At 36.5% G+C, this 144,179-nt stretch overlaps 3 protein-coding genes and 1 long non-coding RNA gene across 8 annotated transcripts; all 4 read left to right on the forward strand.

Annotated features, from left to right (window-relative positions):
• The first annotated feature begins 19,810 nt into the window (after positions 1-19,810).
• LOC129896053 (uncharacterized) lies at positions 19,811-23,242 on the forward strand. The gene is made up of 3 exons (XM_055971871.1): positions 19,811-20,623; positions 21,407-21,679; positions 22,647-23,242. Exons 1-3 carry the CDS (start codon positions 20,036-20,038, stop codon positions 22,914-22,916), a joined length of 1,131 nt encoding a protein of 376 aa, XP_055827846.1. The 5' UTR covers positions 19,811-20,035; the 3' UTR covers positions 22,917-23,242.
• An 8,383-nt stretch (positions 23,243-31,625) lies between these two features.
• Positions 31,626-33,454, forward strand: LOC129896635 (uncharacterized). The gene is made up of 4 exons (XR_008768009.1): positions 31,626-31,725; positions 31,820-31,901; positions 32,461-32,512; positions 33,285-33,454. It is a non-coding gene; the product is annotated as an uncharacterized LOC129896635 (long non-coding RNA).
• Positions 33,455-36,520: 3,066 nt separating this feature from the next.
• LOC129895339 (probable inactive receptor kinase At5g58300) lies at positions 36,521-40,728 on the forward strand. 5 transcript variants are annotated; one of them, XM_055971048.1, is made up of 3 exons: positions 36,521-36,611; positions 38,391-39,822; positions 39,906-40,728. In XM_055971048.1, the coding sequence occupies exons 2-3, from the start codon at positions 38,538-38,540 to the stop codon at positions 40,535-40,537; spliced, it is 1,917 nt and encodes a 638-aa protein (XP_055827023.1). In that variant the 5' UTR covers positions 36,521-36,611; positions 38,391-38,537; the 3' UTR covers positions 40,538-40,728. The 5 variants fall into 5 exon arrangements, with proteins under 5 accessions (XP_055827023.1, XP_055827025.1, XP_055827021.1 ...); XM_055971050.1 differs by having other exon boundaries at positions 36,531-36,611; positions 38,425-39,822; XM_055971046.1 differs by lacking the exon at positions 36,521-36,611 and adding an exon at positions 37,883-38,171.
• Positions 40,729-53,019: 12,291 nt separating this feature from the next.
• On the forward strand, positions 53,020-54,357 carry LOC129894668 (thioredoxin H4-1-like). The gene is made up of 4 exons (XM_055970334.1): positions 53,020-53,121; positions 53,300-53,425; positions 53,716-53,838; positions 54,065-54,357. The coding sequence occupies exons 1-4, from the start codon at positions 53,020-53,022 to the stop codon at positions 54,212-54,214; spliced, it is 501 nt and encodes a 166-aa protein (XP_055826309.1). The 3' UTR covers positions 54,215-54,357.
• The last annotated feature ends 89,822 nt before the right edge of the window (positions 54,358-144,179 follow it).

The raw sequence follows: 144,179 nt of genomic DNA on the forward strand, positions 1-144,179 counted from the left end.
AAGATAGACCTCAGATCAGGCTATCACCAGTTGAAAGTGAGAGAATGTGACATACCGAAGACGGCTTTTCGAACCCGCTATGGTCATTTTGAGTTTCTTGTTATGTCCTTTGGATTGACAAATGCTCCAGCAGCTTTTATGGACCTCATGAACCGAGTATTCAAGCCATACCTAGATACGTTTGTAATTGTCTTCATCGATGATATTTTGGTCTACTCTAGAAGTAAGAGTGAGCATGCTAATCACCTTAGGATTGTCCTTCAAACTCTTAAGGAGAAGGAGTTGTATGCTAAGTTTTCAAAGTGTGAGTTTTGGCTTGAGTCTGTAGCATTCCTAGGTCATATTATATCTGGGGATGGAATCCAAGTTGATACTCAAAAGATTGAGGCAGTTAAGAACTGGCCCCGACCCACCTCTCCAACAGACATAAGGAGTTTCTTAGGTTTGGCTGGTTACTACAGGAGGTTTGTTGAGGGATTTTCATCCATATCCTCACCATTGACTAAGCTGACTCAGAAGAAGGCTAAGTTTCAATGGTCTGATGCTTGTGAGAAAAGTTTTCAAGAGTTGAAAGCTAGATTGACTACTGCTCCAGTACTATCCCTACCCGAAGGAACAGATGGTTTTGTAATCTATTGTGATGCTTCAAGAGTTGGGTTGGGATGTGTATTGATGCATAAAGGTAAGGTCATTGCCTATGCCTCCAGGCAGCTTAAGACTCATGAGAGGAACTACCCCACTCATGACCTTGAGTTGGCAGCTGTGGTATTTGCTCTTAAGATTTGGCGTCACTATCTTTATGGTGTACATGTGGATGTGTTTACAGACCATAAGAGCTTACAGTATGTATTCAGCCAAAAGGAGCTGAATTTGAGGCAAAGGAGATGGCTAGAGTTGCTCAAGGATTATGACATGAGCATTCTCTACCACCCAGGTAAAGCAAATGTAGTTGCTGATGCTCTTAGCAGGTTATCTATGGGGAGTACAACTCATGTGGAAGAGGAAAAGAAGGAGTTGGCAAAGGAAGTGCATAGACTTGCGCGTTTGGGAGTTCAACTTATTGACTCTAGTGAGGGTGGTACAATAGTATGAAATGGAGCCGAATCATCTCTAGTTGCAGAGGTGAAAGAAAAGCAAGATCAGGACCCCATTCTTCTTCAACTGAAGGATGAGGTTCACAAGCAGAAGGTAATGGCTTTTACCAAAGGGGGAGATGGAGTGTTGAGATATCAAGAAAGATTATGTGTTCCAAGGGTTGATGGTATTAGGGAGAGAATCATGAAAGAAGCCCATAATTCTAAGTATTCCATCCATCCAGGTTCAACAAAGATGTATCATGACTTAAGAAAGTATACTGGTGGAGTGGAATGAAGAGAGATATAGCAGAGTTTGTGTCCAAGTGCCCAAATTGCCAAAAAGTTAAAGTTGAGCACCAAAGGCCTTGTGGAGTGGCTCAGAATATAGAGATACCGGAATGGAAGTGGGAAATGATCAATATGGACTTCATTACCGGTTTACCACGAACCCGCAAACAACATGACTCTATTTGGGTGATTGTGGATAGGATGACCAAATCGGCCCATTTCTTGCCGGTTAAGACTACGAACACTGCAGAGGATTATGCCAAACTATATCTTAGAGAGATTGTTAGACTGGATGGAGTTCCTTTGTCTATCATCTCTGATAGGGGAGCTCAATTTACTGCTCAGTTTTGGAAGTCATTTCAGAAGGGCTTGGGTTCAAGAGTGAACCTTAGTACTGCTTTTCATCTGCAAACAGATGGCCAGGCAGAGCGTACGATACAGACTTTGGAGGATATGTTAAGAGCCTGTGTCATTGACTTCAAAGGTAATTGGGATGATCATTTACCTCTTATTGAGTTTGCATACAATAATAGTTTCCATTCGAGTATTCAAATGGCTCCTTATGAAGCTCTGTATGGGAGGAGATGTAGATCACCAATTGGTTGGTTTGAAGTTGGTGAAGCTGAGTTGATTGGACCAGACTTGGTTCACCAAGCTATGGAGAAGGTGAAAACCATACAAGAGAGGTTGAGGACTGCTCAAAGTCGCCAAAAATCCTACACTGATGTTAGAAGAAGAGATTTGGAGTTCGAAGTGTACGATTGGGTATACTTGAAAGTTTCACCCATGAAGAGTGTGATGAGATTTGGAAAGAAAGGGAAGCTTAGTCCCCGCTACATTGGTCCTTATCAGATTATGAGGAGGGTAGGTAACGTAGCCTATGAATTGGAGTTGCCTCCAGAATTAGCTGCTATTCATCCCGTGTTTCACATCTCTATGCTTAAGAAGTGTTTGGGAGATCCTTCACTTGTTGTTCCAGTTCAAATTCTTGATCGTCAGGTTCGCAAATTAAGAACTAAGGAAGTGGCATCTGTCAAAGTCCTATGGCGAAATCAATTTGTTGAAGAGGCTACATGGGAAGCTGAAGAAGATATGAAGGCTAACTATCCTCATCTATTTATGTCTTCTGATGACGATATTCAAGGTAATATTCCTTACTTCTACCTTTGAGTCGATGTTTATTTTTGAGTTTGAGTCATTGACCATTTGAGTATCGGAGTTGATGTATTGATGATATTCATTCTTTATGTCTCCTATTTTCATCTTCATTCGAGGACGAATGATCCCAAGGGGGAGATATTGTAACAACCCCTAAAATGTTGTATGTCGGTATTTCAATTCTCGACGAAAATAATACAGCCTCTGTATTTTGGGCATAACTTTTCATAGGTTGGTCCAAATTAGGTGATTCAAATTTATGGGTAATCAAAACCTCCTTACCTACAACTTTCATGAAGAACATAACTACAAATTCGGAGTATAAGTAGGTCAAATAAATTAATCTTTGCAAGATATAGTGCTGTGACAGAATTGAGTGTTGACAGAAGAAAATTCATATCTCACTGTAGGTTACTCCAAATTGGTTGATTCTTGAACGATATGAAACTAGACTTCCATATCTACAATTCTTATGAAGACACCAAATCCTAATAAGGAATTTATCTTATTCAAACGCAGCTTCGAAAACGAGTATTCTGTTAAAAAGAACTCATCTTACCTACCATGGAAACATCTAGATGCATTTGACATCATGCATGACATAAATTGTCCTCCATTTAACATCATCCATGACATCAATATATTCCATTAAATTTTCAGATTTTTCATTATAATTATTTTATTTATTGTTAGGTCCCTCTTTCCCACCTATAAATACCCACCTTATTTCCTCATTTTATTCATCAAGCTTTCTTAAGCATTTCTTCTCTCTATATACTTCTTCTCAAATATAGCTTTAGTTTTAGTAGTATAAAAATACTACTCCGGTGATTCTTATACTCCGGGTAGTACACAAAACGCTCCGGCGAGAAGAAAAGGCTAGGGGTCCAAGAGTGTTCCAATTCGGAGTAAACCTTCGGATTTAAGGTATGTAAGGCTTTCATAGCATCGGATTGAGTTCGTCCATGCGCCCAATATTTAAATTCATTATAATTGAGTTATAGTTGAGTTTTATCCAAATCTTGAATTCTAAATGAATTAATTCTTCTTCTATTGAGTTAGATATATTTATGCATTAATATTATTATTATTGTTATCTCTCATATTATTGGAATTATTGTTCGTGGCTACTTTCCCATGAATCCTAATTGATTTGATGTTCATGAATATTTTTACACATGTTTTGAGTAAAGATATTGGCTTTTTATTATTTTTATTGATAAAAAGAGAGTTATATGAATTAATACTATATATGTATTTTATTGAGTTTTGAAAGAGCAAAAGAGTTGAATTTGAATAAATTTGAGAAAATGATATTTTGAGCAAGATGTTTTGATGAGATGTAAATGATGTTTTTGGAAGTATAATGATTGATGAACATGAAATGAGATGAGTTTGATGATTTAAATTAAAGTCCAATGAGACTAGATGATGAGTTTAATATGAGCACATATTTTGGGAGTAGTATTGAGCACCGAGTTGGGTAAGAGTTTAATTGACTCAAACCCCATAACTACGTAGCCAGCGTAGGATGGAGGCTATGCCTCTTAAGTCCCAAAAAGAGGACTTTGATGAATGGATCCAAGATGGTGATGTCCTTTACCCTGGCAAGGTATTGGATGGATGTGGCAACAACATCGCTTCGTTGTATCATCGCTAGCTCATAAGTGATGGTTGTCGGTTAGAGAAACTCCCACTGAGTAAGCATTGCTTATTACTATTATTTTTATTATTATATTTTAAACTTGCATTACATATTCATGTTGAGATGATGTTGAGTTCTGAGCTGAGTTTTATTGAGAGGAGTATCTTGATATCTATCCTTACCTTCCTGCCATTTTACATACTCGTACATTCCACGTACTGACGTCATTCGACCTGCATCGTTTTATGATGCAGATACAGGTGTTAGAGATCCTCAACAGGCGCATCGTTGAAGATCATTTCTTTTCAGCTATTTGGTGAGTCCTTCTTGTATTCGAAGGAACTCCTTATCCTTTTATTATTATTGAGTGTGATGTTTCTTTTGAGGTAGCCATGGACATGTCATTGGCACCATCTAAGAGTATTAGAGGCTTCATAGACAGAGTCTGATGATGTAATCGGAGTAGTTCTCCTTAAAACTACTTCTTCTAATAATTATCTATTTTTCCTTTGATTATGACAAGCCCACATTAGTATTCTTAAGTCTTCCGCTCATGAATAAATAAGAAATGAGACCAAGTGGTTCTCTCAGAAGTCAGAAATGGTTTCTGAGTGCCGGCCACGCCTAGGGTACCCTCTCGGGGCGTGACAGATCCATACACCGAAGTAGAAACACGTGTGGGCATAGACAGCAAATCATACTTCAACTCATATCCAAAACAAAATAGATAGTTACATAAGAATGTACGAAATCAAGATCGAATAACACAAGATACTTTTCTCATAGTGCTTATATCAAACATTTTCATTCATCTGACTCCATCACTTTGATTTATTTATTTTTTGTTACCCACAATCAACCAGTCTGTTCTCTATACCAAAACTTAGAGAAGTTCTTGGTCACCTGAATAATCCTATATAATATGAGCACATAGCCTCTATTTACCCTCTAGTGCCTATGTAACGCATCACAATAGTTCGTATAACCCATCAACAAAGTAGTATCAACCCAATTCGATATCCTTAATAACCATGAAGAACTATATCCCATCTTGCAGTGCATCTATAAGTCACCTACTATAATTTGAGAGTCTAACCTTACATAAAACACATAATCTTCGACACCTCACTATTTGTCATTCAAACCAAAAAAAAACCTTCAAAAAGGTCGTTGTTACATCCCTCATAAGTATGTGTCGAACCCATTAACATTGTATAGTCATATCTGAACACAAGGGCAAAAATTCGTACAATCTTCAACTTTGAACTAAGGATCTACACATAGTGTCTTATTTCTTATCATTTCTTAGATGCTTCCCATGAAGCAAATTTCAAATACCTTGAATTGTTTAATATATCAGACTCTTATTCCTTTTGCTAACTCATTTACCAACCTTATTCTTTTGAATCAAAATTTTAAGTGAAGCCCTTTCTTAGGCCTTTTAATGATCAAAAGTAACAACCTGTAAGACCCAAACTCTACACAAGTATTTTCAATTGCTCAAGATCTGATGTGATCGATCATTTCTCAGCTTACTAATCTATACCTTGACGAAATCTACTGCCATAATGTAGACTTAAAATGAACAGCTTGAATTTTGAATTCCATCCATGTAATCCAATCCCATTATCTATCAACATTAGCTCATATATTGAAGACCTTTATGAATTCACGTATCTTAGCTATCATTGATCGCCTCTCCATTGATCTTATTGTATCCTTCGTTAAAATTTAATTATACCAGTTACCAAACTCGAAACCACAAAAGAACTTATTACCATACTCGAGTCAAATGCCTATAGAGTTATTTCTCAAATCTTATCCAATAATTGGTAACCCATATGAATAACACATAACACTGCCACCATAAACAGAACAAAATAAATAGAACCACGTGTCACTAAATTTAATTCTCCACTCTCTCTGAAGATACATTCGGCCCTTACAACCAGAGAAAATATCATTGTTCTCGCCTTGTTTCGAAGGCTATACTACATTCCACTAATTATTTTTATTTATGGATTTAGATTCTTTCAAATCTATTAGAGTGGTGTCTCAACACATTCTACGACTCTCCATACAACCATGCCACTCATCAAATAGTAGAAAACCAGAAATTTAGATACCTACAAGTCATTATTATCATATCGAATCTATTTAACCAAAAATCTTTAAAGTATGGTTGTGTCCTGATCATAATACATCACAAATTCTTATTACCGTTATGCTCAATAACCATTGCCATCATCTCGAAGTAAACCTTCTCAATCGACAAGACACCTTAAACCCAGTTATACCAACGAAATCTAATGGAATAAGCCAATTTTATGCGCACCCTCACTAAAATTCTTAATTTCCTTCACACAAGTATACTCACTGCTACTTTCTTTAACCATAAGCTTATCATTCTGATATCGATCCACTCCCTTGGAGTTTACGGTTAAATTACAAGTCCTCACTTAGAATTCTTGGGATAATTTCACAACCTAAATGCATTAATCATACCAAAATCCACCACTAAGATCTTCCTTATAACCAATGCTTACTCCAAGCATCCGTAGTAACAAACTAGTTAATTTTTCAAATGTGAATGCAACATCAAATCTCATCATATGAGAAGATGATACAACTGATAACTCCTTAAATAGTTTGTAATCACACTTAATAATCGATGTATTTATTTTTGTATACCAATAGTAACACACTGTGAAAGTTGGATAGATCCACCACTAGAATAAATCATACCCACCATAAAGATCATACCTAGATAGTTTACATCTTCCTAAACATTACGTAATTGTCATACATTACCAACGCATTTCAGTTTCCAGTCAAAATCGATATCACTCTTCAATAGGTAAGGTCAATAGAAGAAGCAACACAACCCATAACCCTAACCAAATAATCACAAGTACCGCGGTAGTAGACTTATAATAACCCTTCCTGATATACATCCACCTTATCAAACCGTTGTAGAAATTCTGACATCGATTAGCGTAAAATCATCCTTATCACACACTATGTAACTCATTCACTCAAAATGAACTTCACGGTCTGTAGTCTCCAAGGGCACAGTGCTCACAACATAGTCATTCCCCCAATTATACCATTCTCAATTGTAGAACCACTTCAAACATCGGATAGGCCAAACAAGCGTCATTCTCGATGCTTAACCACTATCCAGAAATATAAGACGTTCATATAATCCTCCAAACCATTGTTCCTCTTTCTATACCATATCCTCAAAGTACATTATTGAACCATAACCTTACTTACTCCTTTAAAATCGTTGTGCATTACAAGTCTCACCATACATCCTTTCCATAAGTTTATTACTTCCACCTCCAAATTAAATCTAGACCACGTGATGACATTTCAACTACACGCACATAGAATTATGCAAGAGTCACGACTATATATGAGAGAACGAAGTGAGGCAATAGATAGATCGGATCAAGGACGCACGATAGAGAATCAAAAGGTGAAGATATTTCCTAAAAGTCTTCATAGCCTCTCGAAGATAAGTACAGACGTCTCTGTACCGATCCTCAAGACTCTACTTAGACTCGGCTTGTATACACGTGAGACCTATGAACCTGGGGCTCTGATACCATTTTGTCACGACCCGAATCCAGGTGTGATGGCACTCATCTCAACCCACCGAGATAAGTTAGCCTAAAACTCAACGGAAAGTAAATGCGGAAGTAATTGAGATAAAGAAAGGTTTAACTTAGTCAAAAATAAATAAATAATCTCAAAATCTTCCAAGACTGGTTGTCACGTGTACAAGCCACTAATACCTTACCGAAGTACGAAAGAAAATACAGTCACAATGTCTTTGTCTCTAGAATAGGACTAAAACATAATAAAAGAGTAAGAGGTGTCCGCTAGATGGATGTAACAGCTACCTCAACACTCGAGATGATAGCCTCAGACGTGGTAGAGAACACTAAGAGATCAAGAAGGTCCGGGCTCATAACCTACACAAGTGTAGAAGCAAGGGATGAGTACCAAATAACACGGTACTCAGCAAGTGAATAACTAAAACTAAGCCAAACTTGATAGACACAAGTACTCCTGTCCTCCCAACCGAACCTCCTTAACTACAACCTACAAAAAACCAGTCCAACTCTATACTTGTACAATAACAACAGCAACATAGTCCACGAATACTCATCAATAACCTCATCAATGAATCATCTCCAGTCAAGTTCAGCATATACAGAGCAATAAAGGGGTAAACACGAATTCACAAATATCAACAAAATGCGATGCAATGCAATGAGATGATGCATGTCTGTCCTATCGGTACACATCCGCTGAATTACAGTCCGGAACCCATGGGGGACATTTCTGTCCATGTAACCTGCCACAGAGCATGTGGCCCGTCCCCTCAATATATATATCCTGCCACGGAGCGTGTGGCCCGACCCCTTTGTTTCATAATACCTGCCACGGAGCGTGTGGCCCGACCCCTTTATTTCATAATACCTGCCACGGAGCGTGTGGCCCGACCCTTTTTGTTTCGTATTATTTTCAATCTCAACACAATATGTCAGAACCAATGCAATCAATTCATGTTCATATAATTCACGATAATAATATGACAACAACCATAATTTTTCCTATCTCACATCAACATAGTCACTTCACATGCCCAAAATAAATCCATAATCACAACATATCAATTCCACCAATACATGTTATTAGATCACAATTTTCTACCCCTCATCTCCATTTTTAAGGTCAATCATATAGTCAATAATCCAGTCTAATTCTCATTACTCCCTAGTACACATAACACGGAAATACAAGCATCTACAAGCTTAAACTGAAGTTTAGAAATTCACTTGCCTTAATTAATCAAGCAATTACACCGGTACTTGAGCCTTCCCTTTTCGTTGGGTCTCCAAATCAATGTAATCTAGTCAAATAAATAACCACAATAAAATTTCGAATCTAACAACACCCATATTATTATATGTCTAGCCTAGATCCAAACCTACCCAAATCTATAATCAAGTTCTTAATGTTGACGTCAAATAACATGTCAACTCTCATATTTCTAAATTTTAAGCCTAGGGTTAGGTTCTAATTTCCCTAATATCATAAATTTAATATAATTCATAAAATATAATATACCTAATATTTAATTATCTATTTTAATATATCAAAATTCAGGAACTAACTTATTCTATGTCATTGAAGTCAAATCTGAAATTTTCTTTTCGATTATGTTCACTCATGATAAAATAAACTCACATGTCAAATTTCAGCTAAAACGGATCGTTATTCGACCCCCAAATCAAGATTTTAGATGAAGAACCCTAGGGTCATATTTTCTTATTTCAACATTATTTCTCCACCAATATACCCTAAAAATATATTCATAATCACCTGAAAATTTAATGGAAAGGATGAAAATAATTACCTTGACGCTTTGGAATGAAAATCCCTATTTTTCTCTTCTCCTTTATTTTTCTTTTCCCCTTTCTTTTCTTTCTTCCTCCGTATTTTTTTTTCTTGTTTCTGCGGGTTTTTTTTTCTTGTTTGCAGCCGCACATCTGATGGCTTAATGCCATCAGATTATATATATATATATATATATATAATTTATTATTATTATTATTATTATTTATTCCCTTCTTTTTCTTTTCTAAATTAATTATGTACTAAAATGACAAACCCTACTAACCTAATTTATTAAATATAAGAAAAGTGGTATAAGTATTAAATAAATTAACACTTTAGCCCACTAATTAAATGAATTCTCTAAAATTATCCCTCAACTAATTAACTAAAGTTACCGAATAGTCCAAATAACCCATTAAAATTTTACGGAAAGAGTCTCGTATGAAAGGAGGAGGACTCATTCTCAAAATAACCTAACGGGTAGTATTAAAAATATCGTCAACAATTATATCATTTGTATCGATTCGCAGTGCAATATAACTTATTAAGATCTCATCAATTCATTATTTTCAGATAACTTTTCTTCTCATGAGATTTCATGAAGTGTTATGTCATACGCTCTTCAAGAGCACATTACCTCCTTATTATGATCATTTTAATCATTTGATCTTTCCCTTTTTCAAGGATTATTTTATTTAAAATTGATTTGTCTATCATGTTACATGCATGCTATAGACTCTGTCGACATTCAATAGGAGCATTTCTATCTCTTGATCGCTTATTAACGCCCTCTTATGTTAGAAAAATTAACATATATCCAACCTACTTTGGAAAACCTATTCTAGTGCATCGTGGTATATTCATTAATCATATACCGCACATCAAAATTAGAAGAAAGAAATTATATGATCTCTGATCATAAATCAATTGGGAGAGAAATTCATCATAATTTATTAGTTTGATGTATACTTTTATATGCAATTTATCATATTTTAGACCATGAATCTTTGTTTCTATAAGTAATGATTTACTATTTATCTGAGATATTTAATGTCACATCAACTTGGATAATTAACAATATTATCAAGATGCATTGTCTTGATTACATATTCTGAAAGTTGTACTCTTAACTCAATTATTTTGCACAAATAATTTTGCAAATGTCAAAATACAAGTTGTCAATGAACACATATGTAATTATCTTATAGATGAATCTATTTATCATATCACATGACAAGTGAATGGGTCCATAATCACCTTTTATGCTTTATAGAATTTTAGGGATTGATGCAATCAACTTACCATGAAAACAAATAACAATTATTGAAGAATTTTTTAGTATATGTTGAACACTTAATATGCACATCTTTTAGATGGACAAATCATTCATACAAACTGATAAAATTAGTTTTTCTAGTAAACTCCAAGTTTATCATGACATGTGCCTTTTACTTTAGTAAATTTCTGATTTACTATTACATGAGCAAATTTTATATTACTACTCCGAAAGTAAATTTCAGAATTATTTCTTCTCAATTACTTTACCTTTTCTAGGGGTAAGTCGTGATCCAATCACGATAAAGTGCACATTCGTATTGATAAGTTTTATTGAATATTATCGGATGTAATTCAGGGAATGAATCTATATTTGTAACATTTATCAAGAGTTCTCATTCTTCATAAATGAAATACAATTATCTGAGCATATCAAATTATGATAACTTAGTAACTTATTCTATGTTTATGTGCATCATTCAACCACTTGTGTTCTTTCAGACATATTATGCATTGTTATCACATTCACACAAGAGAATGGAGTGGGATAGGTTTCATAATATCATCAATATGGTGCATTGAAATTCAAACCCAACGTCTTATCCATGTAAAGGTGTGTGTTATACCATAAATCGATGAGATTTGAACCCAAAATCTTATCATCATGGTGCATCAGAATTCTAATCTGATTTCTTTCCCTTTTGGTGCGATAAGAATTGAATCTATTGTCTTATCCTTAATCAATGACATAACAGACCAAAAGAGACTGAAACTCTTCATCGAGCCTCTTAAGTATGCTCTTAACAACGGTAGTTGAATTTTACTTATATATATAGAATTTTCTGGAACCTCAAAAATATAATTAGTGCAAGCAGATTTGGCAGTATAAATCACAATAATATCACCTAAAATACTTTTCTCATTATTTGATAATAAAAAGAGAATTTGAATCGGTACATGCATCAGAAATCTATTAGTTTAGTAATGACAGAATCAGATGAGTCAAAATCATGAATTGTCTTTACTTTGTTTTTCAAGTTTTTAGTGTAAAAAGGTATTCCTTTCTTGAATCAAAAGAAGATAAATATTAGAACAAGCTATCAATTATTATTTCAACAAATAACATGTTAACCATTTTGATGTTAGAGAGAATTAGATTAAATCTTATGGTTACAACTTTTTTTGTACATTACCTGAGGTAGTATGAAATATTTCATCTTTACCCTTTGTGTTTCTACTTTACTTCACGATTACAATTCTTCAATGATAGAACAATTGTGCTGATAACGTGTTATAAAACTATAAAGTAAGAAGAAGAATAAAGTAGGAAGAAGAGAGAAAACTTATTATTTCTCTTGAATGATAGTTAGGGTTTGAGTAATTCATAGATCAATTACACTAAAGGAAAACCTTTTTTATTTATAGGAAAAAACTGATTTGATCTCTAAGTAGTATTTCTAACTTTTCTCCAAAGAAATCCACATAATATATATTCATTATATGAGAAACATGTTTATAATAAAATTGAAATTGTTTTTAAATTTTTGTGAGTGATTTGAATTGAAAAAAATAAAAATAATTTTAAAATATTTTTCAAATTCCATTTCAATTTAAAGTTGAATATTTTTATGTTGAAACATGTCTTTCAAAAAGAAGTAGTAAAAAATATATCTATCAGAGGTGTGTATCGGTTGGTTCAGTTCGGTTTTAAGTATTATTTATTCGATTTTTTGCTTTTCTATTTTAAATATGCTAAACCGATAACCAAACAAATAAGATATTTATTATCGATTTTTGGTTTATCGGTTTTTTGGTCTTTAATAGTTCAATTTTTGGTTTAACCAATAAGAAATGCTTTCAAAATAAATATACGACTTCTCCAATAATTTTTGAAAATCTTGTACATTACTGAATAAGGAAAAAAAGTTTCTTCCGAAAAATATTCAAATGTTTATCAGATTTAATCCCAATTATAATGAAATAATCTCCTAATTGTTTACCAGCGAAGCCGAATTTGCCATCGAAGCCAAATTTTTTGAGAAAGTGCGTATAGAGAAAAGGAAAAATCAGAAAAGGGAGACGAAGAGAAGTAAAAAAAAGAGAGAAATCAAGACTTACAATTCACAACGCTAGTTGTTGCCTAACCCTTGACATCTCCGTTGCAACTTGCAAACCATAGTCGGTTTTGACGTTGTGAACCTAAAGTGGAAAAGTCTAAAGGGTAAATATACTGTGAACTATGAATTGTATAAGGCACTGATAGTATGATATAACAACAACAATAACCCAGTGAAATTCCACAATGTGGGGTCTGGGGAGGGTAAAGTGTACGCAGACCTTACTCCTATCAAGGTAGGACGGCTGTTTCCGAAAGACCCTTGGCTCAATAAAAGCATAAAAGAGGTCAGATAAAGCTAAGAAATTCGAAGCAATTTGGAAAGCAAATAACGAAAGCTTTACGGATAAAATAAAGTAATCAGAGTATAGAAGTACCGAAAGTAATAGATAATAACAGAAATCAGAGCACAAGAAATCATAATGTGCTAAAGCGCCTACTAATAAGAAAGAATAACAATACTATGTACTAGCCTACTGCCCTAATGTGGGTCCTCTACACTCTCTTATCTAAGATCATGTCCTTTGTAAGCTATAACTGCGTCATGTCTTGTCTAATCAGCTCTCCTCAATATATCTTTGGCCTACCCATACCTCTTCTGAAACCATTCATGGCCAACCTCTTATACCTCCGCACTGGGGCATCTGTGTCTCTCCTTTTCACATGCCCAAACCATCTCAGTCGCATTTCCCACATCTTGTCTTCCATCGAGGCCACTCCCACCTTGTCCCGAATAGCCTTATTTCTAATCCTATCGCTCCTAGTATGCCCACACATCTATCTCAACATTCTCATCTCAACAACTTTCATCTTTTGTATGTGAGGTATCTTAACTGGCCAACATCCCACCCCGTACAACATAGTCAGTCTAACCACTACTTTGTAGAATTTACCCTTAAGTTGTGGTGGCACATTTTTATCACATAGCACTCTAAAAGCGAGCCTTCATTTCATCCACCCTGCCCCAATACGATGTGTGACATCATCATCAATCTCCTCCCTGCCTTGCATGATAGACCTAAGGTACTTGAAACTACTTTTCTTTTGGACGGCTTGGGCACCAAGCCTAACTTCCACGCCAACCTCCTGAGGTGTCTCACTAAGCTTGCACTCTATGTACTCTGTCTTGGTCCTACTCAACTCAAACCCTTTAGACTCCAAGGTATGTATCCAATCCTCCAGCTTAGCGTTAACTCTGCTACGAGTCTCATCGATCAAGACTATCTTGTCCGCGAAAAGCATACACCATGGCACCTCACCTTGAATTTATTCCGTCAATCCATCCATCACCAAAGCAAATAAAAATGGACTAAGAGCTGATCCTTGATGCAACCCTATCACAACTGGAAAGTGCTCTGATTCCCCTCTGACTGTCCTTACCCTGGTTTTGACGCCCTCATACATGTCCTTGATCACCTTAGTGTACGCCACAGGTACACCTTTAGCCTCCAAACATCTTCATAGTATCTCTTTTGGAACTTTATCGTAAGCCTTTTCTAGGTCGATGAATACCATATGCCAGTCCTTCTTCCTCTCCCTATACTACTTCACCATCTCCTCATAAGATGGATGGCTTCTGTAGTTGAGTGTCCCGACATAATTCCGAACTGGTTCTCTGAGATAGACACGCCTCTTCTCACCCTCATCTCCACTACTCTTTCCCATAATTTCATAGTATGGCTTAGTAGCTTGATACCTCTATAGTTGTTGCAACTCTGGATATCCCCCTTGTTTTTATATAGAGGGATCATTATGCTCGACCTCCATTCTTTCGGCATCTTTGTTATCGTAAAGATGACATTAAATAACCTAGTCAGCTACTCCAAACCTACCAAGCTCACGCTCTTCCAAAATTTCCCAGGAATCTCGTCCAGTCCGATCGCTCTTCCCCCGTGCATCCTACGAACAACACCCTTAACCTCCTCGACCTTAATACTCCTACAAGACTCAAAATCGGGACGCCTTCCTGTATGTTCCAAATCTCCCAACACAATGTCTCTGTCCCCTTCTTCATTCAAGAGTTTATGGAAGTATGACTGCCGTCTCTGTTTAATGAGAGTCTCATCTACCAATACTTTTCCATGCTCGTCCTTAATGCACTTTACTTGATCCACATCGCGTGCCCTTCTCTCCTGTGCCCTTGCTAGCCTAAACAATTTCCTATCTCTGCCTTTCTCTTCTAGTTCAGCATAAAAGCATTCAAAAGCCGTTGTTTTTGTCGTCGAAACTACTGATTTCGCCTTTTTCCTCGCTATTTTATAAATTTCCCTATTCGTCCACTTTTCCACCTCATCCTTGCTTTCTATCAACTTCGCATATGCCATCTTCTTTGCTTCCACCTTCCCTTGCACTTCTTCATTCCACCACCAGTCCACTCGATGTCGACTATCAGTACCTATTGAGACTCCCAATACTTCTCTTGCTACAATCCTAATATAACTAGCCGTCCTATCCCACATACTGGTCGCATCTCCACTACTCTCCCAAGCCTCTATATCCTTCGATTTCTCTCCCATCTCAAGAGAACTAGCAATGGTTAAACTCCCCCATCTAATCCTAGGTCAATCATCCCCGACCCTCTTCTTCCTCGTTATCTTGATTCCTAAATCCATCACCAAGAGCTTATATCGAGTTGTAAGGTTGTCGATCGAGATGACCTTACAGTCTTTGCACATACCTTTATCATCCTTCCTAAGGAGTAAAAAATCTATTTGAGTCTTAGCCACTAAACTACGGAAGGTTACCAAGTGGTCCTCCTTCTTTGGGAAACCCGAATTGGCTATCATCAACCCAAAAGCTCTTGCGAAATCCAAAAGTGAAACTCCTCCTCCATTTCTGTCCCTAAAGTCAAAGCCTCCATGCACATCGTCATACCCTCCAAAAATTGATCTAATGTGCCCATTGAAATCTCCTCCCACGAAAAGCTTCTCAGTAAGCAGTATGCCTCCTACTAATTCGTCCAAATCCTCCCAAAAGCTCCTCTTCTCCTCCTTGATTAAGCCCGCTTGCGGTACATACGCACTAATTGTCATGACCCAAGCCTAGGGCCTAGACGTGACATGGCGAATGAGGAACCCGAAAGTACCTCAAACAAGCCTCTTAGCATTCTTTTAGCCTTTCATAGGTAATGATGATAAATAAACAAGCGGAAATCATAATAAATCTTCAACTTACATATGTCCAACAATACCTCTAACTATTAGATTTAACGGGGCTAGGACAAGTCCCTAGCTCACCCTCAATCATAATAGAAGAAATTCCATAGTAAAATATCTTAACATATCATAAACTAAAAAGATAAAGGAGTATTGTTCCCGGAACATGGGAACTCACCAAAAGTAGTCTTCAATGGAATATCAACTAGCCACGTGGAGGAGAATGAGGAGGAGCACTGATCCCTACATGGTGATATCATGTAGGCAAAAGAGTATGCGTTAGTACTTTGAATGTACTAAGTATGTAAGGATGCATGAACATTGAGAAAACATTAAAACATTTATGTAATATGGAACATAATTTAATGTATGCATAATAAATCATATATATATCCTTTAAAACATTCATTTTGTGGGAAATTAACCATAACCGACATTTAAGACCATGCGAGCTATTACATGGAATCCAACATAACCCCCTACGTTGGCCGGGGAGACTACTTGCCAGGTAGAACTCCGTCAACTTCATTCATTTCTTTAACTTTAACTTTAAGGGCTATTTATGGATCCATTAGCCTAAGCCTACAAGGGCTCCTATGTTGGCACATAGTTAATGAGACAAGGGGTTGCTACTAGGATTCCCTTACCGAATCTCACCTCAATGCCTCATTCGGTGCTAAGTCAATCCCACGAAATAGTTTAATACTTCAAAATATTCATAGCATATAACTTGAGAATTCAAACATCATATTCGGTAGAATAGCTCATTAAAACATTTGATAATTCAAATATGCAAGAATTGTCCTTATTGCATAAAGAATCCATCATTCATATCATTTCATCATTCTTTCATTTCATAAGACTCCCTTTTTGATCATAGATATTGCTTTCATAAACATTTATTTGGAGTCAAAGCTTTCAAGTCAAACTTTATTAAAAACATAGTAAAACTAGGTGGGTTCAAATCCCTTCAACTTTCAAATATGTATGTAAATAAATATTCATAAATACTTTGAAATCCATTAATTAAAAATCATGCTTTAGACAACCCACCATGAATTTCAAGAATCTTTAAAAATATAAATAAATAAATTACTTGCAATCCATCAATTCATACATATAAAATTATGTTGTATCAAAATAGATCAATAATCATTAGTTTAACCATAATTCATACTATTAAGTAAAAATAAAAATTACCATAACAAAAATATTACTTGAAATCAAGAGACTTAATTGAAAGAGTTTTTTGGACTATATGGATGGAAGAATTCATGGATAAATACCACATAACTTAGAGTAAAGCTTAAAGAAAATAAATATAATTTATCATATAATCAAAATAATTTAGACATGAGAGTGGAAGGAATACTCTCATTGAAGCCTTACATACCTGGAAACCGAAGCTTTAGTTGGTACCGGAAGACTTAATGACCACTCTTGAGTCCTAGCTTCTCTCCTTGCCGGAACGTTTTGTGTACTACCCGGAATATATGAATTACCGGAATAGTATTTCTTCACTACTAAGAACTAAAACTATATTTGAGAATGTGTAAAGAAGTGTATAGAGAGAAGATTTGCTTGAGAAAGCTTGATGAATAAAATGAGGAAATAAGGTGGGTATTTATAGGTGGGAAAGAGGACCTAACAATAAATAAAATAATTATAAATAAAAATCTGAAAATTTAGTGGAATATATTGATGTCATGGATGATGTTAAATGGAGGATAATTTATGTCATGAGTGATGTCAAATGTATCTAGATCTTTCTATGGTAGGTGAAATGAGTTATCTTTGACAGAATACTCTTTTTGGGAGCTACGTTTGAATAAGATAAATTCCTTATTAGGATTTGGTGTCTTCATAAGAATTGTAGATATGGAAGTCTAGTTTCATATCGTTCAAGAATCAACCAATTTGGATAAACCTACAGTGAGATATGATGTTTCTTCTATAAACACTCATTTCCGTCATAGTATCCTACCTTACAAAGATTAATTTATTTGGCCTACTTAACCTCTGAATCTTAAAATATGGTCTTCATAAAGGTTGTAGGTAATGATCTTTTGGTTACTCAGAAATTTGAATCACTCAATTTGGATATTCCTATGAAAAGTTATGACCAAAATACAGAGGCTGTATCATGTTTAGGCAAAAATTAAAACATCGTATACAACGTTTTTAGGGGATGTTACACTAATAATGTTCAAAGTGGTTCCTTCAACGACCACCTTAATCGACATCATCCTATCAGTAAATCTCCTAACCTCAACTACCTGATCCCTTAAGTCACTGTCTAATAAAATGCCTACTTTATTCCTATACTTCGATCTACCAGAGAACCAAAACTTATACCCGTCTATCTCTTTAGCTTTATGGCCTATCCATTTGGTCTCTTGGACACAAGCTATATTAATCTTCCTCTTTTTAAGAATCTTAACTAGCTCTATGGACTTTCCTGTTAACGTCCCAATGTTCCAAGAATCTACTCTCAGTCTAGACGCTTCTTTAACCCACTTACCCTTCCCTACCCTCGTCCCCATCCCCGTTCCTAAACGAGAACATGACCCTAGTCTACCATCACTATTCAAAGCCACAAAAATGCGTATGAACTAATAAATTATTCAAAGGTCTTAATACAAAATGTACTAAATGTAAAATGTACTAAATACAAAATTTACTACAAGTGTATGAACAAAGAATAGATATGGAAATCGGAGGTACCAACTCTAGTTGAAATAAACCTAGTTGCCGCTGGAAAATGTTGTTCACGTCGGAAAACACTTAGCAGCGAAGAAATCTGAGATTTTGAATCTGATTGAATCTCTGGACGTTGCCGGAATCTACTTGGAGCTGTCGGAATTTGGACAACCTGTTTCGCTAGAAGACGCCAAGAGACGAGGAAGAGTTGGTTGAGATGGCAAGCCGTTGAAGATGAGAGGGAGCTTGGTGCTGCTTGGGCGCTTTTGTTACGATATGGTGGTCGCCGACGAGACAGACAGTGTTGCCTTCGTCTCTCTCCTGCTTGCTGCCTAGGATTGCGTCGAGCAAGGAAGAGGGAATGGAGAGAATAAGAGAAAGGAGAGAGAGAGAGGGGACAAGGGAGATACCTGGGTTGGACCTTGGTGGCCTCCAACGTAAGTGTCGTTGTCGGCGTAAGAGAATATGGAAAGCGATGAATATAGCCGTTGTCAGCGTAAGAGAATATAGTCGTTGTCGGCGTAAAGATTGGATGGAGTAAACAAGCGCTAAATGTTAAAAGTCGATAGTATGATATAGTGATTACATATTTATATTAATATTTTTTGTTTGATATTTGTGTATGAGTAAATATTAAAATAGTAAATTATTATAGTGTTAATGAGTTATCGGTTTACCCAATAACTCAATATTAAAAAACCAATACCGAACCGATAACACAATAATTTTTTTATAAAACTATTAAATAACCGTCAACCAATAACCCAATAGCAATAAATCAATAACACTTTTTTCGATTCAATTTATCGATCGGTTCGGTTTTTACACACTCCTACTTATAATTTAATTTCTTAAAGGACTGAAGTGAAATTTATCGAATCACATGGGGAGAAACGTCAAACTTTCGTTTTCAAAGGTGCGATTGAATCAACAAAAAGTTCCCTGGTGAAGACAACCTTGCTGACCGGGAGATTTTGCAGAAAGCCCTGTATATATATATATAGAGAGAGAGAGAGCTAAACAATGTTCATTGACCCCTAGAGGCGCTTCAAGAACAAGCAACTTTCATTTTACCTATCTATATTCAGCTACTGAAGAATTATCTTCTTGTTGTTGTGATCACATCAACACCTTTCTCTTTCTGTGTGTGTGTGGTTGAGTTTGTGCTTGAAGTGAATCTAAATCTATCCCAGTTGTATCAGCACTGGAAATGTCGAAATCATCATCTTCAAAGTTTGTTTTGAGTAATCTTTATCACTACATTTTATCAAAACCCCAACAATTGTCAAACCCAAATATCACTTCAAGTGGTATATCTCATTTCCTTTCTAATCATTCCAAGATTATCGAAAAGGCTGCTGTTAATCCATGGATTTCGAATTCCCAGAGAACCCATTTTTCGTCTTCCCCATTTACGCGGGTTTTGAAAAACCCTAGTAAGAAGTTAGACTCAGATGGTAGTTTCTTGTGGAATAGGAAATTACTAGGGTTTAGGTACTTCTCGTTGAAGAGCTCTGCATTTGGTTCGAAAATCAGTGGGAGTTTTGGGAAAAATGTGTTGAAGAATCCTGTTGATGTTGCCAAGAATACGGCTTTGCGATACAAGGGTGCTGTGGGTTTGCAAATGGAGGCATTTTGGAAGAGGAATTCGATGGTGTTATTTGGTGCTGCAGGTATTATGGTGTGCATTTTGCTTTGGAGGGTTCTATTTGGAATTGCTACTACTTTTATTGGATTGTCTGAAGGCATGGCCAAGTATGGGTTCCTTGCTCTTTCCTCCGCCATTGTCGCTTTTGCTGTGAGTTCTTTTCAAGTTTCTGTTTGTAGTTGATTGAGTTGGACTCGGTACTTTTATGCTAATGCAGAAGATATATGTGATGTATAAATGAGCATGTGTTTCTGGAAATTACGAATATGCTAATTGCATCTTTACTGTGACTTAGCTGGTATTAATGTCAAAGTGTGCCTTGATAAAAACTGTTAATCTGAGAATTGGAATCATTCTTTGTGAAACGGAAACTTTAGGACTAGTTGCTGATCATCCCAAAAAATTAAACCACAAATATTTCTACACCAAGAGCCAACTTAATGAACAACTACTGGAGCTAATCCTACTTGTATTTTGTTTGCATCCTCTGGATGCTTATCAGTAAAATGCTTCCTTTTTATAAAATATAAAGAAAACCACAAATATGTCTACTACGGACCTTTTGTTAGGTAATAGTAATAGAATATAGCTGCTGATAGGAATTTGTCAACCTCGCAAATCAAAGGTTAACAATTAATTGGTTTTGTGAAAATCTGATATTTGGACTAAAACTTCAAAGTTCAATTGTCAATTCAAGTTAACATTCAAACTTGTGCACATTATATGGAGCTCAAACTCCTTCATGCTTGGGGGTTGGGACTATTTAATTTGGAACTCTTTAAGGATTTTTTTAGTGTTTTGAACAATGGGTGGTCTATGATTAAAGTCTCCCAGTTTTCTGTCCTCTTTCTATGTTTTGAACTCTTGCTGATCGAGCATGCTCTGTACTTCTTACAATTATAGCTGAGAAACCTTTTGCTTTTGTTATATTAGGGCTTGTATCTTCGCTCAAGATTTACCATCAACCCTGATAAGGTGTACAGAATGGCAATGAGAAGACTTAATACAGAGGCTGGAATTCTTGAGGTTATGGGAGCTCCACTCTCGGGAACAGACTTGAGAGCATATGTGATGTCAGGAGGTGGTATTACCCTTAAGAACTTCAAGCCACGGTTTAGGGGAAAACGATGTTTTCTGATTTTCCCAATACGAGGTTCTGAGCGGAAAGGTTTAGTAAGTGTTGAAGTCAAGAATAAGCAAGGCCAGGTTTGATTTGAAAATAGCTGCTTCTTTAGTTCTATATGATGAAGCTTAACTGTGTGCCATTGCAATTTTCTCATCCTACCTGAACATTGTGTCACATATCATGAGTTTCAAAACTGTTAGTAACTTCCTTTTTTCCGACTAATATTGCCTAAGTGGGAAATATAAAGCTTTAAAAGGGATAGTTTTTATAGCATCGCGAACTAGAAGGCTGGAAATAAACAATAAATACATGACAAGATCAAAATTGATAAATATTAACGTGATAGTGAGAGGGAGCAAATTTGGTTGAAGTGCACTTGGTGGCAAGATCAAAATTTCTTATAATATGTAATCTGCTAAATCAGCTCAACCTTATTTAAAAAAGCTTAACTTGGCATCTGAGTTGAGTTAGTTTCTAACTTAAGTAATAACGTAAAAGTTTAAACTGGCATGACAAGTTTGTAGTGGCTTGAACTCAGACTATGAGATGTTGAGCCTGCAAGCATTGGCATTTTAGTAAAAGCTTTATCAATAGAATATAGGACGTCAAATTTGAGATCTAGTGTTATCAAGCACTATATTTCCATCTTTCCAGCAAATAAAAAAAAGGACCCAAAAAAGAAGAAATTGCAATGTCCTATTGCTGGAAAGATGGAAACATAATGAAGCTTAATATTCATGCTGTGAGCATAAGTTCGGGCTAATTGATTTTATAATCACTTTGAGCTGGATTGTTTAGAGCCCTACCTTTCTCACTCTGGACTAAAAGAGGCCATAATATTGTTCGTCAAATGATCATCTAAAGTTTAGTGTATCTAACTCTAAATGACTGACATTTAATTTTTCACTAGAGAGTTTCCAGAAGTTGAAGCTTCCAGATTTGGTTGCTACACAACCAGATAAATAAACAATGCAGAAGAATCTAACTGGCTTCTTGTTTATTCTAGCAATGCTTATGCTAACATTTATCCTGCTTTTTGGTCTGCAGTATGATATGAAATTATTGGCAGTAGATATACCGATGGCCTCAGGACCTGACCAACGTCTATTCCTGATTGGTGATGAAGAAGAGTACAGGATTGGTGGTGGTCTTATTGCTGAACTAAGAGATCCTGTTGTTAAAGCAATGGCAGCAGCTAAGGAGTTTGAAGATCGCGATGATTTGGAGGATGAAGAGGATGCTGAAAGAGAACTTCAAGAAGCAGAGAGAAGGCACCAGGAAGAAATTGAAAAGCTGGAAAAAGGTGATTCAAGATGATTAAGCTGAAGTCTCTTTGTAACCATGACCTCTTTGGTTTTACATTCGAGTTGTTTACAAAGGCATTGCACTGGATAGAACATCCAAAGACTAACAGTGCTCTAACTGTTGATATTGCGTGTTCCCTTTACCTCTCAGTGAATTAACAGAGCTATATGACATGCACAGGCAGGAAAAATAGATCATACACTCAGAATTTTCTGTAATGGTTCGTTGTTGGCCAATAAGTGTGTTTTTGGAAGTCTAATCCTTAATGTAATCGGTACATGTTTTATTTCATTATTCAGCCTTATGGGGTAGAAATAAATTGCTGCAACTTTGTTTGACATCAAGCGCTGGCCAGTTCACCTACATCTTTGGTCTTTTTAAGAATCAGTGCTATTCTTGCATACTTTCAAGTTGTTGTTTAGTACATTGAGGGATTTTTTTCCGGCCTAGTTCACTTGACAGTTTCTGGCATCTGTCTTCACCTGAAAATGAATTGTGCTGTGCATTGGTATTGCTGTCCAAGAAGCAGATATTACGGTATTGATGCTTCTGAGTTCTTTGAAATAGAAATGAAAAGGCCCAAAGACTCCAAGCATTACTAAAGAAATGGAGGGACCGCCTTGTTAATCTAAGCTTTCGTTGTATTTCCTTCTTTAGGATAAGTGCAGCTTCTTCAAATCATGAGTTTTGGTCTCCCAATATAGATGTAGGATTCACAGAGACTGATTTTCTATCTAATAATATAATAGGAGTACCAAATTTGTTTATTGCATGAACATGTACAGTGATGACCAATTGATCCTCAGCAAAACAAAAAAGGGTTTACCATCTTTGTTTTTATCTTTAGGCATTAACAAGCAATCAACAAAGTGGCTAAATTCAGAGTTACAACATGGGATGGGGTTGATGCTTGCACAGGATGTCTACACATGCTATGTGCCAGAAATTGCCTTGTAGCCTTCTTTTTCCACACAACTCAGCTAATGAAATATCCCCGTCTTTACAACTCTCTTATCTTCATGTTTAGTTGGTCAAACTTTTCTGGAAAATAAGTTTGTTAAAAATGAGAAAAATGACTTCCCTAAGGAAAGTATGAGAAACAAGTTACACAAGCGACATTGTATATTGATGGTGTCCTCCCCCCTTCCAAACACACCTCATACTAAAATGACTTCCCTAATGGAAGTATGAAAAACAACTTGTTTTCTTTTTTCAAGCAATTATAGCTATGTGTAATACTCCCGACAATATGGGAACCACAATACACTGAAAGAGTTTTGTATTAAAATCACAAGGGGTATATACTCGGGATCTCTATACACTCACACATATATATTTATTATTATTTATATAATTCCGTCCCGTCGATCCCGCTATGGCGGGCCTCATCCCACCATGGCGCCTCAACCCAAGCAATGTTAGGTAAAATGGTCATAACTTTTTACTCCAAACTCCAAATGAAGCAAATTTGGTGGCATACTGGCATTGGAAAGAAGACTTATAGATATTTAATATGATAGGTCATGGACTACCTAATTCATTATAGGTTGAGAGTTATGATCGTTTGAAGTTGGTGTTAGTTTAAACTTAAGTCCGAAACTAAATAGGAAAGATACTTTCAACTTAACTTTGTGATAGGGGCATCACAATTAATGCACTCGCATACCAAGAAATTGATCCTAATCTTATGACGAATGAGATTAGTATACCTTACCGCAGATATTTTTAGTAACGACGGAATAGGTCGTTACATTTCCTTTGTCATCAATATAAAATAAAATAAACGAAAGTCTAGAGATAAATTTTTCACTCTGCATATTATTTTACTTATCAAAAGAAAAAGTACTTGTTACCTAAAGATATATCACTTCGTTATGAATTTATCTTAAATAGAGAATGTGGCTCACTTTTATCCCAATTTTGATAAGTGAGGACTTGATCAAATGTATACATTTTAAAGTTGTTAGTAATTTAGATAAGAACATGTGTAACAAGTCAAGTAGGTCAAGATGAAAATTGACTTTTAAAAAAACTAATTTTTTTCTGTCTATATCTTCTATTTGCGCAAATAGTGAAGTTGATAGACTATTTCTGGTGTGTTCACTTTTCAATAATTTGTAGGAACAACAAATAGTAATGTCTGGGCACGGAAAGGTAGATGTATATAAAGAGTTGAAGAGTTGATGTTCTCCATGGTATATTGGATAGTCTATAAGTTGTGACACCATTAGAATATGAATGATAGGCTGTAAATGCATAATGTTTACAATAACTTTGAGCATTCTCCCTTTCTTACTTTTTGATTATTTTGTTTGGGTGCAAGTTGTGTCAACATTTTATATCGATGATTTGGTGGAGTTGTGTATAGTTTGCAAATGCTTGAGTGAATAGACTTTATGTTTGTTCCTACTTGATCATTCATTTTACTAATACATCCACACAACTTGAATAAATTATTTCCGTGCTATTTATAATTTATATAGCTGAATAATCTTTAGCATACTTTATTATTTATGGAGAACAAATCTGCTACCTTTCTAGTATACTCTGCCTAAGCAAATAGTTTAATTTGCAATTTGCATAGTACAATGATTTTTTTATATTTAGAATAGCCAACATATGTTTACATTGAATTTCGTAAAGCTAAATCTATTTTAGCGTTATATTTTTAGCTTTTTACACCACCCACTGTACAATTCTCTTAAGAGTTCCATTCTCTACTTTTCAAATTTATAACATGACATATAACATTGTATATATACTTTCATACATTATTATACATTCTTATATATTATTTTAAAGTGGATATATACTATATATGTAATACATTCTTATATATTATTCTGCATTGGATATCACTATATATATAATGTACAAATAATATATAAACAATGTATCTAAACTATTACACAATACATATACACTTTTTGACAAATTTACATTATAAAATGAATAAAATAGGCAATTCTTAAAACACCCTTCTCATATCATACAATATGTCTATATGTGTATATCATATTCATATCAGTAGAAAACTTTATGTATATGAGCGTGAAGAACACTTTTATGTATATGGCATGAGAAGAGTATATTTAATTTTAGTTAGTCAAGTAGAGAGTGTTTTTAAGACTGACAATAGTTCGGAAACAGAACTAATAATTCGCACCAAAGTTCAGAGGTATTATCAATACTTCTCTCAATAATATTTAATGTTGAAGATTCCATTATTTTGTAATTTGCCGCATAGAAAATGTTCGCGACAAATCTGAAAAGTAAAGCATGCTTTGATATCTCAACAACAACAATAACATATCCAGTGTACGCAAACCTTACAACTATCTCGTGGATATGCTATTTTCGAAAGACCGTTGGCCACTCTCATATTAAAGAAACGAAAAATTGGGCTAAATCATGTAACAAATAAAAGTTAATTCAAACTAGATGGAAACCAGACACCCAACACTGTAATTATCCCAAATCATAATATGGACCCTGCCATGTGAACTTTTGACGCACCATGAATAAGTAGTAATTTGAATTTTGATGCATAAAGTCCATCATTGTGCCATGTTTGGTTTGCAGTTAAATTCAGAGAAAGCATCATGGTTGCACCTCCATACACCAAAACCAAAATGATTACATCAAATAGGGAGAAAAGTTTGGACAATGAATGACTTCCTCACCTAAAACTACACTAGCAAGCTCCTACTAGTACAAAACTAAAAAGATGGGAGTCCATTGAATTGAAATTAAAATTTTGAACTTAAAGATCTCTATGGACTACTAGTTGTTTTACGAAGGGGGTTATTTAATTAGTCAACTCTAATTTTTACCTTATTCATATAAGGAAGATTCGTTTTTTGAGTTTCATATCTAAATTATTGGGAGTGTAAGTTTTATACATAAACTATCATTCATTAATTTAAAAAATACACTTCAGTGGTGTGTGTAATACACTCTCTCTTTTATTTAAAAATATCTTGCCACATAACATTTCATATGGATAAAACATTCTACTTTGACAAAAATTAAATAAATTATTAGTATTAGTTAAAAATTAAAGATTAAGGTATCACTATCCCCCAAAAAATTAATTTTTTAAAAATAAAATTTAAAATATTTTTCTTACTGCACCATCTCCTCCCCCTCCCCCTCACCCCGCCCTCAATTTTTTTTTAAAAAAAAATCTTACTTCAACCCCCTCCCAAACCACCCACTCCTTCCCAAAAAAATTTAGATATTATTTTTATTTTTTTAAAAAAAAATTCTAACCCTTCGCTCCCAATTTTTTTATTTTACGTTAGATATATACATATATTTTTATGAACGTATTTTTTTCTACTTGCATATCGAATAAAACAGAAAATAAAAATTTTATTTCAAAAAAAATATTGTGTCAAGTAAAATATACTTTCTCAAAACATATGTGTATATTTAACACAAAACAAAAAAAATAAAAAGAAAAATGAGAGTGGAGGGGTAGGTGAGGTGGTTAGGCTTTTATTTTTTTAAAATATAAGAATAATATATAATTATTATTATTATTGTAAGGGAGGTGAAGTAAGGAAAAAAATTATAAAGGGGGGGGGGGGGGGGGAATTCGGGGGTACAGTGGGAGGAGGTGGTGGAGTGGGTTAAGAAAAATATTTTAAATTTTATTTTTAAAAAATAACTTTTAACTAATATTGATAATTTATATAATATTTATCAAGATATAATATTTTATCCATATAGAGTGTAATTTATTATAAATAAAAGAGAGAGAAGTGTGTTTTTCAAACTAATGAGTATAGTTTATATATAAAACTTACATTTTCAATAGTTTAAATATAAAAAATAAAAATAAAAATAAAATTATTTAAATATATTTTTGACACTTAACTAAAAAAAGAAATACTATAGTTTAAGTTGTATCTCAAACAAACCAAGTATAAATGAGGTCCCCTTTGTTATATTATCTTTTCCTTCTCTCCTTTTGACAGCTTTAGAAAAAAAAAAAATTGTACCAACTTTGGAGAGGATGGAGTTGACATTTTACCAATCATTATAAATGAGATGTATTCAAATAGAAATTGGGACCTTTAGGCTTTTAAAATTTTATTAGAGACTTGACAAAATTAAGCAACATTTAACCGCTCTTAATTAATACTTTCTTCTGTCTCATATTATTTATTGGCATTTCTAAAAATATTTATCTCAAATTATTTTTCAATTTTACTAAAATAAAATAGAATTAATTAATTTTTTTCCATTCTACCCTTATAGGTAATTCTTTTTGAAAGTGTAAATTATATTAATCACATGCGTCAAGTTACAAAAAAGTTCCTCCATTGATAATTTTGGTATATTGATAGTGATGGATATAAGACACATAAAAAGTGTTTTACAAAGAATTAAAGAGTAACATAGTAAAAGTACTCTTCTTATTTATGATTTCTTAAAAAACGTATATAAATAAAAGTGAACAAGTAATATAAAATGGAGGGACGAGATCCGAAAAAAGGGCACATTATATGGCTTTGGCGCTAGTATTAATCAATTGCAACGCTACTAACTTTGCTTGTTGATGCTTAAAAACTTGGAAATTGATCATTGCATGGAAAAACATAATACAAATAATTATTACCACAATGAAGAAATCCCTAGAATATGTTCATTTTTCATCATCACAATATGAAGAAAAGGCTATACAAAGAGAACTCTTCAATTAATAATATCCTATCAAATTTACGCAAATTAAATTGATTTGGATAGAAATAAAATAGACCTATATTTATAGGGATTCGAGAGCATAAGACATAGTAATTGAAAAAAGAACTTATCCTGGCTACTTGTTTAAATTAACAAAATTTTCTCTATTTTTCAGAAGAAAATTTGGAGATGGACTAATAAATTTTAGATATTTAAGTGATTTCCTAATAAATAAGCATAATAACACATATTTTTAGTCATCTACAGTAGAAGTTTTAATGTATATAAATACTTTATAGGAGTATTGAATAAATTTAATTAATAATTAATTTATAGATTAGTCCTATAGGGAGTAGGTATTTAAATGGAATTAGTATGAGAAAGATTATTCCTCCAGTAATCCTCATTCCTCAATGCTATGGTAGGACGTTGTCACGTGACAATCCAAATATTAAAGGCCAAGAGTTTTTTCTATTTTAAAAGGAAATACAATTTCTTTTGCCACGTCTATTGTCGTGAACTTCCAAGAAAACATAATTGGTTCTATAAATATTTTTGTTATTTAACTATTTTACAAAATAATTTTTGATGATATTAATATGAAAAGAATTATAAACTTATAGAATATTTCGAATAGTTTTGTCGAATTCACAGAAGTTCAGAATTGTTCTTTTAAAATATTATAGAAAGAATTATGAAATATTAAAATAGGATCATGGCCATTGATTTATTTATGTATCGCATGGCAACATCCTACAATAGTTTTGAGGGATATTATCGTAGAAATAATCATTAGAGGTGATTCTTTCCCGATTAGTATAAATGCGACCCTTGTTTTATTTTCAAAGATAACAAATGACTTGGAAAGAGTCTCTTTCTTCTTTTCTTAATTTGGAAATACATCTTTCATCTCTATCTTATTTGTTACTAATTTTCTACCCTCATGTCAAAATTTGATTTCTCCTTTCTTTTTGATCATGTACAATTAAATATCTTCATGTCAAAATACCTTCTTGTTATACACTCAAATATTTTATGTCAAAAATCTCTTTCCCTTTTCTTTATGATTTTGTACATACAAAAATACTATTTTCATGTCAAAATTCCTCTTATTTTTGTGATCTTGCACACTTAATTCATGTCATTTTCACTATAAAATGTCATTTAACTCATTCCTAAAATTTATAAGCAAACTTCTTTCCTTCTAGTGTTTCCAATCGTGATGCAACAGAAAGCGAATGAGATCGACTAGATGATGAACAAATATATAGGAAACAAGAAGACAAAGATAAAAAAAATTATGAGGGCGAGAACAAAAATAATGCTTAGTTTTATCTAATTCTTAATAATAAGCATTTTATTGTAATGAAATATGCAACCAAATTTTTTATACTATACTTATAGGTCAAATCAATAATATATATTATTTGTTCGAGTAATTAATGCTTGTATAATTAGACTTACATAATATTAAAAAATGTTAGTTTTCTTAATTTTTATATTATAACATTGTTTCAATAAATTTTAAATAAATGGAAAATAAATCAACCATAAATTAAAGCTGGAGAAACAAGAATATTATTGATAAAACAATATGGATACAATTATGTTCCTTCATTCATCTCTCTCTTAGGATTTCACCGTAATTCGAGGGTCATAGTCTCGAACTAGAATGATATGGACCTTATTTGTAATAAATTTTAAATTAAAAAAAAATCACCTGTCACGACCCAACCCACCGAACCATATGAGAACCTACTCTAACACCTAAGTAGGAGAACCCTCAACAGAAATATCATGCGGAAGTTTAACAAATACCAAAATAACAGCCTAAAGAGTCAAGAATACACTATAATTAAATTTTAAACTCTAAGGTTTATTACAAGTAACATTCTAACACCGCCAATGATACTAGTCTAAATAGGTACAAGAGCTTCTAAAGATACAGTGTATAAATAGAGTAATGACACAACTCCCACAATAAGGAAATGTCAAGAGTAGAAGCTGTTGGAGAATCATATTTGTCTTCACCTAAGAAACATCACTGGCTCTGTAACCAGACTATGCCAAGTGACATAGCAAGAGTAGTATCAGTACAAACAACACGCATTGGTAGGCATCATCGGACAACCCGATACCCATCGCATAATATAAAAAAATCAACAAGAAGAAAACATGATCTTAAGGAAATACACCGCCCAATTTTAATGCACAAATTCTTACCATTCCCAATAACCTTCCAATGTTCTTCAAGCCTAACACTTATCCCTTCTAGTTGGTCCACTGCCAACTCTAATACAAATTAAGGTCTAGCCCTTCTATCACATAAAGGAGTTTTCGAACTATGGGTCACCACTAACTATGTCTAACCAGTCTACTACCTTAAGCTTTCATAACAATACCTGGCCCTAGACTAATTAACATCTCATTTACAAGAAAAAAATATTAAGGTCGACTAAGGCTCATCTTCTAACCGTACTGGATCACCATAGCGGGACCTAACCTGTTATATCCGGTATTTTATACGGTTGGATATTTTAAGGTAGCTGTGGTAAAGTTAAGGGAATGACCATCTTCCAAAATTTATTTTAATATACAAGTTGGTTATGAATATTATTTATGAACATTAATAGTGTGGAAATTTGGGAAAGGGAAAGGGCAAAAAAGAAAATTCGCAAAGTGGCCTATGGTAATATTGTGGAAGGCTAGGGTTAAAATGGGAATTTCACAAAGTATTCAAGACTGTTCTTGAAAGACCAAAGTGTTCAAGAAAATTCATGTAGGGGCCCACTCTTTTATGGTCATGTGATGAATATATATGAAACAAAGTGTACATGGCAAGACAATGAAGTCATCTTTATTTTTTTAAAGAAAGTTCTAGAAAAATGGAGAAGGGGGGGGGGGGGTCATGTGTCTATATTCTTATTTGAGGGACTTAATTTTAAATATGGATAAGTGGTGGAATATATATATATATATATATATATATATATGAGAGGTCATCTTTTTAATTCAAGAAATTTGGAGAAAGAAAGAAAACAAAAAAGAAGAGAGGAGAAGTCTAGAATAAGAGAGAAGAGAAACTTAAGCTAGAAAGAGCAAAGAGCTACGGTTTTGGGAGGAGGAAAAGGTAAGTTCTCCCATTCCATTCCGATAATTAATTATATGGGGTATACCACAAAGGTATGAAGGTGTTAGTAATGAAAATTTATGGTTTGGATCAGCCCAAAATGTTACTAAACAGCCACGAAGTTTCAGTCGCGCTAGAAGAGCTTCCGAAGCGAGTTTTGGCGAGTTTTGGACAAGGTAAGGCTTTTTCTTTCAAATTTAAGTTTAGAATATTTTTATGGGGTATATTAAATGTATTAAATGATGTTGGAAGTGGAAAAAGTGTACAAGGATGCTTGACGTCAAAAATAAGCTAAATTAAAGTTGTAGTAGCTAAATCGAAGTCACGTAGTGTGTTGTCGTTGTGGTGCTGCGGGTGCAGCTGGTGGGGTTGCGTGTTACAGGGATTTAAAGTGTTTTAAAAGGGGTGTGGGTGCTGCTGGTTTTATCCACACGACCCTCCATTTCGTATGGTAAAAGATTTTATGAAATAAAGGTTAAAAACTCTATTTTCGTATCGTAGTTTGGGACTAGTTGTTTGGAGTTTGTATTGTGTAAGGTTGAAGTGATTTACTTATAAATATGTGCTGCTGGTTGTTGTTGTTGGTTGGTTGTTGATATTGCAGCCGAGTGAAATCTCGGGGATGGTGTATTTACAGGGGAAGTGCTGCCGAAATTTTGATAGACAAAATGTTAGTTTAGGATGAGAATCTTGGATATCTACGACTAATTTTTGCATTCGTTAACATTGTTATAGATTTTTTTGGAAGGCCAAGAGTTAAGTGGTATTGACTAAGGAAGCGGACAAGGTATGTAAGGCTTACCCTTCCTTCTTTGGCATGATCTTTGTAGAACGAGCAAATGATGTACATGTATATGTATGATTTTAATGAAATTTCTTTTTCGTAGAACCCAAAACTTATTTCTGAGCCTTCATGTGTCGATCTATGTACGTAACCACAGGTGTTAACAATTTTCTCTATGTGCATATGTAAGTGGTTTGGCACCTTATGAGATTGTGACTTTATTTTACGTTCTCTTAAGATTATCCTTCGTTGATAGTCTCATCTTATAATAATTGTTCTTTCAAGATGAGACAAAGCGAACATGGTTAGTCCATAATATAATCAGAGGTTACCGACCTTCTGTCACTCCGATAGATACACGGATTTCGTTGGGCTCTCATGCATGCTGTTTATATGATATATGTATATGAGGGATATTGGGAAGGGCCATATGTTGCGCTATAAATGCATTACCACCTGGTCAGTTGGCTTAATTTTTATCCCGGACGCGGAATGCCCGGACGTGGGACATATGTGGGCGATATGACATGTTCTATTTTCTATGTATATGAAAAAGAAATATTTTTAAAGAAAAAGACAAGCATGCATGGCATCTGGCCTAAAAGGAACTCATATGTACAGGTTACTCTCTTATCTCACTTTATGTTCTATGATTCTATGATATGGTTGTTCATACCTTATGTTCTTTAGTATGCTGATTTTCATGCCTTAAATACTCGGTACATTATTCGTGCTGACCCTCTTTTCTCCGAGGGCTGCGTTTCATGCCGCGCAGGTACACCCAGACGAGTAGAAGCTATTATAGAAAATGTTCCAGCAGGGTTAGCAACTCCACTTGTTCCTAGAGTGCTACTGAGTCAGAGTATATGCGCTATGATGTTTCGTTCGAAGTTAGAGACTTTGCAGACAGAGTCGTGGATATAGAGTGTCAGCTTTGTAAGCGGCGTCACCAGCCGATACGTTATTATATCATATGTCACGAGTTTTATGGGATGATGAATTTTGGAAAGCAAGATTCACAAAGCTTAACTATGTTTTTCATTTCTTTTTGATGTACAAGTCTAAAGAGATTAAGTATGTAATATGAGGTAGCGGGTTCGCTTGGCTCCGAGCATGGGGTCGGGTGTCCATCACACCCTATTAAGATCGGGGTGTGACATAACCACACTATAGTGGGATTTCTCCCGCCAGGGCGGCCTCCCCGGAGGCAGAACCTCCTAATTCTCTCCTAATCCCCCCCTTTTCACATGCATCAATAGGACACCATCAATATCTAACTCTAAGTCACTAATCTCACTTAATAACACATTAAATGCTCTACATTTATTTACCCATGGTATCATACCTACGATACATACACATCTAGCAATCATAACATAATCTGAATAGGCATATATAGGAACACCTTATCAATTTACTCTTTCAGGAGCAATATATAGTTTCACAGTGTCAATCTCAAATATAATATTCAACATGGTAAACACTTGGACCTTCGATCCTTTTGTAACAATTATTACACATAATGGGTATGCTTAATCACAGCTAGAACAATCACTCAATCCTTATATGTATATGTGTCGGCACGTGATATCTGATCCCTATATATATATATATATATATGTATATATGTATCAATCATAACCAAAATTACAATCATAATCCATATATATATATATATATGTGATAACCTCGAGCGGACCATAGTAGGCCTTTCCGCAGTCAAATTACTAATTTAAAAAAATTAGACCGACTCGAATTGCTTTTTTCTTTTATTGTGATCCCACCAAAACAAAATTCACTTGATTGATACATGTACATACACCTCAATCATAACCACAATCACAATCATAATCCATTACAAATATTTCACATACTTGCACAGCCAAGTGACAAGTTCAATGCATGTAATTGATCTTAAAATTCATTCCATTAAGCTTATTACATCTTTTCTAGTCCCAGACATGCAGTCAATACTATAAATTACAATAACAAACACATGTAGCATAGACAGAAATGTAAAACCATCACCTACAGCCATAGGTAGTCAACTAGGTTCATCGTATGAGAATTATTAACATGAAGTCATTCACATTCAACCTTTATTTCATGATACGTATTACTCCAGTAATTCACAAGGAATAATAAGCATGAACACACATAATTATTGTATAAGCCTATCCCTATATGTACCACAATAGCCATAACCTTTGTGTCTCGAGATCTCATAATAATCTTATAATTGTCTACATTAAATCTCGCAAGAGTCATTGGCCTTCTAAACAATTTTCACCAAGGTTAACATTCAAAGATTGAACCTTTATCACTAGTCGCATAATAATCATGACCCATATCATATATTCCCACTCTAAACAACAATTGACAATCATTTAACCATTCAGACTCTGTGCTCGAAGGCCTAGACATGAAATCTCTTGTCAATCTACATTAATTAAGTGATGAGAATGAATTTATAACTACTCAATTGAGAAACTTAACTTACCTGGGTGCCAAGCAGCTGTAGGAGGATTTATCGAATGATTTCTGACTTCTGGATGAAAGAACAACGGAGATGGGTATGGAATTCGTGGTTTGCAGCTTCTCTTACGCTAGAAATCTCTCCCTCCCTTCTTCCTAGGCCTAGGAAAACTTTTCTAAGGGTTTTTGAGTGACCCTCACCTATTTTGGCACTTAAGAAAAAAGGGAGGAACAAGAATTCACGTCTTTTATCCCATGCCGTCATGGCGACACCGCTGTGGCGGGAATACCCCCGCTAAGGCAAGATGACACAGGTCTGGATAATTTAGTTTCACGAAATATTTATCCCACCTAACTTGCGAAGGTTCGAGTCGTTACATCAACCATAAATAAAAATTGAAGAAAGAAGAATATTATTGATAAAACAATATGGGTACAATGCTGTTCCTCCCTTGATTCCTCTCTCTTTTAAGATTTTCCTGTTCGAGTGACATATTTCTCTAACTAGAATGATACGGACCTTATTGAGATTTATTTGATCTCCACATATTGATTTTTGTGAATATTCTATGAATTTACGAAATATTCGATATGCCTCTTTAAGGGAATATATTACCCTTTATGTAGCCATAAGCAAGAATTTATGGTAGAATAGCCTCCAAGAATCTTAACTTAAATCGAACTCGTTTGGTAGGATGCTACAAAATTTCAATGTCTACGAACATAACTATTTTCCCCTAGATTTTAGTCCTCTTTGTATTATGAATTATAAAAATAAAAGAGTTGAGTAAATAAAAAGCTCAAGGCGGTTCATTAACTCCTTTAGCAACAAACTTATTCTCAAGAGAGTTTATGTTTAAATACTGAATTTTAGCTATTTTCTTAAGCTAATTGGCACGTGGCTATTGAAAATGTTATGTTTATTATATTGATGACTGAAATAATTATTACGTTGATTAGTTATTTAAACTTTGATTGTGTAATATCATTCTCATAGACTCCCTAAAAGAAACAATTAAGGGGAGAAAATTCAATTAGATGTAAATGAAAGAATACGTATTATTATTAATTGTGGAAGGTAGAAAAACACAAAATTAAAAGAGGTAGCGGGTGACGCAAGTGTAGATGAAAAGGACAAAACGGAAATACGTCGTTATTATCTTGATCATGTCCATGAAGTAACGTTTGGTTGGGTAGGAAGATGCCCGTTACATAGTACAGTATACTTACCTTTTGTTACCTAATTTTAGATAATCTCAACAAATAATTCATACTACATTATAGATTTTGTTCTGTGATCAATATTAAATGTGTATGCCGACATAGTCGCTAAATTCAGTTTTAACGGCATGATAAATACAAATTACTAGTCCTATGGGTGGGGGGTAGTATACAACATTAAATTAGACAACTTTAATTTCCTTCCCTTTTTTGGTTTAGAAGAAGAATACCGTTGGGGCTCATACTTATTTTCAAATTCCCAAAATTATTCTCCTTCAATCCAACAGCTAAATTCTCTATCTCTTTATTTTTAGCTATTTTCTCACTTACCATCCACTCCCAATTCTTTTCTGTTTTTTCAGATAGTAAAATATTCTCCTGGATTTTCCAACTTCTACAATTCAGCGTGAGTTCTTTTTTCTTAAAGCCTACATTACTCTTTTTTGTGTGTTCCTCTCATGTAGATAGTCAAGAATGCTGTTTTGCTTATCATTTGAACCATGTGAAACTAATAGTTCTCTGCTTTTATATACGGTTTTCATGTTTTGACATCCTGCTGTTGTTAATGCTTATGTCTTTATAAATGTTGTGTGTTTGCTTTTCTTGATCCGCTCTCGTACACTCTATCCTTCCTGAAACCCACTTGAGACTATGTTAGGTACAAAATTTGGTCTTTTTTATGCCATTATTGGTGTTGCTTAACAAAGCCCCATTGTTAATGGCACAAAAAGAGGGTGAATTGAAATGTTGGTAGAACACTTTTTAGCATAGAATTCCATCTCTTTCTTTGAATAAAGGACCAACCATTCAACTTTTGCTTTTACTTTATTTTGATTTTTTTTTTTTTTTTGCTTTCTGGGGATCACTTTAAATTGTGGGGATCACTTCTTTTTTCCCCTTTTGACACTCTTTAGCGTTACACTTCCTTAGCGTAGTATACTTTCTTAATTTGTTTAAAATTGATAATTAAATTTCGATAAAGAAGCTGTCCAACAAAACATAATTTCCACTGAATAATGCACAAAATTTGTTGCTGTACTTGCTCTGCTAGTTGGATAACTGTACCTAGCAGTATTCTTTACTTTTCCAATATTGAAAAGGTCATGAATGATATCTCCATCTTTCAGATTTGCTTAAATAATGAAGCTTCAACTTTTTGAGTGATGCTACATTTGTTTTACTTATACATTATCAAATCTTCATTATCTTGTACTAATATATAGTCTTAACATGCCTAAAGCTTGTGATGCTAGTAGCTTTTTATTAGTGGACATCTGTTTTAGGACTATCCGGAGTCCATTTTTTGATGCCAATGCATCTTCCCTTCAATTATACACATAAAATACTTGGTCAAGAAGTCCAAAATTTCCTTAAGAATGCGAATCAATTAAAATTCATATTTTCATGAGTTTGTTGTAATTACTGTTTAGAAAGATTTTGCGTATACTCTATCCTATCCAGACCCCAGTTATTATTTTCATAAGTTTTCAGTAATTGAAAAAGATCCCACCACCCATTCTCTCTTTTGTTTTGTCACTAAGGTGGGGGAGATGGGAATTTATGCTTCACTCTCTCTCTCAACTGCTTTATTCAATTGAAGAAGTTCGTATAAATCTGTGTTTCATGAAGAAAATTTTGCTTAGTAGTATATAGTTTTCAAGTTTTATGCTCTTTCTTTTTAACGAACATCTTATAAATTTTTTCAAAAGTAATTGGCACCTTGCTTTTTAGTGGGGGTACAATAAAAAAGAATGCCTTTATTGCCAAAAGGACTTTAGGCATAGTATGCAATAAATCCTCTCCCCACTCACTTTGAAAATCTGTCTTCAGTAGTTCAATCAGTATCTGTCATGTTTCTTGCCTCCTGGATTGATCCATTTTCAATATGAAGAGGTAGTAAACTAAATGAAGTTTCCCTTTCATTGAACAACACAACTCTCAGATCCCTTTTATGCATATCATATAGGTAAGTTAACTTGTGTGCCATATATTTAGAACTAAAAGTCAGTAAGTTTGTTCTTTCTTTCACAGTAACCAAATGAGTTTCCTATTATGGCATTCTTTGATAGAGCTCTTTCATTTTCATTACTTCTTTAGCTGATACTACTTCTAGATTGCATAGTTTTCTTGCACTGTGCTAAAGCTTTTTCATTGTATATGTTGATGGTTCTTCCGGTTCTTGTAGCAATCTGATTTTATCTCCCTTTCACGGTGGCTAGTGAGTTGCTTCCTCCAAGTGGAACCGGCTGATTTTGTCTAATGCTCTTCAAAAGTGGTCAATCAGAGAGGCAAGAAGTGAAGGACTGCTGCAACTAGGATCAGTGATAACATAATGAAGCTCCAGCCTTTACTGTCAGCTATTTCTTTACTTATTCCGCTGCTATCAGTATTTCTTCAAGTTGTAGCTGATCTTGATTCCGATAGACAGGCTCTACTCGACTTTGCAGATTCTGTCCCTCATATCCGAAAACTCAACTGGAATTTGGCTCTCCCTATTTGCAAATCTTGGGCTGGTATAACTTGTAACAAAGATGGAACGAGAGTCATTGCAATCCATCTCCCTGCTGTTGGACTTTTTGGTCCTATCCCAGCCAATACTATAGGCAAGTTAGATGCTCTTAAAGTCCTTAGTCTAAGAGCCAATTATCTTAATGGAAGTGTTCCTTCTGATCTCCTTTCAATCCCTTCTCTCCAATCTGTCTACCTTCAGCATAATAGCTTCTCTGGTGAAATTCCTGTTTCTTTGTCTCCCCGTCTTGGTGTACTAGATCTCTCGTTCAACTCTTTTACTGGAGAAATTCCCCCAACAATCAAGAACTTGACGCGACTGTCCGTATTGAACCTACAGTTCAATTCGTTGACAGGTGAAATCCCAAGCCTTGACACCCTCAGGTTAAATAACCTGAATATGAGTTACAATATGCTAAATGGCTCCGTTCCGTACCCCCTCCAGAAGTTTCCACTTTCATCATTCGCAGGAAACTCTCATTTATGTGGGACACCTCTAACTAGCTGTTCCTTGAGTCCATCACCTTCTCCAGCAGCTGATGGCTTATCTCCACCTGCAATCCCTGAAAAACAGAAGGCTGTCCACTCTAAGAAACTAAGTACCGGAATCATCGTTGCCATTGCTGTAGTGGCTTCTTTAGTAATGTTTCTGCTGGTTCTAGTAATCTCCTTCTGCTGCTTGAAAAAGAAAGTAAGTCATAACACTAGCATAATTAAAGAGAAGGTGGCTATTGGGGGAAGGAGTGAAAAACCGGAGGACTTCGGAAGTGGTGTGCCAGATGCTGAGAAAAACAAGTTGGTATTTTTCGAAGGTTGCTCTTACAGCTTCAATCTGGAGGATCTTCTTAGAGCTTCTGCTGAGGTTCTTGGTAAAGGGAGTTATGGAACAGCTTACAAAGCTGTCTTGGATGAGGCAACAATTGTGGTGGTGAAAAGGCTGAGAGAAGTAGGGGTTGCTAAAAAAGAGTTTGAACAACATATGGAGATAGTTGGAAGGGCTGGGAGGCACCCTAATATTGTACCACTCCGCGCATATTATTATTCCAAGGATGAGAAACTTCTTGTTAACGAATACATGCCTGCTGGTAGCTTGTCAGCAGCCTTGCACGGTATAATTGCTAATCTCTGATCATTGGTAATATTATTCATATTTTAGGCTTTATTTTTACGCAATCTTGATGACTAATGACAGGTAATAGAGGCATTGGAAGAACTCCCCTAGATTGGGATACAAGATTGAAGATATCTCTTGGAGCAGCAAAAGGAATTTCCCACATCCACACTGAAGGCGGTGTGAAATTTACTCATGGAAACATCAAGTCCTCCAATGTACTCCTTACAAGAGACCTAGATGGATGCATTTCTGATTTTGGCTTAACACCTTTGATGAATTACATATCATACAAATATAGATGTGCTGGTTACCGCGCTCCAGAAGTTATTGAAACACGGAAAGGGACACAAAAATCCGATGTTTATAGCTTCGGAGTGCTGCTCCTTGAGATGCTGACAGGCAAATCTCCTCTCCCATTATCAGGGCAGGATGAGGTAGTTGATTTGCCTAGGTGGGTACGGTCGGTTGTTAGAGAGGAATGGACTGCTGAAGTGTTCGACGTAGAGCTGTTGAAGTACCAGAATATTGAAGAAGAGATGGTGCAGATGCTTCAGATTGGACTTGCTTGTGTAGCAAAGGTGCCTGATATGAGACCTGCTATGGGAGAAGTGGTTAGAATGATTGAAGAAATTCGACAAACAGAAGGGGAAACGAGACCTTCCTCGGAGGACAGCAGGTCCAAGGACTCTAACGCACAAACCCCTGAATGAAACAATGCAGTTTTTAGTAATTCAGCTTTCAATTCTAGATCAATTTAAGAACGCAATTTATCTCCATTGCCAACTTTTGCATGTTCTTGGACATACAAGTTTTATTTTTTATCTTGATGCTATATCCTATTCTGGCCTTTGTAGAAAACTTATCAGTTCAACATAAATGAGAACCTTTGTTTTCTCTATTATTTAAGGTTCCTATCTCTCTTTTCGAATCTTTGTTTACATTTAAACCTTTGTAGTACTATCGGGACAAATTAATCTGTCATTTAGGGTGTGTTTGGTATGAAGAAAAATGTTTTCCAATTTTCTCTTGTTTGGTTGGCCTCAAAGTTTTTGAAAAATGTTTTCCAAATCAACTTATTTTCCTCAAATTCAAGGAAAATGACTTCCCTTTAAAAAGTAAGGAAAACATTTTCCAAGACCATTTTGAACCTCATACCTTAACTTTCCATCCTAACTTAAGTCTCGGATATCGATTTACAATACTAATCCTAGATCCGACTCCTGATTCTCAATTCAAAACTTGTCTGTCGATCTCACTTCGATACCCAACTCTGGAGTTTCGAATCTAGTCGGGATCAAATCTCGAGTTAGAATTAGAGGTCGAATTTTGGATCGAGTGTTGGGGTCGAATTTTTAGAGTCTCGGGTTAGGAGTCAGGAGTCGAAATTTGAGTGTTGATGTCGGGTCTCGGATCAAGGTCGGGTCAGAGTTAGGGTCGGGGTTAGGTCTTGAATCTCGAGTCGGATCTCGAATCAAGTTGCGGTCTTCAGTCGGATCTCGAATCGAGTCTCAATTCAGGAGTCGAGGTCTGGGTCGGGTCTCGAATCTTAGGTTAGAGTCGGAGTCTCGGGTCGAGTCATGGGTCGAGAATTGGTGTCGGGTGTCGGAGTCGGGGTCGGAGTCAAGTCTCGGGTTGGGGTCAGGGTAGGGTCTCAAGGTCGGGGTTGAGGTCAGAATAAGTCTAGAATTGGGGTCGGGGTCTCGGGTCGGGGTCAGGTTAAGGTCGAAGTCGAAGTCATGTCTCGGTGGGGGTAGGGTGTCAAGTCTCGTCTTAGGAGTAAGGGTCGGGATTGGGTCTTGATTCTTGGATCTTGGGTCGGGGTCGAGAGTTGGGATTGGGTCTATGATCTCGGGTCCGAGTCTCGAGTCAAGAGTCGAGGTCGGGGTTGAGTGTCGAATTTTGTGTTGGGGTTGGGTCTTGGGTAGGGGTCGCAAGTCAAGGTTGGGGTCAAGGTCGGGTGTCGGACGTTAGGTTAAGGTCGGGTTTTGGAGTTGGGGTTTCGGGTCAAGGTCGTGGTCGGGGTCTCAAGTAGGGGTTGGGGTCGGGGTACGGATCTCGGGTCGGGGTCAGGTGTTTGGATCGAGGTCGAGTCTCAAATTGGAGTCGAGGTTGGGTCTCGTTTCGGGTGTTAGGATTAGGGTTGAGGACGGGATCAAGTCTCGAGTCAGGATCGGGGTCTCGGGTCAAGGTCGGGGTCTTGGGTCAAGGTCGGGGTCTTGTGTCGAATTGGGGTTAGAGTCGAAATCGGGTACCGAGTCTCAGTCTCGGATCGAGGTCGTTTGTCGAATCGGGAGTTGGGGTCGGGTGTCGGGATCTCGGGTCGGGCCTCGGGTCAAGGTCTGGGTTGGGTTGGGTGTCGGGGTCTCGGTCTCAGGTCGGGTTCTAGTGTCGGGGTCTCGAGTCGAGGTTGGAGTCAGGTTCTGTTCTCAAATCGGATGTTGGGATCAGATTATATAAAATATATTTTCTAAAAAATATTTTTCATTCACGATTATACACTAAAATATATTTTCTAAAAAATATTTTTCATTCACGATTATACACTAAAATATATTATTCAAAAAATATTTTCCAATCACCAACTAAACATGAGAAAATAAGTTAGAAATCAACATATTTTCTAAGATAACGTTTTCAATGGAAAACATTTTCCTTCATACCAAACACATCCTTAGTGTAGTTTTCAAATACATCCCTCAATCTAACGAATTCCCCTGATCCTCCTTTTAATTACTCAATTTCACTTTATAAGTCATTGGCCCGTTGCCCACATCTATATCTATTTATACTACCTTACAAGTATGAACTCCAAAATTTAAAAGTTAAATTACTTAAATGCCTTTTCTTATTAAATTAAATATCCTAATTAACAAATCAAAAAAATTAGAAAAGGCATAAATTCCCCCCTGAACTTGTACCGAAAAGTCAGTTACACGCTTAAACTATCGTGGAGACCTATTACACACCTGATCTTTTTCAAAGTGATATTAGTACCCCCTTCAAATGTAAGAAATCCGTCACACGATATAGCATGGTATGCACGCACCTGCCACATTTGTGCAAGCCTACACGTGTTATTTTTTTCCAACCATTTTTGCCTCTATCTTCTCTCTTCTTCCTCACATGAAGAACTCCATTTTTGCCTTTATTTTCTCTCATCTTCCTCACCTTAATAACTTCATTTTTGTTTTCAAGAAAACCACCCACAATATCATTATCTTCTTCCTCCATTATTGATACATAAATTAGCAAAGCCAATTAATAATTTTATCCAAATTTGTTTTCCACTTTTTGTCCCAATGATTTTTGCCTCTATCTTCTCTCTTCTTCCTCACATGAAGAACTCCATTTTTGCCTTTATTTTCCCTCATCTTCCTCACCTTAATAATTTCATTTTTTGTTTTCAAGAAAACCACCCACAATATCATTCTCTTCTTCCTCCATTATTGATACATAAATTAGCAAAGCCAATCAATAATTTTATCCAATTTAATCTTCTTTGTTAACCCAATTGAAGCCATTGAAGCAACATGTAAATTCGTTAAAATCAGTGGGGATTTTCTCAGGTTGTAATGAAATTGAACGAGAGACTGTAGAATTGTGATAAGAAATAAATGAAGGAGAAGAAGTGTGAAGGAGAATAAGAGGATAGCATGAAGAAGAAGAAGAAGAAGAAGAAATAGAGGGGGGGAGGGGGTGGGGAAATTTAAAATATATTTTGACTTTATTTTTTAATCAAACACACCTATTTTTTTATATTTAATTTTATTTCCACGTTAGTTCTAGGATGATATTAATATCTCTTTGAGAAAGATTGGTGTGTAATAGGTCGCTAATATAGTTTAGCGTGTAATTGATTTTTCGATACAAATTTAAGGAGGAATTTATGCATTTTTCCATCAAAAAATCTAAAGCCTTCAATATTTCTAAAAGCCACAACTGTTGTTTTATACCTATTATATTTAATAATCACAAAAAAAAAGAAAAGAATAAATAGACACCTACACATTCTCATTTGAAACGGTGGCTTCTTTTTTGTACAACCTATGTTTATCAGAAACCTTTATTGGTTCCATGCATTCTAAAGCGAAGAAAAAAAAATGGTACCATATTTCTTCCATATTAACTAATTTGCTTAGTTACACAAAAGAACCAATAAGCAGAGCATTTGCTTGCCTTTTGTCTTCCTAGAAAACATTTTTTTTGTAAGAGTGCGTTAAAATCATTAGCACACAATGAGATCCACTTCATTTGGATGAATTAAATTATAAAGACATGGAAGCTTTGGCTTCGAGAACTTAGTCGTGATTTGTGCTAGAGAGGCATTATTTTCCTTTTGTTTTGATACTCAAGTACTCAATAAATAGCAGAACCAAAAAAAATAAATATGGAATCTATCAATTTTGTCATGTTTGTAGCAGGTTGATTCAGCAATGGCGGAGTCAAATTTTTTTACTAAGAGGTTCAAAATAGAAAAAAGTATACACATGGCAAAATTAAAGATATTCAACATCTTCTATATAGACATAAAAATAATTTTACTCCCATATATATTGTATAATTTTCTGTCAAAAAGGATTCAGACGAACTCCTTGAGCCCATCTGGCTCCGCTCTTGAGACCCGACTTCTATTTTCCTCTCTATAAAATAAATTGACTCCATATCAATGTGAACATGTTTCGATAATGTTAGACAGAAGATGATGAGTTTGAAGTATTGAGTGGAAAGAAAAAAATAAATTATCGGGTTGTATTATTTTCAAAGAGATAAATTATAGGGTTGTATATTCTTAACTTCACTTATATCATTTTATTTAATTACTACATTTTGTGAATTTTTTCAAATGTGTGACTAACATGATAAGCAGTTTATAAAATTACACTCCTAATTTAAAAAATATATGTCATAAATATGTTTAAATGTTATAATTGTTATACATTTGCCAAAATGCAAATTAAATGGCATCTATATGTTAGATGCATGCATATAACCATTAGGCTAAATCCATCAGTAACCCCCTAAAGTTGGCACCAACTTTCACTTAGACATCTCAACTAGGCTTTGTTCATTCTAGACATCTTATCTCGAATTTTACTGTGTCATTTTGACACTTTTTTTACAATCAGCAAAAATATATGATGTGTGTGTTACACTCGTGAATAACGTGTAAAGTGACGAATTAAACGACGACATTTGTCATTTATGTCAAATATAATTCTTAAATAATGAATTTTGAATAAAAATAAATAAGACCAATGAATCAATGACACATGGTATTTTTGTAAAAATAAAATAATTTAAACCATTAAAAAGTTGCACAACCCCCCACCCACCCCCACCCTTTTATTGTCTTCTCCACATACCCCTATCCTTTTGCAAAAACATCTGCTCACACCCCTGCACCTCACCCCCCCCCCCCCCCCGCCCCGCCCTTTTGATTTACTTCTCCAAAAATCTTGTTTTGCATAAATAACCCTACCCTTTTGTCTTTTTCATCAAATACCAAGTTCTTAGTAGCTCTAGAATTCACCAAAAATATTTCATTCTCCTGTAAATAATTCTTTTAAGAAAGAATTTCAGCAATATTTAATATTTTAATCTTGAAATGGGTCTATTCTTAAATTTTAAAAATATTTGCATTAATTTTCATCATTCTGCCCTAACTATCTTCATTCACCATTGATGAAATTTAAGTTAGCAAAAATGGTGGATGAAAATAGGGAAGAAGGAAAAAAAATTTAAAAATAAACTAAATCAAGTCTTTCACATGAGGTCAACGAGTGTATCACACTCACTATGACATGTAAGTAAAAAGTATCAAAATGACACAGTGAAATTCAATATGAGGTGTCTAGAGTGAACAAAGTCTAGTTAAGGTGTTTAAGTGAAAGTTGATGTCGACTTTTAAAAAGTCACCGATGAATTTGCCCTAATAATTAGGACTTTACTTTGGAGTAGCAGATCGAATAAAAAAATTCATACTTTAATGTAATTGTGTCATTTTGAGATCATAAAAATATAAAATAAAATGTTAATATATATTTAGAATATTATTGACTTTCACTAAAAAGTGTAATACACAAGTACCCCCCTTCAATTATAACCGAAATCACTAGGACACACCTTAACTATACATGAGTCCTATTACCTCCCTGAATTATTTTAAAATGTAATAAACACACCCTTCAGTGTTGGGGTGGTACAGAGAGTGTGTTCACTCTCTTGGAGGCATGTGAGACGAAAAAAAGTATTAAAATTTGATAATTAATTTGGACACATGTCCATTTTCAATTGAACATTTTCATTATTAATTAATACACATAAGTAGTTAACATTAAAACTTAAGTTGATATCTTTTTTTTTTTTTTTATTGAAATAGAGTCCAATTTTATCATTTTTAGAAATATAAATATATTTTTCACAACATATTTAAATTGCTGGTGATTTTTTTCCAGATATTTCATCAATTTGTGTAATATCGAAACAAATTTATTTTTCGTTTTATTTTTTACTCAAACACTTGACATGAAATTTGATTATTTTTTTTGCATATTAGAGATTTAGTTAAGACAATATATGGTGAGCACAATTTAAATTAAATTCCTTTATTTTTTTTAATTATCCTCCCATTCATTAATTATCTACGTCATATCCCAACCTACCCCCACTACCATCCCTAGCCCCACCCTCACCCCAGCCCTCATCCCCGCTTCAATTCTTCGTTGATATATCACCCCCACCCTCACCTCCAACCCTCTCCAGTTTCGGTTTGATTCTCCAATATAGTGACACCCCTTCTCCTCTTCTTTTTCCACTTCAATTGGCCAGTTACTTCATCTTGCCCAAATAATTTTTGAATGAGAACAATTGTATTTCATAACCCAAAATTCGATCAACAAAAGGACCCCAATATTTAATTTTTCTCGAATTGGAATTTCAATTTTGGGTAACTTCTTCGATGGAGATTTTAGATCAAATTTTATGAGATTTGTTTTTTACCTTTTTTGTTAGGTTACAAATTTTAGTTAGATACAAGAGATCCAACATTTTAAATTAAAATTAAATACCTTGAGTTTTTGACCATTGGAGTGATATTTTATGGTAGATTTGGAGGTAGGTGATAAAATATATGATTTCGGTGGTGGTGAAGGAATGAATTTGGAAGTGGGTTACAATTTTCATGATGGTTGCTATAAGTTTTAATGGTGGAAATAGTGGATTTAGTGGTTATGGTGGGTGTAGTGATAGCAATGAAGGAGGAGGAATTAAATGAAATGAATTTTTTATTTTTTTCTTCGATCTGACGATTTAGTAACGTAGCACTGACGTAGATGATGTGGAGGCGAGTGTAAAGCACCTCCCTTCATGTGAGTGATTATAGGTGTGTTTATTACATTTTAAAATAATTCAGGGCGAGTAATAGAACCCATGTATAATTAAGATGTGTCCTAACAATTTCGGTTATAATTGAGAGGGGTACTCGTGTATTATCCCAAATTAAAAAGAGCTGAAACTATCTATAAACTATATGAGATTAATATACCATCTGTTAAAAGTTGGTACACGGTAGCTTCAATGTTCATGGCATGACCAAAAGGGTGATAATGTTATCATACAAAATTATTTATTGCATAATTCATTCAGCATACACGTGTGTTGCACGTACCGAGAAACTAATAATATAAAATAGAATAACTTTTTACATTTTAAGGTCGATTGTGACACATAAATTGCACTTTGGTTAGGAACATATCATAATTCCATTTCGAAGCTGACTCACAATTCACAAACAACGTATTATACGATAAATGAAGCCAATTCAGCAAAGCAAATGTTCAATTTGACTTGGTAAAAGATTTAATTTGTTTTAATCATTCATATATTGCACATAATTTATATAGACCGGCTGTCTCATTTTTTTCCCCTCAAAAAAACAACTCAGAAGTGTCTTTTCAAATCATTTGCTTAATTTTTAGGTTTTTGTACATTTGGACTATGGTTAAGTTTTTTTTTTCCATCAGCAAGGTTCATGATGTTGGCTATTATTGTTCTCTGGAACTGGAACTCATATAGATAGATCACGAGTTACAAATATAAGAAAATGCAAATTTAGAATTACTGAAGTTTATTTGTTCGCACTGTATTTTACCAAATTGCAATTTATGTGTCAAAATTGACAAAAATGTTTTCAGATATTACGACACACGGGTCATTTTATTTTATATTATGTGGATAAGGGATTACGAATCACTGAGTTATGAAGTAAAATTGGATAATAAAAAGAGAAATAGTGGAATCCGTCAAATTGAGGGGTACATTTGAAAATTTTGCTAACGGCAGGGATATGTAAATTAATACTGATAGTATAATGAAGATTAAAGTGCAATTTAGTGCTTCTATAGTCTAATGCATGTGGGAATCATCCATGGAGTCCCAAGGTTTTCTCTAAATTCTTTTTATGAATTCTTCTCCTAAGTCCTAATTTTCATGAATTTGCATTGGGTCATCTCAATTACGGTCTATTTCATTATTATTGATCTAATTATGCATAATTCAAGTTACATTACTTGATTTCAAGTTGATTTTCATGGACCCATGCCATGTGCTATTTTCAAGTACGATTTTAAGGATTTATGATCATGATTTATAAAGGATTTCTATAAATGATTTATGAACTCATGAAAGTATGAATGATGATGAATTGTGATTTCAATGATGTATCAAGTTAAGTAGAAAGGTTGTGATGGGTTTTCCTCACACACTCATGTTAAAGATGGTGAACGATTCTCTCACCGACTCATGTATTCATATGAATCAATCACGTTAATGAGCTACTCTTATGATTATTTAATGATGAGGATTGATATCTATTATTTTTTGTCTTAATGATGTTACTGATTATGATTTATGACTTTTCGTTGGGATAACGACTAAGTATCGAGAGGACTTTAACGTGAGGTTTGGTCCGGTCCTGAAGCTCAAGTAGCGACCCAAGGGAATCCTAGTAGCAACCTTTAGTCCCTAACAATGTTGCCCGCGTAGGTTCTTTTGCCAATATGGCCTAACTAGTGGATCCACAAATAACTCAATGTTAAAGAAGGTTCTCACAGAGTCTACCTTGACAAAGTAGTCTCTTTCTTCTCGATGTGAGAGTTATGTCGAATTTCATGTTTAGCTCGCATAGTCTTATACGTAGATTAAATGTCCTATCCCACACAAAAGCTTATGATATGATATAGATTCCTCATGATATGATGCATTGACCACAGGATTATGATATGATTTTCAAATGCTTTTCAGTTTTACTCATGTTTTCACAATATTGGTCATGCATCCAATGCTCATATTGATTATGTCCTATTTTCATTGTTCATGCATACTTCTCACATACTTAGTGCATTCCGTGTACTAACACATACTTTGTGCCTATATTGTATCATAATGTAGGATCCGATGAGCATCACGGACCTCCCACTCGTGGCTAGAGTTGAGCATTAATTTCTCATTGTTGGTGAGTCCTCATGTTCCGAAGACGAGACATTTATCTTTCATCATTTTATGACTTTATCTTTTAGTTTTGGGTGAGCTAGGAGCTTGTCTTATGCCCTCATCTAGATTAGTAGAGGCATGTTAGATGTTCATGAAGTGTATATTGTCCTTCCTTTTGAGTTGAGACTTTATTCCGCATTTATGATATCTCTTGCTATGTTCTTGTGTATTTACCTTATCTATGCTAGTGAATGATATTCTTAGAGGCTTGGTTGGAGTCCATTGAGATTCTAATCATCGTGTCACATCTACGATCTAGCTTAAGTAATGGCAACTAGTCACTAATATCTGACTTCTAGCTTGTTCACAGTCCTCATTTAGTCCCATAAGGAACTGCATCACCTTTAATTTCAGTATATGCAGCACAAAATCCTTGGATTTAGCACAATCACAATGAGGTGGTTCATGCTATCAAATTCTGCCCAAAAATGCCTTAATTTCGAGAAATATGTTGAAATGCTATCAGTTTCTTGAACTAATGTTGTCATATCTTTGTGTAGTTGGTAGATTCGAGAAGTGTTAACTTTGTCGAACCTTTTCTTTAGATCTTCCCAGATCATCTTTGCATTTTCTGCGTAAACAATTCCTGTATGCAATTCCTTCGCTACTGATACCAATATCCATCCTATAACAATAGCATCACATCTGTTTCATTAATGAGCTAGATCTACATAAAAACCCTCTTTCTTTCAAGTTCCATCTATGATCCCCGCTTGTTTTTCTCAAGTAATTGGATTCGCATAGATCTGCTCCAGATTATAGTTCTCAGATCCTGTTAATTGGATTGGAATAATTGGATCTCTCCGATGGATGGATGAAGAGTGCATGCGTGTGGTCGATTTTCGTGATTTTCATTACTGTTCTGATTTAGCAATCACACTGATCTTCCTTCGACAATTTGCCTCTACTTAGATCGATCAATTTAAACTCACAATAGTGATTATAAGCTTTGATACCATTATAAAATTTGTAGATGATTACAACTCAATTCTCATTGATAGCCATTAGAAATAGGTCAAACTAAGAAAAGAAAGGAGAGAATCTTATTGATGGAGTAAACACAGATTGATAACTGAATTGTTACATCAAAGAGTATATATGCTACTTTCCTATACATCTGTCATCAACTAGCATTTCTAACAAACTTCTGTATTTTCCTAACTAACCATATTAACAACTTTTCTAACTAACTCTGACAATGACTATTTTATCCTCCACTTCATCACATCATGTTACACTTATTTCATCAATAATTAGCGTCTTAATTTAGTCAATTAATTCTCAACCATTAATTTTAATTTATGTCATTATCTCAGTCTATTCAAGAACTTGAGGAAATGGATAGAAGGAAAAGATCCATCTGTTAAAAGTGTATTCTTTAAAATAAGGTACAAGTTTAGGGAATTAATTGTTTATTATCTATGTGAAAACTATATAATGTTTTGGATCATATTTTTCTTTTAAAAAAAAAGAGAGAGAGAAGAAGAAGATGTTGACCTTTTGGAGTGTGACAATTGTTTTGGGAGGAAACACTACAACTAAAGTTTGATATGATAATAAATAATAAAAATAAATTAGACACGAGAATTTTACATGGAAACCCCTTAAACAGGGGAAAAAAATCACGGGATAAAAACATCTTACTATGATAATAATTGCTCTCAAAGAAAAAACAACAATTAACACTTTTCTCAAAGAATAACTCACTAAACATAATATTCAAGATTACAATATTTATCTCTCTTTGTGTTCTTACTCTTTTGAATTGTATTTTTTGTGGGATAATCTAAATGAGGGCAAGAGGCCCTCTATTTGTAGGAAACTAGAAACTATGCGTAAAATCCGCGTCCTTTTTGACTACGCGTTCAGAACGGTAGTATTTCACTGCAGCAATTTGGGGAAGAGTTAGTTATGTAAAAGCACCAACTCAGGAAAGCCGTTATTCATAGCATAACCATTTTTGGTTTTTTCATCTTTTCCTTTTCTGTTTCTCATCACCATTTTCGCCGCAATCTGTTGAATTAGCACAAGGTCTCATTCCATTTCTTTGTCAATATTACAGAAAATTGAATTACTATTTGATATCCTCTTATTACAATGACAGACTATTTTGGGTTATACTTTACCATTTTTTGAAGGGTCAATATTTCCATCTTCTTTCGCTTCTGGGCATGTGTCATTAACTTATCATCACATTGCAAATGAACGTAACATATCGTTCTTTATCATCAATGCATTCTTTAATTTCTTGATAGAAACGAAAATCAAGCAAACCTAAATGAAATTTGCCCATTTTCTATCAGAAACATCGGGTTTCCCTGCCTTCGAGGTGATTTTGTATCATAAAATTTAGGAGATAATTTTGATTGATTCCAAAGAGTAGAAATTGAGGTTCTCAACTGCATTTTGAATTTAGTGGACATATATATATATATATATATATTTATTCATATGTGTGAATGAGTTTAATTCAACATCGAACAAGCATGACGTAAATTCTGATTTACTTTCCTACTTGTAGGGCACTGTTGTAATTAGGTTCAGTTTCCCACCCCCTCATGGGGCAGTGCTGGACTAAGGTAATCAACTCATTATATTTGTTATCTCTCTCATTCTTGCCTGTCACTTCTTTGTTTCAATTGCTTTCAAGTTTTTTATTATGGCTTTAAAATAGCCAACATAAAATACATACTTATTTTGCTAAAAACTGTCGCAATAACTAAAAGCAAATTTCAACACACTTGTGAAGCACCAAATTATCTTTTGTAATGACGACCCAAGTCGTAAATTTTATCAAATGGAATTCCTCCCATCTACCTAAGCCTTGATGCGTAGGATTATAAGATACATGTACATTCTGGTGGGAGGTATATGCAATAGATTAGTCGAGGTGTGTGCAAGTTGACCCAAACACAATCATTAACATTTTTTGAAAAGAATAAGAGTACTAGGATAGATTTGAAGATTTTTTCATGGTCAAGGAAGATAGTTGCTGATCTTAAATGGGAGGCTTGAAGCTAATTTGAACTACACTTGTTTGAAGCCAACAATTTGGTGACCATATAAATTTATTCTCCCAAGTGCTTATGAGTTCTATGCTTGTGTCTTTATCATCCTAACCTCTAAATACAATTAAGATATTGAACACTCTTCTGGTCTTTTGAGAAACTTAGCTAGACTATATATACATCCATGATCAGTTATATCCAATTGGAAGAAGTACACAACTCTTTGCTCGACAATTCTTCACTTGCATTTTATATTCCAAGGATATGAACTACTTGATAAATCTTATGTAGGACAACTGAAGACCATTGTGGAATTGTATCTTTAAATTTGCAATGGTTTCCTTTTGTGGGAAAAGGTAGTAGGCTAGTAGTAGTAGTAGTAGTAGTATTTAGTAGTCGAGTAGTCTTTTAATTTCCAATGTGTATTTCAATCTGTTGCTGCATTTGTTTTTTATCTTGCTATGTTGCCGTCATAGATATTCTTGCAATCCTTCTTTGCATACATTTTTTTAAGCCGAGGGTCTATTGGAAAGAACTGCTCTACCCCACAAAGGTAGGAGTAAGCCTGTGCTGTGTACATCCTATCCTCCCTAGACCTCATTTGTTACACTAGGTATGTTGTTGTTGTATTTGCAATGGTTTCCATATATCCATCTTTTCTGTTCCTCTTCGTGTTTCATCCCCTTTTTCTTCCTTTCTGCCTTGGCATAGGAAGAGGAGTTCTATGTTTGCGTTCAGTTGGAAAATTACTTGCTTTAATTGGAATCTCTTCACTTCTTTAATAGAGTAAAATGGTCTAACCCTTTTTCCAATCTCCCCTGCTTTTCTTTGTTGTATTTACGAGAAAGATAAGCAGGAAAGCTGTCTTTCTGTTGATGACTCAGAAACGGTTACTTAGATTTCTGATTCTTGCAGGTATATAGTCAAGAGAACAATGATGTCCCTCCCACTTTTGAGCTTGCTGGTGGAAACATTTGCCTTGTGACATCAATGGAGAAGTGGGAAGAAAAGATGTCTGAAGCCAATAACAGTGGCAAGATCGTAAGTTACTTATCAATTTTGGTATTTTTTTTCCTTTCCTATTTCATATCCAGATAAATGCTATAGTTAGCCATCGCAAGCGCAAAATCTTGGTGAACTAAAATTTCAGTTAGCATTATCAGTTTCATGGTCCAGCATCATGTTTCATCTGCATAATTTCTTGACACAAGTGTAAGTTATACACGAAACCTGCAAATATGTCAATTCAAATCACCCTCCCTTTTTGCCCTTTTACTGGTTAGTAGTGCATTTGTTTCGTGAATATCTCTTACTTCTTTGTCTTCCAACAGGCAGTGGTAAATTTCAGCGCTTCATGGTGTAACCCCTGTAGAGCAGCAGCACCAGGATATCATGAACTTGCTAATAAATACACTTCAATGATATTTCTTACCGTGGACGTGGATGAGTTAGCTGTAAGTTTCCAGTGCCTTCTACTCTTTTATTTACATGAACTCAGTTTATAGCATCCATAGTTATGATACCACTACTATGTTGTTGTTTCTTTTTTTCATATTACAACTATTTAAAGGTATGGACTTGTTATAGCCATCTCCTGCTAACATGCTAGAAGAAACCATCTCCTCTAAACCTCATACATATTGGTAAATGTTAAACTATATTGGTCATGGCTTGATGCAGGAGTTAAGTACTTCGTGGGACATAAAAGCTACTCCAACATTCATTTTCTTTAGAGATGGCCGTCAAGTGGACAAACTAGTAGGCGTCAAAAATCAAGAGCTCCAAAAGAAGTTGATGAATCTCGCAGAGTCTACAAGATCCCCAGGATGATATACTGTTGCTTCGCTGCTAAGAATTCTGGTTTTTGTCACGTTAATTTTGCGATTAACTTCTGCAACAACATTTTTATGTGTTTCTATGTATATTAAGCGAAGTACTAGGATATAAGGAAGTACAATTTGCAGCTTGGGAAAGAATTTCATATGGTGCTACACCTTTGTTTTGTTAACCCACACACGAGGAAGTAAATGGCAACATACAGTTATTATCAATGTATAGTTTACTCTCCACTCTCCAGTACTTGGAGAAATCTGAAATATGTGTGATAGAATCCCAATAAGAATGTATTACTGCTGGCATATTTTCTGTTTGACTTCAATTACCATACGGAAATAGAGATCGTCCAACATTATGTTCCTTTTTCATAATTCTGGCAAAATGAGCAGAGATCCCTAGAGAATCATGGTCAATTCCAGGCTCTACTATGGTACAAAATGTTGTATCAGGAGAAGATAAAGGATTTGATGTCTCAACAAAGTTTGGCCCAAGTCAGTAGTTATGAAGTGGCCAATCAAATTTGAATTCGCAGTGGCCATTGACTAAGGTACAGGATGAGGGCAAGGATGTGGTCAGTTGGGGATGATGAATTAATATGGGTCTGACTCAACAAAGAATGGTCAATGCACTAAACCAAACAATATGAGATTATGTTTTCTGATATAACTCATGTGTATAAGTCAATTCATTACTGATGTCACTCATTTATAAACATACCACCCAAGTAAATTGATGTCACAATATAGACACTTCTTATGCAATACTTCCTAGTGTTGCAGAAAGGTAGATGACAATCATAGAGTTGTAAGCCCTTGGTAGGGTTCTTGTACAAGCAAGTACTACCAACATAGTTATATAAACATCATAGAACATTCCATATAGCCTAGAATGAACTATAAGTGACTCAAGAAATAAATAGCAGGGAATTAGAAAAAGCTCCTATGCCTCGGAAACCGTAGTAGGGTTAATAGTGAGAGAGTACGTGTGATGATTAATTATTCTACAGACATGCAAACTGCTGTCCGCACATAACTGAAACCCTTGAAGGGATTCTCACCAGATTTTGGACTAGCAGCAGGAAAATCTAGCAATGGCATGCTGGTCCATTGCTCTTCAAAATTGGCAATACACAGCTTCACTGAAACTTTGGTTGAATTTCTCAAGCAGTTAACTTCTTTCAATAGATAGGTCTGAACCATTTGTGACTTTTTATCTCATCATTACCTCTTGATCTACAGCCAAGGCGCTTGTTTGCATCCTTGTGTAGCAGCTGAAGAAATATAAACACATAAGATGATAAGAATCCCCTAGTTTCCACTTTCCAAATTCTTAATATCAGGGACTATATGAGAAATAGAATTTAGCATAGTGAATGGTATTTACACATTAGTTGATGCATAACACTATCTTCCAAGCAGTAGGGGCTTCCAAATTATCCTAGCTTTGTATCCCAAGTAGTATATACAGAAGTGAATCATAGCAGCTCAGACGAGGTTTGGTTTTTTTTTGGTAAGATAAATACGATCATACTTAGTAGAATTAATTACTTCATATATGGCATAAAATTATTGTTAAGATTTTGACAGCAAAAGAAATATAAGTGACTTGAAAGATCAATAATTTATTGATCATAAGGAACTGATTATATACATCATAGCTTAACTAAATTACAGTAGAGTATTGCTAAAAAACCTGCTAAACAGATTTTATTGCTTGCTGAAAATAAGGAACTGAACTAAAAAATAGCTAACAGACTTCTAAACAAACTAGGAAAGAAAGAAACAACAACTTATTCTGCTGTGCACCTCCTCAGCTTTTTCAGTCCTACGTTATCTATTCTACCTTGAATTTAGGTCTTGTAGACACCTTTGCACTGCAGCTAAACATTTGAAATTAACCTGCAGTTCTAGAGACAAACTGCAACACTCCTCCTGGCTCAAGAACTGCATACGCCAAGCTTCATTCTGAGAAATTCAAATCTATTAACATGAAATGGCTTAGTAAATACATCAGCAATTTGATCTTCTGACTTGCAATAAACCAATTTCACCTCTTCTCCCTCTTGCACTTCCCTGACAAAGTACAATCTGATATTAAAATGTTTTGTTTTCTCATGAAAATTTGGATTATGAGAAATTGCTATGGCCGCCTGATTATCCACAAACACTTTTGTGCTTCCTTGTTGCTCTAGAACAAGATCTAACAAGATCTTCTTTAGCCAGATAGCTTGATTAATTGTTGCTGCAGCAACTATAAATTCAGCTTCTGCAGTTGACTGTGGCACGATATCTTGCTTCTTTGAGCACCATGAAAAACATCCCGAACCAAGGCTAAAACAATAACCTAAAGTGCTTTTCATGTCATCAACTGACCCTGCCCAATCACTATCAAAATAACCTTGTAACTTGAAATTCTGACTTTTATAGAACTTTAACACCATAGTCCAAAGTTCCCTTGACATACCTTATCACTCTTTTGGCTGCTTTCATGTGAATTTCACTTGCACAATTCAGAAATCTGGACAAAACACTCACTGCTTGCAGAATGTCAGGTCTCGTGGCAATGAGATACATAGGACATCCAACCATACTTCTATAACTTGCTTCATCAACCTTGTCACTGTCATCATCTTTAATCAGCTTGTCTTTCTGATTCATTGGAGTGTTCATAGGCTTACAATCTTCCATTTTGAACTTGTTCATTATCTCTCTTGCATATTTCTTTTGACAAATGAACACTTCATTTTGAGTTTAATGAATCTGCATTAGTAAGACATTTCGCCCAAGTCTGTCATTTCAAACACTTTCTTCATCTCCACCTTCAAATCGAATCAATTGTATGCAATCTCAATCAAATCAAATAATTCATTTTGTATTATTATTAGGGAGTTTCTCTAACCGACAACCATCACCATATGAGCAAGTGATGTACAATGAAGCGGTGTCATTGCCACACCCGTCCAATACTTTGCCAGGGTAAGGGAAAATCACTATCATTGGATCCATAATCAATCAAAGTCCATCGTTTTGGGACTTAAGAGGTTTAACCCTCCATCCTATGCTGGCTACGTAGTTCATGAGATTTGAGTTTTGTATACTCTTAGCTAAATCGATGCTCAATACTATTCCCAAAATACATAATGTTCATATCTATCAGGTAAAATATTTCAATCATCTCATCTGGTCTCATTGGACCCTTTTCAAAACTCAGTCTTATCTCAAATAATCATGCTTCTTCATTTAAAAAAAATAAAACATGCTATCAAGCTCAATCAAATATCCTCAAAATTCTATCTCAAACAATCGTTTATACTCAAAATACTTATGTTCAAAATAATAGAAGTTTAAGAACCTTCCAAACTCAACTCATGATCGACTCATGCTTATTTAAGACGTTCACAAATCATACTTTAAGACTCAATAAAATCATGAATGACTCAAGAACTTAGTTCATATGAAAATTCAAACTCATTTAAAATCAATGCTCATGCTCAAATCACCAAGTTCTTTTAGTAAAATATGTTTTCAAAATCATTCACATCTCGTCAAAACTCTTTCTCGATTTTAATTTATCATGTTCGAAAACAGACATCAAAAGACTCCTTCATCTCAACAAAATACTCACGTTATTTATACTCAACAATTCTCATTCTCAAAATAGTGATTAGAGACTTCTCAACTCATACTCAAATAATAGTTAAGAGACTTCTCAAAATAATGCTCAAAATAATAGTTAAGAGACTCCTCAAACTCATGCTCAAACTCATTTAAACTCAATAAACTATGCATAGACTCAGTTTAAAATCATACTTCATTTAATGCATGGAAATCATTCTCATCACCTCAAAATAAATGCATGTAAATCTAATAATCATCAACTCAACTAGGGTTTATGTGAATGAAATCATGAACAACAATCTCAAGAATTCAAGGTATAGAAACAAGAATAATCTCAATACATAATTATATAGAACCCAATGAACGAAGAAATTATCATTCAGAATTCAAAAAAACTAGGGCTAAAACTCAACTCAACTATTTAATGATATAATTTAGATGTAGGGTGCGTGGACGAACTCAATCCAATGCTATGATTAGCCTTACATACTTGGAAGATTGATATTATAATCGAAACTCGAAAAACACTAGCTTGTCTCAAAAGAAATATTTGATCTTGAAATCTTTGTGCTTGATCTCGAAAAAAGAAACTCTTTTATGAAGTTTTTAGAGTGGAAGAACTTGGAAAAACTTTGTAGGAAAAGTTTCTCTTCGTTTCTTGAAATTTTTAATTTGAAAGCCTTAGGGTTCTTGATAAAGAAGAAGAACCCTAGGTTAGTTTTGAGAGAGCTTCTTGAGACTAAATTATTTAGATTGATGATTATGAGAGGAAAACTAGTTAGTTGAATGATATACTTAGTAAAAACACTCAAAAATAACTTAGAATAGGGCTAAAAAGCTTGGAAAAGGACAAAAATAGCCCTGGAGGACGTGCAGGACTTTTTTTTGAGGATTTGACTCATACGGCTCGTAGAAAACTCTACGGGTCGTAGAGTTGAGTCGTAACTCTTTTGGGTTCTGGAAGCCTCTAGTAAAATGGTCATAACATTTTACTCCTAACTAAAAATAAAGAAAACTTGGTGGCGTTTGAAAGACGACTCAAAGGCCTTTAATTTGATAGGTCATGGACTATCTAATTCTTTATATTCTAGGAGATATGATCGTTTGAAATTGACCCAAGTAAAATCTTCTACTGAAACTCAATCGGTAAGGAAACTTTTAACTCGACTTTGTGCTGAAGAATCCTTATGATCTTAATTCATCTTCAAATATATTCTCACACTAAATATTGAACCTTTACACATGTCCATAATTATGAATCATTCGGTACAACCACCACTATGAAGGATGGCTCGGTCTTAGCCAAAAAAAATTGGGGTGTTACAGTCTGCCAAAGAAGATAGACTTGTACCTCTCATGCGTCCGGAAACTCTGTTCAATCAATAGGAATAATAAGAATAGGAGGCACCGGGTTCAGATCCTACATAGATGTAGAAGAAAGGGGTGAGCACCAAACAACGTGGTACTCAGTAAATGGAAACTAAATCATAAGCAAAGCAATGCAGAACACATGTACTCCTGACATCCCAACCACATACCGCCACAACTATACACCTGCACTCAAACAATCCAATCTATACAATTTATATAACAATTATCTTAGAAATACCAGACAATCCACAAATAGAAAGTACATATATGTTCTCATCACCATACTCAGGCATACAAAGGAAATCTCAATCATATACAACCACATAATGAAATAGATACAAATGCAATGCCAAATAATCATGATATATGTCTGTCATACGATACACATCTACTAATCACCTCAGACCGGAACCTATGGGAGACTCACATGGACCATGTATCTATCATCATTGCCGAAAGAGACCTCACCACTGGAATAAACCTGTCACGACCCAATTTCTTAGGTTATGATAGCACCTACTATAATCCACCAGTAGGTAAGACAACCCGTTAACTCGAAACATCAAGTAATGGGTTTGAGGACAGAAACTAAATAAGAATGACGAATTATAAAGATAGGCAGAAAAAATAAGTGGAAGTAAACCAAAACATGATATAAACAACTAAAGATCCCTCCCAAAACATAGAAGTCACAAGTACAGAGCTGCTATAAAATAAACAACGAGTACAAATCCCAAAAGTGAACCGAAAATATATACAACAACTGGCTAGTCTCAAAAGACAAAAGACGAGCCATCCATACTAAATGAGACAGGAATGATCCAAAAATGCCAAGTGCTCACCCTAGTCTCTGAAGCTGACTGCAACAGGCTCGATCTATCCACGACGGTAGCTGGTGCTCGATCTTGCATCAAGAAAGTAGATGCAAAGTGTAGTATGAGTACTAAGACAACATGTACCCAATAGCACCATAGGCCGAATGAGCAGAAAAGGTAAAAAACAATATAAAAATGAGGAATAACCTAAATAAGAGTCAACATAAGCATCAAAAAGAGGAAAGAGTACTACCTATGAGAACTATAGCTAACTATACCCAACTGAGCCCCCATAAGCCCAACCGGGACACTCGTGCAGAAGTTAAATAAAAACTTGGATGAACCCCCATAAGCCCGTCGAGTACATAGAATAGCTACAACTACCAAGGCTCGGAACCAAGAATCTATGATGTTAGGAGCCGAAGTACTATATCACTTCCAAACCCAGAATCTCCAAGAGTCAATCGATCTAGGGATGACTTAGGGGTCGAGGCCGGAATTGGGACCCAGATCCTCATCCGAATATTCAAAGTGGCCAAGGCCGGGATTGGGTACCCGGATGCTCGCCGTAATACATTGGTATGATCAAGGCCAAGACTGGGTACCCGAATGCTCGTCATACTAGCAAACCAGTAGAGGCCAGGGCTAAGTACCCAGATGCTCCTCGATAATTCAGAATGGAGGTCGGAACTTGGTACCCGGATGCTCACAGATAACTTATCCCATGATGCCAAACATTCTACTTCCCAAGTAGAATACAACAGTACCAAAAATCTTTTCCCAAATGAGTTAATCGATATGCCGCCAAAATTGGAACTAGAGCCAAAGTCAACAATCATGAAATCTAGTATTGCCGATGCATTACGAAAGTCACGATTATATCGATTTATGGATGAGGATATTTTTAAGAGCAAGGGTAATGCCTAACTAAGGCCAAACTATAAGGCACTAGCCCGCTACACCATTCTACAAGGATCTAAGTCCATCGGAGCTACGTCAGGACATCTAAAGCAAGTTTACATCCTATACAAAGGCCAACATACCAAATAATATCAACAACATGCTCATTCAACTCTACTTATAATACTAACAAATAACGACAAGATATACATGCTTCTAAATATCCAAAAAACCCGATAACAAGCCTAAAGCATGATTTCTAAATCCTAAAATATACAATCAAACAACTCAACCCAAATTCCAACTATTTCAACATGCTTTCACACATTCCATCTCAATCTAAATAAAGGTAAAGCTGTAGCCTACTTGTAGGCTAAACACGCGGGCTCCAAATCACTGTGTTGGAGTTTTTCTCATTCAAACTACCTCAAAATGCTGCCATGCTGTAAAAAATAGAACCACGACGTCAATATGATCGTTAATTTCATAATTTTTGGAGACGGACCAATTTTGGGGTCTAAAACGGGAAATGTGGGACCCGCATATGAAATTCAAGATTGGATCCCCCCAAATAGGTTTCAAACGTCACCCTGATCAGATTTATAACATAATTCAGGGTAAAAAACTACGCGGGATGAGTATAGAACCAAAACTCATAAATTTCGACTAAAGGACCAAAAATAACAGCATCAAAATCAGCAAATTTTGAAAAAAAAAAGATTCTTTCAACCCAAAAAAATTGTATTATGACGATCCTTGTGTAAAACCCCACAATCTAGCCACAAGAATCACTTAAAACGGAGTTATATTGACCAAGATACACTCTTCAAAAATTTGATCAAATTTAATTCCAAAAATGACTAAATCAGTACGTAAAAATGTATTTTTACCTCAAACGAACCTTTCCCTCATGTTTATGAGATCTCCATGAGATTCCTCACGAAATTCTATTGAATTTAGACCCTTGAATCACCAAAATCGGATTTATATTGTTCAAGAAATAATTACTCAAAGTTCTTCAAAAACTTAATCCGAAAATGGATACAACTGTAAATAAAATCACGATTTTTACCTGAATATAATGCTCCAAATAAGTTTTCAATCACTCCAATGCGTTCTCCACGAAAACTATTACAAGTTTGTCTTATGAATCACCTAATATGGAGCCCTAATGCTCAAGTTATGGGGTTTTAAAGTTGGAGAAAAACGAAAAAAACAAAAGGGGCTGCTGTTGCTGTATTTTTTTCCAGATTTTGGAAAATCCAAAATCTCCGATGGGGTGCTCGAAAATCGTTCGGAATCCGATAAAAATAAACCATATATGCTACCCCATTAAATTTGATGTTCCGGACTCAATGACACATTCAAAATTCCCATACGAGATTATTTTAATAAAAAGTGGATTCCACACCCAAGAGTCACTTTAAGTCACATTCCACAAAGGGCCTCAATATTAGTCCAGAAGCTTCAGAAAAAGAACGAAGGGTTGTTCTAGACCAAAATCAACATTTCAAAACTAACTGCGCTGTCAAAATTTTCCTTCGAGCGCATTTTCCAAGAATGTTGATCAAAGTCAAACATAGGCTAACTTTCAATGTCAAAAGCGCCAAATGGCCTCAAACTCGTATCGATTGCCTCGATAATCATTCCAACAGTGCTAATAGCCTAATTTAGTCATTCCGGAGCTGATGGAACCATCAGAATTTAAATTTGAGATCTCGTTGACCCAAAACTTGAAAAATTACAACTAAACCAACTTAGGCCTTCAAAATACCAAAATAGACTTGGGACCTCTAAAAATTCAACCAACACTTCTTCTAGACCAAAAACCATCTCCCGAATCCAACTGAGTCGTCGAAATTCCATTCCTAGCATCGAAACTCTAAAAGTTGACCAAAGTCAAACGTTGGCTTAAAGTTTCTCAAATTCTAACTCAAGGCCTCAAATCTTCGTTACAACTCTAAAACTGATTCCGCAAAGTCTCCTAAGCCGATTTCAACATTTTGGAGCTGATGGAATTGACGTAATTCTGTTCTGAGACCCGTAGCTCCGATTGACCCCAAATACCACCTTTTTAATACTTAAAGCTTATGAAACTCAAAATTTCCAAGGACTTAACTTTTCATAGGATTTTCTAAAAATCAACACTCGGTAACAATCAGTAACGACTTAGGGCATCTAAAGGGAGAGGTAAAATGGTCAATTTATAAAAATTCCAAAAATGATCTTCAGGGTCATTACAAAACCTCGACAAATTACCTCGATCGGTAGAAACCTCGGTCTCAATATACAAGATCTCACTCATATCACCTTTTCAGCCATCACATATAGATCTCTGCACAAGTAATAAGTGAATATAGAGTAAGTAGTCATAATATAGTACCGTGTATTCCACAATCATACACAAATAGTCAACAACCTGAGGATTTACAATACTTAGACAATTATCCGTACCCTAATTCCACAATCAATGCCTCATAATAGATGAATCATACTTAATCTACTATCTCAATTACACCCTAACCCCACACATAGGAAAACAAAAGGTTCAACATACTTAACAAAATGTTAGAAGTCCACTTGCGTTAGTCAAGGTCATGGTCAACTCAAATCCAAAGTTTTTCTTCTCCGACGATACTCCAAATCACTACAATCTAATCAAATATAGACTCACAATCACATTTTGAAGCAAATGACACTAGAATCAATTAATTTGGGTGAAAATAATAAAATGATCCAAAAATTGGACACCAAAAATCGAGGTTCAAATCTAAAAAATTCTTGGATGAAAATGTCCTTAAGTAATTAGGAATCTAATGATGAAGAGGGGTTAAAATGAGTTCACAATCCCAATTTTTGATAAAATTTTGCACTAGGCAAAAATCCCCAAAATTTCCAATTCAGGTCTCATATGCCCTTCGTGATCGCAAGTCATTTATCTCCGTGATCGCGAAGCACAGGGGCAAGGCACATCACAATCGCGGGAGGACGTCCGCGAATGCAAAGATAAGGTGACATGAAGCATCGCGATCGCGAGAGGACTCAACACAATTGCGATGACCATTATAGGTGTCACCTCATCACGATCGCGGGACCCAGCACCACGAATGCAAAGTGTGCCACCTGCACCAGCATCAGCTATTCATCACAATGCCTAAATTTTGAAATGAACCCTCGAAATTCATTTGGAACCAAATGAAACACAAAACCGATGTGCAACCCTACTAAATTCGACGTTCTAAACTCGATAAAATCATCGAGATTCAAATTCGAGGTCTCCTTGACCCAAAATCCAATAAATCGCAACTAAACTAGTTTCAACAATTGAAATATCCAAAATACCTTCGGAACCTCTAAAAATTACAATGAAGTCATTTATAATGTTAGAATCACTCCCTAAAACTATTAGAACCATCAAAAATCCAATTCGAGCAACCGAATCCAAAACGTTGACCAAAGTCAAACTTATTTCAAACTTTAACCAAATATCCAACTTTGGACCTAAAATCCATGTTTCAACTCCAAATCTGATTTCAAAAATTCTCCTAGATCAATTTCCATATTCTAGAACTGATGGAATCGACAAAATTTCATTTTGAGACTCGAAACTCTAAATGACTCCAAAACTCAAAATTTGACAACTCATTTCTTTAGAAAGACCTCAAATTTTTTTCAAGATTTTCAAAAACCAACTTTTAGACCCAACCAAAAGTGACTCAGAAAAAGTAATGGGAGGGGTAAAAGGATAATTTTATCAAATATATCTAAAATGACCTTTAGGGACATTACATCATTCACTACAAAAATTCATAGTCGTCCTCGAACATAAGGCAGGAAATATACCTGGAGTCTCTAAAAGATGGGGGTAATGGGCTCATATGTCTGACTCTATCTCCCAAATATCCTCCCCCACGGGCCGATGCCACCACTGAACCTACAACTAAGTTATCTCCTTAGTCCTCAACTTCTTGACCTGTCTGTCTAGAATAGCCACCGGTTCCTTTTCATAGGTCAAATTTGGTCTCATCTCTACGGAATCAAGTAAAATCACATGAGACTTATCCGGAATATAGAGCCGCAACTTGGAAACATGAAATACTAGATGTACAACAGATAGACTATATGGCAAGGCAAGTTTGTAGGCCACCTCTCCCACTCGATCTAGGATTTTAGGACCAATATACCTAGGGCTGAACTTGCCCTTCTTTCCGAACCTCATGACACCCTTCAAGGGTGAGACCTTCAACCATACCTAGTCATAGACCATGAACACCAAAGGTTAAACACGCCTGTCAACATAGCTCTTATAGCGACTCTAAGCTGTCAACAACCTACCCTTAATCAACCGAACCCGCTTCATGATATATCTAAGCAAAACAGTGTCTCGGCTATCCACCGCCATAAAATCAAACCATTCAATGGGAGACCTACATCTCTAGCCATACAAGACCTCAAAAGAAGCCATGTAGATACTGGAATGATAACTATTATTGTAAGCGAACTCCGCTAAAGGCAATTGCTGATCCCACCGAGCACCAAAATCAATCACATATGCCCGTAGCATATTCTCAAGTACCTGAATAGTCCTCTCAGACTGTCCGTCCGTCTGAGGGTGGAATACGATACTTAAATCCAATTGAGTACCTAACCCACGCTACAAGGCCTCTCAGAATTAAGATATGAATAATGAACCCCGATCATGTATAGTAGAAATAGGAACTCCATGAAGCCTAACAATCTAACTAATGTAAAGCTAAACCAACCTTTCCGCTGTGAACTTAACTTTAATCAGAATGAAATGAGCAGCTTTGGTCAATCAATAGACCACAACCTAGTAGACATCCTAGGTTGACTAAGCAAGATAAGAAAAAGTAAACTAAAATGCGAGAAAATAATCACAACCAAAGACAGGACAAGAAGTACATGAGCATACTCAACACACAAAGAAAAAGAAACTAGCTTTATCTGTCGGGCTCCCATAAACCTGACAGGGCGCTTGTACATAAGTCTAAGGTAACAACCTGAACGGAATCCCATAAGCCCGACAAGAGCAAAGATAGTTGAAGTAAAATGAACGAATATGATAAAGTTCCAATAGTGCCACTAATTTCCCCGACTTGAACTGAACCATCCCGAAAGCCTAAAAATTTAACTCAAAGATGAGAATAGACATGGACTTGAATCGAAGATTCATCCGATGATCAAGGAAAAGAACTAATATTTGAAGCAACTAAGATGATAGATAATCGTGGACGTGAAACATGTGAAAAAGGGACCAAGACTTGAACCCCGATAATAGATAATCATGGATTTAAACCACGTGTAAGAGAGACCACAAACTTGAATTGGGTAATAATAGCTAAGGAATCGTACCAAAGCAAGCAAGGAGAGATGGACTTAAATCAAGGATATATAAAGGCGGTGAGCTCGAACCACTGCCAAGCAAGAAGCAATTGACTTGAACCAAGGCTATATAAAGGCGGTGGGCTCGAACCACAGCTAAGAATGGAGCGACGGACTTGAACAAAAGATATAATGTATGGGCTTGAACCATTCTCGGTGGAGTGAATTGGGGACTTGAATAACGAATAGAGGTGAGTTAGTCAGAAACAGGAACATCGGCCAACCAAACATCATGGGGAGTACCCCCCAAACTGAGTGCCTTCAATAAATTACTCCAGCCCAAACCACATCCAACTAGAATCATCGGGAAGACTTCTAGAATCAAGAACCAAGTGATACAGGACCGATAGAAGAATAAGGCATTATGGAGGTAAGGTACCAAAGCTGTGCTACTGCCTAGCTAAATCTTAAACTATCAGACTCAAGTCTGCTAAATCAGTCTATAGGGAGCTAAGCTGTTCAAAATGACATAGGAGAAGTTCTATGGCCCAACGATACCAAAATTGCACAAGTCTAAGGCAACTCTAGTCTAAGCCTATACTAAGGCCAAACATGCTTCCAAATATATAACCCAAAGGCACAACACACACCACAAGGTAAAGATAATTAACAATACCAAGAGTCATGCTTTAGCAGTTCGAAACTTACCCCAAAATAAAACCTAGGACATGAGTTCTAGTAATGTAGCATGCTCAATGCCCAAACCCCTTTAAGCTCATAAAATTTAATATACAAGTGCCTAAACATGCTCAATCTAAAGGGGGGAAATCGTAGCCTACCTATAGGTCTACCAAGCGCGCTCTAACTCACGAAATTAGAGCTTTTCCCTTTAGAACTTCCTCTAAACGCTTCTACACTATCAACAATAGAATCGCAACATTAATACAGTCATTATGACACTAAAAGGGCAGCCCAGTGTACTAAAGCTCTGCTATGCGCGGGGTCCGGAGAAGGGCCTGACCACAAGGGTCTTATGTATGCAGCTTTACCTTGCATTTATGCTAGAGGCTGTTTCCAAGGCTTGAACCCGTGACCTCTTAGTTACATGGCAGCAATTGTACCAGTTACTCTAAGGCTCCACTAAAATTATCAAATTCGAAGACGAATCAATTTTGAATAAAAAATTAGAAATTATGGGATCCACTCCGTAAATTATGAAATTGACTCCAAAATAGGTTTCAATTACAACCCCAGCTCATTTTCTAAAAGGGAACACAATTCACACACAACATCAGCTACAATCCAAGCATGTATCAAAATTGGCATTTTGCTCAAGAACACCAAACTCGAAGGGAAAATGGAAATTTACCTTAAGTGAAGCCTCAAATCCTAGTTCTGATCACACTACTGGAATCCCCTCAAAAAATCACACAACCTAGCCTTTGGAATCACTCAAAATGCCTCCAAATTAAGAGAGTAATTGTCCTTGAAAGTTCCAAGAACAAAGCTAGAAATTGGGACTTAAATGAGCCTCAAATGTCGCAAAAGCGAACACCCATTGGTCGTTTAAGTGACCACCAAAGAGGAGGGCGTCGTTTTAGCGATACCATGTCCCTTAAGTGATAAGTCACTTTAGCCACAGGCGTATCGCTTAAGCGACACCCGCCCAAGAGGGCTTGGTCACTTTAGCGACCTCCAATTTGCTTTAGCAGCACTCGCTTTTTAGCGACCAGGAGTTGCTTTAGCGATGGCACCAGACTCAACTGGTGTAAAACTGAACTTGACACATCAAATTCTCCAATGAGGTGCTCGGGGATTCATTTGGAACCCCATGCGAGCAAATGAGATATGTGACCCCACCAAATTCGACATTTTGGAGTCAATGAAGTATTTGAAACTCCCATACGAGGTCATTTTAATGAAAAGTGGATTTCATGCCCAAATGTCATTTTGTTCCTAATTCCATAACGGGCATCAGGATTAGATCAAAGCCTCAGAAAGCAAACATACGATCATTCCAGGCTAAACTCGATATTCAAGAACTAACCGCGCTGTCAGAATTTTTATTTGAGCACATTTTCCAAGAATTTCGACCAAAGTCAACCATAGGCTAAATTTTAAAGGCAAGAGAGCCAAATAGCCCCAAACTCATACCTGTTTCCTTGATACTCGTGTCAACCATGCTACTAGCCTAATTTAGTCATTTTAGAGCTAATGAAATTGTTAGAGTTTTGTTTTGAGGTTGTTTTCTTGAAGTTATGACCGAAGTAAACTTTTCAAGTTATAAAAGCTCCAAAATAGGGAAACAGACCTAAATCCCAGATGAACGACCAGACGACCGAACAGTAAGTGCCAACAAGTCATTAATGAATTGGGGTCACTACGGGAATGCTTTAAATGATGACATAAATACTTTATTTCTAAAATGACCTAGATGGTAATTACAACATTCACTACTAAAAGAAATTTCGCCCGCCAAAGTAAAGGTCAAGAAGTACATGAAGGCTTAAATAAGTGGGGGAATTATGTCTGCATCTCTTGATCGATCTCCCAGGTAGCCTCCTCGACTGGAAGATGCCTCCAGCTAACCTTAGCTATAGGAATGGCTCTTGATCACAACTGCCTGACATCTCTGGCCAAAATAGCAAGTGGCTCATTAATGTCAAATGATCATCCAAGTCAATTGTATCATAGTGAAGCACACGGGACTCTTCTGGAACATACCAGCACAATATTGAAACATGAAAGACTGGGTGAATAGTTGAAATGGCCAGAGACAAAGCTAACTCATATGCAACCTGACCAACTATCCTCAATATCTCAAAAAGGACAATATACCTGGGGCTAAGCTTGTCCCACCTCCCAAATCTTATCATGCCCTTTATGGGCGATACATGAAGGAATACCCTATCACTAACAACAAATTTCAACGACCGACGCTTATGATCCGCATAACTCTGGTGCCTACTTTGAGCTATCTTAAGCCTATCCTGAATCACCCTCATATTATTTAAGGCCTCTTGCATCAAACCTGTATTGTGCTACCTGGGATCTATAGACTCAAACCAACCAATCAGAGAGCGACAATGCCTACCATATAAGGCCTCGAATGGGGCCATCTGAATATTGGAGTGGTAGCTATTATTGTATGTAAAATCTGCTAAGGGCAAAAACTGATCCCACTGACCCTCAAAATCTATAACACAATCCCACAATATATCCTCGAGAACTTGAATAATATGCTCTGACTGGCCACCAGTATGCGGGTGAAAAGTTGTGCTAAGGTCAACACGGGTACCCAACTCCTCCCGGAAAGTCCTCCAAAAGCTAGATGTGAACTGTGAGCCCCGATCTGAGATGATAGAAACAAGCACATCATGAAGGCGAACCACCTTCTAAATCTAGATACGAGCTAACTTCTCAGCACTATAGGAAGTATGAATCGAAAGGAAGTGTGCTGACTTGATAAATCGATCCATGATAACCCAAATACTATCAAGACCACGGGAAGTGCGAGGCAAACCCACAATGAAGTCCATGGTCATCCGCTCCCACTTCCACTCAAGAATGGGTAATATCTGAAGTTTTCCATTGTTATGCCCTATTTTTAATGAGGTAAGATAAACGACAACTTATAAACTCTAAAAGAGTTAATTATTATATAGAGTCTCCACCTAATTGATTAAGGAAAATAAGGAAACCTATTTGATGCATGAAATGCATGACTCACGTTTCAATCTGTGAAAAATTAGTTTAGATTCTCGATAAGGGTTTACATTATTCTGAAGGAAAGGTGTTAGGCGTCCTTCAGAATCCACAAAATATGGTACCCGACTAAACTTAATTTATCAAAGAGGAAGGAGATAAAATTATTATTTGCAAGTATTAGCGCACGCGCATACAAACATATATATATATATATATATATAAAGAAATATATATATATATATATAAAGAATTATATACTAAAATTGGATATAAAAATGTATGTATAAAAGAGTATGTATCAAGTAAATAATGTATATTATTGTCAACTAGGTGTATGAAAATATGAGAAAAGACTACATAAATGTATATAAAAATAGTTTTTATGCAATATTAAAAGAATTTCCATTTATTAATTGAAACAAAGAAACTCTTTTACCATATGTAAAGAAAAACATCTTTTATAATGTATGAAAGAAAAACAATACTTCTTTAATAGAAGAGAAAAAAAAAAAGCAATCTCAAATAACATTTAAACTTACACTACAATGAGGGAATAAATTATGAAAAAACTATTTTAAAGGAAAAAAAGATTATTAAATATTGTCTAAAAATATGAATTAATTGATTAAATAGTTAAATCAATTAAATTTCTTTATGTAAGTATTTACGGCCTAAGTTTTGCCTAAGTGTATAGGACGAGGAGGACGCGTGAAGGGGTGTATGTATGCAGGTATAGATGTGTATGTTGTTGAAGTTGTGGGAATTAAGGACAGTGAATTGAAATGGAAATAGTAATTGAAATTGTGTTTTGTTGCAGAAAGAAATTAATATTGTTGTGTATTGTAGAGAATGAGTTAGTAGGAATTGGATATGTAGGAATTGAAGTGTAGGTTAGTTTGGAAAATGATAATGTATAGGTGTTGAAAAATTGGTAGTATATAGGTGTTGAAAATTTGATAGTATATAGGTGTTGAAAAGTAATAGTGTATAGGTGTTGAAAAATTGGTAGACTAGTTGTTTGAAAATAATAATGTGTAAGTATTAAAAAACATTGGTAGGCTAGTTGTTTGAAATAATAATATGTAGGTATTGAAAAATTGGTAGGCTAGTTGTTTGAAAATAATAATGTGTAGGCATTCAAAAAAATTGGTAGGTTAGTTGTTCGAAATAATAATATGTAGGTATTGAAAAATTGGTAGGCTAGTTGTTTGAAAATAATAATTTATAGGTATTGCAAAATTGGTAGGCTAGTTGTTTGAAATAATAATATGTAGGTATTGAAAAATTGGTAACATATAAGTGTTGAAAAATAATAATGTAGCTAGTTGAATAATAATATTTTCCTAAAGTCAATAATATCCACAATACAGAATAAAATTATTCGAACTTCGTTCGAATAGCTTCCTCTGGAAGTAACTTTGCATTGGGTACCTGTAAAGACACTTAGTAAAAGTATTAGTAATAGATAAATATGAACTAAAATAATAATAATAAGAGCAAAACAACAGTAATTAACATGTCAATATATTTTTCATATATTACTTTTGTTTAACATTATCCAAAGAGAGCAACTCAAAATATAATCAATTCAACATTAACAAAAAAAATGAAGTAAACATTCTAACCATGAGAAAAATATAACAACTACATCAACAAAACAAAAAGTACTTAACTAATGGAGAAAACAAAACCAACAGTAACATCAATAAAAATGTAGAAAATAAAATAAATAAATAAGTTAGCCCAAATAGAGGAATGAATCAAATTGTTAACTAATCATTAAACCAATATTATTCTCAAATAAAATAAAGTAATGGAAAATAGTGAAAATGATAACCAAAGAAAATAAAAATAATGGATTTCACTCAACATTCATAAACAATATAATGTAAAATATAAACATAAAATAATTTTTTCGTCTTTTAAAATGGAGAGGCCTCAAAAACCGACGGAGAGATTTGTTCATTAGCCATTTTCAATTTGTACTATATAATATATAAACTTGAAGTAAGATTTCATATTAACACTTAAGGCTATCAAAACAGTAAATCCGGCCAACCAAATACCTCATGTTGTACCTAAATTTTGAAAATTCAAATGGCAAAACTGACTTTATATCCTCCATGAAAGTTATATATATATATCTTAATTTTGTCAACAAAAAAGAATCACCACAAAATACGTTTTGTACAAAAAGATGTGGTCAAACAACTAGCAGTTGTACATGTGAAAATTTTAAATCAAGAATCTGGACAAAACTTGTCCTATGTTGCATCTTATTTTTTGACTCAATAACAACATATCTAGGCTCCAACATAAACATAAGAGTTGTAGGTACATGTTTTATCTTTCCAAAACATATTTATTTACTAAAAACAAATCTCTATACAATGAGATATCACAAAATTACTAACAGTTGCACAGTTTCAAAACCGAATTTGATTTACTTACCACAAGGGAGGAGTTGCTTTGTTCTAGCTGAAAGGTCAAGCTTCTTTGGAGAATTTGTGAGGGAGAAAAAGAGAAGTGAATGGAGAGAGTGATGTGTTTATGAGGGAGAAAAAAGAAGAAAATGGAGAGAGTGGTTTGTTTATAAGGGAGAAAAAAGAGAAGAGAATGGAGAAAGTGGTTTTGAAAGAATTTGTTTTTGAAATTTTAATTTTCAGCTTAGAGGAGACCACAAGAACATCTTATTCCCTAAAAAGGTTGTTTGAACAATTCATCAATCAAAAGTTCTTTGGCTTCTTATGTTAATTAAAAGAAAAGTTAATTGGTTTCTTGTGTTAATTAAAAAAAAATTATTTGGTTTCTTGTGTTGATTAAATTGTTGAATATGAGAGAGAAATCATTCTCAAAATGACTTAATGAGTCATTACAAAAAATAATATATGTATCGATATGTAATACAAAAAATAAAAAATATAATCAATATTTTGGAAGATATATCGTGTTGTAAAGAATAAATTACAGTGTTATGTTTTGTATGTTTGAAAATGACTGTAAAAATAGTGTGACTATTAAAATTTACAAAGGCAAATTGATAAGAGTCTTATTATTTATGAAACTAAGAATGCTTATTCATAAATTATTAAAAGGAAAAAATGAGAATAAATTCATGAAAATCTTAAAATAAGGATAATTATAATAAAAAAATTAAAACTAAAAAATGTGTAAAAATATTATATTTTGTGTTTGTCACACCCCGAGAGGGTACCCTAGACGTAACCGGCACTCAGGAACCATTTCTGGCTCCCAAGCGAACCACATAGCCTGATTACACATCCGTTCATTTATTAAATCAACGAAAGACTTAAAGTAAGGAGAATAGTCGGTGGACAACTCAAAACATCAATCTAACTCAAAGAATAAAGGTCATGGGCCAACAAATAAACTCTAATATTTGTCATGAAAACAATAATAGTTTGACAAGAATAATTCTCGGAAAGAAATACTCCATCGACCCATCACTATCTAGTCTATGAAGCCGCTATCACTACTATCTAATTGGTGCCAATGACATGTTCATGGCTACCCTAAATCAAAATGAAAAGGGCTAACTCGATGCAAGAATGATATAAGTGGTGTCCTCCGGATGTAGGGAAGGACTCACCAATACGCTGAGTGTGTATAGATCCTTAATGGTGCTCCTATTGACGATCTCTTAAACCTGTCTCTGCATCATGAAACGATGCAGGTCCAAATATACGTCAGTACGTGGAATGTACGAGTATGTAATACGGCAGAATGAAACATACCTTAAGGAAGAGTAATGTTGGTTCAAATATCTCAACTTAGAAAGGTAAGAGAGACTCAATCAAAGTGTCATAAGTCTAAAGTAAGAATACATTTTAGACAAAGACCAATCATAAACCATCCATTCCAGTCTAATCATGTACGATACTATTCAATTAAATCATTTAATCCCATTCAATCATATACCGTTAGCTCGAAGTCCATCACTTATCATCTAATCCAATCCAATCACATATCCAACCAAATCATGTACCATCAACTCAACAGTCAACTCAACAATCAACTCAAAGGACTCAACTCAATAAATATGCAAATTAGAATTATGCAATGTTTTACAATTCAACTCAAACATCTACAGTCACAATCAAGTCAATCATATCAAGCACAATCCATTCAGTTGGGAGTTGCTCTAAACGACAACTATCACCATATGAGCGAGTGATAGTACAACAATTCGACGTTGTTGCTACATCCATCCATACCTTGCTAGGGTATAAACGCTCAACCTCAATCATAGATCCAATCCAACTAAGTCCTATAATGTCAGGACAATGAAATAAGAAGCATCCGACTTTAACGGTTTGATCCCATGGGAAGCATCCGACTTTAATGGTTCTATCTCCTCCTACGTTTGGCGACGTAGTTTATTGGTTCGAGTATGGACTATATTCTTACCCAATTCGGTACTCGATACTCCTCCCAAAACTCAATATGCTGATATCTATCAATTGAGTAAGATACTCAAAATACTCATTTAGTCTCATTGGACTCTTTTCAAAACTCAACTCATTTAGTCTCATTGGACTCTTTTCAAAACTCAACTCATTTAGTCTTATTGGGCTCTTTTCAAATTGACTCATCTCAAATTATCAAACTCTTCTCTTTAAAATTTATACAATCTCAACTCAATCTCAAAATCGACATTTTTAAAGTAAAAATACTCAAATCACTTATACTCAAAATACTCGTGTTCAAAATAATTAAAAGACTTCTCAAACTCAACTCATGCTTAAACTCTTTTTAAATCATAGATGAAAATAATTACTCTTTAAACTCAAAATAGTGTATAAATAGTTTATGCAAAAATATTTCCAAAATCATTTATTTTAAAAATGCTCATAAGACTCCAACCACATCAAATTAGGTAAATCACATATCACATAATCACATTAGACTCCAATCCATTTCATCACACAACATCCTCATCAACATAACCTCTTCATTCACATCATTATCAAACATCATCATCACATCATCATCATCATCATTATCATCATCATTATCAAACATTATCTTCACATCATTGTCAAATATCATCATCACATCAATCATCAAACATCTACTCCAAAATCCTAATTTTAGTCCTATGTTCATTTTATAGAAGCAAAAGGACATTCTTAACTATCCAATTCATTCTTTTCATTCCAATCAATACACGTATACACAAAACCATCCATCTCAATCTCAAGACATTTATGACAAAGAAATCTCATCTTGGGTTCATGTGAATGAAACATGAATCTATACTCTCAACAAAGCTCAAATCAAGAATATCGTCAATACTTATAAATTTACATACAACAATACATTTGTAGTCAATAATATGAAAGATAACTATTTAGTAACTCAAGTCATTAAAATCATCAATCAACCAATAGTATTTAAAGACATTTTATAGTTTAGGAAAACTTTCAAGAAAACCTTCCTATAAGGTTCAACTCTTTCACAACTCCTATCCAACACATCTATGGGCATATAGAAGAACTCAATCCATATTTTAGGTTAGCCTTACATACCTTAGAGTAGATTTTGAAGAAACTTTGTTGTTAGGTCTTTAATGGAAGGATTGAATCCTTGAAACTCTTGAAGGCACCCTTTGTTGGAGAAGGATTTGGAGAAGGAAAAGAAGAAGAAGAAGAAAAAGAAGAGAGGGAAAATATTAGGACTTTTAGAGAGAGAGAGAGAGGGACCGAAAAATGGTTCAAAACGTCCAAGGATGGTGTATATATAATTTGGGGAAATATCCAAATTGCCTTTTCTCAAAAATTTGGAAAATAGGCTAAAAACACTCCTGGTACGATAGTGGTGCATCGTGCCACTGCAGCACCAAGTCGAATAGGCTTAAAAACCCTGCAACCCAATAGTGGTGCGTCACGCCAGGGACCAAACTACTGAGGCTATTTTGTGGCGTGATAGTGGCGCATCGTGCCCTTACAGCGCCAAGCCCAAGATTTTTGGGTTCTGGAGAATAGGCTTGAAAACCCTGCACATCTCGTAGTGGTGCGCCATGCCAGGGACCAAACTACTGAAGCTTGTTCCTAGCGCGATAGTTGCGCGTCGCGCCACTATGGCGCCAAGCACAGATTTCCAGCAGTTGCAACCCAGGCCTGAAATTCCTACAGTACCCGTCCGTCTTAGGATTGTTATATCATTTGACTCCGAACTCCAAAAATTACACTCTTGGTGGCGTTGGAAAGAAGATTCGATGACCTTTAATTTAATAGGTCGTGGGCCACCCAGATCATCATATTTCAAAAGATATGGTCACTCGATGTCGACCCCTTAAACGAATTTATTCTAAAACTTAGCCAAGATGAATTCTTTGGGTTTAGCTTGGTTCTAGGGATCCTTTATGATCCCACATCACCTCTAACGCTCTTCAATTACTTGGGAACTCATCCTAACTCATGCATACACTTCACAACAATTGAGTTCGACCCTACACATATACAAGAAAGGTCCGAATCTTAGGGAAAAATTTTGGGGGGTGTTACAATATCTCCCCCTTGGGATCATTCGTCCTCGAATGACGAGTAAAGCTGGACTCGAGGAATGAATAAAAATAGAGACTCATTTCAAATCAACCAAATCAAGCAATATAGACCATTGGCTATTTAAACCCAAGAATAGACAAATCCTTTCAACTCAGGAATGGGGACATCACCTTCAACACCCTTATCATAAGGCACAAATAGAACATCGAAACTCCATCAATCGAATCGTTCAAACATCTAAATCATCAACCATCGAACTCCAATTCTTGAGCGACATTCCCAATCCTCTTCACAATTTTGTAAGACCACTATATTGGTGCCCAAACTTCCCTTTCTTTCCAAGACTCATAACACCCTTCACGCACCTCTAATATTTCCCCCAAATGCAATCATTAGCCTATTGCCATCACTCTCACAGTGACAACCACACACTTAAGCCCATCACTCTAACCACTTCAACAACATCTAAGAATTGTCATGCTTACTTTAACCCTTCTACCTCCATTATTGTATGAGCTCTTTTTCCCAAAGATACACTAACATACTCTTACCTATCTATCTTTCATCACCAGGTCTCATCTTACTCCTCCTCCATGCATCTATCCTCAACTAGACAAGTACAACACAACTATCACAATCAAGCAACACTCACTCTTCCCCATCTACTCTCACTCAACTCCGCCTACTATTATCTTGGTTAACTCATCACTATCAAAAGCTCAAGACTCATATCGGTTCATTACCCTATCATCTCCCCCTTAGCTCAAAGACATCAACTAATGATACTAACTAGTCACCCAAAGTAACTCATAAAATTAGAGCCTCATTCAAATCTATACTATTTCATATACACATCTTAACCCTTTTCTTACCAAATAACTTAGCCTTAATTTGCTATTTACATTTGAGGGTCACATACCCCTCCATTCATAGCACACACTTCTCTAAAGTTAATATCTTAATCTCTCACATACGTCGTGTTAAGCCTACTAAATCAAATCTTAAAACTAGCACTATCACCATCGTTCATACACCTCACTACTAACCTTATAGATACTTCAGTTGTAGGACTCAATCAACCACCATTCTCACTACTTGAGTTCTACTCCTCTAACTCCCTCTTTCTAACTCTACAATCATTCTATGAATCATAGCTCTCCATACCTTGGATCACATTCCATAGAATGGTGATACTTATTACTCAGATACGCAACTTCCCCCTCGAAGGTAATATTCGAATCAAGATATAGGGATAAGATTCTAGGATACATCTCACTCTGCCTCAACGCACGATCTATATGAATGAGAATATATCTCCCAGATCAATAAAGTTAAGCACATCAATTAGCTCCTCTCAAGCCTTGTGCAGTCTCTTCATTTCCTCAAGACTTATCTTAACTCATCAATAAGAATCTCATACTTACTGTTTCAACTACCTTGAGTATGAGGGGTAGTCGAATGGCTATGAGCAACGCACAAATTAGAAGGGAACTTTCCTAGAGTTAAACTCTATCACACGAACTCAGAATGTGAAAGAAGGGAAATAATTCTTAATGTCCTATAGCCTCCTAATTATAAGTGTGGTGCACAACACACCCATAAGCAAGACTCTACTAGACACGGCTTCATAGACTCCCTAGAACTCTTGAACTCTGTGCTCTGATACCATATTTGTCATGCTCCGAGAGGGTACCCTAGACATGTCCGGTACTTAGGAACCATTTTTGGCTCCCAAGCGAACTAAATAGCCTGATCATACATCCGTTCATTCATTAAATCAGCAGAAGACTTAAAGTAAAGAGAATAGTTGGTGGATAACTCAAAATATCAATCTAACTCAAAGAATAAAGGCCATGCGCCAACAAATCAACTCTAATATTTGTCATGAAAACAATAATAGTTTGACAAGAATAATTCTCGAAAAGAAATACTCCATCGATCCATCACTATCTAGTCTATGAAGCCTCTATCACTACTATTTAATTGGTGCCAATGACATGTTCATGGCTACCCTAAATTAAAATGAAAAGGGCTAGCTCGATGCAAGAATGATATAAGTGGTGTCCTCCGGATGTAGGGAAGGACTCACCAATACGCTGAGTGTGTATAGATCCTTAATGGTGCTCCTATTGACGATCTCTTAAACCTGTCTCTACATCATGAAATGATGCAGGTCCAAATATACATCAGTACGTGGAATGTACGAGTATGTAATACGGCAGAATGAAACATACCTTAAGGAAGAGTAATGTTGGTTCAAATATCTCAACTTAGAAAGGTAAGAGAGACTCAATCAAAGTGTCATAAGTCTAAAGTAAGAATACATTTTAGACAAAGACCAATCATAAACCATCCATTCTAGTCTAATCATGTATAATACTATTCAATTAAATCATTCAATCCCATTCAATCATATACCATTGGCTCGAAGTCCATCACCTATCATCTAATCCAATCCAATCACATATCCAACCAAATTATGTACCATCAACTCAACAGTCAACTCAATAATCAACTCAAAGGACTTTTGTTTTTAATGGGAACAGACCCTACACGAGGCTCCCACCTCTCGTGCATAGTCAGGGGTTAAGCAACACCCCCAAGCCTTAATATAAATAACCAAAATAAAAATACAAGTAGGGGGACATAAACCTTACCTCCGATCCTATAGTGGTTCATAAGTCGGCTAACCTATTAAGGTCAGCTAACTCATCCCCGATACAAAAAAGAGACTAACTATAACTAGAAAGCAGTAAACCTGTGAGAGGACTCCTCCCGATACAATTCAACTATGAAAGCATAAATGAGGGAGACTCTCCCCTTCCATGAGAAAAAAGGAAAGTAACCTATACTAGTCCTATTCAACTATGCTACGTACCAGACATAGCTACATTGAAGAAGAACAAGTATACGAAACTTCTATCTCGTATGGGATGGGAAATTCCTTTTATCTTTACTCTTTTTAGTCTTGTCGTACCAAGTAATTCCAGGTGAAGTGTGCCTTTGTATCAGTATCATGATTACCAGCTAAGGAGACTGAAAGGAGAGGAAGTATATGGAGCTATAGTAGCCAACAGCCTTGGATTTGTTGTGGAGAAAAGTGTAACTGCATTCGAACACCTGCATGGGGTTCCAAATGTATGGTTGCTGCAGACCTGCACCTGCACAGACAGACAAAACCAGAAACATACACAAGCAACCAAGTCTAGAGGTTGCTGTACATGGGAGTATGTTAGTTTTGGCATCTATTGTTGCTGATGCTGTTGAACTTCATCTTTCAAGTCTGCACTTTCAGCTTCAGCTCTGTGGTTGAGTTGTTGTTTGGTGTGTGGTTGAGCAGTTGTTTGGTGTTGTGTTCCCACAGTATGTATATGAAGTTGATGGAGATGTAACATGTTACAGCTACTCATGATATTGTTGTTGGTTCTTGGATGTTGTCTATGAGGTTGTTGGAGTTCCATCTGAGTTCCACTATTGCCTGTATCTCCAACAACCTGCACAAACAAACAAGAAAACAAACAAGCAAACACACAATTCTAAGAGCAGTTCCAAAAGTTCTGAATGTGGTACCATTCCTCTGTTGCAGCTAGCTTCCTCAAATTCTGTATTTGCAATATTGAGAGACTCCCATATGTTGTTTGATGTTGTCGGTTGTTGCAGTGTGTTAGTTCAGCAGCTTCCATATGTAGGAGTTCTTTAGTATACCTGCATAAGCACCTAAAAGGAAAGCATACAACCCTGCCAATCTGCAGGTTGCTGGAGCTTGCATTTTGGACTTGTGGTAGATCCCTCTTTTGGTACTTCTGCTGCTGTGCTACATATGGGAGGTACAGAGGGTGGGTGATGATGGCTGTAGGTTCCCTGAGAATCCAAGCATTCTCAACTTTGAAGTTGTAGAAGGTGTGCAACTGTGAACCTACCTTAGCAACTAAAAAAAGGTCTAGCAATTGTGGGAAGTGAAAAGGTTGGTGCAAGTTTGTGTGCAGCTCCTTGTTGCTTGTTTTGAAGTGGTTAAACTTCTTGGAGTACCTGCACAGATAAACAAAACCAACAAACCACACAACCAAAGAAATCTGGAAGATGCTGTAACCATGTTCCTTGTGTGCTGCAATCCAAATAATTTGGTGTTGCTGCAGGTCATGAAGAATGTTGGGGAGTGCTGGAGAGTTCCTGGTATGTGGACCTGCACATACAAATAGCCAAGGAAGCAAGCAATGAAGATTGCTGCATTCCTGTAACCAATTTCTTGTTTCCTCTGTAGCTGAAGTGGTAATATGCTTGTTGTAGATCCCTTTTTTGGATTTGGGATACCTGCATAGACAAACAAAACTAGAAGAATATAGAAACCAACAAATGTGCATCTCTTTGTTGCTTATTTTGTGATTAGGTTGCTTGTTGGTGTCAATTACACAAGGAAGGAGATCCTTTGTTGTGATCAACTTCTTGGGGTACCTGCACAGGCAAATAAAAACAACAAACCACACTGCTATAACCAGTACTATTAACTTGTATTTGTTTCTTGTCTGCTGCAGGTTGAAGGAGTTGTTGCTGGGGTGTGTTGATAGTGGAGAATGTGGATGGTAAGCTGAGTGTGCTGCTCCATAGTAGCCCCAGGTTACTGCATCCCTTTTAGCATTTCCAAGGAGAGTCTGCCAGCTACATTGGTGAAGCTGAGGGGGATTGATCTTGGGGATCAATGCAGTCTCAAGAAAGGAGCTGAAGTTGGGGTACCTGCACAGCCAAACAAAAACAACAAATCCCACAACCAAAGAGATCTGGAAGATGTTGTAACCATGTTCCTTGTGTGCTGCAAGTTGGTGGAGTTGTTGCTGGGGTGTGTTGATATTAGAGAATGTGGATGGAAGGCTGCTCCCTAGAAGCCCCAGGACATTGCAGCCCTCATAGCAGTTCCAAAGAGGGCCTGCATAAATGGACAAAGGCCATATCCAAAAAGATGGAGATGAACAAAGCCAAAGGCTGGATTGGATGTTATGGGATTGTGTCTGTGAAATCCTGGTGATCAGCTCCAACTTCTGATGGAATAGCTCCCCAGTTGTTGATGTACCTAACCAAAAACAATCAACCAAAGACAAGCAACCAAACAAACACAAAAACCAGGAGGAAGTTGCAATTCTGCACAGTCCTTGTGTAGGCCTCTTAGTGAAGGTATTTGTTTTGGTGGTTGTATTTGTGATGTGCTCTATGTAGGTGTTGAGAAAGAATGTTGATGAGTCCATCCTGACATCTGCAGCTACACAACAAACAAGAATCAGCAAGAAAGGAGCTGTTTCAGGTGTTGAGCTATTAGAGAAGGCCTTGGTGGAGTGGATAAGCTGCTGTAGGTTTGTGTGCATCATTTTCCAAGTCGCTCGACTAACGTCTCCAATTATCCATTTGAGCTGAAACTTTATGAAGTTAGCATATATATCCTCTCCTTTAGTCATGCAAAGTTTGAAGGCTTGTTTCCCAAGTTGGAGGATCCAAATTACTAAAGACCCTCTCTTTATGCTTAAGGCAGCTGAATGTTTCCATGTCGCTCGCCTAACGCCTCTAATTATCCGTTTGGGCTGAAACTTCTTGGGCCTTGTCATTATATTATTTTCTAACACCCTGCAAAGATTGGAGGCCTTTGGACAGGTCCACAAGCTGCACCTTACCCTGCACATGCTGCCCTGCTGAAGCTTAAGTGCTGCAGGGTGGTTGGAAGTTATATTTGGGCTTTTCTCTATGTATTTGTTGTTAATGAATGTTGATACATCACTCCAGGTACTTGAAATAATACAACAACCAAAAACAAACAAAAGGGGGCTTGCACAAACTAGCAAAAAGGAAGTGACCTCAGTAGGAGCTTTGGAGACTATTATCTTTTGCCAAGTCGCTCGACTAACGTCTCCAATTCTCCGTTTGGCCTGAAACTTCATGAGGTTTGCATATATGGCCTTTTCTTTATCCCTGCAAATTTTGAGGGCTTGACTCCCAAGCTAGAGCTTCCAATTACCAAGTTTCTCTCTCTTTAGGCTTAAGACTGTTGATTTTTTCCAGGTTGCTCGCCTAACGTCTCCAATTATCCTTCTGAGCTGAAACTTGTTGGGCCTTTCCAAATTAGTATATGATGCAATCCTGCAAAAGTTGGAGGTGTTTAGACATGTCCACTTGGTACAAATCACCCTGCACCAACAAACAGAAAACCACACAGGCAAGTAATTCTGCAGGTTATAATAGCTACTAATATTGTCTTGTATGTGTTCCCTGAAAGTTGCAGGTTTGTGACTTTGTTGCCGGAGGATGTTGTTGTTGATAAAGGTAAGAGGCAGGCTGAAATTGCAGTACAAAGGACTCCTTATGCATGATCCTGTGTTCTTGCATCCTTTAACAGCCATCCAAAGAGGGGTTGCATCATTTGGATTTGGCAAACTTCCATTTGTAGTTTGTTGCATCCTGCTATTGCTGCACTATGGGGCACCTAAATTTGTTTCTCCACTGGTGGACTGATGAGTTGTAGGTTTGTATGTACCTGTACATACAACAGAGATAGGAAAAGAAAGAAGAAATAATGCTCTATTCCTTACCTGTAGAGGCAAGTTTTTATGTCTAAAAAAGCAATAAGTAGAGGAGACTTTCCTCTTTACAATAGTCCTAATTATAGGATCTTCAAGGTAGCTGTAATTATACATATCCAAGTTGAAGATCAAATTAGAACAATAATAAGGCAGTTGTCAGGGGGGCTTCTTAATCCTTTTGAGTCTCCTTCTTCTGAAATTTGCCATTCCCAGCATGTCTAGCTCCATGAGGGCTTTGGCCTCTTTGGGAAGATCCTGCTTGTTGAAGTAGAGCTCAGGAACAGAGCATTTGTGGCTGTTTTTGGACAAGCTATCAGCTGTGGAATTGGCTTCCCTGAAGGTGTGGTTGCAGCTGAATTCCTGGAATTGGTTTATGATGTTATTGAGCTTGTCCAGCAGCTCTTTTATGGACCATGGAGGCTTTGCTTCCTGTTGCAGCCATTTGAGAAGTAATTGGGAATCAACCTCCAGTATGACTTGATTGTAGCCAAGATGAAGGCACCAAGAGAGACCAAAGATAGCAGCTTTGATCTCTGCTTGATTGTTAGTTCCAGATCCTAAGGGGATTGCATAAGCAAACATGAGATCACAAGATGCATTCCTAAGGATTCCTCCTCCTCCAATGTTGTCAGGATTGGTGAGAGCACTGCCATCAGTGTTCAGCTTCACCAAATGGTCAGTTGGTTTGGACCAGCATACAGGGAAGACCTTGATATCATGGTAGCATTGCTCAACCAAGAGAACCAAGTCCCTCCAGTTGTTGGGCCAGTTGATATAAGGAAAAACACTGTGCAGCAAGTGGGAAGTGTCTTTAAAGACAGAGAACTTTACTCTTGCAAGGTTAGAATGCTTTCCTCCATATTTTGAAGCACATATATTCTTCCAAAGGTTCCAGCATATGAAGATAGGGAGTGCTTGTATCATGAGCTTGTGAGCCTCATTCCTGCATTTAGAGGTCCACCATCTCATTAACAAATTTCTGAGAGGTGTGTACTCCTTGCTTATGCCCACAGAGTCAGCAAACATACTCCAAGTACTCCTGGCAAATGCTCCTGCAACAAAGATATGGTCTATAGTGTCTTGGCCAGGTCTGTAGCAGCAAAAGCATTATGAAGGAGAGTGTCCAAAGCTGGTTATTTTCTCATTGGTTGGTAACTTTCCCCTAAGGGCTCTCCAAACAAGAAAGGAACATTTGAAAGGTATGAATTGATGCCAGGTATTGGAGTTAATCCTGGTTTTGGGTCTCTTGTCTCTGATGATATTCCAAGCAGAAGAACAGCTAAACTCCCCATTGTTGTTTAGTGTCCAACATGGTTGGTCCTGCTAGTGGGGTTGGTAATTGATGTGAGTAGCAAGAATATTAGACACCATCTGTGGAGGGGCCTGCTGGATGAGAAGATCAGTGTTCCATTGTCCATTGTCCATGAAGGCTGAAACAGTGGTGTTGTTAAGCCTGCAGCTGTTGTTGTTGAATTGGGCTAAAGGACCCACTCCCAACCAGTTGTCCCACCAAAAGAGGCAAGAGCCAGACTGTATTTGCCATTGGATGTGAGGCTCAACTTTGTGCTTGAACTCAATAAATATGCAAATTAGAATTATGCAATGTTTTACAATTCAACTCAAACATCTACAGTCACAATAAAGTCAATCATATCAAGCACAATCCATTCAGTTGTGAGTTTCTCTAACCGACAACTATCACCATATGAGCGAGTGATAGTACAACAATTCGACGTTGTTGCCACATCCGTTCATACCTTTCCAGGGTATAAATGCTCAACCTCAATCATGGATCCAATCCAACCAAGTCCTATAATGTCAGGACAATGAAATGGGAAACATCCAACTTTAATGGTTCGATCCCATGGGAAGCATCCGACTTTAACGGTTCCATCTCCTCCTACGTTTGGTGACGTAGTTTATTGGTTCGAGTATGGACTATACTCTTACCCAATTCGGTGCTCGATACTCCTCCCAAGACTCAATATATTCATATCTATCAATTGAGTAAGATACTCAAAATACTCATTTAGTCTCATTGGACTATTTTCAAAACTCAACTGATTTAGTCTCATTGGACTCTTTTCAAATCGACTCATCTCAAATCATCAAACTCTTCTCTTTAAAATTTATACAATCTCAACTCAATCTCAAAATCGACATTTTTAAAGTAAAAATACTCAAATCACTTATACTCAAAATACTCGTGTTCAAAATAATTAAAAGACTTCTCAAACTCAACTCATGCTTAAACTTTTTTTAAATCATAGATGAAAATAATTACTCTTTAAACTCAAAAAAGTGTATAAATAGTTTATGCAAAAATATTTCCAAAATCATTTATTTTCAAAATGCTCATAAGACTCCAACCACATCAAATTAGGTAAATTACATATCACATAATTACATTAGACTCCAATCTATTTCATCACACAACATCCTCATCAACATAACCTCTTCATTCACATCATCATCAAACATCATCATCATCATCATTATCATCATCATTATCAAACATTATCATCACATCATTGTCAAATATCATCATCACATCAATCGTCAAACATCTATTCCAAAATCCTTATTTTAGTCCTATGTTCATTTTATAGAAGCAAAAGGACATTCTTAACTATCCAATTCATTATTTTCATTCTAATCAATACACATATACACAAAACCACCCATCTCAACCTCAAGACATTTATGACAAAGAAATCTCATCTTGGGTTCATGTGAATGAAATATGAATCTATACTCTCAACAAAGCTCAACTCAAGAATATCGTCAATACCTATAAATCTATATACAACGATACATTTGTAGTCAATAATATAAAAGATAACTATTTATTAACTCAAGTTATTAAAATCATCAATCAACCAATAGTATCTAAAGACATTCTATAGTTTAGGAAAACATTCAAGAAAACCTTCCTAGAAGGTTCAACTCTTTCACAACTCCTATCCAACACATCTATGGGCATATGGAAGAACTCAATCCATATTTTAGGTTAGACTTACATACCTTAGAGTAGCTTTTGAAGAAACCTTGTTGTTAGGTCTTCAATGGAAGGCTTGAATCCTTGAAACTCTTGAAGGCACCCTTTGTTGGAGAAGGATTTGGAGAAGAAGAAGAAGAAGAAGAAGAGAGGTAAAATATTAGGGCTTTTAGAGAGAGAGAGAGGGACTAAAAAATGGTCCCAAAACGTCCAAGGATGGTGTATATATAATTTAAGGAAATACTCAAATTGCCCTTTCTAAAAAATCTAGAAAACAGGCTAAAAACACTCCTGGCGCGATAGTGGCGCATCGCGCCACTGCACACCAAGTCGAATAGGCTTAAAAACCCTGCAACCTAATAGTGGCGTGTCACACTAGGGACCAAACTACTGAGGTTGTTTTGTGGCGTAATAGTGGCGCGTCGCGCCCTTACAACGCCAAGCCCAAGTTTTCTGGGTTCTGGAAAATAGGCTTGAAAATCCTGCACATCTCGTAGTGGCGCACCGCGCTAGGGACCTAACTATTGAGACTTATTCCTGGCGCGATAGTGGCGCATCGCGCCACTGTGGCACCAAGCCCAGATTTCCAGCAGTTGCAACCTAGGCCTGAAATTCCTGTAGTACCCGTCCGTCTTAGGATCGTCATATCTTTTGACTCCGAACTCTAAAAATTACACTCTTAGTGATATTGGAAAGAATACTCAACGAACTTTAATTTAATAGGTCGTGGGACACCTAGATCATCATATTTCAAAAGATATGATCGTTAGAAGTCGACCCCTTAAACGAATTCATTCTAAAACTTGGCCAAGATAAATTCTTTGGGCTTAGCTTGGTTCTAGGGATCTTTTATGACCCCACATCTCCTCTAACGCTCTTCAATTACTTGGAAACTCATCCTAACTCATGCATACACTTCACAACAATCGAGTTCGACCCTACACGTATACAAGAAAGGTCTGAATCGTAGGGAAAAAATTTGGGGGTGTTACAGTATTCTTTAACGATCAAGAAGTATGAAGACGTTAATTTTGAGCACAGAGAGCCAAAATTGGGTGTCAACACCAGGCCTCAAATGATTGGCCTTAACCTGCTGATAACTTAAAAATGAACTTGGCATGTCAAATTCTCCGATGGTGTGTTCGAAATTCGTTTGGAACATTGTATGACCAAACGAGATATGCTACCCCACCAAATTCGATATTTTGGACTCGATGGCGTATTTAAAAATTCCATACGAGGTCATTTTAATAAAAGATGGGTCCCACTCCCAAGTTCCATTTTGAGCCTAATTCCATAATGGACCTCGGGATTAGATTATAGCCTCGGGAAGCAAACGAAGAGTTGTTCTAGACCAAAATTGACATTTTGGAACTAACAACATTGTCAAAATTTTTATTCGAGTATATTTTCAAAGAATGTTGACCAAAGTAAACCATAGGCCAAGTTTCAAAGGCAAAAGCGTTAAATGGCCCTAAACTCGTATCGATTGCCTCGATACTCGTGCCGATTCTACTGCTAACCTAATTTGATCACTTTGGAGATGATGGAACCAATAAAATTCTTTTCTGAGGTCACTTTTGTAAAGTTATGACCAAAGTTAACTTTTGAACTTATAAAAGCTCCAAAACAGGGAAATGAGCCTAAAGCCCAAACGAACGACGAGGCGATCGAACAGTTAGTGTCAGCAAGTCATAAATGACTTGGGGACACTATTGAAATGCTCTAAGTGATCACATGAATGCTTTATTTCTAAAATGACCTGGAGGGTCATTACACTTCATTCACTGTTGGAAGGGATTTTGAAATTCTTTGGCTAAATTTTGTTTTGAGAATAGAAATCTAAGCTAGAGGAGTGGTTTTAGAGATTTGGGTCTAAATAAAAGGAAATCTTAAGTCTAAATTTGGTCCTTTTTTTGGTCTGTTCATCATTCCCGAAGCTTTGTCGGAGTCTATTTTAGTGGTGGGATCGTGTCCAGTCAACTTGAGTTCCAAGTTCACTGCTCAAAAAGAGGTGATAGTCCTTTCCCTTTCCATTTTTCTTTACAGTTTCGTCTCATGTTATAGAATGTCTATTGGGTTGTTAAATTTTTTACGTATGTTGAAGCTTCGTCGGAATCAATTATGTTCAACTTCTTGCCTTAGATTGTTTTTTAGCTCTTGCATAGCTTCAAATGATGAAAATATATTGCTCTCTCCATAACCTTTGTTGAAGCATGTGTTGAATTTAGTCGAGACTTAAGTTTACTTATTTCTAGCTACTCTTTGGTTCGAGATATAAAAGAGTTGTTTGATTCTTTTCTTTGTCATTCCAAGTTTGAGCTTTTTATACCATTGCTCCACTTTGTTCTTTAAGTTTGTTTACTGCTTTGAAAACTGAGAAAGAGTGTTAGTCTTAAGATTAACTATTATTTCCTTACCTATGAGCCATATGTTTAGACTACATGTTTGTTCTGATACAATCATTGGTGTCATTTTGTTTCTTTCTTATTAAACAAACTAGTTAGTCCCTTTTCTTTCAGATATGGTAATCTAGCTTATGTATGGTGCATACAAGTTAATTTGGTCTTTGGAGGATAATATTTACAATCTGAAAGTTCTCTCTTGTTTCCTTATTGTTTTTTTTAACATTGGCTAAATTCTCTTAGTCTGTCTCTTGTGCTAGATTGATTTACCTATGCTGGAATGATCCCATAAGTAGCATGTTAGTAGAATACCCGTGTTTGAAATCACCTACTGCTCAATTTTCTTGGTTGGATGTGTTTATTTTTTTTCTTTGAAGGTGATTTATGAGTAAGTAGTTAGCCAAAATAAACATGGTCTTGTTCTGTTTGTGTGGATTTCCTTAGTTTGGGCCTTTGCCTTATCTGCATATTCTCAAGAAAACTGTAGGATGGTAATATTAATTAATAACCTTAGACATTGTGCATACCAACTTGTAACGACCCAAATTGTCGTTGACTAAGATTAAAATAAATCGCAAAAATTTACTCAACTGGATTCCACCATCCCACCAGAGCGGGATGGTCCCGCCTTTACGGCGCCACCAGAGAGGGAAGGTAGCCTCTAGAGTGGGAGAATGTGGGACAGAACTTAAGTTGCGATTTTCTTATTTCCCCCACTTCTTCCAAAGATAGATTAGAGGCTAGGGTTATTACAAAAACCCTCTACAAGGCTGCTCTTAACTTGGGAAAAAGAGGAGAGGGAATCTCAGCATTGAAAGGCTTTCAACCGAAGGAATTCAGTCTGGTCTTACTCGTAAAACATCTAAAACCAAGGATTTCAGTAGCATTATTTCTCCACAGTTGCTTGGCGCCTAGGTAGGTTAGGCTTCTCTTTTCTTAGTAGTAAAGCTATACCTATTATGTACTATAGAAAGAAATTTAATGAGAAATCATATAACTAAGCTGTAGGTCATGGGTCACGGGCAGAAATTTGGTTGTATTAGGGTTTAATTCGAATATGACCGGGTAGAAAGGCGCTATAATAATTGGAGAAGTTTATTGATTTGTGATATCATTGCATACAGTCGGTTAAATCGTAACGAGCATAGTAGTGTGTACAGAACTATAAGACAAGTAGTTATTAAAGGTAAACCATAAGGGTTTGGTAGTGCAGGTGATGGTATATTTACTAGAAATGTCTTACGTACTTGTTGAGTTACTTATGATATGCATAAGTAGGTGGGTATGACTAGGGGAAACATGTTAGACTTATTACAAATGATCACTTGCTGACTTGTTTGTGATGAACCTATTTTTGGTGATATAATATGGTCTATTGTTGATAGTTTGTGGTTGGTTTGCCTAATTAGATCAAGTGTCACATTTTGACACATATTTGGATCAGATGTCACATTTTGACATGTATTCGAATTGGCTTCTAAGATCTGATATATTTTTGAATCGGGTATCACGTTCTGATACATCTATTACTGGATTGGGTCACATAATATGGACAAGTATATGTATGTGGATAGTCCCATGAGAGGATCTGATGATATCTGTATGTTCATGTAATAATAAGGTTAGTGGTAAATGTTTTATGTATTAAGGACTTATAAAGGAACCCTTGGGTTGAGGTGTGCTAATTATATAGAATTGTGAGCTTGTATAAACTTATTTATGGGTAAGAGGATGGGCCGTATTAGGCCTTGATGTGACATATATGTTATATGAAGTATTCTATATTTATGTCTTTAGAGGTGAAGGTTACTGGTTGACAGGGAGTTTTATCATTGAAGTTTCCACGAGTAATTGTGGTAGTAGTAATGGGTATCTAAAATCGGGTTAGTTAGGAAGTGTGGTTATGGGATGGCTAGGCCTATATATTGTAAGACAAGTAGACCAAGACCAATGGAGGTTGGGTAAAATCATTGAGTGGTTAAGGTTGTTAGGTGGAGACTGTTAGAGGGAATGAACAGTAGTAAGGTTGGTCATAACCCACAAGTCTCAAGTTTGTAACTAAGAGTGGGTAGTGAACTCTAAAAATAGGGTGGTGAAGACTTTAAGAGTGATAATAAGGAGTCTACTTGTTTGGTTGGGTGTACAGGTTATAGAGTTTAATTATCATGATCTCTCTTATTTTTTTATTCGTATATTATATGGTGGTTATCGAATTGAACGATAATGCCAACATGTATGTGTTGTTTGTACTGATACTACTCATGATATGTCACTTAGCATAGTCTGGTTGTAGGATCAGTTATGTCTCTTAGGTGAAGACGAAGGCGATCTTCCAGCTAGCTTCAATTTTTCCTTTTTTATGGTGGAAGATGTGTCATTATTCTTTATTTATGTTACCACTCTTAGAAGCTCTTGTACCTATTTTAGATTAGTATCCATGGGGGTTGCATGTGTTATTTTTGTACAGGTGTATTACTACAGATTTCTATAAACTTCTAGCTTAATTATTCAAGTTTTTTTTAAAATTCCTCAATGGCTGTTATGTTAAATGGATAAGGGTTCTCCTAATTAGATCATAGAGTGGGTTCCTGTAAAGCCCGGTGGGTTGGATCGTGATAAGTTAGTAACAGAGCCCAGGTTACCGGTCTTCTATTACAAGAGCAAATGTGGAATGGACTCTTGCGGATTGGTGTGATGATGTCCACATCTAATCTTCAGGAAGCTATGAAAATTTTAGGAAGTCTCTCCATTTATTCTCTCCTTTCATGTGGTTTGTTGCTTGTGGTATAGGTTGAGTCCAATTGGTATCTCTGAATTCCAATTGGTATCTCACTGAAGTAAACTTAATGTCATTATCGTGGCTAAAGGGATACAAGAAAGAGAAATTAGAATCGAGAACATTCCAATTGGTATCTGGCCTTAGAGGCTGAGTAAATGCATCGATGATCAATTAATGTTCATGAATAAGGAGAATTAAGTTAATAACATAGACTTGCTTATGTAATGTAGCTTGAAGTTGTGAATATATGCATAGTGTTACATGTATAACCGTTAGAGGGTGAAGTGTAATTACCTGAATGATATGATGTGATTATGTGCATAGTGTTGCCTAAAATACCAGCTAATATGTGAAGTGTACTTGCCTGAATGGTTGAAATTATGTGAGATATGATTGATTAGGTTTTTTTAAACTTGTGGTCAGAAAGAGAGTCATAACTTGGTTATGTGCAATAGTCTAATGATAAACCACAAAGTGAATAATGAACGAATTTCTGACGTGTTAAATGATATACTCATGTGAGGGAATTCAACTCTTAATTGTGTATGGAATTACTGTTCATGAAAATGGTAAGGGAGAAGAATGATTTATGAATGGGAAGAAATTTTGATTTTGAGACTGTCAGAATTTGGTTAGGATCTAGGTGAGAAAAATGATCTAGTGTAGTACATTAGCTTAAGGGTGGTTATGAAAGATTTTCTTAAGATATTTCATAACTGAGCTAGAACAAGGTGTTGCTAATTGTCTCTATCTGTTATAATGAGTTGAACTGTTAGCTTGAGTTAAAAAGAACTCAATGTTGCAAGTTGTTCTAATTTGTGCCTTGTTTACCTTGATGCCATTGGTCTAATGGAGGGTAATGAACGGACCTCAGTGGTCTGCATAGTTGTTATGTTAAGGTAATGGGGATCGGTGATCTCCTAAGTGTGATGCTGGTTCGACTCTAGCATAGTCCATGTCAAATCCTCGTGAAAAAGAGTCAAATGGGCTAAGTTTAACTCGGAGAGTCTAGGGGAATATAGGACAGGAAATACATCAGGAGGAAAAAGATCTTGAGGTTCTATCTTAGAGAATCTCGCCCCAGCGGGAATATTCTGCCAGGGTGAGAACTATCCCGCCAGAGCAGGATTTCACAAGATAGAAACCTCAGAAAGAGGTCCCCTATTTTCACCTGTTTTTGCAATAAACTCCTAAGCACAAATGACTAACTCTAAGATCAAAATAGTGCTCAAAAAAGATTGAATAGCCATAAAACAATGGTAATTTATATGTATGGCAATGCGAAGTAAACAAAAAGCATTAAGGTACTTACAAAAATAGAGATGTGGTAAAGAAAAGCAATAAATTATTTGATAGATGCCCAAGTGGGGCAACCCAATCAAATAACAAAGTCTAACGAAAAGGAGGGGGAGTGTCATCATCTGAATCCAGCCTCTCGGGAGGGTACTCTCCTGCCCAGGCCTCTCTTGGGAAGTTGAACTCTCGAAAGTCCCCAGGATCTTGGATGGGAAGCTTACTTTAGGGAGCGACGCAAGAGAAGATGGCCTTAATCGTCTTCCACATACTCATCATGAGGCGGTCTCTCTTTATGAGCTTCCTCCTCATCACCGCAGCTGACAACGGAGCATCTCCATCTCCATAGCAGTGGCTGGTGTCACAAGAGTAAGGGTTTAGGAAAAGCGGCCTCCTAGTTACCTTTGAACTGTATTTAAATCCTCCTCCAAGCGAGGGTAATCTGGTGGTTGTGACTGAGTGGGAGGGGCAGTGTCACAACCCAACCCCGTAGGCTACGACGGGTGTCTGAAATGGATGCTTGCATAGACCCCTGCTAATGATAAATAAACTTGTCCCCTATTTGAGTCATAATGTATCAACAGGCACGACAACATATAAGCCGACGAGGCTATCGTAACATATAGGGTCATCTCATAATAAAACTCACGCGAGCCGACAAGGCTGCCATGACAAAAGGGATGTCCTAAAACATCAGTCTTATAGACACAACTACACATACATAGATATCCATTGACCTCTAAGAGTAAGAACAGTACACATAAGGTGGGACAGGGCCCCCACCGTACCCCGAATGAACAAAACAAATATATACGTTAAGGGACCAGTACCACAGCTAAGCTCCTATACAATGGAGCTCTCCCAAACTTGCCGATAGGAGTCCTAAGTTGGTGGGTCTCCAAACTATGCGTCTGTACCTACGGGCATGAAATGCATCCCTCGAGGAATGTAGGTCAGTACGATATGTGTACTGAGTATGTAAAATATAAAATACCGCAAATGGAGTACATTTGATATAAAATGAAGTCATACATCTCAGAGTTGTATTTCATACCCGGCCCATTGTGGGACTTGATAAATAATCATACTATCATAATAATCATACCATCATATATCGTACCCGATCCTTTATGGGACTCGGTCAAACCCGACCCTTTATGGGACTCGGTGAATAATCATGTCATCATATATCGTACCCGGCCCTTTATGGAACTCGGTGAATAATCATATCATCATATATCGTACCTGGCCCTTTATGGGACTCGGTGAAAAATCATATTATCATATATATACATACATACCCGACCCTCTAGTAAGGGACTCGGTGAGTCATTCATGTCATTGCATTATCATTTCCTCATATAGCGTACCAGGCCCTTTAGTGAGGGACTCGATGGATAATGCAGTGAACTGCTCATAATTACGTACTCGGCCCGAGACTTAGTGGTAGAAGGGTTACGGTATACACGAATAGAGTAGTGAGTAACCATATGCAATTTAAACCATCATTGGAGACTTGTTGAAATAATCAAAATGAACTATCATTAAAAAATTAGGACAATAGCCACAACAAGTACCTTTGGAGTGTCATTATGGTTTGCATCAAAGTAGCACTTTTAAAATCATCTTCTCGTATCAAGGCGTAATAAAATATTTTTCGGAAGTCAAGAAAATGGCCATCTTAGTAAATTTGAGAATGGGTACTTCCTTGGGATCACATATACTTCTTCTATTCGTTTTATAAAGATCATGCCAAGGAGAAGAAAGGGATAACTTTACATGCTTACTACTTCCCAACGTATAGAAAAAACTTGAGAAGCAATAACTCAATTATTGAAAGAGTTCTAACATTAAGGAGTTAATAAGAATCATTATGTATACCAAAATATGAATTATACCAAATTAGGATGGCTGGAGTCATATACATGTATCAAGTCATAATGATATAAGTTCTAGGAAATCAAGAACATTAGCCCTCCTAGTGTATCTAAGAGTACGAGGTTCTTTGAAATTTATGCATTCGTCGTCCGTTGATTTCATATGGATCATGCCAAAAGAAAGAAGGGATAGGCTTTACATACTCTCTACTTTCCCTTATGTAGTCGTCATATACGTATGTGTCGCGGAACGTACAGCCCAATCCTTAGATAGTAACATATGCCGAGGGACGTTTGGCCCGATCCTTAGATAGTGACATATATCATACTTGGTCCATAAAGGGACTCGGTACCATAAACATTTCATCATAACATCATAACTTATGTCAAAGACATATCAAGAGTGAAGAAGGGTTTCACATACTTATGCCAAAAATATGCCAAGAGAAAGAAGGTAGCTTCACATACCTCTTAGGTATTAACCACGTTCACCTCGTCGTATTTTGAACCTATTTAACATGAAAGTAATACTAAGGCTAATTACCTTTCACTTTTCAATTTCCAACTCTACACCCAAGTACTCATAGGAGTTGAGTTATTTCCTACCGAAAATCGGGCAGCATCTCCCCTATAACTTCAACATCCCCAAGATTTCAACTCGACCACAATGTCAACAACCATACCAACAACAACAACCAGTAGAATATTTACAAGTAAATCACTTCAACCTTACACAATACAAGCTCTAAACAACTAGCTCCAAACTATGATACAAAAATAGAGTTTTTAATCTTTGTTTCATAAAAACTTTAACCATACCAAACGGAGGGTCGTGTGGCAGAAACTAGAAGCACCCACACTCTTTTTAAAATACTTTGAAGCCCTGCAACACGCAACCCAACCAGCTGCACCCGTAGCACCACAACGACAACCCACTACTCGACTTTGATTTAATGCTAGCGACATCAATTTAGTGTGTTTCTGACGTCAAGCATCCTTATTCAATTCTTCCACTTCCAGCTTTATTTAAGAAATGTAATATATCTCATAAAAACATCATAAACTTTAATTTGAAAGAAAAAGCCTTACCTTGTCCGTAACTCGCCATAACTTGCCTCGGAAGTTCCTTTAGCGTGCCTAAAACTTCGTGGCTGTTTGATAACATTTTCGGATGCTCCAAACCATAAATTTTAATTACTAACACCTTCATAACATCGTGGTGCACCCTAGGTAATTAATTCACAGAATGAAATCGGAGACCTACCTTTTTTTCTCCTCCAAAACCGAAGGTCTCTCTTCTCTCTAGCTCAAGTTTCTCTTCTCTTTTCTTCTAGACTTTTCTTGAATTTTTTGGGATAAAAAGAAACTTAAAGGATAAGGATGACTTAAAAGTCTTCAAACACATCTATATATAGGTCACCTTCAGTGGTGACACGTGTCAACCCCTAAGTGGTGACACATGTCAAGCCCTTATAACACATCACCCCCTCCACTTAGGGGCTGTCACGTGGTATGTGGGGCCATTCCCCTTGCTGCAGCTGCTGCCATGTGACACTCTCTCATTCTGCCACATGGCACTCTTTCATGGGTTGCTACATGTTGCTTTCTTTTCCTCCTCGTGGGTTCGTAATCTCATCTTGTTTTATGAACCTATGTAATCCTTACTACGTAAGCTTGGTATGTACTCAAGTAGCTTAAGTATGTAAGATTTTCAAATTGGTAGCTTATGTAAGTAAGTCGAGTCCTACGACTCATTACTTGGCCTCAAATTCCTTCCAAATTCTCATAACCACATTTCCAATCTTTCCTTCGATGGGGTGCCACATTCTCCCTTCCTTATAGTTGTTTGATAGCGTCATAGATTATCTGGCTCACATGACAGCTTATAAGAAGCTTATGAACCTTTCAAAAAAAACTTAAGAAGTTCAAGAATCTTAAGAAACTTTAGAAGCTTAAGAATGCGTTCCAAGGTACAAAAGTACGGGGTGTAACAGGCAGCATCCTCATCCTCTTCCTTGCCCTCTACTGTTGCTGCCCGGTTGCTCTCAGGCCCTTCGATCTTCCCTTTCTTCTATCCTTGAGAAGAGGCCACCTGATAAACAAGGGATGGAAGGAGATATCCATGGAGAGTACTTCGTCATAGTCCAGGAATGGCACCCCGACCATCTTACACATAACAGAGATTAGGCCCGGCAGGAAGAATGTCTTCTTATTGCCACAGTAGAACATCTTCCACTCTGACATAATTTGGGCCCCCACATTCAGGCTTATTCCTTGAATGGCGTAAGCCACCACTAGATCTCGGGGCAAGTCACATCAGTGTGGTTAGTTGATGGGCGGATCCGCATAACCACCAAGTGTAACCACCTCTTGGCCTCGTTCGACCAGTCCGTTCTAGTGATACCCTTTATGTTGGGCTAATAAACCCTGTCCTGGAGATCTAGGTCCACTAGAGTGTCCCATAGCCACTCCAAATCCACCTCCCTCAATTTGGCCTTGTACTCAGCATTGGAGGCATCGGGGACCTCTAGTTAAATATTTATGAAGTGGGGACTCAATGGGATGTCTATCCCTCTAATACCAATGGTGGGGTCAGGGTCGTCCCAGCGTACTGTGGAGAGTATAACATAAAAATCCCTCACCAAACCAGTGTATCCGGAGGGAGGAGATTCAGTCAAGAGGCCCTACCCAAATTCCTCCAGCCTAGCATGAAAAGTGGGTAGCTTGTCCACCACCCCCAGTATGTAGAAGCCCCTATCAGGTAGGAACTTGTTATTCTGATAGTCATGATACCTCTATCGGGTAGAAGCATTAGGGAATTGGATGAAGGGGAGGTTGGCATCGTCGTTATGGGCCATAGTGCAGTATCTGTAAGTTTCACAAAATTTCAGTTAGAACTCAATAGTATAAGTTTAAAAATAGAGATTGGGGGAGAAGGACCTCTAATGTGAGGCCACTTCATGGTGAAATCCCACCAGAGCTGTAGGACCCCGATAGAGAAGCCCCGCTAGAGCGGGATAAAGGCCACCAGAGCAGACTTCATCGTGTATTAACATCAGGTGCGATTCATGGAGCCTCACCTCCCCCAAATCACTTATTTCTTGAAAGTTTTTGTATATCAGCATTCCTAATGTCCTAACACCCTTATTTACAAAGAAAGTTGGTTCAAAAACTCCAAATAGTTAGCATAATCAAGGTTTGGGCCAAGAAAAACCTTTCAACTTCCACCCTATATTCTAGTCCGTTTTAAGCGAAATCCATTGCTAACCTTACGCTCAAGACGTCATGAAGACATTGTGGACGTAAGGGGAGGATCCATGCCCGGTGGGTTGGGTCGTGACACAACTACTCTAATATAATTAAAGTAATGTTACTAAGGTTGTCTTCTAGTAATGATTTTGTTTTGCAAATCTGAATGGTAGTATGTTTGTTTTCTATTTAATTCACTGCTAACATATGATATCTTACCATGTTGTTAATTTATTTTTTCATTTGTCATGACTAAAGCTTGTCTAGTTTAACGTATTTCAATGGTTCTTAGTATTTTATTCGGGTTCATCCATAAGTCATTTACTAATTCTCATCATTATTTTGTCTACATGAACTCATCAATTGGAGTCTAATTTGAAATCTATCCCTTGCATATCTTCGAGTCTCGAGTCAGCCCATCAAGTGGCCCAAAGAGAAATGGCAAACAATAGTCAATGAACAGGTCCCACAGCTGAATCACAGGTCTCGGGAGCTAAAAATCAGAATGGTATACATCATTATACAGTGATATACAGAAATTACAGGTGGAAAATAATGTTGTGTACATTGATATATAGTGTGTATACAACAGGTATATACCGTGAAATTGGGCCTAAGGTCCAAAACGCAGGTGGCCCAACAGCTTAGTCCAGGCGTACAGAAACTAAGTGTTGATCCAGATTTTCATATTTTATTTATTTATATTTAATTCGGGTTGTAATAATTTATTTATTTACGTTATTTATATTTGTTTAGATGTTGATTGTAGTTAGGTTTAACTTCTTAAATTCCCCTAAAAGAGGAACCATTTTCTTTTATGAGTAATATATGCTTTTAAATTGATTTTACCTAAATGATTTCTTTTACTTAGTTATTTTGACCAAAATTCCTACTTTCAAAATGTTTCAAAGTGTTTCAAATAATTAAAAAAAAATTAAACGAACTTAAGAGTCTTTTCTTTAAATATTTTTCAAAATAGCCAAATAATTTACATTGTTGGATAACCGCATGTTAGCGGCTATTTTAAGTGCTAAAACCTTCTTAAAATAGTAATATTAACCTCGTGCCTTTTTCTCTAAATTTTTAAGACTTATTTCTATTAAAGTCTTTTAAATTAAAGTTTTCTTAATATTTTTTAAAAATTAAGTTGCGACTCCTTTTAAGTTGGTTTTTTGCTAAATCAATTTCAAAATCGTCTTTTCAACCACATAACACTAGTCCTAACAGAACTTTCTAGTTTTCAATATATAATATTAGATTTCTAACAATATCTAACAAATAATAAATTAATTAAAATAAAAAATAGAAATTAATTAAAAATAATTCTTAATCAATTAATTAATATTATATTTTCCTTACATAAGTCAATCCCATGATTTTCTCTTAATTAGTTGGTCAACATATTGGTTGTTCTCAATCTCCTAATTAATAGTATCAATCACCCATTTTGGTTCTTCCTTCATCCTTTTATTTGTTAATTTTTTTAAAACAATTCATTAGGTAGTTGGGATTCTATTGGAAAAAAAATTTACTGCTTAAAAATTGATATCTTTTTAAGTCTTTTTTATTGAAAATAAGTATTTTATTTTTGAAATCTCTTTTGTTTTTGAAATATGTATTTTCTTATAATCTTTTATTTAGATGAATAATTTTTTTTATGAATATGCATAAAATTTACAACTAATTTCTATTTGAAAATATTGCATAATTTACAATTAGCATCTTATATATACAAATTTTATAATTTAAAAATCTAAAAGAAAAACATTAAAATAAATTAAGTTTATTAGTTTGTACATAATTTTATACTGAATGAATTGAGTATCTTGTTAAATATTAATTCACGTGATATATTAAAAAAAGTATTATTTTACTATATGTAATGAGTATATAATCTGTTTTTGTAGGATTAACTTTAATCAATACTATTGAAACCAGTTTATATATCAACATTAAATAACAATTTTTTTTATTGCAGATTGACTTCGATTTAGATGACATATCATTAAAATATTTGAAACGCATAAATAAAGTGATCATTTAGTATATGAAATGAGTGTATAACCTGATTGCGTTAATTTTTATTGAACATATTTAAAAAATGGACTCGAAATACCTTATTAAAATAGAAAATTCGTGAACAATTAACTAAATGGAAGGAACAACAACAACAACAACATACCCAGTGAAATCCTACAAGTGGGGTCTAGAGAGGGTAAAATGTACGTAGACATTATCACTACCTCATGGAGGTAGATATGTTATTTTCGAAAGACCCTCGGCTTAAAAGTACCTATCCCAAGAAAGAGAGAGAGACAATATATATATACCATATCGACTAAAATAAGAAGTGCTACAAATTCTACAAGACAAGAACAATACTAATAGCAAGAAAATGGTAGTCAGATGGCAGTAACAACACAACTAACTGGCACGCCTAGGCCTAACACCATCATAGGGCAATACCACAATATACCCTTGCTAGCCTTCTACCCTTACTAGCCTTCTAGCCTAATATGCGACCTCCACTCCTTCTACCTAAGGTCATGTCCTTAGTGATATGGAGTTGTTCCATGTCCTGTCTAATCACTTCTCCCCAATACTTTTTTGGTCTACCCCTACCCCTCTGCATAACCCCAAATCCAACTATTCGCACCTCTTAACTGGGGCGTCGACACACCTTCTCTACACATGTACAAATCATCTCAGTCTCATTTCTCTTATCTTATCTTCCACAGAGGCCACTCTCACCATCTCTCGAATAACCTCATTCTTAATCTTATCCCGCCTAGTATGCCCACATATCTATCTCAACATCCTCATCTACACAGAATTCATCTTTTGAATATGAGAGTTCTTGACTGGATAATACTCCACACCAAATAACAATGACGGCCTAACCACCATTCTGTAAAACATACCTTTAAGTTTAGGTGGTACCTTCTTATCACACAGGACTCTAGAGGCAAACCTCTATTTTATCCGTGCTGCCCTGATGCGATGTGTGATATCTTCGTCGATGTCCCCATTACTCTGGATGACGGCTCCATGATATTTAAAACTTTCTCTCTTAGGGATAGGTTGAGTGGCAAGTCTCACTTCCATTCCTCTTCATCTGCTGCAATATCAAATTTTCACTTCATGTACTTTGTCTTGGTCCTGCTGAATGTGAACCCTTTCGACTCCAAGGTTTATCTCCAAACCTCTAACCTATCATTGAATCTGTCCTGAGTCTCATCAATCAAAACTATGTCATCTGCAAATAGCATACAGTATGGAACCTCCTCCTGAATAGATCGTGTCAGCTCATCCATCACCAAGGCAAAAAGAAAAGAACAGAGCACGGATCCCTGATGTAGTCACATCTCAATAGAAACGTGCTCTGAGTCACCTTTCATCGTCCTAACTCGAGTCTTGGCTCCAGCATACATATCCTTTATTGCCTAATATAAACCATCGAAACACCTTTAGCCTCCAAACACCTCTAGAGAACCTCCCTCGGCACTTTATCATAAGCCTTTACAAGATCAATGAACACCATATGAAGATCTCTCTTTCTTTCTCTAAATTTCTCCACCAATCTTCGCATAAGATGAATTGCTTCAGTAGTTGACCGCCCCGGCACGAAATTGAACTGGCTATCTAAAATTGACACTCTGCTCCTCACCCTCATCTCTACCACCCTCTCCCAAATTTTCATAGTGGGGCTCAACAATTTGATACCTCTGTAATTATTATATTTTTATATATCACTCTTGTTCTTGTACAATGGGACCATAGTACTCCATCTCCATTCACCGGGCATCTTAGTTGTCTTCAAAATAACATTAAACAATCTAGTCAACCACTCTAAACCTACCTTGTTAGTGCTCTTCCAAAATTCCATCAGAATCTCATCGGGTCCGATCGCTCTTCCCTTCCTCATCCTACTAATAGCAAATCTAACCTCCTCAACCCTAAAGCACCTATAGTACCCAAAATCTCGAAGAATATGGGAGTATGCCAAATCGTCCATTACAATATCTCAATCCCCTCTTTCATTTAAGAGTTTGTGGAAAAAAGAGTGTCACATTTGCTTAATGGAAGGAACAAATTAACTTTATACAAACTTACTAATGGATATCAATTTTTATACACTTTCTTAACACTTATTAAAATTATGATAGTTCACAAATTTGTTGGAGCATAATATTTCATAAACAGTAAAATATTTTTACTTACTAACGGATATCAATTTTTACACACTTTCTAGACACTAATAAAAAATATAATAGTCCGAAAATTTATTGAAACATCAGATTGCATACCTATTTCACACAATAAAATTCTTATACATATCAAACTAAATTTACTAACTGATACCAACTTTTATACATTTTCTAAACACCAATATTATTGCAAATTTATATCTAAAGTTTACTACTAAAGACTTTGTACACAAAAAATATAACTCCATAACTAATTTGGATATAAAAATACAAACTGCATACCATATTTATATCAATATATTTTTTGTGTATAATATGTATTCAATTAGTGTATAAACAAAATTTAATGTGTTACTAACATGAATAGATTAATGCAAATTTCATACCAAACTCGTACAATATATTTTGTGTATATAGTTGGTATGTAACTGGATTTAAATGGTATAAGGTGACTGTCAGATTATATGTAAAAATTATAATTTTGAACTTCATAAATCTTGATCAAAAGTACGAAAACATGTTTTATAATGCATAGTACCACTAATAAAATAAAGTATATGTAGTTTAATGTCAAAAACTAAATTTAAAATATCCAACATCTTAAAAAAGAAGATATTCCTCTATCAATGGTATAAGTTGATTTACCCAGATTATATTCAAATGTTTTACTGGAAAAATCATAATTTAGAATTTCATAAATCATGATCAAAATCATGAAATATTTATCAAATTTTGTCACGATCTGACCCACTGGACCATGCGGGTACCTACTCTAATACCTAGATAGAAAACCCTTATAGAAATAGCATGCGAAAGTTTAACAATTGCCAAATATCAACCTAAAAAGTCAGAATTACACCATAATTGAATTTTTAAAACTCTAAGATTTATTACCAGAAACATACTAACACTCCTAAGAATACTAGTCTAAATAGGTAGAAGAGCTTCTAAAGATACAGAATATAAATAAAGTAATGACACAGCTCCCACCATAAGAAAGGAAGAGCAAAAGCTGTTGAAGAATTATCTTCATCTTCACTTAAAAAATATCACTGACCCTGCAACCAAACTATGTCAAGTGGAATAGCAAGAGTAGTATCGGTACAAACAACACGTACTGGTAGGCATCATCGATCAACCTGATACCCACCGCATAATATAAAGAAATCAACAAGAAGAAAACATGCTCTTAAGGAAATACACTGTCAAACCTTTATGGACAACCCTTACCATTCTCGATAACCTCATTAAATTTGTTCAAGCCTAACTCTCATCCCTTCTAGTTGGTCCGTTGCCAACTCTAATACAAATCAAGACCTAACTCTTCTATCTCATAGAGGAGTTTCCAAACTACAGGCCACTATTAACTCTATCTAACAAGTCTACCGCCTTTGGATTTCACACCAACACCTGACCCTAGAATAATTAACATCTCACTTGAAAGAGGTAAATATTATAGGGACCTAAGCTCCTCTCTGGTTTGTACTGGCCAACTGTGGCGAGGAGTCCTCCTACCAGAGCGGCCTGGACAGAGACAGTAACTCTGACTTCTCCTCCAATCCCCCTTTTTCACATGTACTAATCGAACACCATCAATATCTGACTCTAAGTCACCAATCTTACTAAACCACACATCAATTGCTCTCCACTTGTTTACCACAGCATTATACCTATGATACAGATGCATCTAGCAACCATAACATAATCTGAACATACATATATATAGAAGCACATTACCAATTTACCATTTTAAGAGCAATATAAAGTTTCACAATGTAAATCTCAAATACAACAGATAACATGACAACACTTGGACCTTTGGTCCTTTCATATCAATTATTACATAGGATGGGCATGCTCAATTATAATTCGGTTAGTTTCTCTTTCATCACACATATAGTCAAGATCAATTCATAGATGATAGTCACACAATGGTTCTCTCATTGAAACCATACCCAAACTACTTAGTGTGTCGGCGTGACACCCGATCCAATAGTTAGTATGTGTCGGAATGTGACACCTGATCCAATAAATATGTTAGAACGTGACACCCGATCCAATATATGTATCAAAATATGACACCTGATCCAATATATACGTCGAAGCATGACACTCGATCTAATATCACAATCACAACACAATCACAGTCCACAATGAATAGTTCACATACTTGCACAATCAAGTAACAGGTTCATTGCATGCAATTGTTAATAATTAATCATTTTATTACTTACATTCTACCTTTCCCTTCATTAAAAATATTTCATCAAGCCTTCCTAATTCAAGACATCACTTTAGGTAGAGCAAGTTCTAGATTATGGATTTAGCGGTCTTGGATTATAGACCAATCACACCACATATCAATCTCATAACCACAATAATTAAATGCATAAAAAAGTTCAAAACATTAGTCAAATACTATCATGCACAGTTAAGAGTCATATGATATAACCTAAATCATAACCTACAGCCACATTTAATCAAATAGGTTCATAGCATGAGATTTATCAACACTAGTTCACATTCGCCCTATATTTCATGCTACGCATTGCTCAAGTATTTCACATAAAAGAAAGCATAAGCATACACAATTATTTGCATAGACACACCCCTCTATATACATCAATAGCCATGACCCACAAGTCTCAAGATCTCTTAATAACCCAGCAATTGTCTACATTTAATCCCATAAGGGTCATTGATCTTCTAAACAGTTTTCACCAAGGTTAACATTCAAATATTGGATCTTTATTATCGCTAGTTACATAATAATCATGACCCACATTACATTCCCACTCTTAACAACAATTGATAATTATTTAACCATCCAAACTCCGTGCCTAAAGGCCTAGGCATGAAATCTCCCATCAATCTACATTATATTATGCAATGGGAATGAATTTACAACTGCTCAATTGAGAAATCCTAGCCTACCTGGATGCCAAGCAGTTGTAGAAGGATTATAGCATGATCCTTGACTTTCGTAGGGAGAAACTATGGAGATGAGCCTGAAATCCATGGTTTATATTCGTCCTCACGCTAGGAATCTCTTTTTCCCTTCTCTACAAGCCTAAAACAGTCTTTTGGGAGTTTCTAGGGTAATTCTCATCTATTTTGACACTTAAGGAAAGAGGAAGTTAATGAAAATATGCCACTTTTTGACTTTGGCCTGTCGAATCCCGCATTGGTAGCATAAATGCCACCACAGTGGTCCAGCACAGATAGTGCTCAATAAAATGGCATAACATTTTACTACAAACTCCAAATGAGGTAAATTTGGTGGCGTTGGAAAGAAGACTCATAGACATTTCATTTGATAGGTCATTGGCTATCTAATTCATTATACGATTAGAGATATAGTCATTTTAAGTTAACTCTATTTTAAACTCAAGTCTGAAACAAAATTAGAAAAATACTTTCAACTTAACTTTGTGCTAGGGATATTGTACGACCTTAATTCACAACTAATACACTCGCATATCAAGGAATTGATCCTAGTCATAAAACCAATGAGATTCGTATATTTTTACCGCATATATTTTTAGTAACGACGCACTAGATAGTTACAATAGATATTAATTTATCCTTTGTTCATCCCAGAACGATAACACGGAGGAGAGGGCACGAGCCGATCTAAGCATTTTTTGAAACCAATAGTGAGACACCAATACAACTAAGGAAAAATTATATCCCGGACTAACCCCTCTTTCGTCGAACGCTATATTCGCAGTTCTACTAACCCGAATTCCATTCCAAAAGTTTTGATGGGATACTATGTCCCTTACATATCATTATACCCCTTAATGTTATCAAACGCTACACCTCGAGAAACCAATTATCTTTAAACCATACAACACATAAATTTCATTAGAATCTATCTTAGCTTGAATTCTTATCAACTCTCATATAAGGGGAAACTTTACTCGGGGCTTACACCCTAACCAATGTTATAACGAGCACATCACCCCCACTCAATGAGCAGTAACTAAAAGATATTATCGCGACCAACATGAGGGATATGACTAATTAAGAAATCATTTACAGACCCGACTCCCTTAATTGACCCTAAAACTAAGGATCACTGATCATGAACAATCCAACCTATGTTGGATTCTTCGTAATTTCTCTATATCCTTTTCAAGACTACTACATTCTCATGAAATAGGCCTATGATTAATGCCTAACACTTCTCAATCAAATACGAATTATGTTGTCAAATACTATGCGAGTGACTATTCCCATTAATGATCAAACAAAATTTCACCAATACTCAAAACTTTGGTCCCACCACAATCTCACGATTTCTCATTAACTACACAATATCACTACAACGTAAATAGTTACTCAATCAAGGGTAAAACTTAATAAGTCAACAAGGTTTGATGTTCGAATATTACTATATGTTACCTCAATCAGGCAACATTACCCATATAAAATCAATAACCTTTATGACCATTATAAACTAGGTTCTAAAAACACTAGACAACCATGACTAGTCACACACTTAAGAATTTTCTCCATTATCTTAGCATAAACAAACATGCATACTACAGGGCTTTGTTCATCACCTACCTCAAACTAGTAACATCATGATAAATAGAAACTCCAATTTAGAAAGAACTAAAGCATTGATTTCCTATAAACTCAATCCAATAGTTAAAACAATTATGACAGATAGACACACAGTTTAGCAATAATTAAAGCGTTAAGTCCCCATAAACTCAATCAAATAATCAAAATAATTATAACAAATAGACACACAATGTAGCAACAACTAAAGCATTGAGTCCCAATAAACTCAATCCAGTAGTTAAAATAATCATGATCACAAGTACAACATAACCCGAACTCTCAATCTCAAGTGTTGACTTAATAAGCACATGCCACCACATTAAGACCTTTAACATAATTCCAAAATCAACCCAAGCAATGCATAGATAATAATTCAGCATCACATTGTTTAAAACCAGTTATAAAATATGTTAAGGAAATCTTTCATGACAACAAATTTCGCTATTATGCAACAATATCCCTTTTCTCACATGGTTCCCAATCAATCCTGACTGTCCTGAAATAAGAATTTCTCTACAGTCATAAATTATTCTTTTCTCTTACCATATTTATCAATGGTAAGTCCATGCATAATTAAGAATTCTATTTCCTCACCCAAGTATATCATTTAACACATCAGAAAATCATTCATTAATCACATTACAGTTTATCACTAGACCATTGCACATAACTAAGTTATGACCCTTTTTCTGACAATAAGTTCACAGAAATCCAAACAATCATAACTCACATAATTTCAACCATTCAGGCAAGTACCTTTCGCACGTACACATTAATCTCAGACAACATAAAATTCACAACACATCGTATTATCTTTGTAAGACAATTCACACATCATATTATTCATTTTAGTGCACTCCACACATTATAAATCAGGCAGAATACACTACGTACAAAATCACAAAATATGGAACCACATCACACAAGTAAGGTAAACTCATTAACTTAATTCGCTTTATGGATGACCATTCATTAATCACTCGTGCACTTACATGGACTCTATGGCTAGATGTCAATTGGAACCTTCTCAGTTTAAATTTTTTTTACTTGTGTCCCTTCAGCCGTGACAATGAAATCCAGTCTACTTCATTGAGATACCAATTAAAATCCAACTATACCAATTAGACTTAACCCATATCACAAGCGATAGATCGCACAATAAAGAAAGAAGAAATGAAATGATTTCCTAGAATGATTCATAGCTTCCCGAAGATTAGATGTGGACGTCAACACACCAATCCGCAGGAGTCTATTCCACATTTGCTCTAGTAGTGGGAGACTGGTAACCTGGGCTCTGATACCAACTTGTCACGACCCAATCCACTAGTCTGTGCCAGCACCTACTCTAACACCTAGATAGAAAACCCTTAGAGAAATGCATAAATTTAACAATTACCAAATACCAAGCTAAAAAGTCAGGAATATACCATAATTGAATTTTTAAAACTCTAAAATTCTTTACCAGAAATATACTAACACCCCCAAGGATACTAGTTTAAATAAGTATAAGAGGTTCTAATGATACACAGTATAAATAAAATAATGACACAGCTCTCACTATAAAAAAGGAAGAGTAGAAGTTGTTGGAGAATCATCTGCGTCTTTACCTAAGAAACATCACTGATATTGAAACCAGACTATGCCACGTGGCATAGCAAGAGTAGTATTAGTAAAAATAACATATACCAGTAGGAATTATTAGTCAACTAGATACACACCGCATAATATAAAGAAATCAATAAGAAGAAAACATGTTCTTAAGTAAATACACCGCCAGATCTTTATGCACAACCCTTACCATTCTCAATAACTTCATTAAATTCGTTCAAGCCTGATTTTCATCCCTTCTAGTTGGTCTGCTACCAACTCTAATACAAATCAAGACCTAGACCTTGTATCTCATAGAAGATTTTTCAAACTATGGGTCATTACTAATTCTGTCTAACAACTCTACTACCTTTAGCTTTCACATCAACACCTGATTCTAGAAGAATTAACATCTCACTTGGAAGAGGTAAATATTTAAGGGACCTAAGATCCTCTTTGGTCCGTACTGGCCTGCTGTGGCGGGACCTAACCTTCTATGGCGGCCTTGCCACAGTGGGATTCCTCCCGCTAGAGCGGCCTAGCCGGATACAGTTACTCTGATTTCTCCCGCAATACCCCTTTTTCGCATGTACGAATAGGACACCATCAATATCTAACTCTAAGTCACTAATCTTACTAAACCACACATCAACTTCTCTCCACTTGTTTATCACGACATCATACCTACGATACGGATGCATTTAGCAATCAAAATATAATCTGAATAGGCAGATATATAAAAGTACATTACCATTTTAAGAGGAATATACAGTTGCACAGTGTAAATCTCAAATACAATAATCAATATGATAACACTTAGACCTTTGGTCCTTTCATATTAATTATTAAACAAGATGGGCATTCTCAATTATAATTCAGTCAGTTTCTCTATCATCACACATATAGTCAAGATCAATTCACAAATGATAGTCACATAATGGTTCTCTCATGGACCCATACCCAAACTTTTTAGTGTGTCGGCATGACACTCGATCCAATATATGTGTCAAAATATGACAATTGATCTAATATACGTGTCGAAATATCACACCTGAACCAATATATGTATCAGAATATGACACCCAATCCAATATCACAATCACAAAACAATCACAGTCCACAACGAATAGTTAACATAGTTGCACAATCCAGTAATAGGTTCATTGCATGCAATTTTTCATAATTAGTCATTTCATTAGTTTCGTTCTACCTTTCCCTTCATTAACAATATTTTATCAAGCCTTTCTTATTCAAGGCATCACTTTAGGTAAAGCAAGTTCGAGATTATGGATTTAACGGTCTTGAAATTGTAGACCAATCACACCACATATCAGTCACACAACCACAATAATTTAATGCATAAAAAACTTCAAAACATTACTTAATTACTATTATTACTGTTAAGAATCTCATTATGATATAGCCAAAATCATAACCTGCAGCTACATGTAATTAAAAAAAAGTTTATAACATGATATTTATCAACACTAGTTCACATTCGCCCTTTATTTCATGATACGCATCACTCAAGTATTTCACAGGGAATAGCAAGCATAAACACACACAATATTTGCATAGACACATCCCTCTATATACATCAATAGCCATAACCCACAAGTCTCAAGATCTCTTAATAACCAAAAAATTTTCTACATTTAATCCCGTAAGGGTCATTGACCTTCTAAACAGTTTTCACCAAGGTTAACATTCAAAAATTGGATCTTTATCGCTAGTTACATAATAATTATGATCCACATCATACATTTCCACTCTAAACAACAATTGGCAACCATTTAACCATCCAAACTCCGTGCCTGAAGGCCTAGGCATGAAATCTCCCATCAATCTACATTATATTAAGCAATGGGATTGAATTTACAACTACTCAATTGAGAAAACCTATCTTACCTAGACGCCAAGCAGTTGTAGAAGAATTATAGCATAATCCCTGACTTCCGTAGGGAGAAACTATGGAGATGTGCCTAAAATCCATGGGTTGTAGCCTTCCTCGTGCTAGGAATCATTTTTTCTCTTCTCTCCAAGCCTAGAACATCCTCTTGGGGATTTCTAGGGTAACCCTCATCTATTTTGGAACTTAAGGAAAGACAGAGTTAATAAAAATATGCCATTTTTTGACTTTGTCCCATCGAATCCCGCTCTGGTGGTCTAAATCCTGCCACAGTGGCCCAGTACGGACAGTGCTCAATAAAATGGGTATAATATTTTACTCCTAACTCCAAATGAGGCAAACTTGATGGCGTTGGAAAGAAAACTTATAGACCATTAATTTTATATGTAATAGCTCATCTAATTCATTATAAGATGAGATTTATGGTCATTTTAAGTTGACTCTAGTTTGAACTCAAGTGCAAAACTAAATCGGAAAAACACTTTCAGCTTAGCTTTGTACTAGTGGCATTGTATGACCTTAATTCACAACTAAAGCACTCGTATGTCAAGGAATTGATCGTAGTCATATAACGAATGAGATTCGTATACCTTTACCGCATATATTTTTAATAACGACGGGCTAGATCATTACAAATTTATTGAGAGAGATTGTACAAGAAGAAGAAATATTTGGAGAAATAATTATGGAATTTTGTTTTTCTTTTTAAAATTGAAAATAATTAAAGAGAAAGGAAAAACAATGTGTTAATCGATGGGTTCCTAAATTTTAGTCCTCTTAATCGATATCTTTAATATTTACCCCTATCTTCCTTTCTTGAATTAAGCCTAAATATGACCAAAAAAATACACTCAAATAAGTAAGGAATATAAATTGAAGATAGAGAAAAATATAGTACTTGTATTAATTATTAATCATCTCAAAAAATGAAAAACACACACCCTCTCTTTTCCTAAATTTTAGCCCACATAATAGATATTTTTAATAAATATATTTATCTTAAAATTCATTGAATTAAGCCTAAATATGGTAAAAAATCACACTCTAATACGGCAAGGGATCCCTTGATTTTAGTAATGAATTATTACTAGTAATTAATGCGCTGTTTTTTTATCTCGCCTAATAATTGTGATAAGATTTAATATGTTAAAAATACTTAATTTAAATAAATTAAACATAATCTGTTAAGGGTTGTAATTAAAAATTTATAAATAGTAATTGTATAAAAATCCATATATAGACAGTAATATTAAGTCTTAAATACATATATGGGGTGAGTTTTCCTTCCATTTTTACCTTTTCAGTCCAAACAATTTACCCGATATACACACATAATTTTTGACCAATATGAGATTTTACACCATTTTTTGTGCTTAAGTATTTTTTTTATATCTAAATTAGATTTTTTTAATTTTTTAATTATTTTATTTTTTAAAAAGATTTGAAAACTACAAAAAATAGAGTCATATTTTGGGCAAGTTTTGTTTCTAATTTATTCAAAAGAAAGAAAATTGTTTTAAAAAAATAGTTAGAGTTTATAAATAAGCTAGTGTTTTCTAAATAGTAGTTTATTTTTTAGAATAGCTATTTAATTTTTGTTAGTTCAAATAGAAACTATATATCTATGCTACCTTAAAAGTGGAAAGCCCTTTAATTAAAAGTTAAATTACTTGATATGTTGTTGTTATAGTAACTCTTTCAATTCAAGACTACTTGACATATTTAAGATCACAAGATTAAAATATTTTTCTTATTTTCTTAAACTTTGTATCCAATTAGGTTAAGACACATAAAATGAGTCAAAAGCGTTCTGTGAAAAAAATCCTTTAAAGATGCTAATGATTAGTCAGAATAAAGACAAATCATATGTATTTAAATAAACTTTTATTGTTCATCTCTATAATTCAGATGATAGTCAATCATCAAGACCTCATCAACGAAATACGATACAAACGATTAATATTGATCATTTATATAAACTTGTACTAATTCTTTCATGTGTAGTTAACTTACTAATATTAATAGTATTTTATAAAATATATACTACATGACTTGATATTTACGTGCAACGCACTTGAAACTAGTATATATAAATTTGCTAACCAAAACTACCAGCACACTCCCTATTTATCCTAACTAATCCCAAACCTCCTATACATGTTTCCCAACCCCTTAAACAGCTCATCTCTCAATTTTCCTACTAACAGATCAATCCCAAATTAAGTATTTGTTTCAAGGTTATCTAGAATCGCCATATAAAATATTATTTAAAGGTTCAATACATGTTGGTGCGTGGGCTACTAATCGTACTAATCCAAGTAAGAATTAAGTTTGATTTTTTTTTACTTATTTTGGATTTCATTAGTTGAACAGATTGGAACATGAAATGTTGACTTGGATTTATGCTTGGATGAGTTATATATTATGTATTAATAAAGTGCATAGTGAGTCGTTCAGTGAATCTTGGAGAATTGTGTTTCATATGATTTACAATTTTTTATTTCCATTTTTTAAGGAGTATGTTAAGCCGGAGAACATAATTATAGGCAAATAGGCGAGTATAGCCATATTTAAAAATTTGTTTCGATAAGAATGTTGTTGTGCATTTTTTTGAGACACTTAAAATAATTGAAGAGTGTGGTTATGCACTTTGATCAAATTTTCTTCCATAGTTCGTTGTCATCAATAAAAATCAAGACGTGTAGATAAATATATTAGGTGCGGTGCACTCGAGAGAAAAGACAGTTATACTTTTAAATTGTTGTATGTCAAAATCAAGAATACAGTGATGCATCTAGGCTGATACCAATAAAAGTTCAACAAATAAAAGTGCGAGCAAATCATGGCGTGAAATAATATATTTAAAAAATATTTAAGTTGAGCATAAGTCGATAAAACCGACAATGCTGGAAGCATGAAACTCGATGGGTGCCTAACACCTTCCCCTCGGTCAATAGAATTTCTTATGCAGTCTTTCGTTTTTGCAGACCAAAATAAAGAATCATTGCCTTTTGATTAGGGATTCAAAAAAGGTGACTTGGAACATCGAATATCAATTTCAAGTTGCGACTCTGAATAAATAAAATAATTTTTTTTTCAAAATAGTCACTTTAATTGAAAAAATCTATCAAAAAAAAGGGTGTGACATCTCTGTTGGATAATCGGATTTAGTTTAGCAGGACCCTCCTACATAATTGGACTAAGATTCAAAGCTAAGCACTATCTTTTATTCATACTCACAATTTTTTTTTACTGTAAACTGGGGCAAAATTTTTGTGTTATTTCTTTTGTTTGTTTTGATTTCAATGATCCACTGGTAGAATAAGATCGATCAACATTTCAAGCTTAACATCCTATATGGAAAGCATTGTCAACTTTCAAGCTCATTTTCAATTCAAGTAAAATGAGCTCACCTTAAGAACAAGATCAATATCCAAGCTTGAGTAGTAGAAGCCTACCTGGAGAACAAGTAAACCTTCAAGTTCGTTGAGATGAAAATAAATATTTCACCACTTGAGAAGGCTTGAAGACCCAAGTCAAGATTCAAGAGAATCTACATAGATAGGATTGTGTGCATACATTTTCTTTTTGACTATTACCTTTTAATTTTTATTTAAGGATAGGAGCCACAGATCGGAGCCTCGACAGGACCTCATCTGATTGTTCGAACTCAGTATATTTCATTGCCTTTTTAACTCTTTGAACTACACATGAATTAATTTTTTTATAATTCGAAATATGTAGGCTGTCCAAAATTAAGACTCGGTCGTATCTTCTTCTTGTCAAATAAGGGTCTCATCAAAACATGTCTCATTTTCTACTTCTTTGTCTGAAAACTCTTTGTGTTTTCAGTCAAAGAGGGGTAAAGTGTAGACACGTAATTTTGATCGAGGTTTTACACCTTTTTAATGCTTAAATATTTCTTTTATATTTAAAAATAGATATTTTTTTTTATTCAATTTTAGTAAGTTTATTTGAAAAGTTTTGAAAACTACAAAAATAAATTCACATTTTACGCTAGTTGTTGTTTTCAATTTTTCAAAAGTAAAGAAAATTTACAAAAAAAAATGATATTTTTTCTTTTAATTTAGATTTAATAAATAAACTAGTATTTTTTTAATTATATTTTCTGATTAGCTATTTAGTTTTTCTTATATTTTTATTAGTTCAAAATAATTAGGTACAATTTTATCATTATATTTTATTTTATTTAACATATATGTGATTATAAAATAAAATTAAAAACTTAACTACCTGCACTACCTCACTCATCTACACTATCCTATTGTTCTTGTCACGCCCCGGGAGGGTACCCTAGGCGTGGCCGGCACTCGAAGACCATTTCTGACCTCCAAGCAAACCACCTGGTCCAGTCACACATTCAATCAATCACATTCTCTTAGCGGAAAACTCAATTAAAGAAATACTGTTCATATATGGGGGCCGAAGGCCAAACATTTACAACCCAACAAGATAATAAAATAAGACTCCTCAAAATAATAGTTCGACCTCCCCACACTCCAGTCTATGAAGCCACTATCAAAGTCTAAGAGGTGCCAATGACAAGTCCATGGCTACCAACAATCAAAATAAAGGAAATGTCAACAAAACTGTACATGAAGGCTCAACAGCCTCCGGGAACTAGGAGGACTTACCAACTAGCTGAGGGTGTATGTGGATCTTCAACGGAGCGCCGGTTGATGATCTCTAGTACCTGTCTCTGCATCATGAAACGATGCAGGCCAAATAGCATCAGTACATGAAATGTACGAGTATGTAAAATGGCAGAATACAACGAACATCAAGGAAGAATTAATCAACTCGGAAGCTCAACTCAAGAGGAATAACAACTCAATCAAATGTCCTAAGTCTAAACAAGAATATGATTTAGACGGGACCAATCACATACAATTCAACTCAATCTGACTCAGAGTACTATCAAGACCTATTTGGGAGTTTCTCTTAACCGACAACCATCACTTATGAGCCAGTGAAAGTACAACAAACCGATGTTGTTGCCGCGTCCGTTCATACCTTGCCAGGGTATGAACGAATCAACCAATCATGGATCCAATCCAAGCAAGTTCTATAATGTCAGGACAAACATTTTGGAGAAACATCCGACTTTAACGGTTCAATCCCCTCCTATGTTTGGCGACGTAGTTATTGGGTTCGAGTATGGACTTTACTCTTGCCCAATTCGGTGCTCGATACTCCTCCCAAGACTCAATGCTCATAAAACTCCATCCAATCAACTCAATCAAATCATATCGACAAGTCTCATTACAACCTTGTCAACTCATCAACTCTATTATGATCAAATCTTTTCCAATCATACTATCCGGTCAATCTCAGTCATATCTTTCAAAAGAAATTTGAATGCACATTTATAGCAACATGTAAGCATAACCAATCATTTCCTCTATCCATTTACTTAATCTTTGAAACTCATCACAACTCCAAGGCTTCAAGTCAACAATTTAAGATAAACAACATTTTTAAGAAAATAGCATCCTTCATCATAATCCACATAATTAAGAAGATCAATAAAACATATTTAACAACTCATCTTCATCGACTCATACTCACATAAAGGCTCAATTTAGGAACTTCTTGGCTCCACAACATCAACACATATAGAATCAAATACATAGGGGACAAAGTTCATACAAGCATAAACCATACCAATAAACTCCATATTTATTGACATCTAACCTCAAAGCAAGAGTAGGGCACATGGGTGGACTCACCCCATGTTTTAGATGACCTTACATACCTTAGGGAAGACTTGGAGAAAACCTTGATGTTGGGTCTTCAATGGAGGACTCAAATCTTGAAGCTCTTGGGACAAATCCTTGTTGAGAATGGAGAAGAAGAAGGAGATGAAAAAGAGAGAGAGGAACTTCTAGGGCTTTTAGAGAGAGAGAGAGGGCTGGAAATTTTGATCCCAAAATGACCAATGGCAATACATATATAACTTGGGTAAGTTCCCAAATTACCCCTCCTCAAAAGTTCTAAAAATAGGCTAAAAGAGCACTTGGCGCGATAGTGGCGCGTCGCGCCATTGCAGCGCCAGGCCGATTATGCCTAAAACTTGCACACCTCATAGTGGCGCGCCGCGCCAAGGACCAAACTACTGAGGCATGTTTCTGGCGCAATAGTGGCGCGTCGCGCCCTTATAGCGCCAAGGACAAAGTTTCTGGGTTCTGGAAATTTGGCCTGAAAAACCCTGCACAACTTTTAGTGGCGCGTCGCGCCAAGGACCAAACTACTGAGGCATGTTTCTGGCACGATAGTGGCGCGTCGCGCCCTTACAGCGCCAAGGCCATTTCCCCAGCAGTTGCAACCCAGGCCAAAAATTAAATTCCTGCCGCGCTAGTTCGTCTTAGAAGCGTCATATCTTTCGACTCCGAACTCCAAAATTCGCATTCTTGGTGGCATTAGAAAGAAGACTCGACGACCTTTGATTTAATAGACCGTGGGCTACCCAGATCGTCATCTATCAAAAGATAGGGTCGTTAGAAGTCAACCCCTCAAGCGAACTCCTTCTCGAACTTAGTCACGATGAATCCTTGGGTTAAATTTGGTCCTAGGGGTCCTTCATGACCCCACATCACCTCTAATGCTGCAACATTTCTCAACAACTTGTCTTACTCACGCGAAGGCTCCATAATACTCGAGTCCGACCCTATCCGAACACAAGAAGGGTCCGAATCTTAGGGAAAACCTTTGGGGGGTGTTACATTATCTCCCCCTTGGGATCATTCATCCTCGAATGGCGAGATATCAAGAATAGATTCGAGGTGCAAATCACAATCAAAACTCAGTCATTCAATCAATCAAATTCTCAGTCAATTATTAATCAAGACTCAAAATGCACAAATGAATTCAATGTCAAGAAAAGGGACATTACCTTCGACATCCTCCTCGGTAGGCACGAATAGATGTGGATATTTAGATTTCATGGCTTCCTCTGCTTCCCATGTGGCTTCCTCAACAAATTGATTCCTTTACAGGACTTTGACTGAGGCAACTTCTTTGTTCCTCAATTTGCGAATTTAGCGATCAAGAATTTAGACCGGAACTTCTTCATAGGATAAGCTATCCTTAATTCCAACGCTATCAATAGGGACTACCAACGAGGGATTGCCCAATCACTTTTTCAAAATCGAAACATGGAACACCGGATGAATTGAAGCTAGCTCTGAGGGTAACTCCAACTCATAAGCAACACTCCCAATCCACCTCAAAATTTGGTACGGACTAATATATCGAGGACTAAGTTTACCCTTCTTTCCAAACCTCATGACACCCTTCATGGGTGACACTTTCAAATACAGTCAATCACCCACCTCAAACTCTAAGTCTCTCCTCCTCACATCGGTGTAAGATTTTTGGCGGCTTTGGGCTGTCTTTAGCCTCTCTCGAATAACTCGCACCTTTTCCATGGCTTGATAAACAAGGTCAGGCCCAATAAACTCGGCTTCACCAACTTCAAACCACCCAATGGGAGATCTACACCTCCTCCCATACAAAGCTTCATAAGGAGCCATTTGAATGCTTGTATGATAGCTATTGTTGTATACAAACTCTATGAGAGGTAAGTGATCATCCCAATTTCCCTTGAAGTCAAGCACACATGCCCTCAACATATCTTCTAATGCCTGGATGGTGCGCTCTGCTTGGCCATCTGTCTGGGGATGGAAGGCTGTACTCAAGCTCACCTTCGAACCCAGTCCCTTCTGAAAGGATTTCCAAAATTGGGAAGTGAATTGAGCTCCTCTGTCTGAGATGATAGACAAAGGGACCCCATGTAATCTGACGATTTCATGTGTGCACAACTTTGCATAATCCTCTGCGGTGTCAGTAGTCTTAACCGCCAAGAAGTGAGCCAATTTCATCATTCTATCCACAATCACCCAAATCGAATCATGTTGCTTTCGAGACCTCGGTAGACCTGTAATAAAGTTCATGTTGATCATATCCCACTTCCATTCCGGATTTTCTATATTTTGAGTTAAACCACATGGCCTTTGATGCTCAACCTTCACCTGTTGGCAATTCGGGCACTTAGAAACAAATTCTGCAATATCCCTCTTCATCCCACACCACCAATAGATTTCCCTAAAATCATGATATATTTTTGTGGATCCTAGATAAATGGAGTACCTGGAACTATGCACTTCAGCCATAATCCTCTCTTGAACATCATCGACATTTGGCACACACAATCTATTTTGGTACCTCAATACACCATCTCCCCCTTGGGTAAAAACCATTACCTCTTGTTTGTGAACAACTCCCTTCAATTAGAGAAAGATAGGATCTTGGTCTTGCTTCTCCTTTACCTCTGCCACAAGTGAGGACGTAGACCCATCCTGAACAGTAACTCCGCCTTCATTGTTCTCTTCCAGATGAACTCCCAATCGGGCTAATCTGTGTACCTCCTTCGCCAATTCTCTCCTTCCTTCCTCCACGTGGGCAGTGCTACCCATAGGCAACCTGCTAAGAGTATCAGCAACAACATTAGTTTTACCTAGATGGTAGAGGATGCTCATATCATAGTCCTTGAGTAGCTCAAGCCATCTCTTTTGCCTCAGGTTAAGTTCCTTCTAGCTAAAGATGTATTGCAAGCTCTTGTGATCGGTTAATACATCAATATGCACTCCATATAGGTAGTGGCGCCAGATTTTAAGCGCAAACACCACAGCTGCCAGCTCAAGGTCATGAGTTGGGTAATTCCTCTCATGAACCTTAAGCTGTCTTGAAGCATAGGCTATCACCTTCCCCCTTTGCATCAACACACAACCCAAACCAATTCTAGATGCATCACAATAGACCACAAAACCCTCTGTTCCATCGGGCAAAGTTAGAACAGGAGCAGTGGTTAGCTTGGTCTTCAATTTCTGGAAACTCTTCTCACAAGCATCGAATCATTGGAACTTAGCCTTCTTTTGGGTCATCTTAGTCAATGGTGATGATATGGATGAGAATCCCTCTACAAACCTCTGATAATAGCCAACCAAACCCAAAAAGCTCTTTATCTCTGTCGGGGATGTGGGTCTGGGCTAATTCTTCACAGCTTCAATCTTCTGGGCGTCAACCTGAATACCATCTCCAGACATAATGTGGCCTAAGAAGGCCACTGATGCAAGCCAAAATTCATATTTAGAGAACTTTGCATACAATACCTAGTCCCTCAAATTTTGTAAAACGACTCTAAGATGATAGGCGTGCTCCTTTTCATTCTTGGAGTAGACCAGAATATCATCTATGAATACAATCACAAACATATTAAGATATGGTTTAAACAATCGGTTCATGAGATCCATAAAAGCCGCGGGGGTATTTGTCAATCCAAAGGACATGACCAAAAATTCAAAGTGGCCATAATGAGTCCGGAAAGCAATCTTCGGAATATCACATTCTCTCACCTTCAACTGGTGGTAACTGGATCTCAAGTCTATCTTTGAGAAATATGTGGCACCCTGAAGCTGATCAAATAAATCATTTATTCTGGGGAGAGGGTATTTGTTCTTTACGGTGACCTTATTCAGCTGCCTGTAGTCAATACATATTCTAAGGGACCTATCTTTCTTTCGAAAAAATAGGACCGGAGCTCCCCATGGTGAGACACTCAGCCTAATAAATCCCTTATCTAATAAGTCCTTCAACTGCTCCTTCAACTCTCTCAACTCAGTTGGGGCCATTCTATATGGAGGAATTGAGATAGGCTGGGTATCAGGAAGAACATCAATCCCAAAGTCAATCTCCCTATCAAGAGGGACTCCAGGCAGATCTTTAGGAAAGACATCCGGAAACTCGTTGACAATCGGAACTGACTCAAGGGATGGAGACTCAATACTGTCATCTTTTACTTGGACAATGTGATAAACACACCCTTTTGAGATTAGCTTCCTGGCCCTAAGGTATGAAATAAACTTACCCTTAGGTATAACAGGACTACCTCTCCACTCTATGACAGCTTCATTCGGAAATTTGAACTTGACAATCTGAGTTCTATAATTAATAGAGGCATAACAGACATAAAGCCAGTCCATGCCAAGGATCACGTTAAAATCAACCATGTCTAACTCAACCAAGTCAGCCAAGGTATCCCTGTGATGAATTGACACAGTGCAATCTCTATAGACTCTCTCAGCTAAGACAGAATCACCGACAGGAGTAGCTACACTGAAAGGCTCAAGAAGATATTCGGGAATTTTATTGAATTTACTAGCCACATAAGGAGTCACAAAAGATAGGGTGGCACCCAGATCCATCAACACATAACAATCAAGAGAAGAGACTTGAATCATACCCGTCACGACGTTTGGAGAGTTCTCTTGATCTTGGCGACTACTCATAGCATATAAACGGTTGGTACCTCCGCCGATGCCTGAAGTAGTGTCCCTCTGATTAGATCTAGTCCGTGGTGCGGTGGTAGTATGCTGGGCCCTGTTCCCCCATGATGGACACTTTCTTCGAAAGTGGTCTCTTTGGCCACACCTATAGCATCCAGCCCTTCCCGCTCTGCACTCTCCCAAGTAGAACTTACCATACTTGACTCATAGTGGCTTTTCTTTCGAGCCTTGACCCACGCTAGATTGGGATTGCGAACCCTGGGACCTGAAATCCAGGCAACTCTATCCTTGTCGATCATACCTGTTCTGCGGCATAGGTGCACTAGCGGTGGATGAGGCATAGTTGGGAGGCCTCTTCTGGAAGAAGGACTTATTGCCCTTGCTTTGCCTCTGTTCACTCTCATGGCCTGCAGATTTTGCCTTCTTACTCAGATGCTCCTCTCTGTCTTTTCTTTTCTCATCCTCTACTTGTTGAGCATACACCATTAATCTCGAAATATCCATGTCTGAGATCAACAATGCTGCTTTGCATTCCTTCTTCATATGCCTCCCTAATCCGTAGACGAATTTCCTCATCTTTGACCTCACATCTGGGATCATTTCTGGAGCATACCTGGATAACTGGATGAACTTCAGGCTGTACTCCTTAACAGTCATGCCTTGTTGTTTCAGATTTACAAATTCCTCCACTTTCTCTTCCGTCAATTCTCGAGGAAAGAAGTGGTCAAGGAAGGCTCCCTCAAATTCATCCCATCTAGCAGGTTCAGCATCCTCACCCCTACCCTGTTCCCATTGGTTATACCAAATGTTTACCATATCTTTGAGTTGATAGGACACCAACTCGACCCCCTCAATCTCCGTAGCATGCATAGCTTTCAGAATTTTCCACATCTCATCAATAAAGTTTGGGGGGTCTTCATCAACCTTAGAACCCGTGAAGGCAGGCGGATTCATCCTCAGAAAGTCTCTAATTCTGGTGGCAGCAGATGGCTCTTGGGAACTAGAGCTGAGAGTCGGTGAACTCTGGTTACCATTTTGGGCAGCCATTAATTGCATGAGCATTGCAATCGCTCCTCTAAATTCTGTCTCTGACGTAGGTGCAGGCGGAGTAGCATGCACTTGGGTTGCCTCCGCATACCTCGCAGGTCGACCTCTAGCCTTTGCTGGGCGTACCTCTAATTGGGGCATCTCGGCGTTGTCAACGTTTCTCTAGCCAGCCGTATGTTTAGGAGGCATTATCTGTAACGTACAAACACATGAATTAGAAGGGAAGTTTCATAGAGTTTAACTCCATCGCACGAATTCAGAGTATGAAAGAAGTGAACCAATTCCTAATGTCCTATAGCCTCCTGCTTATAAGTGTGGTGCACAACACACCCATAAGCAAGAATCTACTAGACACGACTTCATAGACTCCCTAGGACATTTGAACTCTGTGCTCTGATACCATGTTTGTCACGCCCCGGGAGGGTACCCTAGGCGTGTCCGGCACTCGAAGACCATTTCTGACCTCCGAGCGAACCATCTGGTCCAGTCACACATTCAATCAATCACATTCTCTTAGCGGAAAACTCAATTAAAGAAATACTGTTCATATATGGGGGCCGAAGGCCAAACATTTACAACCCAACAAGATAATAAAATAAGACTCCTCAAAATAACAGTTCGACCTCCCCACACTCCAGTCTATAAAGCCTCTATCAATGTCTAAGAGGTGCCAATGACAAGTCCATGGCTACCAACAATCAAAATAAAGGAAATGTCAACAAAACTGTACATGAAGGCTCAACAGCCTCCGGAAACTAGGAGGACTCACCAACTAGCTGAGGGTGTATGTGGATCTTCAACGGAGCGCCGGTTGATGATCTCTAGTACCTGTCTCTACATCATGAAACGATGCAGGCCAAATGGCATCAGTACATGGAATGTACGAGTATGTAAAATGGCTGAATACAACGAACATCAAGGAAGAATTAATCAACTCGGAAGCTCAACTCAAGAGGAATAACAACTCAATCAAATATCCTAAGTCTAAACAAGAATATGATTTAGACGAGACCAATCACATACAATTCAACTCAATATGACTCAGAGTACTATCAAGACCTATTTGGGAGTTTCTGTTAACCGATTACCATCACTTATGAGCCAGTGAAAGTACAACAAACCGACGTTATTGCCGCGTCCGTTCATACCTTGCCAGGGTATGAACGAATCAACCAATCATAGATCCAATCCAACCAAGTCCTATAATGTCAAGACAAATATTTTGGGGAAACATCCGACTTTAACAGTTCAATCCCCTCTTACGTTTGGCGACGTAGTTATTGGGTTCGAGTATGGACTTTACTCTTGCCCAATTCGATACTCGTCCCAAGACTCAATGTTCATAAAACTCCATCCAATCAACTCAATCAAATTATATCGACAAGTCTCATTACAACCTTGTCAACTCATCAACTCTATCATGATCAAATCTTTTCCAATCATACTATCTGGTCAATCTCAGTCATATCTTTCAAAAGAAATTTGAATGAACATTTATAGCAACATGTAAGCACAACCAATCATTTCCTCTATCCATTTAATCAATCTTTGAAACTCATCACAACTCCAAGGCTTCAAGTCAACAATTTAAGATAAGCAACATTTTTAAGAAAATAGCATCCTTCCTCATAATCCACATAATTAAGAAGATCAATAAAACATATTTAACAACTCATCTTCATCGACTCATACTCACATAAAGGCTCAATTTAGGAACTTCTTGGCTCCACAACATCAACACATATAGAATCAAATACATAGGGGACAAAGTTCATACAAGCATAAACCATACCAAGAAACTCCATTTTTATGGACAGCTAACCTCAAAGCAAGAGTAGGGCACATGGGTGGACTCACCCCATATTTTAGATGGCTTTACATACCTTAGGGAAGACTTGGAGAAAACCTTGATGTTGGGTCTTCAATGGAGGACACAAATCTTGAAGCTCTTGGGACAAATCCTTGTTGAGAATGGAGAAGAAGAAGGAGATGAAAAAGAGAGAGAGAGGAACTTCTAGGGCTTTTAGAGAGAGAGAAGGCTGGAAATTTTGATCCCAAAATGACCAATGGCAATACATATATAACTTGGGTAAGTTCCCAAATTATCCCTCCTCAAAAGTTCTGAAAATAGGCTAAAAGCACACCTGGCGCGATAGTGGCGCGTCGCGCCATTGCAGCGCCAGGACGATTATGCCTAAAACCTGCACACCTCGTAGTGGCGCACCGCGCCAAGGACCAAACTATTGAGGCATGTTTCTGGCGCGATAGTGGCGCATCGCGCCCTTATAGCGCCAAGGCCAAAGTTTCTGGGTTTTGGAAATTTGGCCTGAAAAACCCTGCACAACTTTTAGTGGCGCGTCGCGCCAAGGACCAAACTACTGAGGCATGTTTCTGGCGCGATAGTGACGCGTCGCGCCCTTACAGCGCCAAGGCCATTTCCCCAGCAGTTGCAACCTAGGCCAAAAATGAAATTCCTGCCGCTCTAGTTCGTTTTAGGAGCGTCATATCTTTCGACTCTGAACTCCAAAATTTGCATTCTTGGTGGCTCTGGAAAGAAGACTCGACGACCTTTAATTTAATAAATCGTGGGCTACCCAGATCGTCATCTATCAAAAGATAGGGTCATTAGAAGTCAACCCCTCAAGCGAACTCCTCCTAGAACTTAGTCACGACGAATCCTTGGGTTAAATTTGGTCCTAGGGGTCCTTCATGACCCCACATCACCTCTAATGCTGCAACATTTCTCAACAACTCATCTTACTCACGCGAAGTCTCCACAATACTCAAGTCTGACCCTACCCGAACACAAGAAGGGTCCGAATCTTAGGGAAAAATTTTGAGGGGTGTTATAGTTCTCCCCATTATTCCTCACCTTGCCTCCATTATCCCACAACACACTCACTACAAAGACACATACATGAACAAATTAAGGCTCCGGTTGAGGTCCAATTCTTTCACTAGTCTATTTAATCATTTGATTTCTTACGTGAGTATCATAATATGTTCTCCATGTTTTCTTAGTGATTAAATGTCAAGTTACTGGATGGTTGATTGTTTGATGTTGTTGGTGATATATGAATTATCATGTTGATTTGAAATTATGAATCTATTTGGTTTGGGTCAACAAATTAAAATGGGCCTAAACAGTGAACGAAAATTGATTTGGGTCTTTGGGTACTAAAAAATGTATGAGTTTAGATTCAAATATGTTGATGGTCTTTACTTTTTAAATTAGATAGTTAGGAGTATGCCAAACTTGTGAATATAAATAGGCAAATATTAAGATTCCTTTAAATGTTAGACGAGTATAAGCACGATAAAATTTTGTTTCAATAAAGAACGTGGTTACACGACTTCTTTTTTTTAAGAGTGAAAAAAAAATCAATAATGTGGTGATGCACCTTATCCAACGATTGACTTTCCTTAATTGATCTAATGATTTAATTTTCCTTAATAAAATCAAGGCGCATAGATAAAGATATTAGGTGTGATGCACTCGAGAGAAGAAAGCAGTTATGCTTCTAAGTTGTTATATGTCAAGACCGAGAATGTGGTTACACATCTGGATTGAGACCAATAAAAGTCAATAAATAAAAAATACGAGTAAATCATGGCCTGCAATAATATATCAAAAATAATTCAAGATAAGTATAAGTCGATAAAAGCGATAATGCTAGAACCACAGGACTCGACTGGTGCCTAATACATTCCACTCAATCAACAGAATTTCTTACCCGATCTTTTATTTTCACAGACAAAAATAAAGAGTCATTTCCTTTTGATTAGCGGTTCAAAAAAGTGACTTAGAATACCAAAACTCAATTTCAAGTGTCGACTTTAAAATAAATAAAAATAATCTCTATTCAATACTGTCACTTAAATTGGAAAAAACTTGTCGAAAAAAGGGTGTAACATCCAACTGCCCCCTTTAGCCTAATTTGCGTCTTTAGCTGCACAAAAGTGATGTTCCAAGCCAAGTCCAAGTTTCAACTTTAATTGTCTTGTAAAGGCGTCTTTTCATTTATTGCTTTTGTCCTAACATAATTACTTTTGTTCTTTTCTCATTTATTACTTTTGTCATATCATTAATTACTTTTGTTCTTTTTTTATTTATTATTATTTTTTTGGTTCTTTTCTCATTTATTATTTTATCCTTTTATTTTTTTCATTTTATCCTTTATTAGAGATATCATTTGGTAATATTTTTATTATTTAATTATTTATTTCTTCCTTTCTTTTCTATTTTTGTCATTTTTTCCTCTTTTTTTTGGTTAGTTTATCTTCTTTATAATTTTTTTGTCTCTTTCTATATTTTTTCCTTTTTTTAGAAAATAAAATTAATATAAAAAAATAAAATATTAACTAACTACTTTCAAATTAATAAAAATAAATAAATAAATAAGAAAAATATAGAATTGTGTGATTTTGGGTCTTCATAAATTACATTTGACAATTAATGTGATTTTTGAAAAATACAAAAGTATGTGACATTTGCCGTTGCACTTTTCTTGATACAATATTTGGTATCCAATTCTTCTACTTTCGTCCTTAATGATATCATGTTAATATATGATATGTTGTGATGGTATCATTGAGAAATGAGTTGGTTGTACATGAATGGTTGTAGGAAATCTTAATGATACCATAACAGTATATAAATATGAAACAATCTTTAATGATACTATATCACTATATGATATGTTGTGATTGTATTATTGAGAAATGACTTGATTATACATGAATGATTGTAGGAAACCTTAATAATACTGTAGCTATAACGACATGTTCCCGTCGTTATGGATAAGCTAATGGGGAAGGAAATTGAGCCAAAAAACTTGGAAATTTGGAGTCTAGGTCAAACTTGGACAAAATCTGAGTTAGTTTAGGTCCAGGATAATTCGAGAATGAATAGGGGATTAAATTATTAGTTTGATCGATTGAGTTAATAGGCAAGATGATACGAAGCCTGTACGGCTTTACGGAATCATATACGAGCGAGTAAAACTCCCAAACTATTGAGCAACTTCTTCTTCCTCAACCTGTACATTCCCATCTACTTCATCCTGGGGTGCGAGAGGGGCCTCTTCTCTTAGTATCTCCTCAACTAGAGCTTCACTCACAACGGGTGCTGCTCTTCCCCGACCTCTATCGAGTCCCCTTCTCTTGCCCCTACCTCGGTCGCGTCCTCTTACAGCTGGCTCTTCTTCAGGTAAGAACTTTAATAAAGTGACAGATTTTTTTGAAAAAGGTAGAAGGAGTATGATGAGATGGGCAGGCCAACGCGTTGGCTAAGAAGCCCAAAATCACAAGTAACTTCTAGGGATTTTATTCTAGAAGATCAGGCAGGCCAACAATTGCAGCTCAACCAATTCAGTCAACCATGTCCGCTTCTACGGGTAGTTTCTTAGGTACTCCACAACAGAATCCTGCCCAGGAAGGCCAAAGAGCTTCTTTCATGCTAGGCATCAGTGCATCTTTAAGTGAAGTTGTTTTAATTATGGAGAGGTAGGACATATGAGGAGAGAGTTTCCCCACCCTCGCGGGATTGATTCAGCATCGTAGCAGACTAGAGTAGTGGTATCGATGGGCGGAGGTGGTAATGGTAGAGGATATCCACAAAGTGGGTGACGAAGAAATTTGAGAGGTCGTGGAAATTAAGGTAATGATAATGTAGGTCGAGGAGAAGTACAGCCAGGAAGGGAGGTGGCTCCTTAAGATGACAAGGCTCAATTTTATGCCTTTTAAAGCAAAACTGAGGCTGAGGTATCTGAAGAAGTGATCATAGGTACTATTCTTATATGTGACCAAATGACTATTATTTTTTTGATCCGGATTCTACTTATTCATATATGTCAGTACAGTTTGCCTTGGGTTTAGATGTAATTTGTAATGTACTTGATGTCCCCATCAATGTTTCTACCCTTGTTGGAGAGTCTGTTATGTCATTTCTTCGGGCTAAGGTTATGTTATTTCTTTGGGCTAGAAAAATGGTGGGGCAGGGTTGTTTGTCATATTTGGCTCATATTCGGGATGTTGATGCTGAGTCTCCCTCTCTTGAGTCTATTCCGATAGTGTCAAAGTTCAAAGAAGTGTTTTCTACTGATTTACCTGTATGCCTCCTGATAGAGAAATAGATTTATGTATTGATTAGGAGCTGAAGATTCACACATTCTCTATTTCTCCTTACCATATGGATCCAACAAAATTGAGAGAGATCAAGGCTTAAGTCCATGAACTTTTTTTATAAAGGATTTATCTGTCCTAGTGTTTCTCCGTGGGGTGATCTGGTCTTATTTGTTAAGAAAAATGATGGGAGCATGAGAATATGTATAGATTATCGGCAACTGAATAGGGTCACCATTCAAAATAAATACTCGTTGCCTCACATAAATGACCTCTTTTATCAATCGCAAGGTGTATCGATTTTTCAAAAATTGATCTAAGGTCTAGCTATCATCAATTGAGGATTAGACCCGAGGATATGCTCAAAACAGCTTTTAGAACCAGGTATAGGCATTATGAGTTTTTGATAATGTAGTTTGGACTGACCAATGCATGTGCAACCTTTATGAATTTGATGAATAAGGTGTTCAAGCCATTTCTAGATTCATTCGTGATCGTGTTTATAAATGATATACTGGTTTTTTAAAGAGTAAGTAAAAACATACAAACCATCTTCGTATTGTTCTGAGTGTCCTAGAGAAATAGAAATTATATGTAGAATTCTGTAAGTGTGAAATTTGGCTATCTTCGATTGCCTTTTTGGGGATATGGTTTCAAAGGAAGGAGTAATGGTAGATCCTCAAAAGATTGAAGCGGTCAAGAACTGGGCCGACCTAGCTCTATGACTGAAATTAGAAGTTTTGTGGGACTTTCCAGTTACTATCGTCGGTGCGTGAGAAACTTTATTTCTATTGCCACCTATTTAACGTACCTCCTTTTGAGTGGACTGAAAAATGTACAAAAAGCTTTTAAAACCTCAAGACTCTTTCATTCCACTCAAAGTAGATTACGATGTGCAACAGCTAGAAAAGATGTATGTAAAAGAGATAGTAAGGCTGCATAAAATGCCTCTTTCTATCATCTCAGACTGCGAAATGCAGTTCACCTCTAAATTTTTGGGAAAGTTGCATGAGGAGTTGGGCACTCAACTCACTTTCAGTATAACGTTTCATCCACAAACTGATGGGAAGTCAGAGAAGACCATTCAGGTGCTGAAAGATGTATTGATAGCATGTGTGATTGAATTTAGAGGACATTGGCATAAGTTCTTGCCTTTGTGTGAGTTCTCCTACAATAATAACTATCACACCAATATTGATATGGAACCATTTGAAGCCCTCTATGGGAGGGGATGTAGGTCGCCCATAGGGTGGTTTGAAACTAAAGATGTGAAGCCCTTGGGGGTTGACTTGGTAAAAGATGCTCAGGATAAAGTAAGAAGCATCTATGCTAAGCTTCTAGAAGCTCAGAGTCGATAGAAGGAGTATGCTGACCATAAGGTAAGGGACATGACATTTCAAGCCGATGAGCAAGTCCTTCTAAAAGTGTCACCCATAAAGGGAGTGATGAGATTCGATAATAAAGGCAAGCTCAGTCCTCGCTAAATTGCCCCTTCAAGATTCTTGAATATGTAGGTCTAGTAGCGACACTAATCCCGCTAGGGCGGGGTCACTGTAGAGGGATTGTCCTGCTGTGGTGGGACAAACAAGACTTAATATGGAAAAAATTCTTAAAACTATTTTTAATCATCTCACTTCGTTCTTGAGAGACCAGAAGCTACCTAAAATAATTTCTTGTAGTTTTCCACCATATTTTGTGCTAAAGGTAAGTTAATCACTCCCCTAAGTTATTTTTTTATTATAGTACCTAGAATCCATGATGGATAATTTAGGAGAAAGATTTTGACATGAATTTAATTGTGGGAAGTAGTCCTAGATAGGTCTTAAAATTGTTGGTTTGGCCAAAGTTGAAGATTTTATTACAATTCAGATAAAATAGGCCATTTTATTGATCATTTGAATATGTGTAACTGATTTTAGTCCAAGAATAAGCCAAAAGATTTCGAAAAGAAAAAGCTCCAACAGTTTAGGGTTTCCAAAAGCTTAATTTTGAGGTAGGTGATGATTTTGTCTTTCCGTATGTGTCATATGCTCTTGTTAGCTGCCTCATTGTATGCATATATATATATATATATATATATATATATGAATAAGAAAAGATGAAATGAAATAAGTGAAATGACTGTTTATTGTCAATGGCATGCAATGGACCTATTCTTGGTATTTATGACCGTTGAAACTATTCAATGTATTTGTGATTGTGTTGTGTTGCTTAGATCGGGTGTCACATCCCAACACATAGCTGAATTGAGTGCGTTTCGACATGTATTTAGATCGGGTGTCATGTTCCAACACAACCTTAGATCAGGTGTCACATTCTGACACACTAATAATGAAGTGTAGATTCTATGAGAAAACTATTCTTGAATGTGTATTGAAATTGAGACTGTTAACCTGTGTATATGTATATGTACTGTTATGAGATGATGAGTGATAAGGTACTCTGTATATGTGTGTTTACTGTGTTGTAGTTATTTGTTCATATCTCACTTATTGGAATAGCCGCGTGATTCTACTGGTTATTATTTTATGTACTGATACTGTACTTGCTCTTTCTTTAATGAGTACATGACATCTTCAAGTGATTGTTAAGGGACCACAGTTAGGAGACCATTGATTACTGAATTCAAAAGTAAGCCAGCTCTTTCAGGCTATCATGAATTCTCCTAAGTCTTGGTCCTTCCTTCAAGACTTAGACCTATAGACTCTTGTTTCTTTATGTTTGATATCGGGGTTGCATTCTCATCCTTAGACTTGTTGGTAGAAGTTTTGGTATGATGACTTTCAGGTCCTAGGTGTTGAATTTATGCACTATTTACTTCTGTTTTTGTTAACTTACTGAGTTTATGGGGATTCAGCCTTTTAAAAACTGCCACTTAAACCTGTGTTCACATCTTTAAATGTTATCTCTTGTTATTACTGTTTAGTTGAGATGTAATAATGGTTCTCCCATCAGAGGATTAGAGTGGATTTCAATCACGGTGGGTTGGGGTCGTGACAATAGTAGTATATGAATATATTATTATGATATCATTAAGGAATGAGTAGTTTTGCAAATGAATGAATGAAGGAAATTTTTGTGCTACCACAGCAGTATATTCATGTATTATGATAGTATCATACATGTGTAATCATTTAAAATCTATTAAATATAAATTTATAAAGTGATTCAAAATTCACGATATATTAGTCCAAATAAATATTATGAATTAATATAATTTTATTAATTATTTAAGTCCAATAAATATGAATTTAATTGAAGTCCAAGTTCATTGATTTGGGCTACAATAAATGAGCTCACTTTGCTAAGCCCAATATCATTTCATTCTAGAAGCCCATTTTGTTGTCAGGTGTCAAATGACGTGGAATACCAAGACAATCAAAGAAGACAATAGGATCATGACATGTCACTTAAATCTGATTGACTAAAGGAAATCTGTTCTTATAACTACTCCTCCGCTATGTCGCTTAAATCTGATTGGCCGAAGGGATGCCTATTCTCATCATAACTCTTCCATTATACAATTATAAATAGGGGTCCTTATAATTCAGAAAATACATCAAAATTCTAACAAGAAGCCAGAGAGAGATCGTGGATCAACCGTCGCAGATTTCTATACAAGCTATAAGTACAAAAATTTAAGAAATCAAGCATTCAAGTTCAAGAACAAATCAAGATCAAGACCACCAAATTCAAGAACAAGCTCAAAAACCCTTGAGTTCAAGTACAAGTCAAGATCAAGTTAAAAAATAACTCAAGATCAAGACCACCACTAGATTCAAGAATAATCTCAAAAGCCCTTGAATTCAAATACAAGTCAAGATCAAGTTCATCAAATTCAATTCCATATCAAGTTCATCAAATCCACAAATCAAGATCAAGACCACGGATTGAAGATCAAGCGTAAGAGCCCTTGAATTCAACTACAAGTCAAGATCAAATCCATCAAGTTCAAGAACAAGTCAAGATCAAATTTACAAGTCCTTGAATTTATATTCGAAAAGACGAATTAGAAGATTCATAGAGATTGTAATGCTAATATTTGAAATCAAATACTATAATTGTTGTGATATTTTTCAGCTTGATTTTTATTTTCTTGATGCAAATTTTATTGTCTGCAACATGATCTAAGGAGGGTTGCCAATATATAAAATAGTCCTTAATGAGGTCAGTATATGATATATTGTGAATATATCATTGAAAAATTATGAACTCTTTCCTTAAAGTACTACTCATTTGTTAATGCTATCTTGTTATTATATATATAATATGTTGGTATCATTGAGGATTAAGTTGACTGTAAATGAATGAATGTACGAAATTTTAATGATACCCTATTAATTGTAACACCCCTCAAAAAATTTCTAAGATTCGGACCCTTCTTGTATACGGGTAGGGTCGAAACCGAGTATAGAGGGGCGTATGCATGAGCTAGGATGAGTCCCCAAGAAATTTAAGGATGTTAGAGGCGATGTGGGGTCACAAGGGGCCCCTAGGACCAAATTAAATCCAAGAGATTCGTCGTGGCTAAGTCTTGGGATGAGTACATATAAGGGGTCGACTTCTAACGACCCTATCTTTTGAAAGACGACAATCTGGGTGGCCCATAACCACCAAATTAAAGGTCGTCGAGTCTTCTTTCCAATGCCACCAAGAATGTACATTTTGGAGTTTGGAGTCAAAAGATATGACGATCCTAAGACGAACTAGCATGGTAGGAATTTTATTTTTGGGCCTGGGTTGCAACTGCTGGGGAAAGGGCCTTGGCGCTGTAAGGGCGCGATGCGCCACTATCACGCTAGGAACATGCCTCAGTAGTTTGGTCCTTGGTGCGACGCACCACTAAAAGTTGTGCAGGCTTTTTCAAGCCTAATTTCCAGAACCCAGGAACAATGGCCTTGGCGCTGTAAGGGCACGACGCGCCACTATCGCGCTAGAAACATGCCTCAGTAGTTTGGTCTCTGGCGCGGCACGCCACTATGAGGTATGCAGGTTTTAGGAGTAATCGGCCTGGCACTGCAATGGCGCGATGCGCCACTATCGCGCCAGGTGCATTTTTATCCTATTTTCAGAACTTTTGAGAAGGGGCAATTTGGGAATTGTCCCAAATTATATATGTATCATCCTTGGCCAATTTGGGGACATATTTTCATCCCCCACTCTCTCTCTATAAAAGCCCTAGAAATCTCTCTCTTCTTCTTCTTCTTCTCCATTTCCAACAAGAAGAGTTCCAAGAGCTTCAAGACTTCAAGCTTTCCATTGAAGACCCAATACCAAGGTTTTATTCAAGTCTTCACTAAGGTATGTAAGGCTATCTAAATCATGGTTTGAGTCCACCCATGTGCCCTATACCTTCTTTGAGGATAAATGCCCTTAGAAATGGAGTTTCTTGCTAGGGTTGTGTTCAAATGAGTTTTGTTGTCTATTAGAGTAATTTTTTCTATATTGATGAGGTTTAGTCATGAACTTCCAAAAGAGTCTTTGTGTGAGTATGATCTGATGAAGATGAGTTGTTAAATATGTTTTATTGATTTTCTTAGCTATGTGGATTATGATAAAGGATGCTATTTTCTTGAAAATGATGCTTATATTGAATTGTAGATTTAAAGCCTTAGAATTGTGATGAGATTCAAAGATTGATTAAATGGATAGAGGAAATGGTTGGTTATGTTTACATGTTCCTATAAATGTGCCTTTAAATTTCTCTTGAAAGATGTGATTTAGAGATGATTGATTGAGCTAGAGTGGATGAGTTGACAAGGTTTAAATGAGACTTGTCAATATGATTTGATTGAGTCGATTGGATGGAGTTTTATGAGCATTGAGTCTTGGGAGGAGTATCGAGCACCAAATTAGGTAAGAGTAAAGTCCATACTCGAACCCAATAACTATGTCGCCAAACGTAGGAGGGGACTGAATCGTTAAAGTCGGATGTTTTCCCAAATATTTGTCCTGACATTATAGGACTTGGTTGGATTGGATCCATGATTGGTTGACTCGTTCATGCCTTGGCAAAGTATGAACAGACACGGCAACAACATTGGCTTGTTGTACTGTCACTGCTCATAAGTGACGGTTGTCGGATAAGAGAAACTCCCACATAGTTCTTGATAGTACTCTGAGTCGGATTGAGTTGAATGGTATGTGATTGGTCCCGTCTAAACCATATTATTGTTTAGATCTAGGACACTTGATTGAGTTGCTATTTCTCTTGAGTTGAGTTCTGATAGAATTGATGTTTCCTTTATGTCCTTCTATTTGGTCATTTTACATACCAGTACATTCCACGTACTGACGCTATTTGGCCTGCATCGTTTCATGATGCAAAGACAGGTGCTAGAGATCATCAACCGACGCTCTGTTGAAGATCCCCACCCCCTCCTAGCTAGCGGTGAGTCCTCCTAGTTCAAGAGGATGTTGAGCTCTTATTGTATAGTTCTGATGTCACTTGTTTTATTTAGATTGTTGGTAGTCATGGGCTTGTCATGGGCACCTTCCAAATTATAGATAAAGGCTTCATAGACTGGAGTGTAGAAATGTTGGATTGTTCTTTTAAGTAGCCCCTTTTAAAATTTCTTATCGAGTTGATGGTTGTTTGGCCTTCGGCCCTAATTTATAAATAGTATTTTATTAATTGAGTTTTCTGCTAAGAGAAGGTGATTGAATGAATGTGTGACTGGACCAGGTGGTTCGCTCGGAGGTCAGAAATGGCCTTCGAGTGCCGGCCACGCCTAGGGTACCCTCCCGGGGCGTGACAAACATAGTATCAGAGCCTAGAGTTCAAAAGTCCTAGGGAGTCTATGAAGCCGTGTCTAGTAGAGTCTTGCTTATGGACGTGTTATGCACCGCACTTATAAGCAGGAGGCTATAGGACATTAGAAATTATTTCACTTCTTTCATACTCTGAATTCGTGCGATGGAGTTAAACTCTATAAAACTTTCCTTCTAATTCGTGCGTTTATACGTTACAGATAATGCCTCCAAAACGTACTGCCAGCCAGAGAAATGCTGAAAATGCAGAGATACCTCAGTCTGAGGTATGCCCGGCAAGGGCTAGAGGCCGACCTGCGGGGTATGCGGAAGCGCCTCAAGTGCCTGCTACCCTGCCTGCACCTACATCAGAGGCAGAATTTTGAGGGGCGATTGTCATGCTCACTCAATTAATGGCTGCCCGAAATGTTAACCAGAGTTTGCCCACTCTTAGCTCTAGTCCCCAAGAGCCATCTGCTGCCGCCAGAATTTGAGACTTTCTGAGAATGAATCCGCCAGCATTCACGGGTTCGAAGGTTGATGAGGACCCCCAAAATTTTATTGATGAGATATGGAAAATTTTGAAAGCTATGCATGCTATGGAAATTGAGGGGGTTGAGTTGGTGTCTTATCAACTCAAGGATTTGGTAAACATCTGGTATAAACAATGGGAGAAAGGTAGGGGTGAGGATGCTGAACCTGTTAGGTGGGATGAATTTGAGGGAGCCTTTCTTGACCACTTTTTTCCCTGAGAATTGAGGGAAGCAAAAGTGGAGGAATTTGTGAATCTGAGATAGGAGGGTATGACTGTTAAGGAGTATGGCCTGAAGTTCATCCAGCTGTCTAGGTATGCTACAGAAATGATCCCAGATATGAGGTCAAAGATGAGAAAGTTCGTCTTTAGATTAGGGAGATATGTGAAGAAGGAGTGCAAAGCAGCATTGTTGATCTCGGATATGGATATTTCCAAATTAATGGTATATGCTCAACAGGTAGAGGATGAGAAAATAAGAGACAGAGAAGAGCACCTGAGCAAGAAGGTAAAATCAGTGGGCTATGAGAGTGAATAGAGGCAAAACAAGGGCAACAGGTCCTTCTTCCAGAAGAGGCCTTCCAACTATGCCTCATCTACCGCCAGTGCACCTATGCTATAGAACAGGTATGATCAGCAGGGTCAAAGTCGCCAGAATTTCAGACCTCAGGGTTCTTAATCACAAGCTAGCGTGGGTCAAGGTTCACAATGGAAACCACCATGCGTCAAGTGTGGTAAACTCCATTTGGGAGAGTGCAGAGCGGGCAGGGCCAGTTGTTATAAATGCGGCCAAATGAACCATTTTTAGAGAGAGTGTCCAGCATGGGGAGACAGGGCCTAGTTCCCTACTACCGCACCACCAACTAGGAGTGAACAGAGGGGCACTACTTTAGGCACGAGGGGAGGTACGAATCGTTTATATGCCATGGGTAGTCGCCAAGATCAAAAGAACTCTCCAAACATCATGACGGGTATGATTCGAGTCTATTCTCTTGATTGTTATGTATTGATGGATCCGGGTGCCACCCTATCCTTTGTAACTCCTTACATGGCTAGTAAATTCAATAAAATTCCTAAATGTCTTCTTGAGCCTTTTAGTGTAACCACTTCTGTGGGTGATTCTGTCTTAGCTGAGAGAGTCTATAGAGATTGCACTGTATCAATTCATCACAGGGATACCTTGACTGACTTGGTTGAGTTGGACATGGTTGATTTCGATATGATCCTAGGCATGGACTGGCTTTATGTCTGTTATGCCTCTATTGATTATAGGACTCGGGTGGTTAAGTTCAAATTCCCAAATGAAGCTATTATAGAGTGGAAGGGTAGTCCCGTTATGCCTAAGGGTAAGTTTATTTCTTATCTTAGGGCCAGAAAGCTAATCTCGAAAAGGTGTATCTATCACATTGTCCGAGTGAAAGATGGCCATGTAGAGTCTCCATCTCTCGAGTCGATCCTGATTGTCAATGAGTTTCCCAACGTTTTTCCCGAGGATCTGCCTAGAGTCCCTCCTGATAAGGAGATCGACTTCAGGATTGATGTTCTTCCTGATACCCAGCCTATCTCAATTCTTCCATATATAATGGCCTCAGCCAAGTTGAAAGAGTTGAAGGAACAGTTGAAGGACTTGTTAGATAAGGTATTCATTAGGCCGAGCGTCTCACCATGGGGTGCTCCCATCCTATTTGTGTAAAAGAAAGATGGGTCCCTTAGAATGTGTATTGACTATAGGAAGCTGAACAAGGTCACCATAAAGAACAAATACCCTCTCCCCAGAATAAATAACTTATTTGACCAACTTTAGGGTGCCACTTTTTTTTCAAAGATAGACTTGAGATCCGGCTACCATCAGTTAAAGGTGAGGGAGTGCGATATTCTGAAGACCGCTTTTCGGACTCGTTATGGCTACTTTGAATTTTTGGTCATGTCGTTTGGGTTGACAAATGCCCCTACAGCTTTCATGGATCTTATGAAATGGGTGTTTAAACCGTATCTTGATATGTTTGTGATTGTATTCATAGATGATATTCTAGTCTACTCCAAGAATGAAGAGGAGCACGCCTATCATCTTAGAGTCATTTTACAAACCTTGAGAGATCAGGTATTGTATGCAAAGTTCTCTAAATGTGAATTTTAGCTTGCATCAGTGGCCTTCTTAGGCCATATTATGTCTGGAGATGGTATTCAGGTCGACGCCCAGAAGATTGAAGCTGTGAAGAATTGGCCCAGACCCACATCCCCGACAGAGATAAGAAGCTTCTTAGGTTTGGCCAGCTATTATTGAATGTTTGTAGAGGGATTCTCATCCATATCATCACCATTGACTAAGCTTACTTAAAAGAAGGCTAAGTTCCAATGGTCCGATGCTTGTGAGGAGAGTTTCTAGAAACTAAAGTTCAAGCTAACCACTGCTCCTGTCCTGACCTTGCCCGATAGAACAGAGGGCTTTGTGGTCTATTGTGATGCATCTAGGATTGGGTTGGGTTGTGTGTTGATGCAAAGGGGGGAAGGTGATAGCCTGTGCTTCGAGATAGCTTAAAGTTTATGAGAGGAATTACCCAACTCATGACCTTGAGCTGGCAGCTGTGGTATTCGCGCTTAAAATCTGGCGCCACTACTTGTATGGAGTGCATGTTGACGTATTCACCGATCACAAGAGCTTACAATATGTCTTCAGCCAGAAGGAACTCAACCTGAGGCAGAGGCGATAGCTTGAGCTACTCAAAGACTACGACATGACCATCCTCTACCATCCAGGTAAAGCTAATGTTGTTGCTTATGCTCTTAGCAGGTTGTCAATGGGTAGCACTGCCCATGTGGAGGAGGGAAGGAGGGGATTGGCGAAGGAAGTACATAGATTAGACCAATTGGGAGTTCGTCTGGAAGAGAACAACGAAGGCGGAGTTACTGTTCAGGATGGGTCTACATCCTCGCTTATGGCAGAGGTAAAGAAGAAACAAGACCTAGATCCCGTCCTCCTTCGGTTGAAGGAAGTTGTTCACAAACAAGGGGTGATAGTTTTCGCCAAAAGGGGAGATGGCGTGTTGAGGTACCAAAGTAGATTGTGTGTACCTGATGTCGATAATGTTCGAGAGAGAATTATGACCGAAGCACATAGTTCCAGATACTCTATTCATCCAGGCTCCATGAAAATGTATAATGACTTGAGGGAAATCTATTAGTGGAGTGGGATGAAGAGGGATATTGCGGAATTTGTTTCCAAGTGCCTGAATTGCCAACAGATGAAGGTTCAGCATCAAAAGCCATGTGGTTTAGCCCAAAACATAGAAATTACGAAATGGAAGTGGGAGATGATCAACATGGACTTTATTACAGGCTTGTCGAGGTTCCGAAAGCAACACGATTCTATTTGGGTGATTGTGGATAAAATGACGAAATCAACTCACTTCTTGGCAGTTAAGACTACTGACACCACAGAAGATTATGCAAGGTTGTACATTCAGGAGATCATCAGATTGCATGGAGTCCCTTTGTCTATTATCTCAGATAGAGGAGCCCAATTCACTTCCCAATTTTGGAAATCCTTTCAGAAGGGATTAGGTTCGAAGGTGAACTTGAGTACGGGCTTTCATCCCCAGACAGATGGCCAAGCAGAGCGCACCATCCAAATATTGGAAGATATGTTGAGGGCATGTGTGCTCGACTTCAAAGGAAATTAGGACGATCACTTACCTCTCATAGAATTTGCATCTAATAATAGTCATCATGCAAGGATTCAAATGGCTCCTTATGAAGCTTTGTATGGGAGTAGGTGTAGATCGTCAATTAGGTGGTTTGAAGTTGGTGAAGCCGAGTTGATTAGGCCCGATTTTGTTCATCAATCCATGGAGAAGGTGAGAGTTATCCAAGATAGGCTAAAGACAGCCCAAAGCCGCTAAAAATCTTTCACCGACGTGAGGAGGAGAGACTTAGAGTTTGAGGTGGGTGATTGGGTGTATTTGAAAGTGTCACCCATGAAGGGTGTCATAAGGTTTGGAAGGAAAGGGAAGCTCAGTCCTCGATATATTGGTCCTTACCATATTTTGAGGTGGATTGGGAGTGTTGCCTATGAGTTAGAGTTACCCTCAGAGCTAGCCTCTATTCATCCGGTATTCTATATTTTGATGTTGAAGAAGTGCTTAGGCGATCCCTCGTTGGTAGTCCCCATTGATAGTATCGGAATTAAGGATAACTTATCTTATAAAGAGGTTCCGGTCCAAATTCTTGATCGCCAAATTCGCAAATTGAGGAACAAAGAGGTCGCCTCAGTCAAAGTCCTATAGAGGAACCAAATTGTTGAGGAAGCCACATGGGAAGCGGAGGAAGCCAAGGGGGAGATAATGTAACACTCCTCAAAAATATTCTAAGATTCGAACCCTTCTTGTATATGGGTAGGGTCGAAACTGAGTATTGAGGGGCATATGCATGAGCTAGGATGAGTCCCCAAGAAATTTAAGGATGTTGGAGGCGATGTGGGGTCACAAGGGGCCCCTAGGACCAAATTAAATCCAAGAGATTCATCGTGGCTAAGTCTTGGGATGAGTACATATAAGGGGTCGACTTATAACGACCCTATCTTTTGAAAGACGACAATCTGGGTGGCCCACAACCACCAAATTAAAGGTCGTCGAGTCTTCTTTCCAATGCCACCAAGAATGTACATTTTGGAGTTTGGAGTCAAAAGATATGACGATCCTAAGACGAACTAGAATGGTAGGAATTTCATTTTTGGGCCTGGGTTGCAACTGCTGGGGAAAGGGCCTTGGCGCTGTAAGGGCGCGATGCGCCACTATCACGCCAGGAATATGCCTCAGTAGTTTGGTCCTTGGCATGATGCGCCACTAAAAGTTGTGCAGGGTTTTTTAAGCCTAATTTCCAGAACCCAGGTACAATGGCCTTGGCGCTGTAAGGGCACGACGCGCCACTATCGCGCTAGAAACATGCCTCAGTAGTTTGGTCTCTGGCGCGGCACGCCACTATAAGGTGTACAGGTTTTAGGAGTAATCGGCCTGGCACTGCAATGGCGCGACGCGCCACTATCGCGCCAGGTGCATTTTTATCCTATTTTCAGAACTTTTGAGAAGGGGCAATTTAGGAATTGTCCCAAATTATATATGTATCATCCTTGGCCATTTTGGGGACATATTTTCATCCCCCACTCTCTCTCTATAAAAGCCCTAGAAATCTCTCTCTTCTTCTTCTTCTTCTCCATTTCCAACAAGAAGAGTTCCAAGAGCTTCAAGACTTCAAGCTTTCCATTGAAGACCCAACACCAAGGTTTTCTTCAAGTCTTTACTAAGGTATGTAAGGCTATCTAAATCATGGTTTGAGTCCACACATGTGCCCTATACCTTCTTTGAGGATAAATGCCCTTAGAAATGGAGTTTCTTGCTAGGGTTGTGTTCAAATCAGTTTTATTGTCTATTAGAGTAATTTTTGCTATGTTGATGAGGTTTAGTCAAGAACTTCCAAAAGAGTCTTTGTGAGAGTATGAGTTGATGAAGATGAGTTGTTAAATATGTTTTATTGATTTTCTTAGCTATGTGGATTATGATAAAGGATGCTATTTTCTTTAAAATGATATTTATCTTGAATTGTAGATTTAAAGCCTTGGAATTGTGATGAGATTCAAAGATTGATTAAATGGATAGAGGAAATGGTTGGTTATGTTTACATGTTGCTATAAATGTGCCTTTAAATTTCTCTTGAAAGATGTGATTTAGAGATGATTGATTGAGCTAGAGTGGATGAGTTGACAAGGTTTAAATAAGACTTGTCGATATGATTTGATTGAGTCGATTGGATGGAGTTTAATGAGCATTGAGTCTTAAGAAGAGTATCGAGCACCAAATTGGATAGGAGTAAAGTCCATACTCGAACCCAATAACTACGTCGCCAAACGTAGAAGGGGATTGAACCGTTAAAGTCGGATGTTTCCCCAAATATTTGTCGTGACATTATAGGACTTGGTTGGATTGGATCCATGATTGGTTGACTCGTTCATGCCCTGGCAAAGTATGAATGGACGCGGCAACAACGTCGGCTTATTGTACTGTCACTGGCTCATAAGTGATGGTTGTCGGATAAGAGAAACTCCCACATAGGTCTTGATAGTACTCTGAGTCGGATTGAGTTGAATGGTATGTAATTGGTCCCATCTAAACCGTATTCTTGTTTAGATCTAGGACACTTGATTGAGTTGCTATTTCTCTTGAGTTGAGTTCTGATAGAATTGATGTTTCCTTTATGTCCTTCCATTTGGCCATTTTATATACCATTACATTCCACGTACTGACGCCATTTGGTTTGCATCATTTCATGATGCAGAGACAGGTACCAGAGATCATTAACCGGCGCTCCGTTGAAGATCCCCACCCCCTCCTAGCTAGCGGTGATTCCTCCTAGTTCCGGAGGATGTTGAGCTCTTCTTGTATAGTTCTGATGTCACTTGTTTTATTTTGATTATTGGTAGCCATGGGCTTGTCATGGGCACCTTCCAAATTGTAGATAAAGGCTTCATAGACCGGAGTGTAGAAATGTTAGATTGTTCTTTTGAGTAGCCCCTTTTAAAATTTCTTGTCGAGTTGATGGTTGTTTGGCCTTCGGCCCTAATTTATAAATAGTATTTTATTAATTAAGTTTTCCGCTAAGATAAAGTGATTGAATGAATGTGTGAATGGACCAGGTGATTCGCTCGGAGGTCAAAAATGGCCTTCGAGTGCCGGCCACACCTAGGGTACCCTCCCAGGGCGTTACATTAATATACGAATATACTGTTATGATATTATTAATGAATGAGTAGTTTTGTGAATGAATGAATGAATGAAACCTTTGTGCTACCACAACAGTATATTAACATATTGTGATGGTACCATATATGATTTGAGGAATGTTACTGATTATATGAAACAATCATTAATGATACAATGTCAGTATATGATGGTATCATGGAGGTGTTGTTGAAGGATTGGATTAGACATCAATAATATCATGACAGTATGTAGATATATTGTGGTGGTATCATTACGGATTGAAGCAAACCCCAATGATACCATGTTAGTATATCCCCATACAAGTATATCCATTACTCTAGCATTAAAGAGGAACTCTAAAAAGAAATAAAAAGAAGTGGAGAAGTACTGACTTTCATCGAAAGTTAATAATTTTTTAACTCATAGTTCATGATTTTTTTGCTCAAAATCACCAGAGGATCCACCGGAAAAAATCATTGAAAAAAATCATGAGAAAGATAAATGACTTCTATTGAAAATCCAATAACATTTATGCATAAAATTCATGATTATATTGCCTAAATTTATCAAAAATTCATTGAAGAAAATCACCGGAGCACCACCTACAACCATCACTATGTCATTTTTTTCAAGCCACCATCATAGCATGTTTGATTATTCATTACACACAAAGAATGCAAATGAAATCCATAATTATCAAAACATTTAAAGAATTTTACATATTTGAAATTCTTATTCGTTTCACCGGCAACAATGATGTTGCCCACCCCTATCCCCACCGCCAACATTTGTATACTTCATAATCGCCTTACTATTCTCTGTTTTCTCTTCTAATTTCTCTTTTTCTCCCTTAAATTTATGAAAAATGAAGAAGGGCGAAGAAAGGGATTTAAAAAAAGAGAGATATCTATGGTGAGAGGAGGAAGAACACCCAAGGAGTAAGGTTTGCAAAAGTTTAAGAAAATATAGAGAAAAAAAGGTTTAAAAAAATTAAAATAATATTATTTATAAGTCAAAACACGTTCATAACACTTTTCACACAAAAATTGAGATTGTCTTCAGAAGGGGTATTAATATCACTTTGAACAAAATTAGGTGTGTAATAGATCGTCATGATAGTTTAAGCGTATAACTGATTTTTTGGGACAAGTTCAGGGAGAATTTATGTCTTTTCCCAAGTAATGAAACATTAAAGTATATAAATATACTGTGATAGTATCATTACAGACTGAAGCTGTAGCACCCCCTTTGGGAAGATGTCATTTACGAAATAAAAGGTAGTTTTTTTTTAAAATCACAAATAGTCAACACCATTGCGGGTCCATAAAATACACCAAACTCGAACCAGTAGTTATTACAAAACTATTATCTTCCTTTGTGCAAAATGACAAGACAACATATAAATGCAGTACAGGCATAACTTGAGTTAAAAGCACACTCCAAAATAGCAAAATTAGTCACCATGTTCAAGTTACAAGCATATAGTTTTGTTTTCACAAGCCTTCAAAATTTCATACATAAGTGCCACATGTATCATGTACAAGTCCTCCAAAATATTTACAAAAACTAGATGCATATGCAGATGTGATCTTCACAAGGGCTCCAAAAAGTCTACTACAAATGGCCATCTTCATACCTCGTCCTGCACATTACCTATGATAGAAAATAACTATCGCTAAACATAAAGCTTAGTGGTGTAAAAACTTTGGGCTTGGAGCTATTAAACTCTTCAATTCCCTTGTTCGTCGCAGGTGGCTCAATAAGATAAAAGTAATCCCAAGTATATCAAAGTATCGAATACAAACCTTGAAGAGTTTCAAAATATCAATATTAATATTCGAAGGCTCAAGTATCAAGAAAGCTTATAATTCAATTCAAAAGAGTTGTCAAATAATCAATTTTTCCCAATAGGTACGTCATGCCTTCACACTAAGCACAATTAATATCAAGACGGACCGAAGCCTCGAAATCAAGAAGGACCGAAGTCCATATCAAAAAGGGTCGTCACTCAATATTAAAAGAATCAAAAAACATGTTGAAAGTGGTTTTCCACTCGTACTCGAGAATGGACGAAACCCCATCGTCAAGACAAAATGTAAATTCAAAGTCAAGATGGGAAAGATATGAATCGAGAGGCATGCCAATATCGATGAAAAGTCACCACAACAAGAAGGACAAAGTCCCAACAAGAATGCAAAATGATCAGGCAATTCGTACAAGTGGGCGATTTAGCGAAAGTTTTGCAATACTTGAGATAATAATCATACCAAGATATAAGACAAAGAGTAAGAAAACAACCCATCAAGATACTTCAAATTTCGAAAAGTAAAATATTCTAAGTTCCAGTTTATACATGAACCTTGACATTTTAGCACATAACAAGTTCTACCACAATTCGGGGAGTTCAATTCATCTACGCCATAGACCAACCAAAGTCCAATTCATCAAACAATTTCCCTTAGCTTGTATAAGAGCATATACACCTTAAATATACAATAAAATACCTACTTAAGTTTAACAGTCTCATCATATCGAAACTAAACATAAAATTAATAAAAATCAGCCCAAACTATTCAAACCGAAATTCTGGACAGCCTACTATCTTGTATTGTTGCTCAGTTTTGAAGGGGTAAATGGAGAAAGTAGGCTTTATGGACTCAATAAAAGTTATAG

This window comes from Solanum dulcamara, chromosome 7 (genome assembly GCF_947179165.1).
Source record: "Solanum dulcamara chromosome 7, daSolDulc1.2, whole genome shotgun sequence".
Taxonomy (NCBI): Eukaryota; Viridiplantae; Streptophyta; class Magnoliopsida; order Solanales; family Solanaceae; genus Solanum; species Solanum dulcamara.

Bases quoted from the DNA above. Each gene is read 5' to 3' on its own strand.
- LOC129896053 (XM_055971871.1), top strand. From the start codon at position 20,036: ATGTCGAAATCATCATCTTCAAAGTTTGTTTTGAGTAATCTTTATCAC. The intron at 20,624-21,406 runs GTGAGTTCTTTT...TTGTTATATTAG, and splicing joins CCGCCATTGTCGCTTTTGCT to GGCTTGTATCTTCGCTCAAG. The intron at 21,680-22,646 runs GTTTGATTTGAA...TTTGGTCTGCAG, and splicing joins TCAAGAATAAGCAAGGCCAG to TATGATATGAAATTATTGGC.
- LOC129895339 (XM_055971048.1), top strand. From the start codon at position 38,538: ATGAAGCTCCAGCCTTTACTGTCAGCTATTTCTTTACTTATTCCGCTG. The intron at 39,823-39,905 runs GTATAATTGCTA...GACTAATGACAG, and splicing joins CTTGTCAGCAGCCTTGCACG to GTAATAGAGGCATTGGAAGA.
- LOC129894668 (XM_055970334.1), top strand. From the start codon at position 53,020: ATGGTTTCCATATATCCATCTTTTCTGTTCCTCTTCGTGTTTCATCCC. The intron at 53,122-53,299 runs GTTGGAAAATTA...TGATTCTTGCAG, and splicing joins GAGTTCTATGTTTGCGTTCA to GTATATAGTCAAGAGAACAA. The intron at 53,839-54,064 runs GTAAGTTTCCAG...GGCTTGATGCAG, and splicing joins TGGACGTGGATGAGTTAGCT to GAGTTAAGTACTTCGTGGGA.